At 45.8% G+C, this 144,179-nt stretch overlaps 4 protein-coding genes across 6 annotated transcripts in view; 1 reads left to right on the top strand and 3 right to left on the bottom strand.

Moving 5' to 3' along the window:
* KSR2 (kinase suppressor of ras 2) overlaps positions 1–39,871 on the bottom strand; it is a gene marked incomplete at its 3' end in the record, with an annotated part of 280,786 nt that extends 240,915 nt beyond the window's left edge. The window contains exon 1 of the mRNA XM_080649604.1: positions 39,009–39,871. Within this exon, the coding sequence (XP_080505730.1) occupies positions 39,009–39,188 (180 nt within the window). The 5' untranslated portion in view covers positions 39,189–39,871. The remainder of the gene's footprint in view (positions 1–39,008) is intronic.
* A 30,988-nt stretch (positions 39,872–70,859) lies between these two features.
* RFC5 (replication factor C subunit 5) lies at positions 70,860–81,929 on the top strand. Its single transcript, XM_080650388.1, has 11 exons — positions 70,860–71,031; positions 72,509–72,573; positions 72,828–72,964; positions 74,323–74,402; positions 75,068–75,141; positions 76,356–76,515; positions 77,177–77,258; positions 77,664–77,793; positions 78,352–78,429; positions 79,426–79,480; positions 81,034–81,929. The coding sequence occupies exons 1-11, from the start codon at positions 70,976–70,978 to the stop codon at positions 81,128–81,130; spliced, it is 1,014 nt and encodes a 337-aa protein (XP_080506514.1). The 5' UTR covers positions 70,860–70,975; the 3' UTR covers positions 81,131–81,929.
* Positions 81,930–82,546: 617 nt separating this feature from the next.
* Positions 82,547–106,001, bottom strand: WSB2 (WD repeat and SOCS box containing 2; the record flags this gene model as incomplete). Of its 2 annotated transcripts, XM_080650387.1 has the most annotated exons (9): positions 82,547–83,672; positions 84,283–84,390; positions 84,511–84,621; positions 85,362–85,534; positions 86,921–87,021; positions 89,759–89,890; positions 90,048–90,292; positions 99,842–100,010; positions 105,857–106,001. In XM_080650387.1, 9 exons carry the CDS (start codon positions 105,867–105,869, stop codon positions 83,510–83,512), a joined length of 1,215 nt encoding a protein of 404 aa, XP_080506513.1. In that variant the 3' UTR covers positions 82,547–83,509. The 2 variants fall into 2 exon arrangements, with proteins under 2 accessions (XP_080506513.1, XP_080506512.1); XM_080650386.1 differs by lacking the exon at positions 105,857–106,001 and having other exon boundaries at positions 99,842–100,029.
* Positions 106,002–107,852: 1,851 nt separating this feature from the next.
* On the bottom strand, positions 107,853–135,329 carry VSIG10 (V-set and immunoglobulin domain containing 10). Of its 2 annotated transcripts, XM_080649963.1 has the most exons (9): positions 134,968–135,329; positions 130,409–130,690; positions 124,707–125,009; positions 122,801–123,061; positions 116,181–116,474; positions 113,476–113,586; positions 113,178–113,193; positions 111,435–111,667; positions 107,853–110,703 (listed from the first exon to the last, which is right to left on the bottom strand). In XM_080649963.1, the coding sequence occupies exons 1-9, from the start codon at positions 135,038–135,040 to the stop codon at positions 110,648–110,650; spliced, it is 1,629 nt and encodes a 542-aa protein (XP_080506089.1). In that variant the 5' UTR covers positions 135,041–135,329; the 3' UTR covers positions 107,853–110,647. The 2 variants fall into 2 exon arrangements, 1 of the variants encoding a protein (XP_080506089.1); XR_013959536.1 differs by lacking the exon at positions 113,178–113,193 and having other exon boundaries at positions 113,461–113,586.
* Between the last annotated feature and the right edge of the window lie 8,850 nt (positions 135,330–144,179).

Genomic DNA, 144,179 nt, shown 5'->3' with positions numbered 1-144,179 from the left:
GCTTGTAAGTTTCAGATTCAGGGGGCCAGGCCCAGAATTCCACAACAGTGTTCTCCTGGAAACACTGCTTATAAACCTAGCAATTTTCAATAAGATCACTATTGTGTTAAAGTCTTTTGCAGGTTCTAGAAACTTTTCATCGATTCCAAAGTATTTTCTTCATGATTTCATGCCCAATTTACCTTGTGGGGGCCCCTCCCTCATACTTCATTCAGACCCATTTTATTGCACTTGAAGATGTTTATATATCCATAAACCATAGTTTTTTCTTCTTCCCACTTGGATCCACCCTGGGACATCTTTCTGCCTAACTTTGCATCATGTGTGAATGGTGTAATGGAAATAACGTTAGACTGGGAGCCAAGAGACTTGGGTTCCAGCAGATGGGAAAATGACTGTCTCAAAGTGGAATATTGCAACCTCCCATCTTCTACCTCGAAGGGTTATTGGATTCCCTTGTTGACGGGGAGTTACCAGTGGGCCACCTTGCCTCGTGGTTAAACATCATCACCGCTCACTTCAGGAAACTTAAATCATTCAATGTTCACATGAGGAGTGTGCAGGACACATACAGTATGATTCCATTACTATGAAATGTCCAGAACAGGCAACTAAAGACATAAAGTAGACTAGTGGTTGCCAGAGGCTGGGAAGAAGAGGATTTGGGGAGTGATGGCTAATGAGTATGAGGTTTCTTTTGGGATGATGAAAATGTTCTGGAATTAGACAGTGGTGATGGTTGCACAGCCTTGTAAATATACTAAAAATGACTGAATGTACATTTTTAAAGGGGAAAATTTTATGGTAGGTGATTCTATCTCAATTTTTTTTTAAAAAAAAGCTTCCTGCGTGATTCTAACATACAGCCAGGGAACTCAGTCTCTGTCTCTCTAAAATGGGTATGCGGTATCCCCCCATCTCAGCCAGGTCAAGGCTGTCCTAATGTTCAGATGGGGAGAGCTTGACAGGGCAGGTGCTGTGTCAGGCAGGGCTGTCACTCCTTCCACTAACCAGGAGGTGTTTTTGCCACAAGCACTTTACTGTCCACCCCTCTGCCCTGTTCCTCTTTGCCCAAGTCAATGGGGACTGGTACTCAGCCTGTGGGGTGGACAGTATTATCCTGATAACTCGTTACCAGAAATTATTGCCTCATGAGCATCCATCTCCCAAGCTGTGACAGATGCCAGTTTCAAGCCACATATGCACAGCAAAAATTATCTGGAGGGGGGAAATACCCAGGCACGGGCGCCAAGGAAACACGCGCAAACTAAGAACAGCCGAGGCACTCGGTGTGGCGTGCAGAAAGGTGAGAAGGTTGCTTCCCCTGACCCGGCAAGTCTGCGATCTCCCTTCTTTTAAGAGAAAAAGAGAGCGCTCAGTCTGCCCGGCAGCCTCCATTATCAGGCAGCATGAAAGGTTGACTAGGAAACCACCACAGCTTGGCAGTGTCCAAAAATACACTGAGCTTAGCCGGCATCTCCTGTGATTCCCATGCAAGGGGCCCATTCCGGCTTCCTCTGTCTTCATGCTGTCCCCATTACCTGGCTGAACAGACATGCCTTTGAGGTAGCAACAGCCTTCAAAGGGATGGAAAATTCTCCCCCCGTGGGAATCCCCTTTGGTACAGAAATAAGCATGAGTTGGTAATTTTCCTTTTCTTTCTTTTTTTTTTTTTTTTTATGTGAGCGAGGTGACTTGGGTGCTAGCTTGCTGCAGTGCAAAGAAACCTGGTGATGCCAGATCATTAGCACGGCAGAAACCACCGAGCAGATGCCCTACAAATAGATTGGGCTCAAGTCCCCAAATGGTTGGGAAAAGTGTTTGATTTTCAAGTCTCCTATGAAAACACCCCCGCAGAAGTTTCGGTTGGCTTGAGAATACAGCCACCCACACCCATGGGCTGGCAGTTTATTGTGTACACTATGTGAGTGTGTGTGTGTGTGTGTGTGTGAGCGCGCGCACGCGTGTGTGTGTGTGTGTGTGTGTGTGTGTACACTCTTGCATGCAAACAGCCACACAGATACACTCCACGCAGCAACTTGGCACATCCGCTAGGTGGCTTCCTTCGGACTCCTGTCTTCTGCACATCAACCGCCTGCAAACTAGTTCCCAGTCTGGAGGGTTAGGAGACACAAACACACTTCAGAGGGTGATGGAATTGGGAACACACACACTGACAGTCAGACTCCCCCTCTCAGCAACTGTCTTAGTGCGAAGCCAAGTGCTATCACACTTGTAAAGTCCTCCAGCTTGAGAAGAGGTTAGTGAAGCTTCTCTCTTCCCACTTTCTTTGAGAAAACAGTAGGAGGTTTCTATGGGGCCCTTGGGTCTCCAGGCTGGTTTTTGTTGGGGTGGGGTAAGGACCTGTCTAAATTAAATCCCTGCCTGGAGGTAGGAAGCAGGATCAGATAGCCTCAGGCTCTTCCTTAGGTGTGTGTTATTAAAAGCCCTCCCTTTCTCAGGGCCTTCACACTACAGATCCCAGCATCTTGTAAGCACAGACTATCTCCAGACATACGTATATGAATTTGATTATGTCATGGATCCTTAGGGTCCATGAACATAAAAATCTCCACTGTCCCCAAGGCTATAACTCCCCCACCCTATCCCTCTTTGGGACACCACAATAAATTGTAGAGAAAGACTTGTGAGAAGTTGAACAGTGTGCAGAAAGACCATACACTAACATCTAAGTGTTTTTTTCTCCAGGGAGGCTGCAGTAGGCAGATTTCTAAGATGGCCCCATGACCTGTTAGCCCTGGTACAACCCTCACCCTTGAGTTTGGGCAGAACACAAGATTTGCTTCTAGCCATAAAATATGGCAAAGATGATGGGATGTCAATCCCAGAATTAGGACTCATTATGGCAATCAATAGAACAGAATAGAGAGCCCATAGATAAGCCCACATCTTTATGGTCAATTAATATTTGACAAAGGAGGCAAGAACATAAAGACCATAAAAAGACGGTCTATTCAATAAATGGTGCTGGGAAAATTGGACAGATACGTGCAAAAAAATGAAATTATACCACCTTCTTACACCATACACAAGAATAAACTCAAAATGGATTAAAGACTTAAATGTAAGACTCGAAACCATAAAACTCCTAGAAGAAAATATAGGCAGTAAATTCTCAGACATTTCTCATAACAATATTTTTCCTGACATATCTCCTCGGGCAAGGGAAAGGAAAGAAAAAAATTAAACAAATGGGACTATATCAAACTAAAAAGGTTTTGCAGAGTGAAAGAAACCATCAACAAAATAAAAGACAAACCACTGAATGGGAGAACATATTCACTGATACATCACAAACATACTGCACAACACTGAGAGTTCAATAACAGTCTCTGGCATCAGATTGCTCCGAGTCAAATCTTGGCTGTATTACCTACAAACTGTATGACCTTGGGCAAGCTCCTTAATCTCTCTGAGCTGAAAAATAGATGCTACACATTCTGTGCCCAAATACTGCATGGCCATACTCAGGTTGAAAAATTATTCATTGTTTATCTGAAATTCATATTTAATTGTGCATCCTGAACTTTACCTGCAACCATACCTTCGGGCAACCAGTTCAAATATCCCAATCTAACGCCTACAATACCACTGCAGAGAAATGTGTACAATCCATATTGCTGATGATGACCAGGACAACTAAAGGTCACATTTTGCTTAGTCTTTTCTATTTAAGAAGGCAAAAATAGTTGTTAAATGTGTACCTTAAAATAAAAACTTTGAAATGCTTTGTCAAAAACGGTTCACATGCTAGGCTTTGAAGGAGGTGTCACATGTCAGGGAAAATCACTTACAAGGAGTAACAGTGTCCCTGAGGCTACACAAAGAAGGGAGAGGTGCGACCATCAGGCCCCCAATCAGGACAGTTACTGATTTAGCCAACGTCCCAGGACTGGTAAATGGTGGACCGCAAACTCAAGCCCAGCTGTGCTTAACTCCAAAGATGATGTTCTCGGCCCATGGACCAGTGTTTCCTAAGTATGTCTCTTGCATACCACCTTTCTGATTTTGCCACAAGCACTGCTGTCTATTTAAAATCACAACTCTGACTTCTTTAAAATTTGTACCAGGTATTCACGTTAATGCAGACCTACTTTCACTATTCATTTCAGCCTGTCCTACAGAGTATCCGTAAGCCATACCTTTGAGATGCTAGTTATGTATTTCCTAATACAAACAAAATGAAACATGCAATGATTAAAATGTTTGGCCCACATGCCAGACCCCAGCCCCAGATCACCACAGGTACCCTGGGTGGTCATTGTGCCCTACTCTGAGATGCTTGGAACTCTAGAACTGGCAGAAGCGATGAAGGGAGGCGGGCACTCAGAGGAGGAAAGAGAAAAGCTAATGTACTGTGTAGGCCACACATCACAGTTATGGTATGAAAATGATGCAGGACAACCCTGGCTGGTTTGGCTCAGTGGCTAGAGCATCGGCCCGCAAATTGACAAGTCCCAGGTTCCATTTGTGGGGGAGGCAACCAATCAATGTGTCTCTCTAACATCGATATTTCTGTCTCTCCCCCTTCCACGCTCTCTAAAAATCAATGGAAAAATACCCTTGGGTGAGGATTAACAAAAAGAAAAAAAAGAGAGAGAAAGTTATACAGGACCAAGTACTGCTGTGAATGTAGTCTCTTCCCCATCAGGTAAGAGAGACAGGTGATGAGGGTTGGAATCACAGCTCTGCCTCACACTTGGGAACAAGACATGGATCCACAATAAGAGAAAAATAATAAACAAAATTACTACAAGATAGGAGTCATATATCCTTGTCTTTCTGAAAAGATTTGGACTAAATTACACCAAGTTCTCCTTTTTCTGATCTGATTCCATGACTCAAAAAGTAGGATGAATGCCCTGGCTGTGTTAAAGCATTGTACCGATATGCCAAGGTTTTGGGTTCAATCCCCAGTCAGGGCACATACAAGAAGCAACCAGTAAATAAGTGAAACCACAAAATCAATATTTCTCTCTGTCTCTCCCTTCCTCTCTCTAAAAATCAATCAATAAATAAATAATTTAAAAAGTAGGAAGATAGTATGTAATAATTAGTAAGAAAATGATAATTAGGTGATCATGAGAAAAGTTAACATTCATCCATTCCACAAATATTTACTGAGTACCTACTATGTGCCAGGCACTGTTCCAGGTGTTGGGGATACATGGATGATATACATTTTAAAGAGTTACTGGTCTTCACACAGCTTTTTTTCTAGTGAGATGTAAGCTTTTGATGTGTCCAAAAGTCTCTCACTAACTCCTCCCAGCAGCAATTCTCATCAAATCCCCTGGAGGACTTGTTAAAACACACATCCCTGGGGCCCACTCTCAGAGTTGCTGATTTGGTAGGTCTGCAGTGGGACCTGAAAATCTGTAGTTCCAACAAGTGCCCAGGTGATGCTAATTCAAAGGGACCCCACTATGAGAAACACTACCTTTCAACAATTCTATAAAGTAGGTATTTTTCTTTTCCTCATTGGACAGATGGAGAAACTGAGGATCGGAGAGGTTAAATTTTTTGCTCAGACTAACGCAGTAGTGAGTAACACCAGGATTCACACCTGGCTGTTTTAAATACAAGGTCTATGAGATCAGCCACTGCGATCCACTGTCTTTGTTCAGGATGGGAGTCCTCCATGCTGATTCAGCAGAGATTGAGCAGGTGCATTTCTAGCAAGAATTTATAAAACTTAGGGACATGACTCCTCAGCTTGTGAATCGGGATGTGCCAGGTCTGGGAGCTCAAGATGACACTCGGCAGATATCTCAGGTGAGATCTGGTCTCCAGGTGAGGGCACCAGCTGCACCCCTCTCCCAACACCCTCTGCTAACTAATCTGCAGGGCTGGATTGACGTCAGCCACAATGGAAACTGCTTTCCTGCCCTGACCTGTTTAGAGATTAGGAGAGCACAGAACAGAGAGAAAGAGAATATCAGAAAAAAAAAGTGAATGGAAAAATCTGCACACGAACCAACCACCTGTAAGAGTACAAGGTGAAAGCAAGTGAGCCTCACACTGTTTAGTCATGAAATGCAAATGAAGAGAAATTAATGTGTTAGCTTTCCAGAAATATCTGGAGAGGAAATATTAAAGCTACATCTGTAATAGTTTTAATTTTTTCTTTTTTTCTTCCTACAAAGCCATATAAGAATATAACCGGCATCATAATAACCCTTTCACTGCCCTTCCTTGGGAGCTGCCAATTTGTGATGATAGTACTCACTATCATCACACTGCTTGTCTTCTAGAAAGAAACAAATCAAGTGGAAGCCCCTAGTGAGAGCTGGAAGACCCTGGAACAGTGGTCGGCAAACTCATTAGTCAACAGAGCCAAATATCAACAGTGCAACGATTGAAATTTCTTTTGAGAGCCAAATTTTTTAAACTTAAACTATATAGGTAGGTACATTGTTATTAACTTAATTAGGGTACTCCTTCAATCGCACTGTACGTGTGCGCCCGCACGTGGTATTTTGTGGAAAAGTCACACTCATGGGGCCAAAGAGCCGCATGTGGCTCGCGAGCCGTGGTTTGCCGACCACTGCCCTGGAAGATTCAAATTAGATAAAGGTAAAGCGATAATTAGTTCCCAAGAAAGAAGCATGCAATAAGAAAAAGAAACATTTGGGGTGGGTATTTGCCAGAGAGAGTGGTTGAAAGCAATCCATTTACAGTGTGGCATCAATATCTTCTATTTGTATTTCGTGTTGAAATGAAAGTGATTCACATATGGAAAAGCAAAACATAGACTATATTTAAATGAACCTGTCATGTATCCATTTACATGCATTCCCAAGTAAACATCAGGAAAAAAAATAACCAGAAAACTCATTATCTTTGACTTTGTTTATGCTTTTTTTTTTTTTTTGCAAAACTAATTATTTACTGAGTTTGACTTTCTTCTGGATTATATTTTAGAATCCACTGGCATGTTTATTGAGCAAGGCTGCCTTGTGAGAAAAACAGGGCTTCTGAAATCTTAACAAATGTGGAAATGCACACCCACCTTCACCTTTAAGGGCCTTCATCATGGCAAAATATTACTAAGCAACAGCCTTAGGGAGAGAACAGTAAATTGAAGCACAGTTCGTGAAAGCTGCCCTTTCTACTACCTGAAGGATGTCTACAGTTTAGCAATTTAAGTTTCTCTATGACACAAATACATAAAGACAATATTCAGTCTTTGGGATATGAGTGGAAAATCCTCAGGGTCAAAGGTGAAAAAGATTTGTGTGTTATTCAGCATCTCTGAGGTCAGAAAGACTTTGCCATGCTGTGACTCTTACAAGGATGAGGGTGCACAGCATCTGGAATCACACACCCCTGCAGACAAACATTCTAACATACTACAGAGAAGCTATGTACTTTGAGCAAGTCACACTTGAGTTTCCAAAGCAAGTTATAGGATATTCTTTGGAATTGTTAAGGCAATGAGGCCTTTGAGCAATGAAATGTCCCATTCATTCCAGTAGTTATATTGCTAGAGATCTTCTGCAGGTGAGGACAGTATGACATGAACATGCAACACCAAGAAGCAAGTCAGTCACAGCACCAAGACTCCAGCTGGGTTCTGACTCCCGAGATGAAGATGCATAGCCTTCTATCATTGGTTCTCAAACTGGGTTTCATGAAACCCTCAGGGGTTCCATGATGGAACCTGGTAGACAGGAGTCCAATGCCACCAACTGGTTTGGCCTAGTAACCTTACTTTCACCTACTAATAACCTCACTTTCACCTACTTTTTATATTGGCATCTGTGGTAAGATTTCACTGGGAGAAAGGGGTTCCACATTCTGAACTAAATTTGGACACCACCTCACTGTCCCCACTGGTGTCACCTTTAAAACAAATTGACTCTGAAGCTGATTTCCACCCTACCAGGTCTAAGCCACCTGACATTATTTACCAAAAGGACAGTGGTGAGGTGGGAGACGATGCCTCTGTGTGTCTCCAGTTCTCTCTTCCTTCCACCCCAGCTCCTATGTTCTTCAACTGGCTTTACCATCCAGCCTAAAAAGACCTAAGATACAACTTACCAAAATGTGGTGTCCATATGCCTGTTAATATCAGGAATAGCCTGTCCAGTGTGGCTCAGTGGTTGAGCTTTGACTTATGAACCAGGAGGTCATGGTTCAATCCCTTGTCAGGGCACATGCCCAGGTTGTGGGCTCGATCCCCAGTAGGGGGCATGCAGAAGGCAGCCTATCAATGAATCTCTCTCGTCATTGATGTTTCTATCTCTCTCTTTCTCTCCCTTCCTCTCTGAAATCAATAAAAATATTTTCTAAATCAGGGAATATTTTAATTGATACCTGCATATGGCATTACCCTGAACCACATGGTATAAGTTATTCCCTTTTTCGAATTCTTCTTCAATTACATCAAGATTATACTCAGAAGTCTCAGTTTGCTAATCTCTTTCTTCTAACCAAGAAAGACTGTAATAAGAATACCTGCCTCGTAGGATGGTGGTGAGGTTCAAATTAGATACTGAGTGAAAAGGGTCCTGCACAGCACCTAGCATAAAAAAAAAAAAGAGTTCATGCTGGCTAATGGGATCTTGCTTTGTGCCTGTTCCTGTACGAGACTAAGAAAAGCAGGGTTGGATAATGGCCCTGCCCCCAGAAGCATTGTATTTTATATGTTATCACAATTTAAACTTACTTTTCTTTTTTAAAAGCTTCAAGATTCACAAGGGCCCTGGAGACAACTGAAAAAAGCACTGAGCAGCATAGGCAGGGCCAGAGCCTTGCCTGCGCTCCCTCACTATGGTGCACAGTGTTACTGTAAACAGCACGGCAGGATGCCTGAAAAGAGGTTCTGGAGGGTGCTGCTTTGGGAACCCTTTGTTGAAAGGCCAGTTTAGAAGGCAGGTATGTGTCTAGCATGAAGCGTGGCCCTAAGAAAAGGGCATCTGTGTGTGCTCACCTATGCTCCCTTGTCACTAGCAAAGGAAAAGATACCTTCACAAAGACTAGAGGGCTGGTCATGTTGGAAATTCACTACCAAATGCTCCTGCCCTATAGGCCACAGAGAACCTGTTAAAGCAAGTGGTCATAGTACTCACTTTGCCTTTGAGATACCATGTGTTTCAAAGCCTCCATCAGTTATGCCTGATGAACTTCTATGCATCTTTCAAAATCCAAATGAAATTTATCTCCTGTTAAATCTTCTCTATGGCAAACTATTATTAATATACTAGAGGCCCAGTGCATGAACTTCATGCATGGGGGAGAGGGGTCCCTCAGCCCGCCTGCACACTCTCGCAATCTGGGACCCCTCAGGGGATGCCCGACTCCCCGCGGGATCAGGCCTAAACTGGCAGTTGGACATCCCTCTCGCAATCTGGGACTGCTGGATCCTAACCGCTCACCTGCCTGAATGCCTGATCACCCCTAACCACTCTGTTTCTCTCTCAAAAACACACACACACACACACACACACACACACACACAAGCAAGGAGAATAATCCTGCCCACCCCACTAATGATGGGCCTGGTCAAGTGACTTGCTTTAGCCAATGGAATGTGAGTTGACAAGATGATGTCGTGAAACAAGGGTGTCCAGGTAGCTTCGTTCCAGAATGAGAGTCCCACGGAGCAGACTTGAACCTAAGCCATAGCCTATAGCAGAGCTGCTACAGTGACTCACAGACTAATGAGCAAGAAACAGTTGTTAAGTGTAAATCACTGCAGTTAGCCATTATATGTTACCGCAGCAAAAGCTGACTAATACGTTCTCCAAATAAAATCTCCCTCCTCTGCTTTGGATGTACTTAAACATGTCTCTATCTGAGGACTTCTTATCATACTTTTAAATTTTTTTCTTTACAAGTCCATGTCCTCATGAGATGGTTCCTTGAGGGCAGGAACCATCTCTCTCCCCGTTGCTTATAGTGGCAGACATTCAATACACTTGCTGGATACATTATAGTATTGACTAGACCAGGGGTGGGCAAACTTTTTGACTCGAGGGCCACAATGGGTTCTTAAACTGGACCGGAGGGCCGGAACAAAAGCATGGATGGAGTGTTTGTGTGAACTAATATAAATTCAAAGTAAAGGAGCGGAGGGGAGAGCAAGAGAACCCTCCGCTCTTTCGGCTCCGCGGGCCGGATAGAACAGCCGAACGGGCCGGATCCGGCCCGCGGGCTGTAGTTTGCCCACGGCTGGACTAGACAAATGCCACAATGCATGATAATCACAAACTCTCAACCTCTGCAGGCATCAGTAGCAAACACAGGGATTATTTTAAACACTCCAGCACATTGCTTGACAAGAAGCCAGAGCTTATGCTTCTTGGGCCAGTAGAGCCACTTGTCCTGAGCCTCTAATCCAGAAAGGACTTCGAATTCAGACATCAATGCCACTCAAAAGGCCATGAATCATTATATCCCGTGTGTTACACATGCCGATTTCCTAAATGGAATCATTTAAAACATATCACCCACTTACATCATTCTGCTTTGGCCTTTATGTTTCTTCATTTCTAATATTATGGAACACTAAAAAAAAAATGGATGTGGGTTAGATCTCTCTCAACCTCTGGGAGGTGTTGTAATAAATAAGAGTCTTAGATTTTTGCCCTAACCGGTTTGGTTCAGTGGACAGAGTGTTGGCCTGCAGACGGAAGGGTCCCAGGTTCGATTCCGGTCAAGGGCATGTACCTTGGTTGCAGGCACATCCCCAGTAGGAGGTGTGCAGGAGGCAGCTGATCAATGTTTCTAACTCTCTATCCCTCTCCCTTCCTCTCTTTAAAAAAATCAATAAAATATTTTTTTTAAAAAAAGAGAGTCTCAAGGCCTGAGCCCTGGGTACTCTTATAAAAAAAAGTCTTAGATTTTCAATGCCATTATGTACTAAATATAAAAATTAATTTTTATCAAAATTAAGCAGCCAAGTTGAGTGGAGGAAAACTTTTTCGCTGGTATTTAGCCGTTCATATTGAACCTTGCTTAATGCTGTACCTTGACTTTCTTGTTAAAATAAACATGGGAGATTAGTATTATTCAGATGATGGTATGTTATCTTCTTCTGGGAAACACAAAAAATATATACCGTGACCTTAAGACAAACTGGAACCCTGGAAACTTAGAGCAAAACCTTGCCAATATAGGACATTTCTATAATAATATCTGCCATTATGAAAGACTGCAGTTCTGTTTGTCCACAGGGATTTAAAGTTATCTGTGAGTTTTTAATGGACAGAGAAAGGCTAACAACATAAGTTAAGCAAGAAAAGTGAGATACGGAGCATTATATGCAGGTGACCTCAATATATAAAGGGAAAAAATACCAAAAAATGTGTCAGTGAGTGCTTCTGGATGGTTGGATTGTGGAACTGTTTTATACTTCTTCACATGGTTGCATACTGTCAAATGTTCAACAAGGAACCAGATTTAAAAATATAGAGGGCAAACACATTAAAAGGAAGAGTCACCTGAGTTTAACACTTTAGAGGACAGCATTTTTCTCTGACCAAGGCTGCTCAGATGTTGTATTTCAGGAAGACAGTAAGCAGGGACCTTTAAGATAGTGAAATGCCAGCTAGGGAGGCTTACCTAGTTAAAAAAATAATAATAATTCATTGGCAGTCAGTCCCCTCAGGGAAGACACTGTTTCCAGCAGTTCTGAAACCAGTCTGTTCCAAATTAACCTTTTGGTGTGAGTCTCCAGCAGGTCCAGAGGTGAGAGGCCCTACCCTGGACAGGGAGGCCGGGAATGGTGACTGTGACATCTAGAAAAGGAATGATATATCCTGTCCCCTCTCCAGGCTGGCTTCAGAAGCAGAGTGTTCGTCCCCATGTGGCCCAAAAAGAGAAACACCCTGGGATTTGTACAATGAGTTTCTAGACCAGGACACAAGGACCTGGTTTCTTTCAGCTGTGAGCTGCTCACATGACAGAGGGTTGGGGGAGCTTTGAAAGTCCCCTCTCCCAAGGAAGCAAGTGCCATGGAGCAGTAACAATGCCCAGCCTTATCTGCCCCCTCCCCTTCCAAGCCTCTTGCTCTTCCCCTGTAAACCTGCCCTTCCTACTGAAGTGAATTGAACAGTATCTCCCAAAACTCACATCTACCTGGAACCTCAGAATGAGCTTTATTTGGAAATAGGGTCTTTGGAGATTTAATTAAGGTAAGAATTGAGAGATCATATTAAATTGGGTTGGGCCCTAAATCCAATGAGAGTGTCCTTATAAGAGACAGACACACATAGAGAAGCAGAGAGGAGAAACCCATGTGAAAACAGAGGCAGAGACTGGAGGGATGCAGCCACAAGCCAAGGGAACCTGGAGCCACTAGAAGCTGAAGAGAAAAGGAAAGGCTCTCCATCTACAACTTTCAGAAGGAGTGTGGCCCTGCTAACACCTCGACTTTGGATTTCTGGCCTCCAGAACTATGAGAGAATATATATATATTGTATTTGTGGAATTGTTTCAGCAGTTCCAGGACACTGCATTCCCCCAAGTTCTCTACCCTGACCTCTTGAATCTGGCTCCTACACACCACCCTCTCCCATGACTTTTCTTCTCTGTCCCTCTCACAACTCTAATTAGGGCAATTGGCTCCAAAGGAGCTCTAAGGGGGTCCTGCCACTTACTGGCTGTATAATATTGGATATATATTACATCCCGCTCTTGGTTCATCAGATTTCCTATTTGAAAAGTACGAAGAATAATATTCTGGGTATACACTGTTACTAGCAATTATGCGAAGATGTAATCATGCAAAAACATTTCAGCACAGTACCTAACCCTTAGAAAACACTCAACCGACTTTACCTGTCATCTTCAGTAGTGATTTTACACAGTTATTTGGGTTCCTTTCCTTGGCATTTCCCCCTAAGTTGATCTTCACAGCCTTGGATGAAAGTGTAGCTAAGAGAACAGTGAAGGGTTCTGGGGTTCCTGGAACTATGCAGAAAAATAAGTGGTTGCTAAATAATAAATTCCAAAATGTTACCCCTTTATAGTTTACAAACTGCTTCCACTTTGTGGTTTGTTCTCACAATAACTTTGCAAAGCAGATACTATTATCCTTGATGTATAGATGACAAAACAGAAACTTGGGAGAGTTGAATTCAGTGAACTCGTATTTAATGAGCACAGACCTCCAATTTCTTACCAATCAGATCTGTAAGATTACGAAGAGATTGTAAGATCTCTGATTTCCTTCTCTGTGTATCCTGCATCTGCCTCAGTGTCTGGGGACAGCAGCAAGTGTTTGACAATATGTACTTTGATGAAAGTAGCAAGTGATGAACTTTCATATGCATTAGCTAAATACAATGGGAATTTGAGGATTTCACACTGTAGAGGGCTAGGGGTCAGCAGAACATCTCAGAAAGATGAAGCCAATCACAAACACATTCGAGTACCCAGGATTCCAGCTGTGCAGTGAAGATCAGTGACACCAAACAGTTGGGCTACAAGATCACCCAAAGCCATTACTGTAGCAGCAATAGTCTGTGTCTGCAGTGACTTTTTTCCTACCCAAAAATCAAGATGGAAGATCACTTGCATCGAGTGCACTTAGGAAGACAGTGGGACAGAGAACTTTCAGCTGAGATGAGCATGCATCCCCTCTTTTCACCAATATTCAACTGCACACCTGCACATACCAGGCAGTGGGGGAAGTGTCGAGCAACATTGGTGTGGCCTCTGCCACCCAACTGATCACAGGCTAAACATATCCTGGGAAAACAGTCGAATTTGTGTCTTTCATGGATCCTGGCAAAGTTAGAAGCTTTGGCTTGAGACATATCCTAAAATGTTTGCCCTGGCCGGGTGGCTCCGTTGGTTAAAGCATCGTCCTCATATGCCAAGGTTGCAGGTTTGACCCCCTAGTCAGGGCACATACAAGAAACAACCAGTGAATGCATGGATGAGCTGAACAACAAATTGATCAAATTAATGTTTCTCTCTGTCACTGTCTCGCTCTCTCGCTCTCTCACTGTCACTCTCTCCCTCCCCTCCCTCATCAATAAATATAATTTTTTTAAGTTTTCCTCTTTATTTCAAGACCTGATTCAAATATCTCCTCCTCCTGGAAGCTTTCTCTAAGACTTGAAGATTAACGGTCTCTTGCCTGCACACTCAGAACACCCTCGCACCATCTCCCCCACACCCAGAATTACCAAAGCCTGTTCTACCATTAAGCAGACGTTGGGGAAATGGCCAATTTATCACTTTGCCAACTGAAAGATTAGCAAATAATTCCACTTCTGTCTCTTGCATTTCCCCCAGTCCATCGCATTCTACATTCTGACAGTCTCCACGTGAGTGTTCCTCCAACTAGACACATGAAACCTTGAGGTGTCTATAAGTTCCATACAAGAATTTTACAATTTGAGTTTTCACTTCAAAGGTAATTTTTGTAAATGGTACAGGGAATATACACCTGCTGGATCACCCAGATGTCCACCTTGTAAACCAGTCCTGCCCAGCAATTTCAGTGACTACAGGTGAGCTTCAATTATCACAGGCTAATGAGACTAGAACTGAGGAGGATTTAATACACAAGATAATGGGTCCCCCCAGTAAAAGCCCAATGCAGTCATCCCTGCCCTTCTTCCTTCCTCACACTACTGGAAAGCTAAGCCACCAAAGGCACACAACTGAGGTTCACCAAAGACAAAACAAGTGAACAAGAGCCGGTGGAGTCCCATGCAGGGGACATCCAACCCACAGGCCAGATCCAGCCCACAAAAGCTTCTTTTCAATTGTGCATTCGTTGACAGCCTTTGAAAATTAGGAGAAATTACATAAAAGCTGAATGTCTGGCTTCTCTTGAAAAACAGAGGCTCCAGCAATTTTGAACACACGTCCCTGCGTGGGAAACTCAGCTGGAACGCAGCCCTGACTGTCCCCACTTTCAAGTTTGCTCCATCCCCTCCCCGCCTCCTCATTCCTTATTATCTTACACCCGGTCAATGGCAACTCAATTAGGGATGGCTTTCTGATTGAAAGAGGAGGCTGACAACTGGCCTGAGCAGCCCTGACCTAGCGCAGGCAGTTGTTATTGAAGACGGTGTGTTTATTTCAGGAGACACAGTCTCAGTCACTATGATGGCCTCTGTGGGACCTCTATGCATTTGAGTTTGCAAACCTTAGCCTTACATGGTGCTTGTGCAGCATCCTAAGCATACCTCTGATCATGCCACTCTCCTGCTCATGAACTTCCACTGGCTCCCACTGCCCATCAAAGTCCATATCCAAAGCTCTTGATGCCATTACCTCAGTCTCGATGGCAACTTCCACACACTGCAGCTACAGATCCTGCGCTTCCTTGCCTTGTCACCTGTTTATTCACCCTATGACTTCTCCCTATTGCCTCCTAATGACCCCTCAATCGCCATCTCAAAGATGGTCTCTTACAACTTCTGTAAGTAAACTCAATGCTCAGGATAGAGAAGGCGGTGCCCAGGGTGGTTGCCACACCACAGAACAGGGTGCAGGGGAAGAAGTACTGCAGAACAAAGAAGCAGAGTTTCTAAATTGGGGGCCCACCTGGCTTCAAGATGGGCTTGCAGCCAACTGATGGCAAACTTCTTGAGAGGCAAACTTATGAAACTGTGGACTCACTGTAGGTGGAAACACAACACCCCTCCTCACTCAAAATCACAGCTATTGTGACCCCATACCAGTGTTTGATCTCTGAGAGGCAGGAACAGTTTAGTGATCTGGCTCAGGGACAATCCTGGCTCTGCTATTTACTCACTGTTTGACTTTTGACTTACTTAACCTTTCTGAGCCTCAGTTTCCTCATCTGTAAGAATAAGACCTCCCTTCAATGGCTATTATAATGATTACATGAGCCAATATAAGTAAAATCCTCAGAACAGTGTTGGACACATTAAATACTATAAAGTGCTGGCTGCTGCTGTTATTTTTAATTCCACAAATGCCAACTGTGACATCTGGCATATGATAGATGTTCAGTAAATATTAAGCAAGTTGAACCAGCTTTGAGGCCACACAGCGAAACTTTATCATAAAGAGGCTTTTAGAGACACTTCTATACAAGGTGGTTAACACAGTCTTTGGAGTCAGACCAATCTAGACTCTGCTACTAACAGGCTGTGTGACGCTGGGTAGGTTGATTCACCTCTCTGAGCCTCAGCTTCCGCATCTGTAAAACGGGTGCTGATATTATCTCCTCAGAACTGCTCTAAGAACTAACCACAATCAATATAAAGTTCTACCATGCCTAGCACATAATGAATGCCCTTAAGTGATAGAAGTCATGATCACAACAAAGTCATTGCATTGAGTCCACTTACTCCTACTCCTTTTCCAACACAAATCTATAATAATAAAAGTGTAATATGCTAATTAGACCGGACGTCCTTCCGGACGAAGCCGGGACTGCGAAGGAAGCCTGAGCCCCAGGTGCCTGCCAGCAGCCAGAGGGAAGCCCATGTCCCGGGTGCCAGAGGGAAACCTGGGTCTCAGATGCCAGAGGGAAGCTGGTGCTGGCAGCCAGGGGAAGGAAGGCCTACTCTTGCACGAATTTCGTGCATCGGGCCTCTAGTAATTATAATGGCATCCACAGAGGATGTATAGCTAGGAAAGTGGTTTGAAACTTTCAAAATAAAAAGAGGTAATCAGGACATAGTAGATGCTCTTCTTACATATATAAATACAAATCCCCACAGAGCTTAGCAAATGTATGTTTCTGTGACAGCTCTTTTTGGAGACTGAATACTTTTATTTGCCTAGAATTTGATGCACTAAATGTAAACAATGTATGATGAAGAGAGTTGGTCCCCAGACAGAAGCCAGGGCTCCTTCCCAAGCTCTCTGAAGCTTAGCTCCTCGGCAGGCATGTTGACGCGGTATATTTAGGCTGCTAATCACACCCAGGAACGTTCCCACCTATCTGAAGACAGGGCAAACCCAAGTGAGTCTCAAATTAGCAACATCCTACAAAATCTCACCAGGCAATCTAATGCAAATGCTTTCACTTCTTCTCAGAGACATTCTGTGAGAAATTCTCCCTAACAGCCTAAAGTTCATGGCTCAAGATCAGCTCTCAGGACAATGTAATGAGCCTCTTAGTTCAATTCTATGTGGCTGAAAAAGTCCACGTCGATCGACTTGTGGTAAATGAAAGCACAATTTGCATAGACAGGGTGGGGCAAAAGCAGTTATATAGTTGTGAGTATGCAAAACAGTTTATTCTTGTATTATTATTAATAATTTGTATTATTTTCCATACGAACAACTGTAAACCTACTTATGCCCCACCAAGAGTTCCCTAAAGAAGATCCAGATAGCCCTGGCCGGTGTTACTCAGTGGTTAGAGTGTCGGTACACACACCAAAGGGTCATGGCTTCGATTCCCAGTCAAGGGCAAGTACCTGGGTTGCAGGTTCGCTCCCCAACCCCCATCAGGGCACTTGTGGGAGGCAACCAGTTGATGTGTCTCTCTCACATCGATGTTTCTCTCTCGGTGTGTGTGTCTCTCCCTCCCTCCCTTCTAGTCTCTCTAAAAAGCAATGGAAAAAATATCCTCTGGTGAGGATTATCAAAATAAAGAAAATCCGGGTAGATCATATGGTAGGGCTAACAACTATCACAAATAAATCTCATGGGAAATTTTACATGAGCTTGACTTCATGTAAGAAAATATTTCTGAAGACCCAGAACCAAGAGAGTTGATAGATTTGATGACTGACACACCAGACCAGTGACCTATTGACAAAGAACAATTACATCAGAAGAATGGAAACACATCTATACCAAATGAAACACAAATGTTTAGAGCTATCAGATCCCAAACAGAAAATAATCCATTCTTACTTGGGGATTCATTCATCCATCATTATTATGCTTCTAACATGTATAAAACATGTACAAGCGTGGCCTCTCCCCTCATGGAACTTACAACTTAGTGGAGAGTGAAGGAGAAAGAAAATAAAGGCAAATAAAATGCAATCTATCCTCATTATTCACAGATTTGCCTACTTGCTAAAATGTACTGGTAACTCCAAAATCAATACTCGTCGTGTTTTCACAGTCATTTGGGAATATATGCAGAACAGGAAAACTTTGCGTTGTCCACTGTACCTTTCCAGAAGAGGTCGAACCAAGGGACCTTCTGGTGTCTTATTTTAACTTTCATTCTATAAACAAGTGTCTTTTCCATGGTCTATTTAGAGCCACATCTTCATGCGCCCCTCGTTTTTTTGTTTTGTTTTTTTTGTTTTTTGGTGATTTCACCCCAGCCTAGTGCTAAAGTGCTGTCTTGTGTTTCCGAGAGCAAGAAGGCCAGGATGTGCCTTATGGGGAGTATATGAATACGTGTGTGTTAGATACACTTCATTCCGGCATGAGCTGTAGTAGTTGGCCATGAGTTTGATGTTACCGTACACTAAATCAGATGTCTTTAAACAGGAACACACATGACACAAGGTCATGTGTTGGTAAGTTGGCACAAACACAACCAGAAGCTGGCAGAAACCTAGCCCTGACACAATGGTTCAGTCTTCGTTAATTCAGTGAGGACTTTATAGAACTACTGTGGATAATAACAAGTGACTGTAACTCAAATCTATATACACATTGAAGCAAATGACCAAGCTGAAATAGAACAGGGGTGCCCTTTAGGTCAGTAGAGTATACTAGTATAGTGTATATAGTATTCTACCTTTTGTGTAATAAAGGGAGTAGTAATTAATATATTTGTTAAAATATATTGGCTATATATATACACACATATTTTCTTTTTAATGGAGGTTAAAACTAAAATAAAAATTTTCAATGAAACAAATGAACCTATCCACACATCAAGTTGGTGGTATAACTATACCGAGAAAAAATTTTATGTGCAATGTCAAGGTATTATGTGCTTGGTTATAAAATACACAACAGCATCTATGAAGTATTCCTGCAAAAGAAAATCAACAAATAAACTGAATCTGACCAAACATCTATCATTTGACAGGAATCAAGGTGATAGAGGAACAAGTTAAACCATACCCCCAAGGAAGGTGAAAATTCTACAGGACAATGACTCAATTTCTTTAACAAGTAAGCAATATTTTAAAAATTAAAGAAACTATGAAGATAAAGAACTTAAGAGACATAAAAATCAAATGCAATGTGAGATTCCTGAATGAATACTGATTCATTTACAGGTAAACATCTCCAATCTTTGGGATTTGCTTTAAAATACCAAACACAATACCTCCATCATTATACCAAAAAATACTAGGCAGGAAAAAAAATAAAAAATAATAATAAATAAAATAAAATACCAAACACAAGTGGAATGGAGACAAACGAAACAAGACTGCAAATGCTGATTACTGTTAAATCTGGGTGATAAGTTCATGGAAGCCCACTGTACTATTTTATGTTAAAATTTCCCATTAAGAAAGATATTTAAAATAACAAATTGGTTCCTATTGACTTTACTCCTTAAAGGAGAAAACAGTTAACAATGATAATTTTAATACCTGGTGGTATTTTACATAATAAGGACAGCAGCAGTAGCTGTTAATATTATTACTTCCTGCATGCCTGATATAACGCTAAGCATTTTACACATATTATCTCCTTAAATCCCAATGCTGAGAAGTAGGTCCTATTATTATCTGTATTTTACAGGTGGAAAAACTGAGACACAGAGTTGCTCAAAGATGCACAGAGGATGCCCAAAGACCCACAGCTGACCAAACAGCAATCTTAGACTTGAACCCAGGACTGATTCCAAAGTCCTGTGTGCTTATCTATTACAGGACCCTGCCCAACGTGCCTTTTCAGAAACAAAGTAATGCCTGCCTGTTAATCTTTCTCATGTAGCTCTGGAATCAAACAAGAAAGCAAGCCTGCTTAAAACCCGCCAATGAACTTGATTTCACATATCTAAAACTTTTATACTGCTCTAAGATCTGCAACTGATCTGGTCTCATTTTACTGCTCTGACCGGCTCCTCAGCCCTCCAATCCAGTTACACAAGTATGCTGGCTGTTCCTCTGAGACCTCAAGGCCTTTGCACAAGACGTTGCTCCCTCCTTTAAGTGCTCTTCCCCCTGCCCCAGGGACCCCCATAGATCACTACCTCACTTCCTCCTAGTCTTTGCTCAAATGTCATCTTTTCCATGAAGCCTAATCTCCTTTCTCTTTCTTCATAATACCACCTTCTATCATGCTTTTAGTTTACTTATTCTTGTTTGTTTATTGTCTGTCTCCCCTCACTAGAATGTAAGTGGCCCTAAAGCATGGCTCTTAGCCTGTTTTACTCACAGATGCATCCCCAGCATCTACAGCAGTGCATTGTAGGTACTCAAAACTGAGAAATTGTGAGTTGGGATGAAACAGGCCCCAGAAGAAGAAAATGGGACTGAAAATACCTAAAAGGGCAAAGTCAGGGAGACCAGACAAAAGCTGGAACACAGGAGTGTCCAGGGACTCCTCCTCCATGGGACCTCAGTTTCAAGGTGACATCTGGGCTCCGCCCACCCTCTGCAGTCCTGGTTCTACCTTTGCAAAGACTCTAGTTCCCATCTTAGCAGACAACTAAGGCGACTGGCTGTGAGGAAATGTGATTATACATGTAGGACTGAATAGTGGTGGGGGAGAGTCCTCCTCTTAATCTGAGTTAATAGAAGACTGCTCTCATTATCGTTAATCTGATCAAAGAATGGCCAGCTCTCAGACCTGTAGCATGCTCGGAATGAATTTTTCATAACTCTGCAGAGACATTTTCTGCACTGCTGTTAATAATAAACCACAAAGCACAAGACCTAAAATGTATTTCCATTCCGCCACCTCTTCTCTCCTTTATTTTCCCTCCCTCCACCCTACCCTTCTCGAGGTCTTGCCCGTCTATTATTATTATGGGATCACTCATGTGTGTTGTGGTGTTAAAGAACCTGCCTCCAGCTTAGGGGGCCAATAAATTCATGTTATGCTTTCGAATAGTATTTGAGAAGAGGAGTTCATAGGTTAGAGAGTTTTATTCAATTTTATGAGACGGCCTAGTTTTTCTGTAAGGAGGGGGAGATGAGAAAGGGGAAAGATGCAGAGGAAGCCAGTTTAGAGAAAGGAATACCCCCTTGCCTTCAAATGGGCCTGAAACACTCTTCATCCCAGCCACACTGGACTTCATTTGCTTCCTCAAATGCCCCATGCTATTTCCTACCTCCAGGCTTTTGCACATACTGTCCCTCTGCCTGGGCAAGCCCTTCCTCATCTCTAGTTAACTCCATCATCCCTTTAGGTCTTAGTTTTAAAATCACATTACTAGATCCATGAGCAGTATATTCATGTCCCAGGAACCTACTAGCACAGTGCCTGATATGCAATCTATTTGTACGTCATAAGTACTATACGGGCAAGACTTTGTTCCAGTCTAATGCATTTAACATGTTAGGACACAAAACAAGTCTCTACAAGTTCAAGATAATTGAAATCATATCAAGCATCTTCTCAGATCACAATGGAATGAGGTTAGAAAACATTCAAACACCTGGAGGCTAAATAGCATGTTATTAAACAATGAATGGGTTACCAATGAGATCAAGAAATAAATAAAAGCCCTAGCCGGCTTGGCTCAGTGGATAGAACTGAAGAGTCCCAAGTTCAATTCCGGCCAAGGGCACATGCCTGAGTTTCGTGCTCAATCCCCAGTGGGGGGTGTGCAGGAGGCAGCCGATCAATGATTCTCTGTCATCATTGATGTTTCTATCTCTCTCTCCTTCTCCCTTCCTCTCTGAAATCAATAAAGAAATATATAAAAATAAATAAACAAACAAACTTCCTGGAAACAAATGAAACACACAACAACCCAAAATCTATGGGGCATAGCAAAAGCAGTCCTGAGAGGGAAGTTCATAGCACTAACAGGACTACCTCAAAAAAAATAAATAAATAAAAATAATAAACTATTTAATCCTACAACTTAAAGAATTAGAAAGCGAACAACAAGAAAAGCCCACTTCTAATAATGATTAGAGCAGAAATAAATCACATAGAGGCTAAAAAACAATACAAAAAAATCAATGAAATCAAGAGCTAGTTCTTTGAAAGATAAACAAGACTGATGAACCATTAGCCAGACTCATGAAGAAACAGAGAGGACCTAAATAAATAAAATCAGAAACAAAAGCTGTGAAGTAACAACTGACACCACAGAAATACAAAGGAGTGTAAGAAAATACCATGAACAACTATATGCCAACAAGCTGGACAATGTGGTTGAAGTGAACAAAATCCTAAAAAAAAATACAATCTTCCAAAACTAAATCAGGAAGAATCAGAAAACCTGAATAGGCCAATAACAACTGATGAAATAGAAACAGTAATCAAAAAACTCCAAGCAAACAAAAGCCCTAGTCCAGATGGCTTCACAGGGGAGTTTTAGCAAACCATCAAAGAACAACTAACACCTTTCCTCCTCAAACTATTCCAAAAAATCCAAGAGGAAGGAACACTTCCAAACTCTTTTTATGAGGCCAGTGTTATCCTAATTCTAAAACCAGGTAAGACACTTCAAAGAAAGAGAACTATAGGCTAATATCCCTGATGAATATAGATGCTAAAATCCTCAACAAAATATTAGCAAAACGGATCCAGCAATATATTAAAAATATCATATACCATGATCAAGTGGGATTTATTCCAGGGATGCAAGGCTGGTACAATATTCACAAATCAATAAATGTGATACATCACATGAACAAACTGAAAGACATAAATCGCATGATCATATCAATAGATGCAGAAAAAGCATTCGACAAAATCCAACACCCATTTTTTAATAAAAACTCTCAGCCCAGTGTGAACAATTCATAACCTGGAATATAGAACCAGTATAGCCAACGAGCTCCAGAGAATTGTCACCTAGACCCTCGTGTACAACCACAAAAGGTATGGAAGGAATTTTTGATTCTCAGGTTCCTATCTGTGTACCAGCCTGCACATGGGGACATTTCTTTAGTTTTTGGCAGACGAAAAACTATGTCCTCCCAAAGGGTCCCCATCCTCCTAGCAAACAAATGTTCACAGCAGCACTATTCACAATAACCACCGGGGAAACAGCCCAAACATCCACTGATGGATGGATAAACAAATGGGTCTCTCCATATAATGGTATGTTATTCAGCCATGAAAGGGGATGGAGTACTGACACATGCTACAACATGGGTGGGCCTTGAAGACGTTATGCTAAGTGAAGAGGGCCAGACATGAAAGGCCATGTATTATATGATTTCATTTGTATGAAATATCCATTACAGGTAAAACCATAGCAACAGAAAATAGATTAGTGGTTGCCAGAGGATAGAGGGCAGGGAAATGGGAATGACTGCTAACATATATAAGGGGTGTGTGTGTGTGTGTGTGTGTTGATATTGTAGAATTAGATAGGGGCAATGGTTGCACAACAGTGAGCATATATTAAAAACAATTTTATTGTATGCTTTAAAATAGTAAAATGGTGAATTTTATGTTATGTAAATTTTATCTCAATTTTTTGAAGCCTGAAAAAAAGAGAAGCTGGGTGACTATACTAATAGCAGAGAAAGTAGTTTTCAGAGCAAAGACAATTACCAGAGATAAACAGTAACTTTACATAATGATAAAGGGTCAATTCGCTAAACAAACAACCATCTCAAATGTGTCTACACTTAACAAAACAGCTCAAAATAAATAAAGCAAAAACTGATGGAACTGCAAGGAGAAATAGACAAATCCACAATGACAGTAGTATGCCAACACTCCCTTCGGTGTAATCAATAAAATAAAACAACCTAAGAGAAAATCAGCAAGGAAATAGGGGATTCTCAACAAGATCATCAACCAATTGTATTTAATTGATATATACATTTACACACACATAAACACAAAACACTGTACTCCTCAACAGCAGAATATACATTATTCTCAAGTGCACACATATACATTCACCAGGAGAGAATATATTCTGGGTCATAAAAATAAACCTTAAAGATTTTAAGAGAATTGAAACCATATAAAATGTGTTCATTGACCATAATGGAGTTAAATGAGAAGTCAATCACAGAAAATATCTCCAACACTTGGAAATTAGACAACAGATTTCTAAAGAATATATGGATTGAAAGGGAAGCCTCTAAAGAAATTAGAAAATATTGTGAACTAAAGAAAACTGAAAATATAACATATCAAAATGTGTGGTGTGCAGTGAAAGTAGTCCTTCAAGGGAAATTTATGGCAATAAATACTTATATTAGAAAAGAACAGTCTCTAATCAACAATCTAAGCATTCATCTCAAGAAAATAGAAAAACAAGAGCAAAATGAACCCAGACATGCAGAAGAAAGAAAATGATAAGAACAAAAATCGATAAATTTTAAAACAGAAAAACAATACCAAAAAAAAAGGCCAAAAACTGGTTCTTTCCAAGGATGAATATAATGTATAAACCTCTAGCCAGACTGACAAACAATAACGGGGAAAAAACACACATTATCAACATCAGGAATGAAAGAAAGGACCTCACTATAGATCCCAGACACTAAAAATATAATAAGGGATACAATAAGCAACTCCAGTCACGTAAATTCAACAACTTATATAAAGTGTTCCAATTCCTTGAAAGCCACAAACTACCAAAATTTACCTAGGAATAAATTAAAGAAGTTGCATTTGTAGTTTAAAATACCCGGGGGGGGGGGGGGGGGGGGGGCGGGGAAGATCGCTAGGTTCAAAGAGTTTCACTGGCGAATTCTACCAGCATTTAAAGATGAAATAACACCACATCTACATAATGTAAGGAAAGATTTCCCAATTCATTTTATGAGGCCAGGTTTACCCTGATTCTGAAACTAAACAAAGGCAGTACAAAAAACAAAAACAAAAAACATCATGACCTCATGAATATAGACACCAAAATCCCCAACAAATAGTAATCAATCAAATCCAGCAACATATTAAAGGAATAATGTTGCTTTTGGGATTTATCACAAAGCACTATTTCTCCAAAGAAATACAAAAAGTGACATCTAGACTTGCTCTGCCTTCTAACTAATAAATGCAAAGCCCCTGCATGGCCCCTTGCTGGGTTTTTCTTTTTTAGATATCTATTTGCCTCATTGCTGGAGTCCAGGCTACCCAACCCTGCCCAAACACCACCCCAGTACCCTTGTGGATGGAAACACAGAGAATCACTCACGACCACTTCTCATTGGCATAATACTCTGTGTAGGTTAGGTGCACAGGCAAAGGGAAAGTCACCATTGCCAACAACCCCCTATCCCAGAGTTCCATCAGAATGGTGTATGTGTTTACAAAGGAGAGAGCAAGGAGAAGGTGGCTGCAAACTTCGGGTCAGAGACTTGCCAGGAGTCTGTGGGCATGGCTGTCTCTTGTCTCTACCTGGCAGGTTCCAGATCTAGATGCAAACTCCTCTTGAGAATGCTTCCTCAGCCAAGAAGAAGGACCAGCCTCATTCTCTCGTCTCCCGAGAGCAGAACCAAAGGATGGAAGTCATCAAGGAGCAGATCCAACTCAACAGGTTAGATCCAACAAGTCTAACCATGATAACTCACCCAAACCACAGGCTGCCTTGTGAAAGGACTTGAACAGACACCTCTCCAAAGAAGATATACAAAAGGCCAGTAAGCACATGAAAAAAATGTTTAGTCATTAAGGAAATACAATCAAAGCCACAGGATGGCTGTAACAAAAAATAATCTAAAATAGCAAGTGTTGGCAAAGATGTGGAGAAAATGCAGCCCTGGTGCATTGCTGGTAGAAACGTAAAATGGTCCAGCTGCTGTGGAAAACGGTATGGCGGCGTCTCAAAAATTAAAAACGGAACTACCATATTACCCAGCAATTCCACTCCTAGTTACATACTCAAAAGAATTGAAAGTAGGGACACAGATATTGTACATCCGTGTTCACAGCTGCATTGGTCACAATAGCCAAAAGATAGAAACCACCCACGTGCCCATCAACAGATGAATGGATAAACAAAATGTGGTCTGTCCAAAGAATGGAGTACTATTCCCCCATAAAAAGGAATGAGGGGCTGATACATGCTACAACATGGATGAACATTAGAAACATCATGCTAAGTGAAATAAGCCAGGCACAAAAGGAGACCTGATTCCATTTCTATGAGGAACCTAGAATAGTTAAATTCATAGAGGCAGAAAACAGAACGGGGGTCACCGTGCAGCGAGGGGAGGCGGGGCAGGGAGTTATTCTTTAGTGGGCACATCGGAGACGATGAGAAAGTTCTGGAGAAGGGCAGTGGTAATGGTTGCACAGTATCACACTCGATGCCACTGAAATGTACATTTAAAAATGGTTCAAGTGGAAAAAAATAAAAATAAAAATGGTAAACTTTGTTACTTATGTTTTACCACAATAAAAATGTGATTTTTTAAAAGGCCGCCTTGTGAGATTGTGTTCATCCCAAATTACCAAGCCCAAGCTGGCCACGGGGCGGGCGGTGGGTGACAACCCGTTCAGCGTCTTCCTACCTTGAGAGGACAAGGCTATGGCCGCTGACTTCTCTCTTCACCACAGAAACTTCAGACAAGTTCCCGTGGGGAGGCCTAACTCCATACCTGGTACAACCGCTCGCCACAAAATGACGTTTCTGTCCAAGACGACGGACTGCAAATATGGCGGCGGGCCCCTAGACTACAACGGAGCTGCGAAATTCCTCTTGCCTAGTGACGTGGTAGCCATGGAAATGTCGTAAAGCAACGCATTACTCACATGCTTGTGGCAATGCTGGTGTAAACAAACGTGCTGAGCTGCCAGGCGCAGCAGCACAGCGCATGCCACTGTGTACAGTCCATAATACTTGAAAAGGATGGTAAATACTATGTTAGTGGTGTATGTGTTTACATACTATGCTTCTTCGCATTTTTTAATTTTTATTTATTGCTTTGCAAGATGAAGGGAGAAGAGAGAGAGAAACATCGATCTGTTGTTCCACTTATTGATACTTTCATTGGTTGATTCTTGTAAGTGCCCTGATTAGGGACTGAACCTGCAACCCTGGTGTATCGGATCAATGCTCTAACCAACTGTTATCCGGCCAGGGCTATCATTACTTTAGAGTGTACTGTTTCTACTTATAAAATAACATTTTAAAAAGTTTGCTGTGAAACAGTGTGCCACGTTACACAACAGCAGCCTCACACGTCTCGTTTACTGCGCCTCGACTGCATTTTCTCTTGTGTTTGATTTAATCTTGTTATTTTATAAATTTCATGAAGCCTAAGTGTACATTGTTTATAAAGCTTACAGTAGTGGACAGTAATGACCTAGGTGTGTACATACACTCACCACTCTCTCACTGACTCACCCAGAACAACTTCAGTCCCGCAAACTCCATTTATGTAATTACCCTATTCAGGTGTACCATGTTTTATCCTTTAGACTATTTCCACCATACCCTTTCTACTGCAGATGTTAGGTACACAAATACAATGTTACAATGGTCTGTATTCTGTACAGTAACATGCTGTACTGGTTCGTAGCCTAGGAAATAGGCTATACCATAGAGCCTAGATGTGTAGTAGGCTATACCAGCGATTTTCAACCAGTGTGCCACAAGAATTTTTACAATATGCAATATTTTAAAAATGGGGCACTGACCTCTTTTCCCTTAGAATTCAGGGGTAAGGAGCCTTTTTCCTGCCAATGGCCATTCGATATTTATAACATCACTTGTGGGCCACACAAAATTATCAACTTAAAAATTACCTGCTATATTTGGCCAAACATTTAATTAACTCACCCTAACGCCTTGGCAGGTCCAGACCAAATGATTTCTCAGGCCTTATACGGCCTGTGGGCCAGATGTTGCCCACCCCTGCTTTAGATTGTCAAATAAAAAAATGACAACAGCCAACAATAGCCGTCTGGTGTGAATGAATCAAAATTATACCTTTTTTTTTTGTCAAGTGGCATAAATATATTTTTTTGGTGTGCCACAAAATTTTAGTAATTAGCTTATGTGTGCCATGAGCTGAAGAAGGTTGAAAACCACTGGCAATACCATTTAGGTTTGTGTACATGCACTCTGTGATGTCCACACAACGATGAAATCGCCTAGACCAGCGGTCGCCAACTGGTGGTCCGTGAGGTCCAAAAGGTTGGTGACCACTCGCCTGGATGACACATTTCTTAGATGGTATCCCTGTCGTTAAGTGGCACATGACTGTATTTTTGTTACCCAACTTAGAGTTGTGATGAGCACATGGTTTAAAGACTAAAACCTGCCAGGCACTGATGAGACGTGATTCATCTGTGGGCGAATTCAAAGATTTAGATCTGGTATCAGAATCTTGTTCACTTATGTCACCAGCAGCCCACCAGGTGTGCCATTATCCCGTAGAAGACTTCTATGGGTTTCCTCTCATCCCGGATGTGTTAGCCCCCTGCCTCTCAAACATTGGGGGCTCAGTTAACATTCATTGAATAAATGAATGATACATTCAAGAATGACACCTCCCGGAATGGCTAAAATATACTAACCACCACAAAGGGCTAAAATGCCCTCCCCTCCCCATACCAATCTATAGGGAAGATGAAAATCAAAAGAACTACAGGTAAGCCCTAGCTGGTTTGGCTCAGTGGATAGAGCGTTGGTCTGCGGACTGAAGGGTCCTGGGTTCAATTCCAGTCAAGGGCACATGCCTGGGTTGTGAACTGGATCCCTAGTAGAGGGCATGCAAGAGGCGGCCAATCAATTATTCTCTGTCATCATTGATATTTCTATCTCTCGCTCCCTCTCCCTTCCTCTCTGAAATCAGTATATGCTCATACAATTAATGACCATTTGCCATGTTCCAGGCACTCTGCTCAGCCCTTTACTCCGCAATCCATTTAATCAGCATAACAATCCTATGTAAAATGATCCTGACCTTATAAACAAGGAAATTGACGCTCAGAAAGGAGAGTGCATTTGCCCAAGGTTAGTAAATCCTGAACTCAGACTAGAACCCAAGCAGTCCCTACTGCAGAGCCCAAGCCCTCCTAATTATTTAGCTATGCTGCTTCAAGCACCCACCGAAATTTCCAGGGACTCAATTAAGTTATTTTTTCTGAGCCTTCATCTCACTTTTCTATTGGTCCAGGGAAGTCAAAGGAACCTGTCTTTGGAATGCATCCACTGCTTGAGTCAATGGCTACCTAGCAACTCCAGGAGGGTCATATTTTCAGTCTTTATCAAGATTTCCACTATAAACAGAAATCACCTCAATGCTCAAAAGCAGCGCTGTCCAATCGAAATATACAACGAGCCATCTACATAATTTAACATTTTCTAGTAGCCTCAGGAAAATAAAATAATAAGGTATGGGTGAAATTAACTTTAACATAGTTTATTTAACCCAATATATCTAAAACAATGTGTTTTCAATATGAACAAATAATTAATGGGATACATTAGTTTACATTCTTTTCTTCATACTAAGGGTTTGGAAGCTAATGTGTGTTTTACACTAATCACACATTTCAATTAGAATTCCCCACATTTCCAATGGTCGGTAGCCAATGTGGTAAGTGGCCACTATACTGGACTTCTCCGGTCTAAAATGTTTGCCTCTCTTTTTCTCATCTTTCCTTGTCTCGCTGGATGCTCTACTTTGTCTTTATCAGTCCTATATTTCTTTTCAATAGTTGTCATCTATAATAGTCACCAATGAAAGCATATGAGCGACAGAGTATGCCATCATTATGACTCCCATTAATCCTATAGCTATCACCTCTAATCACATCACCACTGTCATCTGCACTTCCCCTTCGTCCTCTGTTTGTTCTCATCTTCCTTTCTTCCCTCCCAGGCCATTACCCCTTCGGGAAATCCATAGTAGAGCAGTAAACCTCTTCCTCTATCTGTGGCCACCTTAATTCGCAGTTCGGGTTAAATCACTGACTCTAAACCTCAGTAAACTCACTTGTAAAACAGGAACAACCACACTTGTGGTCACTACCCACTTGAGAGGTGTTCCAAAGGTCATAGATACCCTACGCTTTGACTTTCTCCTCCCATTTTTGTCCCTCTTACCTTCCCATTCCTCAGCACCTCCATCCTCCTTCCCAATGCCACATGTCCCTCATCTTCCTCAGCTGGACACCTCCCCATCCCCCATATCCAGACCATCACCATGGGAATGAGGAGGAAGACCAAGTCCCAGCAACTGGGAGCAGATGAGTGGGAGCCCAGAAAATAACCGACTCTCCCCAGTTTTCTGCCCGTTAAAAGAAGAAGGATAACAAGTGCCCTAGTAAAACCCACTCCAAAAACCCACAAGGGTAGTAAAGCCCTTCAAAGATAACTTGCCACCAGCTCAGAATTGTGAGACCACCTCCCACCCATATCTTTACGAGAACAAGGCAGAAGGAAGAGGCTGGGTCTTCGCAGGCTGGCCACTTCGTGTGAAAAAACAAGTCCTCCTCCTGTCCCCACAGGTTCCCAGATCCTTCCCAACTAGAACAGGAAAGGTGAGATTCCAACCTGATGCAACTGTCTCCTTAACCCTGAGCCCTCGGTCATCAAAACACAGGCAATCAAAAATAAAGTGAGCCCTAGCTAGTTTGGCTCAGTGGATAGAGTGTCGCCCTGAAGACCAAAGGGTCCCAGGTTTGATTCTGGTCAAGGGCACATGCCGGGGTTGCGGGCTCGATCCCCAGTAGGGGGCATGCAGGAGACAGCCAATCAATGATTCTCTCTCATTGATGTTTCTATCTCTCGCTCCCTCTCCCTTCCTCTCTGAAATCAATAAAATTATTTTAAAAAAGTAAAAAATAAAGTGAAACACAATCTCATGCTGAGGAGGTGGTGAAATGGGCCCTTTCCCACCCTGTTGGCGAAGGGCAATTTGGCAAAACCTATCAAAAGTCCTGAAACTTGGCATATCCACTTCCAGGAATTGAAGGTGGGGATTACTACAAGCCACAAGGATGTCTACTTCAGTGTTATTTATAATAATGGAAAAGTACAAACAAACATCTGACAATATAATTTAGGTTAAATAAATTATGGTACATCCATGTAATCCCATGCAGGTATTAAGAATAATATATATATATAAAAGCCTAATAAGCAAATTGTCTTCCTTGGGAGTTCGACCGAGAGACTGGGAGTTCAATCGCTCACTATGATGTGTGCTGACCACCAGGGGGAGGTGCAGAATGAAGGAAGGCCCCAGCCGGCAGCCAGAAGGAAGGCTCCGACCAGCAGCTGGAATGGCCCAATTGGCCCTGATCACCAGCCAGGCCTAGGGATCCACCTGTGCACAAATTTCATGCACTGAGCCTCTAGTTTTATCATCCTACTAGAGGCCAGTGCATGAAAATTCATGCACTGGAGGGGGGGTCCCTCAGCCTGGCCTGCCCCCTCTCACAGTCCGGGAGCCCTCAGGGGCGGGAGGCAACCTGGCAATCAGGGGAAGGCGATGCCCTATCACACCCCTGCTGCTGCCACTGCTGGCAGCACAAGCCTCGGCTGGCCCTGGTTACTTGAGTCTCGGGTGGCCCTGGGCAGCTGGGCAGCTGCCATCCAAGTCTTGCCTGTGCCTCAGGCCAGCCCTGGGTGGCTGGGGAGCTGAGGGGTCTGGGGGACTCCGGAGGCAAATGCACGGAGGCCTTGCAGCACACCTGCCACCCCAGTGGGGCTGAGGGGACTGGGTGCCGCCATCTTGTGGCTGTAGGCGCTGCCATCTTTGAGGGCGGGGCAGTCAATTAGCATATTCCCTCCTTTTGGATGTGGGCGCTGCCATTTTGCGATGGCGAGAGAGTCAATTAGCATATTCCCTCTTTATTAGATAGGATATAATAAAACCCTAATGTGCAAATTGACCGAATGGCAGTACGACCAGTCGCTATGATGTGCACTGACCACCAGGGGGCAGTCGCTCAGTGCAGGAGCTGTCCCCTGGTGGTCAGTGCACTCCCACAGGGGGAGCACCACTCAACCAGAAGCCGGGCTCACGGCTGGCGAGCGCAGGGGCATTGGCGGGAGCCTCTCCTGCCTCTGTGGCAGGCAGACATCCCCCGAGGGGTCCTGGACTGCAAGAGGGTGCAGGCTGGGCTGAGGGACCCCTCCCCCGCGCCAGGGCACGAATGTCGTTCACTGGGCCTCTAGTATGAAAAGATGTTCCGGACATATTAAGAGAGCTTCATATCTCCAGCTTTCCTCAGATTTCCAAGCTCATCTACCCAACTGTCTACTTGAAAAATGCAGCATGTCCAAACAGGACTTGATTGTCAAGTTCAACCTATTCCACCCCCCGTCTTCACATTTCAGATTATGGCACCACCATTTGCTCAGTTCTTAGACCCAACACCTGGGAAAAATTCCCAATTCTCTTCTTTCACCCCCTCCCCATATCATATTCATGAGCACCTCCCATGCACCAGACCTTCTGAATCCAGCCACTTTCCCCTTCCCACCTCCATCATAATAACTCAAAGCACAATCAATTTTTGTTTTGACTTCCACAGTAACCACCTAACTTTTCTCCCGGCTCCTATTCTTACCCTCAACAGCCTCTTTTCATTCAGCAATCCAAAGGATCTTTTAAACACATAAATCAGTCTCCACCCTCCCCCTATTCACAGAACAAAACCCAAGGATCTTAGGTAAGCCCTCTATGACCAGGTTCCTGCTTCTGTCTCCCATTGCGTCCCTCATCCCTTCCCCACACGCACTCACTCCACTCCAACAACAGCGGTTTCCTTACTGTTTCAATAACATGCTGAACACATTCCCACCCAAGAAATTTGCATCTGCTGCTCCCTCTACCTAGTGTATTCCCCAAATATTTCATGGTTGGCTTCCTCAAGTCAGTAAAACGTCCTCAAGAGATCCTTGCTGATTATCCCATGCCTCTCCCTCTCTTTCCATGCTCTTTGGTTTTATTTTGTTTAGGGTTTCTTCATAGCTATGGTACATTGTTATACTAATATTAGATTGTTTGTTGGCCCCCAATGAACATGCCTGCTGGAATCAGTACCCTTGGATAGTTGCTTCCAAGTTGACTCTGGGCTTATCCACGTAACTTGCTTTGGCCAATGGACATTAGCAAAGGTTATGGAAGCAGAGGCTTAAGAGGGGCTGCGTGCTGGGGTTTGGCACCATGGAACACCTCTGCTGCCACCATGTAGGAGATCTGGGCTGTCCTGCTGGAGAAACCATGCGGATGAAAACTGAAGTACCCCAGCCAACCACCAGCCATGTGAACAAAGCCATCTCGGACCATCCAGCCCCAGGAAAGCCACCAGATGACCACAACCCAGGCAAGAGCAGCAGAACTGGCCAGCTGGGTCCAGCCCAAAAGGCAGACTCCTGAGCAAATAAATGATTATGGTTTTAAGCCACTACCTTTGGGGTGGCTAGTTGTGGAGCAATAGATAACTGTTACAATAGATAACTGTTACAATAGATAACTGTTACAATAGCTTATCTGTCACTGGCTATGGCAGAGGCTCCTAGATAATCAGCAAACTGTTTGTCTCTTCTTCCTGGATCCACCTCCCCCATCTTCTTTGCAGTGATTAAATTGTAGCCAATGAAATGCAAGCATAACTGATCAGGGCAACTTTAGGGATGGGGCTGTTAAGGGGCTTTGCCTTCTTCACATTTTCTCCCCTTCCTGGACGAAAACAATGACAATATTGCAAAATAGCAGGGGCCTGGAATATGAAAGAAAGGCCCACCAACCAAGAACATTCATCCTGAATGTTCTGTGAGCAAGAAAAGATTTCCAGTAGATGCCCGGCTGGCGTGGCTCAGTGGTTAAGCATTGACCCATAAACCAGGAGGTCACAGTTCAATTCCGGGACAGGGCACATTCCCAGATTGTGGGCTCAAACCCCAGTGTGGGGTGTGCAGGAGGCAGCAGATCACTTGATTCTCTCATCATTGATGTTTCTATCTCTCTCTCCCTATCCATTCCTCTCTAAAATCAATTTAAAAATATTTTTTAAAAAAGACTTCTACTAGGGCCATTACACATGTAGGGACCTATTTGTTAGACCTATGCTAATTAATACACTGACCAAGAGTCTCAGTCCACTTGCTTATTGTCTGTCTGGCTCTACCCCACCTTGACAGTCACATATGAATGAAAGCACCATGAGAGCAGGTGCCTCACCTGTCTTGTTTGGTTTCCAGGGCCTAAAACAGAGTTGGGCTCACTAAATAATTACACCTGCTGTAAATTAAATATGGCCACAAATGCTCTGCAGCTCCTCCCTCCAAGAGGAGGAGTCTGTATCACCATCATCGAAGTCCAGACCAGCCACGTGACAGTCACCGATCAGAAAACACAATGGAAGTGGCTCTGTGACTTCCAAATCTTAAGATATCTTGCAACTTTCGCTCTTGCCCTCTTGGAACACTGGGGACATGTAAGAAACACAGGCTATCCCACCGGAGAGGCCACATGGAGAGAGAGGCTCAGCTGTCTCAGCCACAAGCCAATCCGCCAGCTGATGTGGTCACATGAGGGAGCCCCGGGCCAGAACCCACCCAATCCCAACGCACAGAATCACGGAAAATAACAACTTGTTGTCTGAAGTCCAAAGTTTAAACATGATTAAGTCTAAGGATGGTTTGTGACACCACAATCAATCATAGAGACTGAACATATGAAGACCAAATAATTGATATGTGTATGGCTACACTGCCCTTGCTATCTAAGGAGATTCTGTGTGTATCCACCCCAACCTAATCCCTGGTGTTTGCCTCCCCTTCTAATCTAACCAAAATAGAACCCAGGTCAGAACCACCTGCACTTGGCCAGTGCCTGCCATTCCTAGTGTCACCTGCCTGCCTTTCAGATGGTCTGTGTGCCTCCAGGGTCTTTTCTGTCCCATTCACCTTGCAGACCATGAATCCGCAAGCTAGCTTGTGGGTTAGGGTTATGGTTATGGTTAGAAAAAATATCAATAAGAAAACAACACTTTGTAATGTGAAAATTATATCAAATTTGAATTTCAGGTCTACAAATAGTTTTATTGGAAAATGTTCACATATGTATTGTCCATGTCTGCGTGTGCTGCAAAAGCAGAGCTGCGTGGTTGTGATGGAAACTGCATGGCCCACAAAGCCTTAACCATTCACTATCTGACGGGCCCTGCCACAGGCTGCCATCAGACTAACCGGGAATCATCTTTTTTCCTATATTCAGTCCCAAACTTTTGAAGACTTCTGTCTCCTCCTTCAAGGGGATGAAACTTGGTGCTACATCAGATCCCAGGAGTTAGCAACCTAAATTCATTCCCAATGACACTCTATCAGGTATTATCCATTTTGTGTCTTCATTTGGTTTGTTCTTCTTGAGCAGCAAGCTATCTATTGCAATCTAAACCCTCCCCATTTCTCACTCCACTCAGGGTCCCCAGGTCCCCAACCAGGATAGCTTCCCTGCTTTGCCAAATGTTTCCCCAGGTGAATTCTTTGGAACACCAATCCCGAGAGATAGCTTTGGAAAAAGGAAACTACAGACTCTACCTCTTTGAGGCACAATATACGTATCTGGCATGGTAAGGCTCTGAGAAGTCTTGCAGTAAAGACACCAGTTTCCCTTTGCTTAACTCAACCGTTCCCAAACACAGTAACCATAAATACGTTTGTCTACAGAACACTTGTTGACTACCAGCATCTAGAACAGTGCCTGGGTTCCAGCATCTGCTGAAAGAATGAAAAATGACAACATTCCACAGAACTAGGAATCCACAGAACATACCTTGGAAATGCCGCTCGAGCTCTTTCTTCTCTCTCTTCGGTCTGGGGTGTTCCCTCCCGTGTCTTCTGTTCCACACATGTAATCTAATCATAATGGCTATCATTCACTTAGCACCTGCAGGCACTGTGCTAGAGACCACACGAGACCCTTGAAAAAGTCATCTCTTCTAATCCTCACGACCACCTCTGAAGCAGGTATGTTATTCTATCATTGCCATTTTGCCAAAAATTAAACCATGGGTCAGAAAATTTAAATCACTGGCCCAAGATAAAGCAAGTAGAAAAGCTAGAATTCAAAACTACATCCGTCTAACTCCAAAGCGCATGATCTTTCTCCTCCACCAAAGTCTGTCCCTATAACACACTGTGACTGATGTGCTGGCTATCCACCTGATATCCCTCCCTGCCTTCTTCCATGCTAGCTGAACCCTGATTTGTATGAAGAGGCAACATGTCAACCAAGGCAATGGATCGTGACCCACCAAGCCAATCACAATGGTGTTGCAACCGGGACAAGCATTTGACCCAGTTCTGGACAAGAAGACATAATTAAACATCATCTGTGGGGGGAGGGAGGAGGAGCTGTCCTGGGAGAGCCGAACAAAGATATGGACCAGTTATGCCTCGACCCTCACCCAGTTCCCCTCCTTCCTGCCTTGAACTTGGTGTAATGGCTGAAGCTTCAGGGGCCATCTTGCAACCATGAGTATTTGCAAAGACATCAGCTCTGATACTAACTTACTGAGCCAAGGACATACCTGCAGACTTCTTGTTACATAAGAAAAAGGAGCCATTATTTGATTAACCACTGTGGCTGGATTTTCCATTTCATGCAGCTGAACCCACTCCTAATGGACCCATATGCTTTCCCCAGATTATTTACTGTTTGGACCTTATCATTATTTCACGTGCATATTATTAGCCTTGCCTCCCCAACCATGAAGTACACGCCCTGAAGGCTAAGCCCATGCTGTGTATTTTTGTTTCTACAGGGGTACAGTCATGTTAGTAAATTGTGCTTATTGTCAAGGTTTTCGGGGATAATCAGTTCAATTTAATACTTTAGTGTTTGGGAGCAGGAAGCTGTCACCATCAAATGGCTGAGATATGTGTATCTATCTCCTAACCGGTTAGTATTTCTCAAAGTGTCAATATGAAAACATACATCAGAAACATCTGAACTGTTTGTTAAATGCAGGTTCCTGGGCCCCCTCCAATCCCAACTGAACTAGGCTGTCTGGGGTTAGAGGACGGGAATGTGCATTTTTAACAAGCTCCCTGGGTGGTTTGGATATGCAAAATTTGAGAGCTATTGGGATATAAAAACCCTGTGGGTTCAAAGCATGCATGGGGTTTGGCAGGACTTCGCTAGACCCTGAGTCACCAGCCCCTCCTCAGTGGCCCCACTCCAGCCCTAAAGATCTGGGAACTTGAGACCCTTTCATGGGCAATATGGATAAAGTGATTGGCATGCCCTGAGGCATACTGGGACTAGGAAACGAACAAACAGATGCAATCTCAATCACTGTAACATCCCACCATGCCAGTGCCTCATCCCCCGGTGTAAAACGAAAACCACCAGGCAGAAAGGCAGCAACAGAGCCCAGGGCCCACTGCGACCATCGCCACTGTCCAGGGAGTTATCAGAGGACAGAGCATGTGAACAGAGGAAGAGACCACTGGAGAAACTTACACAAACTAGCGTGTGGGGCTCCTGGCTCAGAGCAACAGAAGAGACTGCAGGTGGCCTTTGGTTTATTTGTTTATTTACTGCATGCAGCTCTGAACAGCATCATACCTTGGGCACGGCTCAGACAGAAGGCTGGGTCAGGGCATCCCACACTTTTCTTCCCGCAGCAGAATCCTAGCCCAGACTGTTCTCCCAAAGCTCCGAGAAAGAAAATACCTGTGCCTCCCAACAGCATTTCCACTCCTCTGATACTCCCTGACATTCATCTTATTTCATTTCTGAGGATCATTTTCCCCGATGACAGGTGCACAAAGCCATGTATTTCCAGGGTAGCAAACAGGATATTCAATACACACACACACAAAATGATGACCTTTCTGCCCGTTGACATCCAGCCAAATTCAAAACCTCGGAGGAAAAAGACTTGAAAGTGAATCCGAGAGAGGTGGTCAGCCAGACTACAAGGGGGTGGGAGGAGGTACAGGACACAGACGGGCTAAAAGATTCAATTAAGGACTGAAGAGTTCAGGCCTTGGAAACTCAGTGACTGCCAGCTATTGGGAGTTCCCAAATCTAATCAAGCCATGTGTACAGCTGGGCCAGTTTGAGGAAGGGAAGTGAGCCCAGCCCTTCGGATGTTTCAAACAACCTGGATGCCCAGTGATTCAGTGGACACCAGGCATACCCTACGGCTCTTGAAACCTTCCTCCTTTGACCCAATGGCCTTCGGAAGAAATAATTGCTGCCATCTTCTTTCTGAGCAACTTTGCATCCCCCCCTACCCCACCCTCCACCAAAGTGCTTCGAACTCCCCCTCAAGTTCTGTTGGAGAGAATGTTACAACAGCCAAGGATAACTCTTCCATCTCCACCTTTCCTCAGGGTCCCACCGAGATTCAAGAGTATTTTCCCACACCACTTGTGTGCTGGTCCGGGCATATTTTTTAAAAATCTTTTTTACACATTTTAGGCCTGCAACATCTCCCTGCATCAAAGTAATTCGATTGAAAATTGGTCGCTCAATGGGGATATTTTTTAATGCATCTTGCCTCCTGACATGTATATCACTGAAAAAAACATCCAAGGAGCAAAAGGGGGGCTGGGACGGAGGCGGAGAGAAGAAGAGGTCTATATTTATAGGCAACCCCATTCTGCGAGCAAAAGCCACCTTTTGACCACCTGCAGAATGCGCAGGATCACGTGGGTTCTCTGCAGCGCCTTAATGTCTTACCCAGCACACAAGCCCCCGTGGCATATAAACAAATCCACAAGCGGAAAAGGCAGAGAACTCACTCCTCAGAGAGGAAGCGAATGATAATAACGGCCGCAAAAATAATAATAAAGAAAGAATAACAATTACTACTACTACTACCACCACCCAGCCAAGCGTAGACGACAGCAGTACAGTAAAGGGACAGCCGGTGCAGGCTTTGCAAAAAGATAAATCACGGAAAACCACATCGTGCCCCCCTTGCTACCCTCCCGCCCCCACCCCCCAACAAACAGAATCAAAGGAAAGGGGATGGTGGGGAGAGAAGAGGGGGAAGGATTGCAATCCCCCCCACCCCCCGTAAGCAACACCTACCTCCAGGGTCCGGATTTCTTTCTGTGTGAGGTCGTTGGAGGTAGCACATTTGGTCCTAAGCCCTTCCAGGTTGGAGATACTCAGGTCTATCATGTTTTGGACCAACTCGCACTGCTGTAAGGCTTTTTGCAAACTCAGAGGCTGCTGCTCCTCGCTTTTCGTCATGTTTTCCTCATCCATCGCTTGCTCTGCAAGCCCCCTTTCCCTCCTCCTCCTCCCAGAGAGAAAAAAGGGGGGCCAGGGGGTGTAGAGGTAGCCTACCCCCTACGCCTTTCCAACCACTGCGACTCCTCAATGTCTCATGAAGAAGAAACCTAACATCTCACACAGGGTTGAGGGGGTGGGGTGGGAGGAGGGGACAAGAGCCAAAATTTATTATTTTATTTTGGGGTATCAAGCCGACTCCATTAGAATGTCTCCTCTCTCTCTGAGTCTCTGGTCCCTGAAAAGGAGAGATGCCGTTTCTCAGAAGCAAACCAGGTGATGTGATGCTGTCTATACACTTAGGGAGGAGGAGGAGGAGGAAAAAGAGGAGGGGGAGGAGAGGAGGCGGAGGGAGAGGCGGAGAAGAAGGGAAATAGCGCTCACTCTTTACACACCGGCTCCGTGGAGGGCAAAATTATATATTTTTGGCTGGCTGGCTTTTATGTAAAAAAAAAAAAAAATCTGGTTTGCCCCCCTCCCAGTTGCAGTGACACGGCATCGTCCACCGTTTGGGGTGCTTTAGCGCGTTCTCAAGAAGCTGTCTGCATTGCTCCCGCGGCTGCGGCGGCGACTGCGGCTGGCGGCTGTCTCCTCCTCGCGCTGCTGCTGCTGCTGCCGCCGCCGGGTTCCGGGGATGACGGCTGCTGCATTCGCTCCTGCCTCGCTCCACACCGACATCTTGCCTGTCAATCAAAGGGCGGGGGGAGCGAGGGATGGAGCGCGAGCGAGGGACCTGCAGGGGAGCGGGTTGGTGGAGAGGCGCCGTGCGCGCATCCGCCCCAGCCGGTGCCGGCCCCGGCGCGCCAGGGACCCGCCGGAGGAGGAGCGCGCAGGCTCGCGCACCTGGCCGGGGAAGGGACCGCTCCCGGCGGGGGCAGGGAGAGCGTGGGGCGGGATTTCTAGGGGATGCGGAGCTCGCGTGGCAAAGTGAAATTACTACTGGGCGTGCGTGCGAGCGAACGAGCGGCGGGCGGGGTGCAGGGGAAGCGCGCGCCGCGGGCCGAGGCTACTCCCCGGGGCGGTGGAGGTGGCAGGGAGAGAGTCCAGAGCTCGGAGCCTGGGCGAGGGGGCGGGGAGAGGGGATTTCGTGCGGGGGTGGGGGTGGGGGCCACTACTACAGCCCCGCTCTCGCGAGAGGAGGCCAGAGTACTGCTCAGCAGGTGCGCTCCGCCCGGGAGCAGGTGTGCGCCCAACTTTAAAACCCTAAGTGCGTGCTGGCGACGCGTCAGCGAGAACCTGGGCACGTCTTCTCTGGCTTTCTGGCTGTGCGTGCCTGCCTTTTTGTTCATTTGTCCTTTCTTGTTACTGGGGGAAAAGAAAACAAACCTGATGTCTTACATGAGCTGTAGGAAGCTGCCTCCCAGAATTGGTACCCTGGCCTGCAGTTACCCTGAGGGGTGGCTTTCCATTTGGAAGGGGATATGCCTTCTGATTGTTACCAACTCCTACATGTCCGGCATGACCTGTCCCTGGCCTACCTAACTGACCTTATACCTGCGAACTATGGCTCCAGAATGGCTCTCACACTTTAAAAGGGGGGGAGGGGAAATCAAGAGAATACTTTGTGACGTGAAAATTATAAGATATTCTAATTTCAGTGTCTGTAAATAAAGCTTTATTAGAACACCACTCACTTGTTTAGTGCGTTTACTTTTGCATTAGTTATAACAGCAGACTTGAGGCGTTGCAACAGACACTGTTATGACTTGCAATGCCTAATATATTTACGTATCTGGACCTTTTCAGAAAAGTTAGAGGACCCTGATTAAATCACCGAACATGTTCTTGCCTCCGAGTTCTTTGCACTCTGTGTCCCCTCTGCCCAGGCCACACTTCCTCCCCTGATCATCTCCTGTTGCCTCCTTGTCACTCGGTGTCAACTCAGGTGTCATCTCAGAGGCTTCATCTCCCTGACCATCTGAAAATAATAGTACTCCCAACACAGATTGGCCAAAGAATATATTTAGGATAATTAGCAAAAAGCATCTCTTTCTCCAGGTGAACACAGCTCTATGCCAAGGAACTAGGCTCGTGGGGTAGAGTCGACTCAGAACACATGGCACAACATATGCCCCTTAAAGGAAACCACTTGAGAAATAGAATGGCAGCCAGTGTTGGCAAACTTCTTTCAGGCTGTAGGTCCTAGGGTTTTATAGTTCACACGGAGCTGAATCAGCATTTTCAAAATCCCTCTGCTGAGGAGAGGCTGCAGGTTCCCAGTCTTTTGGACTATGAAGTTTATGGATTCCTGTTCTCTGGTGAAATTATCTTTTCATCTATTTTGTCCCATTATTTGCTTTGTTTTTCTTGAACATATTAATCAACGTTCATTTAAAGCCCTTGTTTAAGTCTAATACCTTGGTCACCTTCGAGGTCTGTTTCTATTGACTATTTTTCTCTGTTTTTGGTAATTTAGTCCTGTCTCTTGGCAGGCCTTATAATTTTCATTGAATGCACAATTGGTGCATGAAAAAACAAAAAATGAAGAGAGTCTCTAGGTGATGTTATCTAACTCCAGAGAGGGCTCACCCCTTCCCTAGAATGTTAGCCTCTCAAATTTTATCTCAACCCTATGAGACTGCCAAAAGTTCTGCTTGTTTCTCTGCCCCCAACAGCAGGAAAAAGTGACTCAGAATGTCAACTTGCCTCAATACAATTCCTCTCGCTCCAGAATCTTGGCCCCTCTAGTCTTGGTTGCTTCCAAGCTCTCTGAATGCCTTTAATGGTGGTGGTGGTGGTGGTGGTGGTGGTGGTGGTGGTGGTGGTGGTGGTTGGATCTGGCCTTTCCAGCTCTTTTCAGATAAAGTGGAGACTTGAGCAATGAAAGTAGCCGGCAGCTCAGAAGTCATCAGCTGGACTATAAGCACACACAAATGCATTGTTTGACCACCTCCTATTTTTTGCAACTGATTGCTATGGTGGATATTTGTTATGCTTTGCATCCACCCAGCCTCCTTTGAATATCCTTCCTGTTTGGAAAATGCCCCACGCTATGAGTCTCATGTATCCATAAGAGAAACCAAAGCACTTTTCCCGAAACTTCCTTGCAACCAGGTTTCATGTGATCGAGGCTCTGTCACGAAACAAATCACATGAGATTTCTACTGGAGTAAGCAACACAGAGGCTGAGTCTCTCTGATAGTGAGGACGCTGCTTCCAGGTGTCCTGCCCTGTATAGGCTTGGTGTCCATGCTGTGGTTTGGGCATCCTTCCTGGCTGCACAGTCCAAGCCTGGTTCTCCTCTCCGCTCCTCGAGATTCTAGAGGCTTTGTAACCACCTGTCTTAGTCTGTCCAGGCTGCCATAGCAAAATACCACAGGCTGGGCAGCTTAAACAACTGAAGTTGTTCTCATGGTTGTGAAGGCTGGAAATCTGCGATCAGGGTACCAGCATGGTCAGGTTCTGGTGAGAGCTCTCCTCCCGAGTTGTTCACAGGACCTTCTCGCTGTCCTCACATGGCAGGCAGGCTCACATGGCTTCCTGTTCTTCCAAGGCCCCAGCCCTACTGGGGCTTCACCCTTTTGACTTCATCTTTATCTCCAAAAGACCCTAAATATATACTGGGGGCTAGCACTTCAATGTACGGATTTGGAGGGCACAATTCAGTGCATAGTACTACCCTGTGAAGGCCCTTCTGCCCACACTACCTGGAGTAGATTGTGTCATTTGCAAAAAAGAACTCTAATATTCTTGACAATAATTCAAAAACAGCAGATGCAACCAAAAAAAAAAAAATGGAGCTTTCTGGCCTTTCTGGGGAAATGGGATGAACTGGCCATACTGGGGGAATGTGAGAGGCCTCTGTCCCTTTCAGATGGAACACAGGTCCCGTTCACTAGCATCCCCACGCAGCCCCCTTCATTCATTATTTCCGTTTCCTGCCTGGCCCCTGTAGGCAATTGTATATGCTGCTCCTGGTATAGCTTAAGGTGGTTTGAACCTCAGAGCAATATGAACCTCACCAATTTCAAGCTTGGAGAACTGGAGCTAACAGATGAGAACTGTGTTGTTGTTTTTCCCCCCAGATACTGCATACTACCTCTGAATGACACGGCTCACGGCTTCATTGGCAGGGGCAGTAAAATATTGGTACTGGGCTACTGCATAGGCTGAACTTGGTAATATCTCATTAGATCCCATCGTTTTTTGTTTCAACTGTAAGAACAGTCTGATATTCAGGTAGTAGAAGTCCAGTCTAGTCCAATCAAAACTGTCTGCTCATATCCAGTTTAATGCCTTCTTTACTGCCCCGGTCTGGCCACAGATGGCTCAGGAACCTGCAATGCAGGTGGGCAGGTGCATCCTTTCCCGCCTCCCCTCTAGCTCACCTCGCTGAGGCACAGGAGCAGAGAAATGACTGGGAAAGGGCCCCTCGGCTGAGAACAGGCGAGCACATTCCGCATCCTGTTACATTAGCGATGAGCTGGTATAGTTCCGAGTGTCAGGTGCCCTCCCCCATCCCGGGTTCTTTAACTGCAGATCTTTGAAGACCTCCATGGGGACCCAATGCACATTCTAAGTAACCTCTTGCGCTCCCCTTCTCCATTGATACCGCAGGAAGTACCACGCATTCCCTTTCTGAGGTCCCTTTACCTGGCGGGCTGCCCTCCTGGGTGCGTCTTTTCAGGCTGACTCAAGCCTAAGAACGCACCTTTGCCCTGCTGCTCTCTCTCCTCACCCAGCATGGTGGGCAGCCCCAGGCGCCCTTCAACCGGCAGTGAGATGCAGGAACCCCCCCCCCCACCCTGGTGTTCCCAGTCTCCACTGTGACTCTTGTTTGAACCGTCCTCTCTTGGCTTGGGGGTTGGAAGGGAAGAAGCAGCCTGCTCCCGCCCCCCGCCCCCTCACAAAGGCCTGTCAGAGAAACCTCCTCTGGATAAAACCTTGACCTTGTGTTATATAGGCTGGAGGTTGGTGGTTATTGATGGTCAAAGGGCCAGTCTGGCCACCTCTTAACAGAAGGAGGAAGTATTGTTACCCACTGCCCTGACCTTTGAAGCTTTACCTGAAGTTCTGGGTCAACAGGAAAAGTCTCATTCCACATCCTGTTACTTTAGCGGTGAGCTGGCTCAGTGTCCTCTATGTTGCATTGTGAATAGGAACACAAATTGGGAAACGGTAGGTTAGGAGGTAGAGGGGTGGCCAATACACCTGGACTCAAACTAAACTGACACTGACTTCTTGAAGGGCTCAACATACTGCTTTCCCAGGACACTTCTTTTCTCTGTTTTTCCTCTTTTCTACTAATTCTTCGAGGGGAAGGAAAATCTCTGAATACTAGTACCCAGGATACCACCAAATCTTCCATAGCTGCAAGAGGATTATTATTGTTATGTTCTAACTCATGGATCCCCAAAACATAAATGGCTTTTAAAAAATACCTTTGCTCGCCCTGGCTGGTGTTGCTCAGTGGTTAGAGTGTCAGTCTGCACACCAATGCGTCTCAGGTTTGATTCCCAGTCAAGGGCAGGTACCTGGGTTGCAGGTTCAATCCCCAGCCCTGGTTGGGAGACAATCAGTCAATGTGTCTCTCTCACATTGATGTTTCTCTCTATATATCCCCCTCCTCCCTCCACTCCTTTCCACTCTCTCTAAAAATCAATGGAAAAAATATCCTTGAGTGAGGATTAACAACAACAACAAAATCAGTTGATGAGTGCAGATAGAATATTCCTATCTTTAACCCTGTGCATTTTTTCCAACATCAGAAAACTGGGCAGCCTGAGGTAGTGTATGCTTATAAGTGTAGATACAGAAAACAACAGACAACATGGCTTCCTGTTCTTCCAAGGCCCCAGCCCTACTGGGGCTTCACCCTTTTGACTTCATCTTTATCTCCAAAAGACCCTAAATATATACTGGGGGCTAGCACTTCAATGTACGGATTTGGAGGGCACAATTCAGTGCATAGTACTACCCTGTGAAGGCCCTTCTGCCCACACTACCTGGAGTAGATTGTGTCATTTGCAAAAAAGAACTCTGACTAATATTCTTGACAATAATTCAAAAACAGGAGATGCAACCAAAAAAAAAAATGGAGCTTTCTGGCCTTTCTGGGGAAATGGGATGAACTGGCCATACTGGGGGAATGTGAGAGGCCTCTGTCCCTTTCAGATGGAACACAGGTTTTTTTTTTTTTGGTGGGTTTTTTTTTGTGGTTTTTTTTTTTTTTTTTTTTTTTGAGTTCTCCTTTTGGCCTTTTGCCTCTTTGGCTCTTAATTTTCCAGTGCGAGCAAAACAACCAGATCACGCTCATGATGGCGAGATAATTTGAGCTCACAGTAATGGACAATTTAGTCCTGTGATTTATGCTGGCTTTACAAATTAAGCACTCAACGATGCACTGTGAATTTTCAGATATAGCACCCTCAGGATGGGAGAGGATGGGCACTGTGACACTCTCCAAGTACTCAGACACACAGCAAAGGAGTTGCAAATGGCAGTAAGTGATACCATCAACCTTACTTCTTTCTCATGCTATCTTTTTTTAAATATATCTTTATTTATGTCAGAGAGGAAGGGTAAGGGAGAGAGAGATAGAAACATTAGTGATGAGAGAGTATCATTAATCAGCTGCCTCCTGTACGCCCCACACTGGGGATTGAGCCCACAACCCGGGCATGTGCCCTGACCGGGAATAGAACCATGACCTCCTGGTTCAAATGTCCACGCTCAACCAGAGCCACCCCAGCTAGGCCTCACGCTATCTTGTCTATGAAGTTCTGCATTTGCCCAAATGGCGTCTTTGACTGAACTGGAAAAGGGCATCTGCTCTTCAGAGGTAGCCGCTTGGGAGGCAGAGTGTCACCTGAATCTCACACTTGCCCCCCTAACCTGGGCACCTTTTGTTTATTTATTTTTTTTTTAATATATTTTATTGATATTTCACAGAGAGGAAGGGAGAGGGATAGAGAGCCAGAAACATCGATGAGAGAGAAACATCGATCAGCTGCCCCCCGCACACCTCCCACTGGGGACGTGCCCGCAACCAATGCACGTGCCCCTGACCGGAATCGAACCCGGGACCCCCCAGTCCGCAGGCCGATGCTCTATCCACTGAGCCAAACCAGCCTCGGCTTGGGCACCTTTTGGAGGAAACCTAGCATCGTAGCAGCAGCCCTTTCGAATTATCGACTCTTTCGTTTTTATTTTTTTGTTAATCCTCATCTAGGGATATTTTTTCCAATGGTTATTAGAGAGAGTGGACAGGAGGGAGGGAGGGAGGGAGAGAATTCTAAGGCAGCCCACGGGGCCAAATTTGACCTGCAGTTGAGTTTCATTGGGCTGCATGGAATTTTAAAAGAATTTGAATTTGTGGCTAACAATTCTAAAGTGGGATATTTCACATAAAAAATTCTGATGGCCAATTTCTTTGGAAAAATCCAAACCCTTGGCCCCACTTGAGCTGCAGTGGCCCCAGCAATGTCCAGAGGAGCACAAAGAAGTGGCAGCTGCCTGGGGCTGAGGCTCCCCTTGCCCCACCTTCACCTGGGATCCCCCCTCATCTGCTGTACCTGCCTGGTCCCCATCCACACCAGTACCCACAAAACAATCCACAGACATGGGTAAGAAAGGAAGGAAGCCCAGCAAACTACATGTTGACTTCATTTCCACTCCTTTGTAATGAGCCATCAGTAAGCTACCATTTCTCCCAAAACCCTATGTGACCTTCAAAAGGTAATGAAGTTTCCCCTTAAAGTAGTGGTTTGTAACCTCAGCTGCACAGGGGATCACCGGGGAAATTTTTTATATGTGATGCCTGGGTCCTTATCCAGCAGAGATTCTGATTTAGTTGGTGTGGGGTGTGACCTGGCCCTCGGGATTCTGAAAAACTCCTCAGGTAGTTCTAACATGCACCCAAAGCTGACATTCCCTCCCTCCCTCCCTCTTTCCACTCTCTACGGCTGCCTTTTAGAGAATTGCCCCTTTTTGGCCTCAGATGTCACAGGTCAAACTACATACAAGTCGAGAATCTTCATAGTTTTTACTAAACTATCTGTTGTTTTCTGTATCTACACTTATAAGCATACACTACCTCTGGCTGCCCAGCAGTTCATCTTGACGGGTACAAGAAACATATGAATAAATCACCTCTTGTTTTTGGAGGAGAGTCCATTGCTTCATTATCAAAAACAGCTTCTAAAGCACCTCATAGTATCGAACAGTGACCCCAGGTTTGTTTCATTGGCGTGACGGGCTCTAGTCTACAGTGTATCCGAGTTCAAGGAGACGATCTGATAAAGGACGCGTGCTGTTTACCCGGACTGGAGTCTTAATGGTTTGTCACGTGAGTGCGTGTGCATTGTTCAAAGTGATCACCCCTTTCCAAAGTGCAACTGTGACGCAACTGCTGACATCCCGGCCACGCACTTCCCATGTGCTCCTGCTCGTGAGCTCTCTTCAGCAGCACAGAAAGGCATCTGCTGGCAGCAAAACAAAATCTGTCCCGGAGTCTGGACATAGCCAAGGCGAGCTGCCTACCTTGGTACAGACCTTTCCCGCAGGCGGCTGCGCCCGGGTCAGAGATGAAGCCCGCACCTGCCTCCCAGCTCACACGTGGGCCATCTGTCCGGGCAGGAGACCAGAACGCCCCTCTGCAGCTGTCTGCAGCTTGCCCTGCGGCACTGTGTTGGTTCAGCTTCCAGCACCCATCTGCAACTTGGGTGGGGAAAGAAAATAAAGAGAAAAGAAACGCATGTAGTGAGTGAGTGAGATTGCCCACCTCGATCCTGGCTGAGCCTCAAATCATCCACAATTCGGTTGCCTTCCGAAAGGCACAGACCCTCAGTTTATTGAGCTTCTTTTTGCATTTGAGTCTGAAAAAAATGGAACTGAAGGCCCTTTACAAGTCTCTTCTGCAATTTTTGGACTTTCCTTTCCTTTGATGAAATGGGGGGAAATCAGAAACGCTGAGTGGGACAGACGACAGGTTTTCCCCTGTCCTGTGCTTTTGTGCACAGAATCAGATAAATCACTTTGGTTTTCTTGGTAAATTTAAAACACTTGTTTTTTTCGCCATTGGAAGTACAAACGTTGGCTTTTTTAAAGACAGACCTAGTCACTGATTCATTCAATTCCAGTACCACTGACTTCCAATTACAAAGAGTCTGGTTTCCTAGTAGAATGACAACAACATGGACCACTGGAGGGCATGATGAACCTTCATCACCAAAGAGGTGAAGGAGAGGCAGGTGACCACGGCAGGTAAGAATGTTGGCTCTGAGCCGGGTGGCCAGGTTCAAATCCCAGCTCTGCCACCTCCTGGCCCTTAAGGGAGTGATTCCGTCTCTCGGTGTCCGGGCTTCCTCCCCTGTAAAAGGAGGGCAATAACAGTACCTGCCTCCTAGGGTTGTCCTGAGGATTAAATGACTCAACATGCGCAGAGCGCTTAAGGTGCTGCCTGGAAATCAGATGGAACTGCTGCCGCCTCTGGAAACAAAGCCACTGTGGTAACACAAAGGCAAGGGCACTCCGTGCATGAAGGATTTACATCATGCGGCCCGTACCGGTCTGTTTTCTAAATCCACACCAGGTTAAAATGGGAAGACCCAGTTCAGAATTTCCGTAAGTGCCTCATGCTGTCCAGTTGTATCAGAACCAGCTGGGTTGCTTATCCAAATTGCCAAGTCCCAGCCCTGGCCGGGATGGCTCAGTTGGTTGAGCGTCGTTCCATGCACCCAAAGGTAGTCAGTTCGATTCCCTGTCAGGACACAGGCCCGGGTTTTGGGCTTGATCCCCAGTAGGGAGCATGCAGGAGGCAGCTGATCGATATTTCTATATCCCTCTCCCTTCCTCTCTCTCTAAAATCAATAAAAACATATTTTTTAAAAGATTACATCATTTTAAAAAATTGCAAAATTCCAGGTCCCACCACAGACCTACCGGGGCCCTCTGGGGTTAAGGTCGTAGTCATCTGCGTATTAACAAGCATCTCACATGATGGTGATGTGCCCTAATATTAGAAAAGTAGGAAGAGTTAAGAGCTAGTGACGCCTGTGTAGCCAGATACTGCTCTCACGGATCCAGTAAAGCCGTGTCTCCAAAATGTCCTTCAAGTGGTCCCTTTATTCACAGTTTCGTCCCATTACAGTATTTTACAGCCTATGACAGCGTATGCTTATAATTTTCTGTGAAATGACTCACGATTTTTACAAAAGTAAGTTTATCTTAAAAGGGAAATTTATTTCATTAGTGCCAATGAAAAATAGATTATCTTGCCATAATTAGATGATAACTGTAAAAGTAAATATAATTTTTTTAAATAATGTTATTAAATTCTACCTGCTGCACACTGTCACCTGCTGAAGCCCTGAATCTGCAGCAGCATCTTTGTTCAAACGGAAGGATGGGCAAGTGTTAGGTGGTACAGACTTCCTAGCGCCACGGGGAGATGCTCCTGGATGCAGTGATTGGAAGGGGGCGCCCGGGGAGCCGCCTTGCTGGGTGATTCAGTGCCAGCGAACATTGTGTCTAAGCAGCACCTGAAGTCATTTCCTGGTGAATCACGGCACACACGTTGTGCAGAACTGCAATGAAGTCTCTGTCTGAAAGTTGATGGACTCAGGATTAGCGAAAAGCAAGAACAAGAACAACAGCAAAAGCCTCGGGATATTTGAGACGCCGGTAGGCATGGTTCATGCTGCCCCAGGACCTCCCTCCAATGTCACCTTCGGAGGGTGAGGGTGTCAGGCAGATCTGGATTGGACTCAGCTACCCACTCTCTTCCTGTGCTCTGTGACCTTGGGCAAGTCTCCAGAAGCCTTCCTTTCCAGAGCATAAAATGGGATGATAACTGTTCAAGCCGAGAGGGAGTGCAGTAAGATGATGTATAAAATGCCTTTACCGAGCATGACGCATGGTTGCTGTTCAGTAAGTGGCAGCTTTTAAAAATTACCAAGACTTCATATTTGTAACCACTTTTGATAGAACTCTTTGTAAAACACTATTCTACTTCCTAAATACAGTGTAACTACTTGATGACTCAGGGTTATCATTTTTTAATGTCTCTACAGTCATTTTATTGTCGTTGGACGCATTTCAAACAGCTTCCCATAGTCACCCTCCTGTTTGGTCATCTCATATACGCAGTGGGCTGATAACCAGGCTAAATATCGAACAACAGAGACCTGATTAAATCATAGCAAAACGACATGGACGGCCAATAAAAAAAATGCAAAAAGATGCTCCCACAGTAATCAGAAAAATACAGATATGCTCAATGAGATCTTTTTTGCCCATCAGCATAGCAAATTTAAAAAGGCCATATTATCTAAGGTTGGTGAGGACATGGCCAGCAAGCACTTCCATGTACTCATGGTGAGAGTGTACAGCCCTCCAGGAGGGCATATGCCCTTTGACCCAGCAATTCCATTTCTAAAACAACTATGCAACAGAATCTCTTCCACATACGCACAAGATTGTTTGTGCAAAACCACAAGTGTTGGTAAGAATGTGGAGAAGTTGGTGGGAATGTAAACCAGCACAGCCGCTGTGAGAACCAGTATGGGGGTTCCTCAAAAAATTAAACATAGAAATGCCATAGGATCCAGAAATCCCACTTCAGGGTATACACCCAAAAGAACTGAGAGCAAGGACTTGAACTGAATGATACACTTATAAATGGTTAAAATGGTAAATTTTATGTTAAGTATATTTTACCACATTAAAAACAAAAAGAATACAGTGCTAAGCCAAAAAGTGCCAAATTTGAACAGAATTTTGCTGCACTTGGGACTTTTTTCTTCTTATTTCACAGTGAAGACTCTTTGCAATAGTACAGAGGCTATTGCAAATGTGACCTCAAAATAGGCAGAATGCTACTGAGTTTGTCTCTTTTCATTCTGTTTCATCTTCATTCCCATAAAAAAAGTACTAACAAAAATTTGCCAATGTTTATCAAACAATTAATAATTAAACAATTAGCCCTAGCTGGTTTGGCTCAGTGGCTAGAGCGTCAGCCTGCGGACTGAGGAGTCCCGGGTTCGATTCCGGGTAAGGGCATATTCCGGGTTGCGGGCTCGATCCCTAGTGTGGGGCGTGCAGGAGGCAGCCAATCAATGATTATCTCTCATCATTGATGTTCCTGTCTCTCTCTCCTTCTCCCTTCCTCTCAGAAATCAATAAAGATGTATTTTTAAAAATAATAATTAACAATTATAGATTGTGATGAGTATGTTCTTCACAAAATTTACAATTATGAAGGTTCATTAAGATGTGTATAAAGTGCTTAGCACAGTTTCTTAGTTGTTATTTTTACTTCATTTAATTTTCAAATCATTCCTATGACATAGGTATTATTGATATCCCCATTCTATAGGCAAGAAAAACCAAGATTTAGAAAAGTTAGGTGATTAGTCTTAGGTCACACCGCACATGGCAGAAATGAGGCTAAAAAGCTCCAAAAAGTCAAACTCCGAAGTCTCTGTGTTTGACCACTGTGCTGAGAATATTTTGTCAAGTCTTTAATTTCATGAAAAGATTCTAACTGTTCCTAAAAGTGCAAAAACGCAAATTTCAATTATTTTTTTAAATTTCAAAATATAATTTACTTAGTTATTACTATAGTCAAATATATTACAGTACTAGAGGGCCAATGCACAAAATTTGTGCAAAGGGCTCAGCCCTCACAGCCCGACTGCCTCTGCCAGCCCTCCCAGCCCCAACTGGCCCCAGCTTCGTCAGGTAGGTCATCCGGATGGTTCTGGACAGTTGTTCTGCTGTTCAGTCTAATTAGCATATTAGCTCTTTATTATATAGGATTAGTATGTTCAAATCATTAAATGAAGTATTCAAAACAATAGAGTTGAAAAGCACATAATTTTAAAGACCCCTGTTTCCTACCCTTCCCTATCATACCTTTCTTGTTCTATTCCATAGAGGCAACCACCCTCAAACCTTATACCTTTTTTCTGGTACTTATCACCATCCTTCTATACTGCAATTTCTTGGTTTATCAATTTTGGGATGGCTATCGGCTCATTTCTCTCACACTAACACATGCCTTACTTACCTCCTCCTATCTCTCCAACATCATTACACAGCCATTTTGAGTGGGAAATGTTTATATTATGACCATATAAGTACTGCTTACCACCAAACCAAGTAATGCCCTCGTTTCTTGTACAACCCTTTGATTTCCCTAGAGTTAAGAATACACTTTTTTTTCTGAATTTCTAAGTATTATTTCTAAGTATTTTTCCAACTGCTCTGACATCTCTGCTACAGGCCTATCAATATTTTTTCTATAGTCAAAGAATCAAGTTCATGTTTTTTCTGGAGACTTGCTGCCAGAGTCTCCATTTTCTTGCTCCAATCTGGGCAAGTGGCTCTGTAGGACCTGGTGCATAGCTGTCATTTTGAATCATATCTTTGCTGTTTGTCTTCAGCATTCCCTTTGCCTCTCACATAGTTTGAATCTCTTCTTCACTAGTCTTACCTTACTCTTTCTTACTTTACTCTTTCATTTCATTGGGGCACATTTATAAAATTTTACTAAAAGAAGATAAATGGGAGATGATTTTTTAAAGTATCTACATGCCTGAAAATATCTTTGTTTTAACCTTACTCCTCAGTGATAGTTTGGCTGGGTATAGATTGCCAGACTGGGAAGCTATCAACTACTTTCCCCTCAGGTGTGGCACATCTGTCAGCATATCTATTTTATTCTTTTTTTTAAATATATTTTATTGATTTTTTACAGAGAGAAAGGGTGGGGGATAGAGAGCTAGAAACATCGATGAGAGAGAAACACCGATCAGCTGCCTCCTGCACACTCCCTACTGGGTATGTGCCCACAACCGAGGTACATGCCTTTGACCGGAATCGAACCTGGGACCCTTGAGTCCGCAGGCCGATGCTCTATCCACTGAGCAAAACCGGTTAGGCCTCTATTTTATTCTTTAATATTGTCTAAGTGGGTTTGCTGGAAGAAGCCATGTTTAACTGCAAATCCCTCCAACATTGTCTTCCAATATTTATTGAAATCTCTCATCCACTGTTGTCTCTCCTCCCATTCTCTTTGTCCTTGTGGGTTAATATGTTTTTATTCTTTATTGCCTGTTAGCCAGACTTTTGGAGGAAGAGGAAATAAATATGTCTCCCAATGTGTTATTTTTAATGGAAGATTCCACAGTGGCTGAAAACAAAGCAAACTTATTATCTTACAATTCTGGAGGTGCAAAGTTCAAAGTCATCTTGCTGGGCTAAAGGCAAGGTGTTCATTCTAGGGGACAATCTGTTTCTTCCCATTTCCCATCTTCTTAAGGTTGCCCGCAATTCTTGGCTCATGATCCCAGCCAGTACTCATTTAACTCCAGCCTCTGCTTCCATTGCCACACCTTCCTCCCCCTTTCATTTATAAGGACTCTTGTGATTACATATGGCCTAGCTTAATCATATAGGATAATCCCTGCATCTCAAGATCTTTAATAGTGAAATCTTACCATTTGCAACAGCTCGGATGGATCTAGAGGTTTCTATGCTAAGTGAAATAAGTCAGTCCAAGAAAGACAAGTCCCATATGATTTTACTCATTTGTGGAATCTAAAAAATAAGTAAATAAATAAATGAACAAACAAAATTGGAACAGACACAGAGAGTGGACTGGTAGCTGCCAGAGAGGCGGGGGTTTGGAGGGTTGGATGAAAATGGTGAAGGGATTGAGAAGTACAGATTGGTAGTTACAAAATAGTCAAGGGGACGTACAGTCCAGCACAGGGAATATAGGCAGTAATAGTGTAATAATTGTGTCTGGGGCCAGGGCGGCACTGGAAATACCAGGGGACCACTTTTAAAGTATATGAGTGTCTAACCACTAATACACCTGAAACTAACACAAAATAATATTGAATGTAAACTGCAGTTGAAAATAAAATGTAAAAAATATATATCTTTAACTTATCACATCTGCAAAGTCCCATGTGCCATGGAAGATAACATATTTACAAGTTCTGGGAATTAGGACATATTTGGAAGGCCATTATTCTGCCTACCGAAGTGACCAAATAGATATCCTAGAGTAATTGATAAGAGCAGCACCAACCAGATACACGGAATTTGATTGTCTACAATAATATCTCATATACATCGAGAGTTTACTTTCTCCCAAGCACTGTGCTAAGTACTCGACATAAATATCTTATTTCTCGCAAACATCTCTGAGGTAGGTACTATTATTATAATCCTTAATTTTCAGATAAGGAATTTAAACCCAAAAGGTTAAGCTATTTGCCTTGGTTGACAGCCAGTAAACGGCAGAGTCCTCATTCAAACCCTGGTCTTCCTGACTCCGGACCTGGGGCCCTTGTCCATGTCTCTCTAAGCCTCCTTGTTTGTTGCTAAGTTTGGCCTTCAGGCTGCTAAACACAACCACCTCCCCTCACCCCATGATGTGCCAGCTCAGGGTGGCGCACGACAGAGGCTGAATGAATATCTGTTGAATTTAACTCCCCAAAAAAGTAATTTCTTGCCAGTTCCCACACAACCCATAGGGCATTCCCAAACTCCCATTTTCTCATTCTCAAACCTAATAAACTTTTATTGGGCATTTACGTGCCAGGCCCTGGAGAAATTCAAAGATGAATAAAACATGTGGTTTACCTCAAGGGAGCTTGATTTCCAGTGAGGGGGTCGTGTGATGACCTTGGAGTAATTTTAAACTTTTCTCCTTTCCAGCCCCTTAGATAATCAGCAATGAACTGGAAAACAGGAAGTATCACGTTATTGTCTTTCCCAGCTACCCACAATAGGAACCCGAAGAACAAGAGTCTGGAAACTCTTTCAGATTTCTTTTCATATTAATACTAGTGGCCCGGTGCACAAAATTCGTGCACTTGTGGGGGGGGGGGTCTCCCAGCCTGGCCTGTGCTCTGTCACAGTGTGGGAGCCCCCCACGATCCATCGCCCCAAAGAGGTAGGCCCCGCCCACCCATCCAGGGCTCCTCGATGGATTGCCCCAAAGAGGTAGGCTGGAGCCGGGGGAGACCTGTGGACCCCGGGCGGGCTGCAGCGGAGGCCTGCGGACCCCCGGGCTGGGCTCGCAGCAGAGAGCGGAGGCCTCCCTCTGCACGTGCCTGCCTAACCCTGGCGTGGCCCCACCCCCTTGCCCTATGCTGCAAGGCCCCGCCCACCCACGCCTGCTGTGCGTGCTGCCGGCTGAGCAGTGGTGATGTTATAGCATCCCAGACAATTTGCATATTCCTCTATTATTATATAGGATATTTTTCCTATGCGTGCGTGCACATACACACACACGAACACACACACACACACACACATGCAGGGACAATTTTTATGGTTTGTTTCTATCTTTTAAAAATGGGAGCATGTTCTACATATTTTTCTCATGGTTTTTCCACGTAGGGATGCTCGGTGGGTATATTTCCACTCTCACTTCCTCTTAGCTGTTTTATTCTCTTACCGATGCTGGTCAAAACTGTTTCAAGTGTTTTCCCCCAAAACTGGCAGGAAAGGAACTTCCTTTTGCAGCTCAAAGTCCTGTTTACAACAACCTTGAGGAATGACAGGTCTACCGTTTCGTAAACCATCTGGCACCTGGTCCCCAGAATGACAATTCAAATGCCTAAATTGGAAGATCTCTCCACTCATAAGCTTCCCAATGCCTGCAGGATAAATCCCAATCGGAAATGCTTGGCATAGCATACGAGGTTTGTCACCATCTGGCCCTGGAGCTATTCAGCCTTGTGTTGTGACCGTACACACTCACATCCCATGCCCCACTGGCCTTTGTGGTCTTGCAGGCTCTCAAATGCACCAGCCTGCCTGGGGTGCAGGCCTTCCAACACGCTCGCTGATCTGCCTGGACAGCTTTCTCTACTCCCTCATCATCAGGATATGTTCTACTCATTTTTTGAGTCTCTGATGAAGCATCATTTCCTTTAGGGTCCACCTCGGCCCCTCCCACCCTGGTCTTCCTTTACCTTCCTTCACTTGGTTCCAGGCATCGCACTTGTACTTAACAGACTGTTTGGGTTTTTTGTGTGTGTGTTTTTTTTAATATATTTTATTGATATTTTACAAAGAGGAAGAAAGAGGGATAGAAAGCTAGAAACATCGATGAGAGAGAAACATCGATTAGCTGCCTCCTGCACACCTCCCACTGGGGATGTGCCCGCAACCAAGGTACATGCCCTTGACCATAATCGAACCCGGGACCCTTCAGTCTGCAGGCCGACGATCTATCCACTGAGCCAAACCGGTTTCAGCTTAACAGACTGTTTTGCCTACAGTTGTCTCTGTCCCGCCCCAGCCCCAGGGTCTGTCTCCTTCACCTGCTGTACCCCCAGGGCATAACGCTGTCAGGGACACGTTGTAGGAGCCCTAATGTTTGCTGAATGAGTGATGATGAGTGACTCATGGGGAAATTTCACTGCTTCTGGTTAATACACAAAATAGGTAGGGGCAGTCTCATGTTGAATATTTTGTTCCACTGACAATGAGAAGAAAGAGAAAATATCATTTACTAAAATAAAGGCGTCCCAGTTTCTCTTTCAAAAGTACCTCATCCATTTTAAGAGTCATTCTTTTCTGGTTTGTATTAATTTATTCATGGCTTTCATTATAATCCAATTTTAATCGAGTCTCTCACAATCCAATGATCTGAGCTGGTTGTTGTTTCTGTGGTCTCTTGCTCACAGTGGATGTGTGTTTCCTTGCGTGCTTTGTCGTTTGGAAGGGTAGATCCTGATTTGGGGGAAACCACTAGGCCGAGGTTTGTCCTTCCAGAGTCTGGGGTTAGCTAATTTCTTGGCTTGGGGTTTCCCCATAGTATACATTTGAACCCCAAACCTATGTGAGTCTGGTCTTATTGTGACAAATCCGGCCGGGCACTTCTTGCTCCGAATAAGAAAGATAAGCGTCCTTGTTATCTCCCAGATTTTCCCTCCCCACCCACCGCCCCCCAAAGGCGGAGCTCTTTGAGGGTCCCTGTTTGTGTGGAGGCTGCAGTTCCAATCCCCCCAGCGCTGTCCCCCGTCCTTTGGGACCATAACAGCTCAATCCCCTCCCCGCCCCATGCAGCCCACCCTAGCCACGCTGGTGTCACACCCTCTTTTCCGACTCCTGAGGACTGTCCCTGTGTTCTGGCGTTTACCGGGGTGTTTGTTATATGTTATCTAGCATTTCTAGATGACTACTAAATGTGGGAAAGTTTTTAGATGATCTCGTCCAAAATATTGCCAAAAATAGAAACCCCGTAGGCTAATTTTTAGATCTTTCCCTCAGGTTTTTAAAAAGGTCACTTTGTTCTCCTCTTAGTGTCTGTATATTTACCACTTCTCTCCTATTCTCTTATCTTAAACAGTTACATTATAGAACAAAATGCCTTATGCTAATACTTTCCTCACGTATAAACCACTCTTCCCACCCTTGTATTTGTCTCTTCTTACTGTTTTTTTCCCCTCTCCTCTCCTAACTATTCTTTTATGTAATTTTCCAGTGAACAGGCACCAAATATAGCTAGTATTTGATCTATATGAAACCTGCTAATTTAACTGCTCTTCTCCTAAAAAAAAAAAAAAAAAAAAAAAAAAAAATCTATACCAATCTTGCAGATGGGAAAAAAAACTTGAGGTCGGCAAAACTTCTAGCAATGTTTCCACACGTCGCATTGTCAAAATGCTGGCAAACTGGAAAACACTGGGTGGCTGTTTTTAAAAATTCGGTAGGAGGAAGGAGGAGAAGGGTCTAGGGGGCATAAATGGTGATGGAAGGAGACTTGACTTGGGGTGGTGAACAAACGATACAGTATACAGGTGATGTGCTGTGGAATTGTGCCCCTGAATCCTGTATGATTTTGTTAACCAGTGTCACCCCAAAAATTTAATTAAAAGGCAAAAAAAACCTCAGGACTAGTATTACAAGTCATATTTAAATTATTTTAGACCTAGATCGATTCACTGGGGACTTGGATCTGGGTATGCATATAAATATTTCTATTGCTGTACAAGTACGTCGGTGCACTCTGTGCGGACAGTGTTTGCAGCCCAGGCCTGCTATTGCAGAGGGTGCAGTCCATGCTGCCGTCCAGGCCTACTCGTGGCTTCCTTGGAATTTCTCATTTACATAATAGCCAGGGAAAACGAGGTAGGTGTTGAACTGACGACTTTTGTCACTGCTTTAATCAAGGTTACACATTAACTAACTTATAAATAAATCACTCTCCATACCAGAAACATCAGCAACTAAAATGGTTCATAAGCACAGCCACAAAGCTTTTTCAAAAGAACCTTTTTAAAACTCTCCTTAGTTGTGTCAGCTTTGGTTAATGCATATTCTACCTGGCTTTTCTTCTCAACTTCCACAAAGATTTTTTTTAATCTATTTTATTAATTTTTTACAGAGAGGAAGGGAGAGGGAGAGAGAGTTAGAAACATCGATGAGAGAGAAACATCAATCAGCTGCCTCCTGCACACCCCCCACTGGGGATGTGCCGGCAACCAAGGTACATGCCCCTGACCGGAATCGAACCTGGGACCCTTCAGTCCGCAGGCTGACGCTCTATCCACTGAGCCAAACCGGTTAGGGCTCCACAAAGTTTTAAGAGTTTGTAAATCCCAATTTTAAGGATTGATAAAATCCTTTCTGTATCAGTTACTTATTGCTGCATCACAGGCCACACACCTCAACGCAATGGCTTCAAATGACCATCGTTTTATTTGCTCACGAGTCTGTGGGTCAGGAACACCAGCAGGGCCCCGAGGGGCGGCTGCGGGCCGCGTTCCCAGGCTGGGGCTTCAGGACTGTGAGAGGCAGCTGCGCCTTCCGGCTGTCAGGGGCCTCCTTTCTGGCCAGTGGCCGGGTTTGGAGTCCCTTCTTTCAGCCTCTTTCTCCAGCAGGACAGCCTGGACTTTTTGACGTGGCAGGTGGCGTCCCTCCAGATTAACGTTAAAACTTGTAGTCTCAGCCTAGAAGTCCCAGAACTGGATATCCACCACATCTATTGGTCAAAGCAAGTCAAAGCCCAGCCCAGACTCAAGGAGAGAGGACAGAGACTTCACCTCTTGAGGGCACGAGTTGCCTGTACCCGTAGGGATGGGAGGAACTGTTGGCGCCACCTTTGCAGACAATCTACCGTGATCACTTTACCCAGATAAACAGCACTCATTCTGTTTTTGCTTACAAATCAACAGATAAGTGTATTAACTATAGTTTAGTACTAGTGTTAGGTAGTTTATAGTACTTGCACTAAATATGTGCAGGTACGTCCCCAAGTATAAGTCTATTTAGGGCATTGTTTGAATGTTAGCATCTACAATTTCAAGAGAGAAGGTGCAATCTCACTTGATTAATATTAAAGCTTAAGTTAAATTCACCTGGTCCTGAGCATGTGAAATATTACCTTTAGTTCGTTACCACTCTGGTTCTTCTTCCTGGTGGTCATTTAGGAGTGTGGGAAGACACGAATAAATTACCTGCTTTTCTTATTCTGATAATACCATATTGCAATTTTGGAATAACGTTCTAATCTCACTAATTATTTTTAAAGAAATAACACGATTTTGATTTTGCAAATTTTATCACACCAAGTTCTCCGCAATCGGGTACACCAAGATCTTACCATCGAAACCCTGCCTGGTGTTAAGCAGATGGATAATTTTGACACGTGTATGTATGGAATTAAGTTCCATGACTATCCAAACACGCCAAGCACTTCCATGGCGTTTGGAATTATGCAATGGAAAATGTTTCCAGTGATGCCCTTTTATGTGTTAATTTTGCAAAATGTATTCCCAATTATAATTTCAAATCACCTGAGCAACAGAAGAACATTAGAAGTTGTATAAAAACCAAGGACTTATTTAAATTTAGCATTAAGAAAACATTTTAATTAGTTGGCACAAACTGAAGATAACCCATATTTAACAAACCAGTTCCAGTTGACACTTGCCAGAATGTGACATATTGAATATTTGTTTTTGTCTAATACCCCTTAGACTAAGAAAAAATTTTAAAGCAGAGGTGTAAAATAATCTACTCCCATGAGACTGAGGAAACTTTAATTAGACCCCTTTAAGGAAGAAATGTGCTTTCGTTAAAAACATCTTTTAATGTGTACTTTAAATGACCTTTAAATTTCAAGACTTTTTCAAGACACAATTGTCCAATCTTCATATTAATGAACATGCCAGATATTTTAATTTCCTGCATATCTGCCAAGTCGCATCAGTTTGGACAAGATTTAATTTTAAGGGGCCTCCCTTTAAAAAAAAAAAAAAAACAAAAAACACTTTCTCGTATTTTGAAAGAGGTTTTTAAAATATATTTTGCTCATTTATATCTTTGAAACATGTGGACTACCTTCAAGTTTAAAAATTCTCCTCCATATTGACTTGGGACAGTCTTGGCTCATCCATTTTCAGTACTACTCTCTTGCTTTACTTTTCAGCAGCGCATTTATTTAAAATATACATTTTAAAAATCACATTGCCATTGAAGCTAGGCCAAATGCTTTGAAAGAGTGAGTTGAGGGGGGCTGGGGGAGCAGGATGCAATGTCTCTGAGCAGCAGCCTCAGGGTAGCATCTACTCTGTAACACAGTGTTGTGCAACGCTGCCCTACAACGTGATGATGGGAACTTGCGTTTTCTTATTACTATTCGTCCTCGAACTGAATCTCCAGTCTTTTGCCAAGATGAAGATCCATTTCTCACTTCGCTACATCTCCCTGAGGGCAGGCAGGCAGGCGGGCGGGCAGGCAGGCAGGCAGGCAGGCAGGCAGGCAGGCGGGCAGGCAGTCCCCTTGTTTAGCATACAGATTGTACAACAGGAACTGGCCCAATGTTTTTTTGTCTCTGCATTTTCAGCCTCACAAACCCAAAGGCAGTGGGATCCATGCCTGGACTTACATCAGACAGAGCCCGGAAAATGTAACTACATCCCATCACCTCCTTACTAACACCTTTTTCTTCTTTTCCAATCATGATGACCCCACAGAATCCAGCCCAGGGCAATAATGCAGAGAATCAGGAAAGATACCAGAAGAAGAAATATTTTTTTATTTTACCAGCCTGGAGGGCCTGTTATTAGTGTGACAGAATAATGTGATTGAGGAATTAACTAGACTTGTTTTCTACTCTGGACTCATCACAAAGACTATGCGCCCCCCCCCTCCCTCCCCCCAGCAATTAAGCCTCACAGAGTCCTGAGGTGTTGGGTTTGCCTACCTCAGGGGAGCTCAGGTGCCTAGGAACTTAGGGATTTGAAGCTGAATTATCAAAAGGCCAGGCCCTGGGGGGGGGGGGGGGGGGAAGGGAGGGGAGTGCTGTGTGAGAGGCGTGGCCAGGCTCCCTGAAGACTTCCACACAGGGGATGCAGAGCAGCAGCGAGGAGCAGGATGGTGGGTAAGAGCTGCATCGTGTGGTTTCCAGGGCTGACCCACTGACACGTGCACACGAACTGCCTGGAGACCTAAAGTGCAATTTTGATTCAGAAGGTCTGGAGTGGGTCCGGCCACTCGGCGTTTCTAAGAAGCTCCCAAAGGTGCCGATGCTATTGGTCCTGGGACCCCACTTTGAGTAGTAAGGGGTAAGGAGGAGTAGGTAGGACTTCAAAGGAGGCCACAGGAAAGTCTAAATTTGGAACCACTGGAAGCAATGGCAAAAGTTCTGAGTGGCTGAGTTGTACACTGAGGCAAAGCACACTATTACCAAGAGCTGCCCGTCTCCAAAGGGATCATCTCAGTCTGTACACAGAGCATCTATTCCAACAAACTACAGAAAGAACTGAGCACTAATAGCCCTTCTCCAAATTTTCTGGCCTATTTCCCCACAGCCTCTTAGGATTCTTAAATGACCCCAGGAAAGGGAAGGAACCCAACTCCCCACAGATTGAATTTCCAGACTACCTTGGTTTGAGAAAGGATCAGCGGAGGACCTGAGACAAATATATTTAATCTAGCAAAAATAAGAAACGTTAATGTTTTTGAGCCCAAGTATCATGGAGCAAATTCATATGAGTTACCCTTTTAATCTCAAACTTAAAGAGAATCGGATTCAGGAATCAATAAGTAACCATTCATCCGTTTTTCTTTTCTTTTTTTTAAATATATTTCTACTAGAGGCCCAGTGCACATTCGTGCACTGGGGGCAGGGGGTCCCTTAGCCTGACCTGCGCCCTCTAGCAGTCCGAGACCGCCGAGGGGTCTTTAGCGCTGAAGCAGAGCTGGGAGAGGCTCCCGCCACCCAGAGCCGGGAGAGGCTCCCGCCACTGCTGCTGTGCTCGCCAGCCCTGAGCCTGGCTTCTGGCTGAGTGGTGCTCCCTCTGTGGGAGCACACTGACCACCGGGGGGTACATTGAGCATCTGCCCCCTGTTGGTCAGTGCGTGTCATAGCAACTGGTTGTTCGGCCATTCGGTCTATTTGCATATTAGGGTTTTATTATATAGGATTGATTTCAGGGAGGAAGGGAGAGAAAGAGAGATAGAAACATCAATGATGAGAGAGAATCATTGATCGGCTGCCTCCTGCACACCCTACACTGGGGATTGAGCCCACAACTGGGGCATGTGCCCTGACCAGGAATCAAACTATGACCTCCTGGTTCATAGGTCAATGCTCAACCACTGAGCCAGGCCATCAGTTTTTCAATCAACAAATGTTAGGGGCTGATGAATGGATTTCCCGAAGCCCTGATATGGGGCATTTTGGGGCTTCTGACAAGAAAAAGTAGTTGAAGAACTCAGGTGCCCCAAAACATCTGAGGACTTAAATTCCTTATCAGTCAGTGATTCTGCCATGGTCACCAAAGAAAATGGTCCTTCCCCTTATACACACTCTTCAAATTGCTCTTTGAGATTTTTTTCCTTCTTCAAGTCCTGGCTCTTCATTTAAATATGACTTCACCAGGATAAACACGTCCAGGAGAAAGACCCAGTTTGATTTTCTTTAGCCAGCAACTTCCAAAGATAGCCTCGCATCCCCCTCTCTCATAAAAACAAGTATTAAAAAAAAAAAAAATGAAGGCAGTAAGTGCTATGTCCAAAGCCGAGTTTGTTCCAAAGCTGACAGGAACAAAATCCAGGGGTCCCTTTTCCCAATTTGATTTCAAGAGCAGATGCCTTTCACTGGTCATTCTGTTTATAACCTCTGATCCAGCCATCTCCACGACCTGATGTTTTATTAAAGCATTTCCAAATCTGCTGCTGATTATAGAAGAAAAGTGTGTGCCTGTCACAAATCCATATGGAGATACCAGCTTGATTTGCCCTCAATCCTCCAAATCTAAAATCAAAACAGAAGGGAAGAAGGAATGGCCATATATTTTGCCTGATCTTCTGTCCTTGAGAGACCAAAAGTCACAAAGTGATCCTACAGTAGTTTTGTTGGACCAGCAATTTTTGTTGTTGTTGTTGTTTTTAACTCGTTGACATTTAAATATAGGAATTTCACACAAAAATCCACATTTCTGGTTTCTCTTGACAACTCAGAAGATCTGGCAACATTTGGCGGCTGTCTCAAAGGCTAAACACTGGCGCAGTGGACATTTGTGATTCTTCGGCCGCCAGCGTCTGCATCCCCTCCCACGTTCAGGAGAGGTTCCCGTTCATAAGGCTTGATGAGAGGCAGATGTCTTTCCCATCATTCAAGTCATCTACCAGGTACTCCCTAGCAGATGACCCAGGCCTGGCCGATTTGGCATGTCTCCCAGACTTTTAAATGGGGTGCTAGTTTTAAGAAGAACCCAGTGCAGGAGAGAATTGGGGGATTCTTTAGGACAGTAGAAATAATGGAAGCAACATCCAGGTTCGAGGGACTGTAGGGGCAGTAGGATCCCAAGGTCAACAGCAGCAGCGGTGTCCTTCCTGGCTTGGTTCTGTGGACTGACTTTGACCATGGTTTTAGTTCTATGGCCTGTCTTTGTCCCATTTCCCAAGTCCTGTTCTCCAGCCTGCCAGCTGATTGTGAGCTATTCAATATTTCCTTGCTACATCCCTTTTCTGCTTAAATCTTTCATCTAGAAACTCTGCTTCTTGAGGCATGGCACAGTTTCCATCAAATCCTCTCCCTTTATATCCTAACTTTCGGACTACATATAGACATGTGAACTTGTAACCCTGGTCTTCATCTCCCTTTCTATTCAAAGTGATAAATTTTGGCACTGGGAGAGAGGCTAAAAATCACCTACCATGAGAATCACAAAGTAATAAGAAAAGTTTACCAGAGCTGCCCCGCTTATATCAAGTCCCCTTACATCTCACTGGGCAGAATTGGGTCACGTTTCACCCTGTAAGCCAATCAGGGGAACTAGGGTTGCTGTGATTGGCTTAGTCTACAGTTCAACTTTGGCTGAATATTAGAATCACCTAGAAAGCATTTTAAAATACCAATGCTGGCCAGGTTCAGACGGCTTCACAGGGGAGTTTTACCAAGCATTCAAAGAAGAATTAACACCTCTACTCCTCAAACTATTTTGGAAGATTCAAGAGGAAGGAACACTTCCAAACTCTTTTTATGAGGCCAGCATTATCCTAGTTCCAAAACCAGTTAAAGACACTACAAAGAAAGAGAATTACAGGCCAATATCCCTGATAAACATAGATGCTAAAATCCTCAACAAAATATTAGCAAATTGCATCCAGCAATATATTAAAAAGATCATACACCATGACCAAGGGGGATTTATTCCAGGGATGCCAGGCTGGTACAGTATTCACAAATCAATAAACATGACACATCACATAAACAAATTGAAAGACAAAAATCACATGATCATATCATTCAACAAAATCCAACACCCATTTTTGATAAAAACTCTCAGCAAAGTGGGAATAGAGGAATCCTATCTCAACATAATAAAAGCCATATATGATAAACCCACAGCTAACATCATACTCAATGGGCAAAAACTAAAACCATTTCCCCTAAGAACAGGAATAAGACAGGGATGCCCACTCTCACCACTCCTGTTTGACATAGCACTGGAAGTGCTAGCCACAGTGGTCAGACAAGAAGAAGAAATAAAAGGCATCCAAATTGGAAAAGAAGAAGTAAAACTGTCCTTATTCGCAGATGACATGATACTGTGCATAGAAAATCCAAAGACTCCATCAAAAAACTACTAGATTTAACAAATGAATTTGGCAATGCAGCAGGATACAAAATTAACACCCAGAAATCTAGGGCTTTTTTATACACTAATAATGAACTCACAGAAAGATTAAAAAAAAATACCCCATTTACCATTGCACAAAATAATAATAATAATAATAAGATACCTAGGAATATGCCGAAACCGGTTTGGCTCAGTGGATAGAGCGTCGGCCTGCGGACTGAAGGGTCCCAGGTTCGATTCCGGTCAAGGGCACGTGCCTTGGTTGCGGGCACATCCCCAGTAGGAGGTGTGCAGGAGGCAGCTGATCGATGTTTCTCTCTCATCGATGTTTTTAACTCTCTATCCCTCTCCCTTCCTCTCTGCAAAAAATCAATAAAATATATTTAAAAAAAAAAAAAAGATACCTAGGAATAAACTTAACTAAGGAGGTAAAATACTTGTACTCGGAAACTACAGGACATTGAATAAAGAGAGGAAGACATAAACAAATGGAAGAGTATACCGTGTTCATGGATTGGTAGAATCAACATCATTAAAATGTCCATACTAGCCCTAGCCGGTTTGGCTCAGTGGATAGAGCGTCAGCCTGCGGACTCAAGGGTCCCGGGTTCGATTCCGGTCAAGGGCACATGCCTAGGTTGTGGGCTCCATCCCCAGTGTGGGGCATGCAGGAGGCAGCCGATCAATGATTCTCTCTCAGCATTTATGTTTCTATCTCCCTCTCCCTCTCTCTTCCTCTCTGAAATCAATAAAAATGTATTTTAAAAAATAAATAAATAAATAAATAAAATGTCCATACTACCCAAAGCTATCTAAAGATTCAATGCAATCCCCATTAAGATACCAACGGCCAAAACCGGTTTGGCTCAGTGGATAGAGCGTCGGCCTGCGGACTCAAGGGTCCCGGGTTCGATTCCGGTCAAGGGCATGTACATTGGTTGCAGGCACATCCCTGGTGGGAGGTGTGCAGGAGGCAGCTGATCGATGTTTCTCTCTCATCGATGTTTCTAGCTCTCTATCCCTCTCCCTTCCTCTCTGTAAAATATCAATAAAATATATATTAAAAAAAAAAGATACTAACGGAATATTTTACAGATCTAGAACAAACTCTCCAAAAATTCATATGGAATTAAAAAAGTCCCTGAATAGCTGCAGCAATCCTGAGAAAGAAGAACAAAGTTGGAGGGATCAAGCTATATTACAAAGCCACTGTTCTCAAAAATGCCTGGTACAGGCACAAGAATAGACCAATGGAACCGAACAGAGAACCCAGAAATCAACCGAAGCCATTATGCTCAATTAATATTTGACAAAGGAGGCAAGAGCATACAATGAAGTCAAGACAGTCTCTTCAATAAATGGTGTTGGGAAAATTGGACAGATAGATGCAAAAAAAGTGAAACTAGACCACCAACTTACACCATACACAAAAATAAACTCAAAATGGATAAAGGACTTAAACGTAAGATAGGAAACCATAAAAATATTAGAAGAATCCATAGGCAGCAAAATATCACACATATGCCATAGCAAATATCTTTACCGATACAGCCCCTAGGGCAATGGAAACTAAGGAGAAAATAAACAAATGGGATTACATCAAAATAAAAACCTCTGCACAGCAAAAGAAACCATCAACAAAACAACAAGAAAGCCCACTGCATGGAAGAACACATTTGCCAATGTTATCTCCAATAAGGGTTTAATATCCAACATTTACAGGGAACTCATACAACTTAACAAAAAGAAGATAAATAATCCAATCAAAAAATGGGCAAAGGACCTAAATGGACACTTTTCAAAAGAGGTAATACAGAAGGCCAAGAGACATATGAAAACATGCTCAAAGTCACTAATCATCTGAGAGATGCAAATCAAAACGACAGTGAGGTATCATCTCACACCTGTCAGAATGGCTATCACCAACAAATCAACAAATGACAAGTGCTGGCGAGGATGCGGAGAAAAAGGAGCCCTCGTGCACTGCTGGTGGGAATGCAGACTGGTGCAGCCACTGTGGAGAACAGTATGGAGTTTCCTCAAAAAATTAAAAATGGAGCTGCCATTTGACCCAGTGATCCCTCTTCTACGAATATATCCCAAGAAATCAGAAACAGCAATCAGAAAGGATATATGCACCCCTATGTTCATAGCAGCACAATTTACAATAGCAAAGATTTGGAAATAGCCTAAATGCCCATCAGCAGATGAGTGGATAAAATACTGTGGTACATCTACACAATGGAATACTACGCAGCTGTAAAAAAGAAGGCATTCTTACCATTTGCAACAGCATGGATGGACCTGGAGAGCATTATGCTAAGTGAACTAAACCAGTCGGAGAAAGATAAGTATCACATGATCTCATTCATTTGTGGAATATAATGAACAACAGAAACTGGTGAACAAAAATAGAGCCGGAGAAAAAAATATTTTAGAATATAATAGAAGTAATCCTGTTATTTGCAGATTTTTTATATTTTCTACAACTTTTGTGATATTATACTGTTAGTACAGTTTTGGTAATATTATTATACTTAAAATTTTTTTCTTGAAATATTAATGTTTATTACATGTAATATTATTATATTTAAAATCTTTTTTTAAATGAAAATAAAATACCAATGCTGGGTCCTACACACACACACACACACACGTGTCTAATTTAATTCGTCTGGCTGGATTTCTGGCACTGGAATTTTAAAAATCCTCGGTACTTTTAATGTGGCCCCTCTCTCTTGCCCAGGCCTCCACTCCTCCCCATTTTATAGGTGCCAATACTGAGGTCCGAAGAGATACTAAACAACTTGCCCAAAGGCCTATACCTTCAAATAATTGCAAAAACAGAAACAAAACCACACACACACACAATGACATTCAGTAGGACACCTTCGTTTTCCCAGAATATGCATGTGCGTATCCATTCTTTTTCTTAGAAAGTGGAGTCATGGAGAGCTCAAGGACGGAGAAGCAGTAGAGTGTGTGGCAGTGATTCTCAAATTTGATCACATCAGAATCCCCTGGAGGGCTTGTTACAACACAGATGGCTGGGCCCCCCTCAGAGCTTCAGGTTCAATGGGTTTGGGGTGGGGAGAAGAATAATGAACATTTCTAACAAGTTCCCAGGGGACAGCTGCTGTGCTGCTGGTCCAAGGACCACACTAGTGTAGTGGCGAAGGCTTAGGCTGAAGAATCACGCTACCTGGTAAGATCCAGGTCTGCCCTGACACCTCGTCAGAACATGGGCAAGTTACTTAACATTTGTGAAATGGGGCTGATATTAGTTTGGGCTCATCATAACCATCAAGTGAGTATAATAAACATAAAGCACTTAGAACTGTGTCTGGCCTATAGTAACTGCTTAATAAATATTAGCTATTACCACTCCTTCGTCCATTCATTGAACAGTTATTAATTAAGTGCTTCCTTTGAGCCAGGCTCTGTTCCTGGCACCAGGAGTACAGTGGTGAATAAGCTCGAAGCTTAGCTTCCCAAGGAGCTTGCAATCCACGGTGGAGGCACACAATAGCCCTGCAAATATATAACATGTCACACAGAAGAATGCTGCGCTCCAAGCGTACTGAACAGCAGGCGCACAGAGTTTCCTGGGAACTTGATCCAGTCTTGTTCGCATCTTCCAGTTCAAGGAAGTGGCGGCATCATGTTTCTAACGCAAAGGCCCCTTAGCAAGATGGCTTTTACCATGGTGCCTGAATGAGCCCAGGCTCTGGCATTTGATCAAGGTTCTCCACAGCAATAGAACCAATAGAAAAATAAAATATATATACATCCATGTGTCATTTATATTTATGTTTATATTTACGCAGATTTAAAAATGTATTTCTATATTCCATATTATACAATAAATATACATTATTACTGTATAGCATTATATATTAATAACCTAGTTACATAAGAGATATTTTAAATATTTATATAGATAGTTACTTATATATTATAGAAATTGGCTCACATGACTATGGTGGTCAAGAAGTCCCACACTGTGCCCTCTGTAAGCTGAAGACCCGGGGAAGCGGGAGGTATAACAGTCTGATTCCAAAGGCCTGAGAATCAAGAGCTCAGGTGTCCCAGGGCAGAAGAAGATGGATGTCCCAGCTCAAAACAGAGGGCAAATGCACCTGCCTCTGCCTTTCTGTTCTAGGCAGCCCCACAGCAGATTAGATGGTGCCCAGTCACACTGGTTCAGGAGATCTTCTTAGTCTACTAGCTCCAATGCCAATCTCTCCCAGAAACATCCTCGGAGGCACATCTCATAAATAACACAAAAATTAATCCTCACAGGCACAGTCACACCAGCCAATACCTTAGGTTTTGTTTGAGAGGGAACATTCAAAACGATAGCAGGAAGACTGGAGAGAGTGTTAGAAGCAAAGAGAAGGTGGCCATGCACTGGATGCTTTCTAGATGTTATTTCATTTAATCCTCAGAATCACTGTGGGGTAGACATTGTGGGAGGAGGAGAGGAAGCGACCGCCCTAAGCTAAGTGGGGAAAGTGGCATGCTAATGACCTGAATAACTATATTAGCGTTGGCCTGGCAGCAAGCAGAGCGGAGGGCCACTGTCACACCACAAGCCACATCTGACCCCCTTCTTCTGAAGCCCCAGGCAGGGGCAAGGGTGAAGCCATAACTGCAGCCATGTATTTGCCCGCTGTCCCTCTACTCTGTTCCTAAAGCAAGTGACAGTGATGTAGTAAGATGCAAGGAGCAGCTACAGCTACTTCTGAGCCAGAACACTATGACCCCAGGCCAACCTCATACCCCATATTGTCTTCCTCAACATGTTTAAAAAAAAAAAAAAGAAACCTTTATTAAAGATGTAAGACACTTATTGCTGGGAAATACAGACCAGTAAATCAGAAGAAAATAAAAGTGGTCCATAATCCCCTCACCTCAGGAAAAAAAAAAAAAACACTTAAAATTTTGATAGCAATTCCCCTCTTACCTTCAAATCATAGGGAGCCTGTCCTCTGTGCCTCTTAACTGCCCTTTCCAGTTACACATGTTAACTAACTGGACGTCCTTCGTTTGTTTGTTTGTTTTGTTTTCACTCTGGATTGTTTCTGGTTCTACATTTTGTTGGGTGAGGGGCATGGGTTTGGGACACATTGAAAGTGTGTTTGTTTGGACTTGCTTTTCTATTCGTAGTACTCACCGCACAGCTTTGGGGCTAAAAGGTTTTTCGAGGCTCTTTTCAGATGGCATCGACATTGAAGAGCTGGCGTATCATTTGGGGATGTTTTTTCCTCCGGGTTTTATAGCGCCGGCGGCTTTCTGTTCCTTTGAACGGCAAGCGTTTGGACTTTGGCGATGCCTGGGCTTGGCTTTGGCCGGGAGACTTTAATGTGCAATGGTGACTGGCAGTTGCAGGGGTGGCCTTGCCTCTCCCTGCTGCCCCTCTCACTGGGCTCAGGGAGGTTCCCAGCAAGGCAGAGAGGGCAGTGCAAGGGAGGTTGAGGGCCCGCGCTTCACGGTAACTAGGCAACAGGCGCCTTAGCAACAGAGAGGGGGCGGGACCTAGAGAGGAAGTCGGAAGCAGCGACTAAATCTCGCGAGAGCCGCTTTTGCGCGCGAACTCTAAGTGCGAGGGTCCCAGGATTAGATCTGGGCGGAGCTCAGTGCTGACCCCCGGGCACGCCACGACTCCAGTGGGTTGGACACCTTCATCGCCCCGCCATGGAAACCTCAGCGCACCAGCAGCCCTCGGCGTCCAAGATCAGGAACCTGCCCTGGTAGGAGGAGGCCTGGCTGCCGCGGGAAAGGGGGTCGGCCTCTGGAGAGGCGGTGGTTGGGGTAGGCAAGGGGCCGGGTCCCCGCGGGACTTCAACCCTGCGCCCCGGAACTGCGGCCGGGGCGGAGCCTCAGAGGTTCGTCTCGACCTCCCCCAACTCCCCAGTCTCCCTCCGTTCTTAGGACTTTTGCCAGGGCTTTCGCACCTGAATGACAGCACGGGGATTTGATCCCGCGTCTTGACATTGCATCGGCCACAGTGCCAAAATGTCCTCTTCGCTCTTGCCAAAATGTTCGATGCGATTACTGGTCAAATACTAAACTAAAATAATCACACCCTCTAGGTAAATTTTATTTAAGTGGCCTTCTGTTCGATCAGCAGGAACCCGATTAGATGTTTGATCTTTACAAAGGTCCTAGGAGGTAGGTATTCCTTATTCCAGTTTTACAGTTGGAGTAATACAGCCAAAAGGTTAAATGATTTGCATTAGATCCAGAACTAGAAAATGGGTTTGGATTTGAACGCAAGTGGTCTGAATTCAGACTTGTACTCACAACTATGTCCTAATGATGTTTTAAAGACCACAGGGATTTGGCTCAATTGCAGCAAATTCCAGGTTGTTCTTGTCTAATAATAACTTCAATTTGTTTTTATCATTGTAAAAACATGTCACTTACCATTTATAGTTGAAAGCATTCTAAAGTGCACAATTCAGTGCCATTAAGAACATTTAGAATGTTGTGCAACCATCCCCCTATCTAGTTCCAAAAATTTTCATCACCCCAGATGGAAACCACATACCCATTGGCAGTCACTCCTCATTTCTCCCTCTCTTAGCCCCCGACAAACACTAATCTGCTTTCTCTCTCGATGAATTTGCCTTTTCTGGATATTTCATATAAATACAGTCAATATGTGAGCTTTTGTGACTGTCTTCTTTTCATTTACCGTGTTTTCAAGGTTCATCCATGTTGTAGTGTGTAACACCATTTCTTTTTATGGCTGAATAATATTCCATTGTTTGGATATACCATCATTATCTGTTTCTGTATAGTGGGTGTGAGTTCAATTTTGAGTTCACCTTGAAATCATAGGTGCCCATCCAAGCTGAGGTTATAGGCAGACAACTGGAAAGGTGAAATTAGAGTTTATCAACCTCAGCATTGTTGACATTTTGGGCCAGATACTTGATTAGGGGGGAGGGGTATAGGGGTTGTCTTGTGCATTATAGGATCTTTAGCAACATTCCTGGGGCCCACCCACTACATGCCAGCAGCAACCTCCACCCAACTGTGACAACTGAAAATGTCTTCAGGTATGGCCAAATGTTCCCTGGTTGAGAACCACTGGTGTACATTCAAACATAAAGGGTTTTGTTTCTCTTCCTCTTTTAGTTAGGATACGAAAGGATTCTTTTGCACATAACAACATGTTCTTGCATTTATGTGTGGTGTAATCCATGCTAAATTGTATTTCAGGGTTGAAAAATACCGGCCACAGACACTGAGCGATCTCATTTCTCATCAGGACATTTTGAGTACCAGTAAGCATCCACGTTATCCTAGTTGAAGGACCTTTCGACTTTCTTGGTGGTGTTGTCTCTGCTGAGTAATCACTTGGAAGAGTCTCGTTGAGCTTTGTGGGAGGTTGATGTAAGCGTGGAGTCCTTCAGGTCTTTTATTCCTGCCTCTGCCTCTGATTTAAACATGGGGCTGCAGTGCCTTCCCCTCACCTCGAGGGCCTACAGTGAGTGAGGCTCTCAGAAACTGATGGAGTCTCTTTCTCCCTAATCCTCAGTTCAGAAATTTATCAGGGAAGACCGACTGCCACACCTACTTCTCTATGGTCCTCCGGGGACAGGAAAGACGTCCACCATCCTGGCCTGTGCTAAACAGCTGTACAAAGATAAAGAATTCGGCTCCATGGTCTTGGAGGTAAACGGGGTTACTCTTACTTGACAAAGGACTCCAGTCTCTCTTAGTTCTGCTACTTCTGTTTTAGTTTACAAGGAAGTTGTCCTGCTGGTTGGGAAAGAAGCAGACATATGTCAACTCACTTTTTTTTTCTGTAATTGACATGTTGGTCTGGATCGGCATTAGCTAGAAGGCATTTGTAGGGCTCGTTGCCAGCTTGTACCCAAACACTCCGTGGTCACTCAGCTGCTGGCTGCCTCCATGTGCCCCTCCATGTGCTTCTCCACGTTGCTGCATTGGGTTCTGGTCCGGAAAGCTGAGCTGTACTGACTGCAAGCTCCCTTACCCTCTGGCTCCTGGTTAGGTTTGGCCAATAGGGACCCTGGCAGGAGTGGGGGAGGGGAGGAGAACGATGCTTAGTCCTGCCGGGGAGCCACCATGGGCTGACAATATCCCCCTCTACGGGGCACATCGCACTGCCTTCTCAGGTGGCATCACCACGGCCCCACCAACCCCTTAAGACCTGGGTGAAATGGGCCCCAGTAGTCCCTGCCCTGCTGCATAGCCCTGTGGTTTCCCCACACCCCACCAATACCTTTTATTTTATTTTTTTTTAAATATATTTTAGTGATTTTTTACAGAGAGGAAGGCAGAGGGAGAGGGATAGAGAGTTAGAAACATCAACGAGAGAGAAACATCGATCAGCTGCCTCCTGCACACCCCCCACTGGGGACGTGCCCGCAACCAAGGTACATGCCCTTGACCGGAATCGAACCTGGGACCCTTCAGTCCGCAGACCGACGCTCTATCCACTGGGCAAAACCAGCCAGGGCACCAATACCTTTTAAAATATGTCTTCATGTAATTCTCTTCAAAGCACGGAATTTGAGTATGCCACCTCTTCACTGTAATACACTTAGATTACAACATTCTAAATATTGTTGATTGCAAGAAAAACATTTCGTTCTTTTGTTCGAGATTTTAGAACTCGCTGCCACACCTGTTCTCACCTCAATGTGTTAGACACTTGGTATCTTCCGGGTTGCTCTAGGTTGTGGCAGCTAACATTAGCATCATTCTGCTCGGGTCAGAGGTCACTGAGACCAGGCCACTTAGCTATTCCTCCAGAGTTTGCCAGTGATTGTCCTCAGAAGGGGAGAGGAAAGTCAGTCTTTTGCCTTTCAGACTGAGTGATCGATCTAGTGAGCTAGGAGTTTTAATACAAATGTGATCTTGTTTTTTGAATAGTGATTATCTCTTAGCTGTCATTAGACTTGGAGACCTAGCTTGCTGAGCTAGATTGATGAAAAGGTAATTAATTCATAAATAGTCTACCAACATGTTTTTTATTTATTCTGGCTTCTCTCTTCCACACTTAGCTGAATGCTTCAGACGACAGAGGAATAGACATCGTTCGGGGACCAATCCTGAGCTTTGCTAGCACAAGGACAATATTTAAGTAAGACATATTTGCATAATTTCTCTCCCCTGAGATTTTGATCAGTGAGATTATACAGCTGAATTTCTTTTAGCCTCCCTTTGCCAGTTTGTAAACGCCGGGGGAAATGACTTTGTCAAAAGCAGCCTAAAAAAGACAAAGTACAGGGATGGTGGCAAAAAAAAAAAAAGTTAAAATGCAAATATTGAAATAAAATGTTATCTAAATCTGTATTAGAAAGTTCTTGGGGAAAGCGTTAACTTCGTTTTATTAGTTAACTGAGGACCGATTCCATTCTAAGCCTGGATGAGCTAGTTCAAATTTAGACAAAAATGAACTGAGATCAGGATGAATAACTAGGATGGTGGCTAAAATAAAAAAGATAAGAAGACAGGCCTGAGTGAAGGAGGTAGGGGAAAAAGCACTAGAGTTATAGGATACTGTGCGGAAGAAAGAGGAAAGTGCTGGAGACCATAACAAAAATATGGACGTTAGACCTCAGTTCCCTTTAAGAGTTGAAGGAGTGATGGGGGCGTTTCCTCTGGGACCACAGCTGTCAGCTCTGGTCTGCGTTCTGGGAGAAATGGCCTGAAACGGGGCCTGATGGCACACAGGTGAAGATGGAGGTTTGGGTCTGAAGCTGAAGGGAGATTGAAATCCTTACGTGGTGCCATTTGTCTTCCTAGGAAAGGCTTTAAGCTGGTGATCCTGGATGAGGCGGATGCCATGACTCAGGACGCCCAGAATGCCTTGAGGAGAGGTAAGGAGGGCTGCTAAGTCCAGCGTGCTGGCTGATGAGCACATCCGGAGAATTGGGAACTTTGGGCATGAGATACGACGTGGCTCATTTCCATTTTCATTCCTTTCTGGCCCAGAGAAATCTCTGTATACCTTTCTCCATGTATCCCACCTGACGATCTAGGCAAAATAAGTAAGACATATTTGCAAAATATCTCCATTTGGGGGGTTTCCCCTTTCCACAGCTTAAAGATACAGGCCCTGTTGGGATTCGTGGTGTCTCATTCTTTTCAGCTGGCTTCAATTTAAGGATTGGGGATTTTGTATCATTTGATGGAAGGTTATGGAAAGTCTTTCATCCCTAAACTGCTGGGTGGACCTTCTGTTGTTGGTACCCTTAGATACAAAATAGCCAGGAAAATTCCAGAGATTTAGTCACACTCGGAAAGCTGACATTACTTCGCCCCTTGCCAATAAATGGTTTGGCAGGGAAGGGAGAGAAGCCTGTGGTTTGTCTGTCTGAAGGGGCCTAGGGCAGTTCCTTTCTTTGAAAGGACATTGGTCATCTCACTGAGATCCAGAGGTAATCAGCTCAAAGGAAAGGCTGACATTTAGGCGTTCGGGGGAGGGGGGGAGGCTGGGGAGGAGGAAGAAGGCAAAAGATCTGGTCCTGGAGCTTTGGCAGTCTTACTCTGGCATCTAGTTCTGCAGAGTGACTGTCAGTCTGGGCAGATCCCTGTGCAGAAACATTGGGTACCTACCCAGAGAAGCTGGTGTCATAATCATCTCTGAATTTGGGCTATTCTCTCGTCAACCCTCTAAGGCTTTGAGACAAGGTCCACTGGGAAGTCTGCAAAAAGCCACGCCCTCCCCACCTGGTAGAAAGTGGAGCATCAACCTGCCAAATAGAGTTGTATCCAAAGGGCAGGAACACTGGCTTTCATATCTTAATGGAATAGGATGACAAGAGCACAGGAATCATGGTGCATCTTAAACAAAGAAGCATTTTGTAAAGCCTGTGGGGTGACATGTCCATCAGATTTTGGAAAGAGAGTGGGTGATTTCCAGTCCTGACCACCCGTGACACCCTCTTGTTCCAGTAGCATCCTCATTTGTTTGCATTCTTGAATTCTTGTTACATTCCTGTTCCCTGCACCATTCATGTGACCATTCAGTATTTCAGGGTCCTTTGAAGAATCAGAATGGACATGAGGGGGTTTTCTTTTCCTTTGCCAGTGATCGAGAAATTTACTGAAAATACCAGATTTTGCCTCATTTGTAACTATCTGTCAAAGATCATCCCCGCTCTGCAGTCCCGGTGTACAAGGTTCCGATTCGGTCCCCTGACCCCTGAGCTCATGGTCCCGCGCCTGGAACATGTCATAGAAGAAGAGAAGTAAGTATATGGAAAAGCAGGAAAGGTGAGGGTCCCGGGAACTGAGTGTGGTGTAAGATGGTATTTGTAAACGACTTAGCGGAGTGCCTCGCTTCAGGGTCTGTTAGCAGTATGTCCGGGACATTGTTCATGAAAGTCATTTGGTTCTTCTGACTCCATCCTCCTCCCTGGAAGCTGTCCCAGTTTCCTCCTCTTCTTTTGTCATTGGAAACTGCACGCTGCCAAGTCCCTTCTGCTGAGATGCCTCTCGCCTTGTTTGACTGGAAGGGAAGGTCCTGGGATAATACGTTCTGTGTAATCAGATGCCAGGCGAGAAACCAAGCTGAGCTGCTGCTTATTTGAAAGGTGCTTTGACTCTGTGATCACACCTCTCCAGTGCTCTTTCCTCCCCAGGAAGCACGATTCAAAGCCAGCTGCTCAATATAGTGATGCCTGGTCCTACATTAGGGTCACTTTGAGTGGGCTGTGACTACTAATGTGAAGCCGTCGCCCCTCAATACCAGAGTGAATTCTAGATCCTATAGATCAGGAGAGTAGTTAACTCCGTCCTCCCCTTTTTTTCTTTCATCGTTTCCAAATCTTAATCATTTCAGGCCATCTTGTTCCCTTGGGGAATGCCTGGGCGCTCAGGGGCCTTTCAGCTCTGCCTGTTTCCTTTCAGAGTTGATGTAAGTGAAGATGGGATGAAAGCACTTATAACTCTCTCCAGTGGAGATATGCGACGGGCTCTGAACATTTTGCAGGTACAATGCTACTCGTAGCAAATCTCAAGTTGTGGCTTTGGAATAGTTTTTCAAGAAATACATAAGCAATAGTACAGCCAGTCTGTAAATTCAGAAATCTAGAACTGGGAAGACCTTGACCTCCTAATGTGTCGAGATCTCCCCACCCTTTGTGTTTTGATAAATTGCAGAGTAATTTGTTGCAAACAAGGGAAAGAGAGGGGAGGATTCTGCAGCTGTAACAGCCAGCAAGCTGCAGCACCCTCCCCGAGGCCACCTTTACCAGTGTAGTGAGTGCAGGATTCCAGTTCCTGTGCCCTGTGATATTGCTGCCCACCTGCATGCTGCCTCAGCAGTTTCCTCCCGACCTGCCTGCAACTTGGCAGCAGCTGTGGCAGCCACCGCTTTCTCTCCCTGTCTGCGCAGAGCACCAACATGGCCTTTGGGAAGGTGACCGAGGAGACTGTCTACACCTGCACAGGGCACCCGCTCAAGTCAGACATCGCCAACATCCTGGACTGGATGTTGAATCAAGACTTCACCACGGCCTACAGAAGTATCCTTTCTCATGTCCTGCCAACAGCACTCTCAGTTCCCAAGGCCTGAACTTGACCCCAGGATCTACAGCCAGCACCTCCCCGCTCTGGCAAGACAGTTAGCCATGTGAGAGACTGCTCAGCTTGTAAGATGTAGGAGTAAGATGGCTTGGGTGTAGTGGATATGTGTCTGATGCCCCGAGTTCTTCCTGAAGGACTCTGACCTGGGTACCTGGAAGCCACCTGACACCCAGATGGAGATGAGGCTGGACCGTGGTGGGAACTGCAGTCATTTTCAAGGAGTCGGTTAATCTTGTCTTGCTGTGAAAGTAAAAGCTGGATGCAGTGACATGAAACCACCTGGGGAGTCTAATAGACAGCTGCCATCACTGAAAGCCCTTAGTGAAGAGGGAAATGAGAAAAGAATTGGGGTTCGTGTGCAGTTTCACATCGAAACAAACCATACTGAGATTAGAAGCTCTACTTTCTAAAGTCGCTCACGAGGGTTTGGATTCAAAATTATCCGCAGCACATTTGTTCTGGAACTTTTCCCCTTTGCCTTAACTGCTCCTCTCTAGATATCGTGGAGCTGAAGACTCTGAAGGGGTTGGCATTACATGACATCCTGACGGAGATACACTTGTTTGTGCATAGAGGTAACTTACATCGTTCTCCCGTTCAGAAGCCGTCAGAAGGGAGCGTGCTTTATGGTTAAGGGTGATTAGAGGGAACATGAGGCTTCATTTTTTAAGCAAAGAAACAGGAATGAAGAATTACAAACTGAACCCCTCATTTTTAGTTTTGTCTTGTTACTTAAAACTTCATTCCGAAAACACTCTGAACCCCTAGAGCTGCTGGGGAGAGTGGACACTCCTGAGGGCTAAAACTTCATTTCCTCCCAGGGTTTGTGTTGTACGGCAGTAAGTATGTTTTAACTCACGTTTCTAAAATAGTATTTTCCCCAAAAGGAGAGGGAGAAGGAAGATCTATTTTCATGTAAACCAAAAGTCTTAACTGAACCATCTTAAGTTCCACACTAGGGTGGATCTTCTATACAGCCTTGGTTCTCACACGGGGATCACCCCTAGGCCAAGCAGTTGGCTTCTGGGGGGAGAACCAGGTGATCGGTTGTGCAGCCTTTTGGATGAGCTCTTTCCTCTACAACAGCCAACTGCACAGACGGTCGGGTCCATGAATGTTGCTTCTACCGGCGCCTTTACAGGCCTCTTTCTGGCTGGCTGGCACGTTAACTTCTGCCCAACAACATGGTTGGCTCAAGCCCAGCTTTGCACTTTGTGAAAACTGAGCATAAATTGACTTTTTAAAAAATCAATAGTTTGTTTTTAAAATTGGGAGAGGAAGCGAGACCAGCTTTTACGTTAACTTATAGAGCTACCCAGTTGCTAAAAGAGCGGTGCTGGAGACTCTTCCATGTCCTGATCACTCTGGAATCAGGTGGGGCGGGGCAAGGGAGGGGCTAAGGGTGAAGACACAATGGAGGGGATGAAAACCTGTCTAATTGTTACTTCCTTAGAGGTGTGGTATCTAGTGATCTGAGGCCACTAGAAAAGTGTTATCCATCTTATCTTTAAACAAGCACTTGTCTTCTAAGGAATGACAGGCTCATTCATTTGATTGTGTTTTTCCCCCAGTTGACTTTCCATCTTCAGTTCGAATACACTTATTGACCAAAATGGCAGACATTGAGTGAGTATTTACTTCCCAATTTTAATTCTCTTCCTTCTTTTTCCCCTGTTGTGGTTTGTTTCTGTTTGCTTGGTTCCAAATTTTTTGTCTAAATCATTCCTGTACAAGTATGATCCAGTTTTGGTGGGATTATTGAATGAAAGATGGGGAAGGGTGTGAGATGCTCATTCTAAGAACATGAGTAAACACAAGGACAGGTGTGACTCAGTTACATACTTGAGATCAAGACCTCAGAGGCTTGGTCTGCATTGGCTGTTAATGCTGCTGTTATTTGGGAGCCTGCTCCAGTGCAGACCTCCAGCTGTGAAGGCCTTCTGCACACACAGCATACTGGCGGGGAGTAAACAAACTCCATTTTCCACTTTGCCTTGTTCAGTGAGCAGTTATTAGCCCCCAGTGAAGCTGGCTGCTGTCATTTAAATAGACAAAAGCATTGGTTTCAACATCAGACTGTTAGCGTAGGCCAACTCTAATCTGCCCTCATTGGCTTGTGGATGCACAAATTAGGTGACTTATCATTACTTGTGAATATGATCTTGCTTTCAATGGCTTAACCGCTTAAAAGGTGAAAAGATGAGCCCTGGCCAGTTTGGCTCAGTAGATAAGAGTGTTGGCCTTCGGACTAAAGGGTCCCAGGTTCAATTCTGGCCAAGGGCACATGCCAGGCTTGTGGGCTCAATCACCCCCAGTAGGGAGGGACGTGCAGGAGGCAGCCAATCAATGATTCTCTCTCATCATTGATATTTCTATCTATCTATCCCTTCCTCTCTGAAATCAATAAATACGATTATGATGATCTCTGAACGCATAATAATCTGGCCACTCTGTGTGTGTGTGTGTGTGTGTGTGTGTGTGTTAGAGGGGCCTGGTGCATGAATTCGTGCATGGGTGGGGTCCGGCCAGCCTGGCTAGGGGGAGGGGACATGGGCGGTTGGCCGGCCTGCCTGCTGGTCGAACTCTTGGTCGAGGGGACAATTTGCATATTAGCCTTTTATTATATAGGATATACACTGAGTGGCTAGATTATTATGTGTTCAGAGATCATAATAATCTGGCCACTCAGTGTGTGTGTGTGTGTGTGTGTGTGTGTGTGTGTATTAAAAGATTTAAAAGTAATAAAAATAAAAGGTGGCAAGATGAAATGGCAGTGTCTTGCTTACTGACTACACCCCAGAACCACAGGTGTATCAGCCACACTGCCAGTGAATTAAGAGGAAGGAAATCTTCATTATAACTCCTTCATGCATTTTGTAGGTGAAGAAATAACTCTTAATCACATGAACTCTACATATCTTTATAGAGCTAGAACAAAGTGAGGTTCAGAACACTGCTAACCATTTTTCAGACTTAATTTTTCCTTCAAATTGGTGAAGAAAAATGATGAGTGTTGAGGACAGAGAAGGAAATGTTAGAGGACACATACAAGGTTGCCGTCCAGGATAACTTCTCATTACCTCCTAGCCGCCTTCAGATGTTCCGTCTTTGATATTTTTTTCTTGTCAAAGGGTTGCTGTCTGTGGTATTCTCTGCTCTTACCTTTTGGTTTCCTTTAGGTACAGGCTTTCTGTGGGCACCAACGAGAAGATTCAGCTGAGCTCCCTCATTGCAGCTTTTCAAGTCACCAGAGACCTGATTGTCTCGGAGGCCTAGGCGCTGAGGACCATTTGCTGCAGTCTCAGACCCAGCAGCGACTAGAGAACAGGGGACTTGGTTATGGGACGAACTGCTGCCCACGTCAGGGGATGAAGCCACAGTCACCCAAGTCTTGGAAAATTCTTGTTCCAGGCATGGGTGGGCAGACATACAAAAAGCACCCTGTCTGTGGCTGTTTGGAGCAGTGTACAGAACAATTTTAGCGAACTGTCTCGTTGCACTGCCCACTTGTGTTTTATGGTAAAAAAAGGCAAACACCTTTATTTGAACTATAAGGCTTTTATCTTTAGTTGCTTGGATGACAGGAAGTTAGACTACTCCAGGTCATTTTGGACTATAAGGCTTTCAGATCTAATATGGCCCATGTGTCTTCCAACTCAAGATAAACAGAACATCTCCAAAATCACGTATAGTCTGTGACACTGTGTCTACTTGGAGAGTAGATGTTAACAGATTTCTGGCCCAAACTGTTATAAAATGGACTCAATTCTCTTCCTTGCAAAACTGGTCTTTTTATTTCTCCTCTTGAAGCAGAGGACTTATTAGCAGGTTCCTAATTGTGGGTGGACAGTAGAGAAAACTTTCATTTTTATGCCATTAGGGGCCAGAAGTTGTATAATACGTACTTACTGCAGGGGGTGGGGGTAGGGGAGGGGACACAAGATTGAGCCTGACTCTACACCTGCCACTGGGAAGGATAGGCCTGGGTGCACATGTGGCAGTTCACTACAGCAGTCAATGCTGCATTGATCACTCTTCAGAATTAAAATAAAGCAGCTTTCTTGTTGGTTGTGTTACAAGTGACTCTTCTTTCCTTAGTTATAAAGACACTGACTTATTCAACTTGCATCTGTATGAAAACTTTCACCTCTGATATCACAGAATCAGCTTTGGAGGCTGTTCTTTAAAAGGGAGGAGTTGGTTTTCCCATCACTCACGTGGGACTCGCTCCCCAAGGACGCCAGCAACGTTGGAAGCTAATGGCTAAGTGGGGCCTCAAGGAAGCCACCCTGAGCCTTCCAGACTACACTATTTGCGATTTTGCAAGATAACCTCAAAATTAAAAACTTGCCCAGTCCATTCCCAGCTGTCCTGTTGTACTCACTTGTTTTAAAGGTGACTTTTTTCCCTAATGGAAAAAATGAAACAGCCAAAGCTATTAACTTTTTCCTTCCATGAGTCTCTCATCTTGAAATGTTTTCTTCAGCAACCAAGGCGGTAGAGGAGAGATTTCTCTCCTTTTTCAGCACGTTTTATATTACCCTGGCCTCCATAACGCACCTAGTAAGAAAGCCAAAGGATAAGATGTTGCATTTCTTTTAAAATTATTTAAAATATATTAAATTTTCCAAAGGCAGATTATGTTTGAAGGAGGTGTCCTAATTAGATAACTACATCACTGAAGGAGGACAGTACTTTTAAGGAGCTATATTTGTGTAGGGGTAGAGCTGAAGCTGGCTCACAAGTCCAATGAGGAGAAGCAGCAAAGTCAGACCTCGTACATGAGAATATCGGCTGAAGTGATGACAACACCAATGCTTTACACAATTAAGGAGACATCTTCACAACTGTTCGACTTCAGAACTATGGTTTTTAGATATCAAGAAAAACACAGTTGTACCTTAACATCTGTTGAGAAAATACAAATAAATATGCTAATGAAAGGCAAACAACCAACAGCTCAGCCATCGGAACAGTCATGCAGTTGAGGAGTAAATCCTTGTGTAACCTGGCATATAAATTTGTCATCTGCACATGCACACCATTGTTTAAAAAAAGAAAAAGCCAATTATAGTGTATTAGTCAGGAGCACAGCCTCCGAGTCACCTGTAATTTGGTTAATACCTCATACCAGAGCCTGCTCCATGAAAACTTTGTCCCGCTGCTCAGAGAGAAGCTGGAGGAAGGAGAGTCTTGCCAACATCAACTCTGACACAAGAGGGAGAAGCTGAAACAAGGCCGCTGCTGCTGCATCTGAAGCAGCCTGGGCTAGGCAGGAGCCACGCTTCCCAGCAGGGGGAGTTGAAACCCCTTGGCCACTACAGAGGCTCACGAGGCTATAGCTCTTCTTACCAAAACGTCATTATCTGCACTTTGAATCAAAACTACCAGAAAATTCAAGACTTGTTTCTCAGTGGGCTGAAGATTTCAGATAAGGCTCTGTGGCCACGGAAGTGGAGTCCCCTCCTCTATGACTGACGGTCACATGTCATGGGGAGAAGATCCACTGGAATCTGGTTTTGCTACATTCCGTTCACAATCCCAAAGAGAAACTATGTCCATCCAAGACCAGGTGTGGGCCCATTATTTCAGCTACTCCTTCGCCAGGGAGATGTATCTGCCACAGAGAAAACACGCGCAATCTTGTGGCGTTGCTTACAAAGTCCTGTATGTGAGGAACTCTTTCATTTTCTTGGGGATTGGCAGTGCCAGCACTTGGTAGGTGGTGAGGAAACTCCGGAGGGCTTTCCGGCATAAGTGCTTCAGTGATGACAGGACCCGAGGAGCTGTCCAGAACTGGACGTGACCATCCCTTGTCCTGAAACAGAACAGAAATGAATGCATTCAGACTGACCTTGGAAATACTTGTTTCCATTGTGACGGATACTAATGTTTCTACTCTGACTTGCACTAGCAGGAGACTCCGGAGAGTGAAATGGAACCCTGGCTGCTGAAATGGATGTAAAAGCTGTGGTGCTGAATAATTAAGGCTGCTAAGAGGATTATAAGAACTCCAGACACCTCTGACACCCAAGTGCTATCTCTGCCAGCACAGCCCTTGCTAAATCACACTGTGAGTTCAACAGAAGGACGGACGCCACCTACTGAATGATAGATGGTCCCTGAAAGGTGGTCTCTGCCAGGAAGGGTTTCCATGTAAATTCTGCATCATCGTAATGCATGCGTCCTTGCGGGCTTGGCCCATGCGTTGTCATGAATTGTAACTCTTTAATTACACTGAGATTAAATATTAAGAGTAAATGATAACCTATATTGGCAGAATAGGATAGTAGAGTTTTATGTAATCTTGAATTTCCTTAAAGCCTTCCTCGCAGGCAGGAAAATTCTAAATGCTTTCTTTCCTTAAAAAGCTACATGGTATACTCAGCAGAAAGTGCTGCCCATCTGGTCAGCTAACAGATACATACCCTGTGGCAATAACTCCACCATGTGGAAAAAATGTGCAGCAAAGACCATTGGTCATAGGAGCAAATGCAATTGGAGTTTTCAGTTCCAGGGCCCAGATCCTGAGGAGTCTGGATGAGAAAGAAAAGCATGTTTGCACATTAGCAAACCTGGGGCCAGACGCCTAGGGAAACGCTACAGTGACGTGCGAGCACCTGCTCCGAGGCCACATAAAGAGAGCCTCTTGTTACCTGTCATCCGCCACGGTGGCCAGGTACAAGCCTTCTGGAGAGAAGCACACAGACCTCAGGGAGCTAATGTGGACGTCACTGTCATCCATGGGGGGTTCGAGCTGGGTGTGGCTGAGGAGAAAGAAACAGGACAGTAAGGGGTGATGGCCACCCCTCACCCTTCACCTTCATCCCCAGCAGGAGGCCAAACTACCTGGCTATGAAAAGGCTCAGGACGCATCTTGTACCCCATATGGAAAACCTTGGGACTTGCAGACTAGAAAAGAAGACTGGAGAAAAGTGCATTTACTAAGGCTCCAAGTGTCTTGCAGAGGGGGCCGAAGGGTTGCTAACACTCCCTGTGCCAGTTTCCTTATGCAAAGTAGGTCAGCCCTCACTTGAATGCCACGGTACAAACTGAAAGTCTTTTTTAGGTTAAGATACATGATAATTATAGGCCTACCTATTATTCGCTTCATAAAACAACAGAGATAAAGGAGAAAAATAGACCAAATTTGTGAGAACATGAAAATTCATTATGGAAATAGCAGTTTCGATAAAAGGATCGTTCTGAACTTGTTACTACAGTTATTAGTAAATGGAAAAAAAGAGTCACTTTGAGGTTTCTTAATGCTGAATCCAAAGTATAGTCTCACTTAGCAGGAGAGTTGAAGGCATTTGGGTCTAATTTCAAAACTTAATTGACAAGAAAGCACTACTGTACACCAGCCTTAGAATAAGCACTGAATCCGTGTCTTTTACCCAGGATGCCCCTCCCATGCCCCGACTCTAAAAGGGACATGTCTCATCCAACACAGGTTGCTCATCAGTCACCCTACAAGGAAGCCGTAAGCAGGGATTCGGGTCCTTACTGGAGTGACCTCAGCCTCTCGCCAGTGTAAGGGTCCCACATGATCACGTTGGTGTCGTAAGAAGCTGTGACAAGCAAGGCAGAGTCAGGGGAGAAGTCACAAGAGACAACACTGCTTTGGTGGCCCTCCAGCTTCCGGATTAACGTGTAGGACCGCATGCTCCATAGGAAGACCTGTGGAAAGCGACAGGGGCCTGGTTAGGGGCGGAAACGTAGTATCAGAACGTGAGCAGTGCCCACGTCAGGCCCCATGGCCAGAGGAAGCCACGTTCTCCACCCGTTTTTCTACAGCTCTTCCAAAGTGTATCATATAGGCTTAAATAAAGTAACAGTTCCGCATTCTCAAGGTGCCTGACCAAAGGACATGCTCAAGGAGTGAACCTTAAGGAAGAGCACACCGGGCCAGCCTCAGGAAGACTGCCAGCTAACATGGGTCAGTAGAGGCGTCTGAGTTCTGCTTCTGAGCGCTGTTTGCAAACATGCAGTACGTGTGGAGGAAGACCTAAGCCCCGTGCTAGCTTGTCCTTTCATTAATACCAACCAAGGGGCCAGAGTGAACTCCAGGCGTACCAACTCGTGCATCTGCCGTGCCCTTTTACACCCCTGTGCTCACAGGACCATGGAACTCGGCCCCCACCACTGCACATCGGACACAGCTCATCACTTTAAACCTTCCTGAGAGTCATTATAAATAGGATTTTATTTTCTTTCCTTTAAGAAAACTCGCACTTTCACATAGTTCCGAACCTCAAATGAATGATTAACCACCAGGGCTGCACCAAATAGTGAATTAACTTTCCCAAGTCAACCACAGCAAACAGCTCCATGCAAAACTGTTCCCAAAGTATTCTTGGGTTTCTAATACTTCTTTAAAAATAACAGGCATGCCCTAACCGGTTTGGCTCAGTGGATGGAGCGTCGGCCTGCAGACTCAAGGGTCCCAGGTTTGATTCCGGTCAAGGGCATGTACCCTGGTTGCGGGCACATCCCCAGTAGGGGGTGTGCAAGAGGCAGCTGATAGATGTTTCTCTCTCATCGATGTTTCTAACTCTCTATCCCTCTCCCTTCCTCTCTGTAAAAAATCAATAAAATATATTTTAAAAATAAATAAATAAAAATAAAAATAACAGGCAGGATGACAGGGCAAAGTTCAATAAGTAGCTGTATATTTTATAATCAGAAGTAAAAATCCTAATTAGGTCGCTATAAACTAGATGGTTCAAAGGAAATCTGGATCCATACATGGGTTGCAACTTTAAAAATCGTAGACTCTCTAAGGGGAAAAGAAACTTAAAAGCACCCCTTTCCCATTTGTAAAGACAAACAGGCCTCCAATGACGGTGGCGATCTACGTAAACTTAACCTCCTCTTTTGGCTCATGTCCAAGTGCAAATCGAAAGGGAGGCATGCAGGAGGCAGCGTTTGAGACACTTGGCATGCAGGAGGCAGGGTTTGAGACACTTGGCTTACTTACCTTCTCACACACAAGGTGGCTACCAACCTCCAGGTCCTGCTGAACTAGCGCAATAGAGGAAACGGCACCCGATGTGTGAGACTTACCGACTTTTCTCCAGCTGCAGAGCAAAGCATGCTGCAGTCCGGGGAGATGGAGCAGCAGTACACCCACTGCAGGTGGCCCGACAACACCTGAATCTGCTTACCTGGCAGATAAAGGGGCAGACAGTGAGCTGTCTCAAACCACGAAGCAGGAAGACTGAGGAACGTCGTGATAGGCCACCCACCCAGCTCTCTATCAACTGAGTGCCACCACCCACTTTTTAATGCAGAGAAAGAAATAGGACAAAACCTGTCATTTAAATACCTGAAATCTAGTCATATAATATTCTAACACCCAAAGGAAATCACTCCCCACTGTTACACCAAACTCCACAGGATCATCAGGATAAACGGTGCAGACAGATCAGGTTCGATAGATCCCTTTGGTAGCAAAGAACATTCTTTTCCAGTCCCCCCACCACCTCAGTTATACTTGGAAGCATCCTTCCAAATCTGAGAGAGTGTATCTCACTTCTCTCTGTAATGGTTTCCCCTCATCACAAGGTTCCCACTCCACACCCTCCCCCGCTCCCCTCACCAGGTGTCTGGATGAGCAATGGTGGTTACTAGGGCCATGTGCTCTAGAGTGAGGCGAACATGGGTTTGCACCCTGGCTCCACTGTGCACTTAGCACACAATCCTGAACCACTCACGTAATCTCTCCAGGTTTCAGTTTTTGAAAAAAAAAACAAAATGCCCATCCATAGGGAAATGAGTGAATAAAGAGTGTAACAGGTAGATCCACCCTGTTAATTCCTATTAAATTAAGAATTTAGATTTCCCATGGAGTATCTTTAATGAAAAAACAAGATTCAGAAAAAAATGTGAAGACTATGATTCCATTCTTGTGAAACATGATGACTCCAAAACCCATAAATGTAAGAGTGTGATTGTCCGAATAGGATCATACAAGTGTAAGCAAAACATGGAGAGAAATATGGAAGACTCTTAGCATGGGTTACACAAGATTACAGGGGGATTATGGAGGAATTCAACAGATGCGAGAATTAGAAAGATGGCAAGGCTGGTGTGGGCGGGATTCAAGCTAAAATAAAAGGAAAAAAACTTTAAAAATGTTTTTGTTTTGTTAATCCTCACTTGAGGATATTTTTTCCATTGCTTTTCAGAGAGAGTGGAAGGGAAAGAGGATGGGGGGAAGAGAGAAACATTGATGTGAGAGAGTCACATGGACTGGTTGCCTCCCACACATGCCCCAACCCCCAATCGGGGGCAGGGAGCAAACCCACAACCTAAGTATGTGACCTTGACCAGGAATCAAACCTAAGACCCTCCAGTACTCGGGCCGACGCTCTAATCACTGAATAACCCCAGCCAGGGCAGGAAAAAAAAAATGTGTATATATATATTTATACACACACATACACACATACATATATATATACATATATATGTGTATATACATATTTTTTTAAGAATATATATGGTCATTTATAAATTTATGGGTGTGTGTGTATAAATATAAATTTTTAAAAGTCAGTCATGGTTTCTCAGCTATCAAACAAGAATAGCACATCTGCCCTGAGGTCGTTGTGAGTGTTGAATAAATTAAGGCACGTCATGTAGGGCAGGGCCCAATACCCGGGAACACTGCGTTATTCCCCTCCTCTTTGAAAAGCCCTAATAATTGTTCTAGTCCATTCTGCCTACTCTGTGTCACCTGCAGCTTCCCAGCCACCAAGTGATTTTCAAAGTCACTTGAAGAACCTTCCTTGAATGGTGGCAAGCTGCCTCTGGACACACAACAGATATGGCACTGCCTTTGAATAACGCTCCCGGTCAGCAGGCCTGGCTTGGATTGTATGACCACGAGTCCCACAGGAACGGGAAGGAACTGTACAGAGTTCTCTTAGTGACTAGGGGCCCTCAGCTGAGGAGACTACAAGCACCTCCTCCTCAGCTGTTTGGACAAATGATTGGGCTCGTTTCTAAGAGGCAAGCAGACAGGGCCCCTCTCACGGTTTGGGGAACAGCCATGGCTCAGGCAGGAGTGCGGTGCCTTTGCATTATCAGGGATGAGTGTGTCTCTTCATGAACTGCCCGCATCACCATTTCCTCTTTCCACCTCCCTCCAGCCTCCACGTGCCCACCCAGGTGGGGGGAAATGACCTGTTAACCAATTCCCCTTCCCTCTGTCACTTTCCAGTTTGAGGATCAACACCAGAGATGTGTGGAACTCTTTGTTGGGCTGCTGCTCTATCTAATTCCGTTCAAGGCAGAATTGCATAAAAGCTGACCCCCTCGAGCCCGAGAGAATTCTTCTAGACCTAGATTCTACTTCACAATAAGCTTTATTTCTAACAGGAGGTGCCCAAGGAGGATGGCTTCCTCTAGATCCGCGGTTCTCAACTGGGGAGACTGTGCCCTCCACGGGGACACTGGCAATGTCTGGACACATTCTGGTTGTCACGACTGTAGAGGGTGCTGCTGGCATGTACAGGGTAGGATGCACAGCCCATAACGAAGACTTATGCAGCCCAAAATGTCAGTGACGCCATGGTGAGGAAGGTATTCTCCATCACGGTATTTTCAATAAAGGTGATAGCAATAGTGGCAAAAAATGGTTCTACTGGTTTTTAAAAATCTGTTTTTTCCTTACAGTGTATAAATACGTATTCAATCCATAGGCAGATACACAGAATTTAAATCTTCAAGGGGTGAGGGGGGAGCGATCAAGAAAGAAATGTCTGAAAAGGCTCCTAAAGAAACAATAGAAAAAAAGATGGAGAAACGCTATTCTGGGTAAAAATGACACAGGTGAAGTAGGGAAAGGGGCAAATACAGTATTTCAGGAGTTCCCCGGGAGTTCCATCGCCTCCATACCATGTTTATTCAGGTCCCAGATGCGCAGAGTCTTGTCCCGAGACGCAGAGACCAAAATCAAACTGCCACTGGGTGTGAAGCTCAGGTCTCTCACAACATCGTGGTGGCCGGAAAGATTCAAAAGCAGGAGCCCTAGTGGGGCAGCAGGAGCACTCAGTCAGTGGGAGAGACGGCACCTGGTCTGCCCTCACACTGCCCCTCAGCCAACTGGGGGGCCGGGCCCTTCAAGCCCCTGACGAGGACATGCACACGAGCCTCCACGACCTTGTGCCAGCCAGAAACGACCTACCTGTCTGCACCTCCCAAATCTTGATCTGCCCGTCGTTGAGTCCCGTAGCGAGGATCAGGCAGGAGACGTCTGGCCCTGGGGGATGGTGGCGTGCCCAGAGCTTCCTGCTGGGTGGAGAAGGCCACGGGCTGAAGGCCAAACCCCAGACAATCTGCCCACAGTCCAGAGTCTTCTCCTTCGGGCTGCCTCGCCCCTTTGTATCATTTTTGCTGCTTCGGCTTTTAGCTTCAAACCCTTTAGGGATGCTGGGGAAGTAGAGAGTTCTTAATGAGCATGAAACTCACCAGGTCAACCCACTTTCCATCCTGGGTATCTAAGACTTGAAAGCCCTGGGAACAAACTGGGCTTCGGTGAATTCTGGTGTGACTTTTCTTTTTAGAATTCGTGTAACAGAGGCTTCCCTGGCCTTGGCTCACCCCATCTGGGACAGCCCTGCCATGGAGGACCTGCCCTGGGATACAGTCCTCTGGGGTTTCGGTGTAGGAAAGGAAGCGCACTCAGTTTTTCCCACGGGAAAGAAGGCACACGCAGGTGTGGAGCTAGGACAGCACCGAGAGCCTCACTATCCATCCGCAGCTCTCCTGCCTGAGGAGACTCCCAGCTCTAGCTTACAATACTCCCAAGAAGCAGAGAAATAGGCCCTTTTCTTGCCCACACCTTGCTTGGAACACACTGATTTCTGCCTTCACTCGCTATGTTCCAACCAATTAATAAGGCTCTATCATTTCCTTCGAGCCAGCACAGTGGTCGGCAAACTGCAGCTCTGTTGACTAATGAGTTTGCCGACCACTGACCTAGACTCTCAATCCCAATAATTACAGGCTGTTGTTCCTTGTGATTAAGCCCCTATCCCAGTGGTCGGCAAACTCATTAGTCAACAGAGTGGCAAACCGCGGCTCGAGAGCCACAGCCGCAGTTTGCCGGCCACTGAGCCAGCAGGACAGTCAACAGAGAGAAAGAACCCACAGAACTACTCAGGGGTGCATTGAGCAACCTGACCCTCTTCCTTTAACATTCTACTTTAACACTCGGTCCCTAACAACTGGGCCTTCCACCACTCTGCCTCGCAGCCAGGATCTCAAAGGCCTGAGCAATTAGACAGCCGAGGTTCAGCCAGAACACCTGGCCGTTTCCTGCCTGTGGTGCACTTGATCAGGGCAAGCATGAAGTTCTAACTTTCCTGTGTGACCCTGACCACACTCTGGGGTATATCAAACTAGGGGAAATGGAGATGATAACGCTAGAACTGAGTTCCATGAGAAATCCTGTATCACAAATATGTAGCTGGGCCTTTTTATGTACTACAGTTGTCCCCCAAAGTAAGGAAATCACGTTTGTCAGTTGTGTGGTTGAAATAGACTAAAAAATTTAACCAAGCTCCCCTATAAAGTGAGGAGGAATTGAAGCAATGTAGCCTCCTTTGGCTCTAAAGCTCTATTAATCTAAGTCAGAGGTTGGCAAGCTCTGCCTAGGCCAGCAGCCTGTTTTTATAAATAAAGTTTTAATGGAATACCACCACGCTCATTTGCTCACCTGTTTTCTATGGGTGCTTTGATGCTGTAACGGCATAGCTGAGTGCCATTGACAGACGTATGGCCTACAAAACTGAAAATACTTTCTGGACCTTTTCAGAAAAAAATTGCTGACCCCTGGTCTAAATGGCCCAATATAGTCTTAGATTTTGTTATTCTGACAAAACATGTGGATGTGATAATGAATATCTTTTTGATTGGGCCTGCCCAACACAAGAGCCTGAGTTTGCCATCCGGGGAAAAAGCATGTAAAAAGCAGACCATGGAAAAACATCACAGGACAGCGTGACCCTCCAAAGTTACATTTGTTTTATTTTTTATAAAATCCTAATTTCTGTATTTGAATTAAGGGATACTTTTATAGCTACTTTATTCCAAAGAAATTAAGGCACATAAATATGTTAAATCATTTTAATATCACACATTTAATTTCTCTAGAAAGATACTAAAATCTCCACCTTAGGGATAGAGTTGACTTTCCTGTGGTCCCCAAATCAGGGGCTGATCTGGAACCAGAACATATATAAGTCTTGGGTATCCTAGCCTACTGCTCAACAGATCCCCTGGACTTCTGAGTTTGTCAATGAATCAAGGGATGAGTTACATGGGAGGTGGGGAGGTGCAGCTTGAAAGGGGGTAACTAAGGGCAAGGTAGATTCACTGGGAGAAATTAACTTCACTGAAATTAAAGTTTCTAAAAATTTTATTTCTAAAAGTATTACAACTATTTGGTTAGTATCAATTACTTGCTCCATATCAAAAGCACATATGACATTTTAAAATGTGTAACAATCCTGGATCCGCCCAGCGTGGCTCAATGGTTGAGCTTGACCTAAGAACCAGGAGATCAAGGTTCAATTCCTGTCAGAGCACATGCTTGGGTTGCACGCTCAATCCCCAGTAGGGAGCATGCAGGAGGCAGCCTATCAATGATTCTCATCATTGATGTTCCTATATATCTCTCCTCCCTTCCTTTCTGAAATCAATAAAAATTATTTTTTTAAAAAGGTGTAACAGCCAAAACCGGTTTGGCTCAGTGGATGGAGCGTCAGCCTGCGGACTGAAAGGTCCCAGGTTCGATTCCGGTCAAGGGCATGTAACTTGGTTGCGGGCACATCCCCAGTAGGAGGTGTGTGCAGGAGGCAGCTGATCGATGTTTCTCTCTCATCGATGTTTCTAACTCTCTATCCCTCTCCCTTCCTCTCTGTAAAAAATCAATTAAATATATTAAAAAAAAAAAAAGGTGTAACAATCCTAAGAAGATCATAAATACCCCAGACTCCTCCCTTTTTAAAGGACTTAAAAAATTATTTTGAATTATAAAAATAACAGAGAAATGTGAGGAAAATTTGGAAGTGAGGCAATTAATAGTTAATATGTGAAGACTATATTAACCTATAGTACTGTATATATTTAAGTACAAGAATGACTTCTAGGGAAAAAACATATTTCATTTTATGCTTTTTAAAAAATCCTCATCTGAGGAAATGTTTACTGATTTTAGAGAAAGGAACTGAGAGAGAGAGAGAAAGAAACATCGATTGGTTGCACCCAACCAGGGACCGAACCTGCAATCTAGGTATGTGCTCTGACCAGGAATCAACCCACAACCTTTTTGGTGTACAGAACGACGCTCCAACCAACTGAGCCACCTGGCCAGGGCCATTTTATGCTTTTTAAAAACTTTTTCAGACTATAGATTTGTATCAGACTTAATTCTGGATGTGAAGTTTAGTCCCCTGTACTTAGAGTGGATGAATAAACAATGAATGGCCCTATCCAGTTTGGCTCAGTGGATAGAGCGTTGGCCTGTGGACTGAAGGGTCCCAGATTCAATTCTGGTCAAGTGCACATGTCCAGGTTGTGGGCTCCATCACCAGTAGAGGGCGTGCAGGAGGCAGCCGATCAATGATTCTCTCTCATCACTGATGTTTCTATCTCTCTCTCCCTCTCCCTTCCTCTCTGAAATCAATAAAAATGTATCTTAAAACAACAATGAATGACCTTGGCATTATCATTAAACTGACTATAGAACAGTGGTTGTCAACCTTTCTAATGCCGCGACCCTTTAATACAGTTCCTCATGTTGTGGTGATCCCCAACCATAAAATTATTTTCGTTGCTACTTCATAACTGTAATTTTGCTACTGTTATGAATCGTTATGTAAATATCTGTGTTTTCCAATGGTCTTAGGCGACCCTGCTAGCGGTTCTCAACCTGTGGGTGGCGACCCACAGGTTGAGAACCACTGCTATAGAGCATAAGACCATCGGAAAACACAGATATTTACATTATGATTCATTAACAGTAGCAAAATTAAAGTTATGAAGTAGCAACGAAAATAATTTTATGGTTGGGGGTCACCACAACATGAGGAACTGTATTAAAGGGTCACGGCATTAGAAAGGTTGAGGACCACTGCTATAGAAGGAAGCGAAAATCACGCCAAAACACACACACACACACACACACACACACACACACACACACGGAAAGCTACAAGACATTGAAAAAAGAGATTGAGGAAGATATACCCAAGTGGAAGAACATACCATGTTCATGGATTGGTAGAATCAACATCATTAATATGTCCATACTACCCAAGACAATCTACAGATTCAATGCAATCCCTATTAAAATACAAACAGCATATTTCACAGAGCTAGAACAAATATTCCAAAAATTTATATAGAATCAAAAAAGACCCCTAATAGCTGCAGCAATCTTAAGAAAGAAAAACAAAGTTGGAGGAATCACAATACCAGATTTCAAGTTATACTACAAAGCCCCCCAACTCCAAACAGCCTGGTACTGGCATAAGAACAGGTATATAGACCAATGGAATGGAACAGAGAACCCAGCAATTGACCCAACTCATTATGCTCAATTAATATTTGACAAAGGAGTCAAGATAGTCTCTTCAATAAACGGTGTTGGGAAAATTGGACAGATACATGCAAAAAAATGAAATTAGACCACCAACTTACACCATACACCAAAATAAACTTAAACTGGGTAAAAGACTTAAATGTAAGACGTGAAACCATAAAAATCCTAGAAGAAACCATTGACAGCAAAATCTTAGACATCTCTTGTAGCAATATGTTTATGGATACATCTCCTAGGACAGTGGTCGGCAAACTCATTAATCAACAGAGCGGCAAACCGCGGCTCACAAGCCGCAGTTTGCTGATCACTGTCCTGGGACGATGGAAATTAAGGAGAAAATAAACAAATGGTACTACATCAAAATAAAGAGTCTCTGCACAACAAAAGAAACCATCAATAAAATAACAAGAGTGCCCACCCCATGGGAGAACATATTTGGGTTAACCTCCAAAATCCACAGGGAATTCATACAACTTAACAAAAGGAAGATAAACAACCCAATTAAAAAATGGGCTAAGGACCTAAATAGACACTTCTCCAAAATGGACATACATAATGCCAAGAGACATATGAAAAAGTGCTCAAAGTCACTGATCATCTGAGAGATGCAAATCAAAACAACAATGCGGTACCATCTCACACCTGTCAGAATGGCTATCATCAACAAATCCACAAAGGACAAGCGTTGGCAAGGATGGAGAGAAAAAAGAACCCTTGTGCACTGCTGGTGGGAATGCAGACTGGTGTAGCCACTGTGGAGAACAGTATGGAGTTTCCTCAAAAAATTAAAAATGGAGCTGCCATTTGACCCAGTGATCCCACTTCTACAAATATATCCCAAGAAACTAGAAACACCAATCAGAAAGGATATATGCACCCCTATGTTCATAGCAGCACAATTTACTATAGCTAAGATTTAGAAACAGCCTAAGTGCCCACCAGCAGATGAGTGGATTAAAAACTGTGGTACATCTACATAATGGAATACTACGCAGCTGTAAAAAAGAAAGAATTCTTACCATTTGCAACATCATGGATGGACCTAGAAAGCATTATACTAAGCAAAATAAGCCAGTCGGAGAAAGATAAGTGTCACATGATCTCACTCATTTGTGGAATCTAATGAACAACATCCTATCTAATAAAGAGGGAATATGCAAATTGACTGTCACGCCATCACAAAGATGGTAGTGCCCACAGCCACAAGATGGCAGCGCCCAGTCCCCTCAGCCCTGCTGGGGGGAGATGGGGGTGGCAGGCGCGCGGCCGGACCTGCCCTCAGGCAGGTCCAGCCGCTCCTTGTGCCTGCCTCCAGAGTCCCACAGTCCTTTCAAGCCCAGCAGGGGGGGCGGCAGGCGCATGGTGTGGCCAGACCCGCCCTCAGCCCCCCAGCTGCCCAGCCGACGCCCGAGGCGCAGGCAAGCCTTGGATATCAGCTGCCTTGCCTGCGCCTCGGATATCAGCTGCCCAGCCGCCCAGGGCGGGCCTGAGGTGCAGGCAAGCTTCGGATGGCGGCTGCCCAGTGGCCCAGGGCCGCCTGAGGCTCAGGTAACCAGGGCTGGCTGAGGCTTGTGCTGCCAGCAGTGGCAGCAGCAGAGGTGTGATGGGGGCGTCGCCTTCCCCTGATCACTGGGTCGCCTCCCACCCGAGGGCTCCTGGACTGTGAGAGGGGGCAGGGAGGGCTGAGGGACCCCCCCCTTCCATTGCACGAATTTTCATGCACCGGGCCCCTAGTAAACTGAAAAACAAAAATAGACCCAGAGACATAGAAACATCAAACAGACTCAAACCTCAGAGGGAAGGCAGGGGAGGTTGAAGGGGGAAGAGATAAACCAATGAGCTCATATGCGTATATGCATAACCCACAGACACAGATGATAGGGTGGTAAAGGCTTGGGGGAGAGGCGGGTGAGAGAGAGCAATGGGGGAAAAAAGGGACATATGTAATACTTTCAACAATAAAGATTTATTTTAAAAAATTTGACAGCTGCTAAAATATATAAAAACTAGGGGCCCAGTGCACGAATTCGTGCATCTTGAACAGAACTGTGGGCCGTGAGGCTGAGGTGGGCACAGGGGCGGGTCTCGGCCCATCCTCCGTGCCCCCGCTCAGCCCCTCCTGCCGCAGCCCCCAGTCCCCTGTCTGCTGGCAGCCCCACTACCACAGCCGCTGCTCCCATGCGCTGATGGTGTAGAGCGATTGGGGCTGGAGCCAGCAGTGGGTGCAAGTGGGGCTGGCACTGTCAGTGGGTGCGAGTGGCAGCTGCTACCCCGATCACCCCTCAGGAGCAGAGGGAGGTGGAAAAGCCCTGTGGGGCGATCGGGGCCGGCAGCAGCTGCTCACACCCACTGATGGCGCGGAGCGATCGGGGACCTGCATCGGGCGCCGGCAGTGGGTGTGAGCAGTGGCTCCAGCGCTGGCAGCAGGTGCAAGCGCCAGGCGAAACTGCAGTGTGCAGGAGCAAAGAATTTTCAGTAACCACCAAAGGCTTGCCCCAATGACAGCGACCGGCGCCCTGCCTTGGTCTGGTGCCCCTGCTCACCTGCTCCACCATCCCGCCGAGGCCGACGCCCGCCACGTTCCCCACTCTGCCACCTCCTACCGACGCCCATCACGTTCCCCACTCTGCCACCTGCTGCTGACGCCCGCCATGTTCTGCACGCGCCCCCTTGTGGTCAGTGCACGTCATACCAACCAGTTGTTTGGTTGTTCCACCGTTCGGACTATTTGCATATTAGGGTTTTATATATAGAGATGCCACAATGTCATTAACCATTCTCTCATCACCCAATTTGTAGCTATTTCTGATTTTTAACTACTATATAATTAATTTCATGATGAAAATCAGTGCATGTAAATAGATGAGCCCATTTCTGAGATTCCTAATCACTGCAAGGATATTTTTAAGGTCTTTGATGCCTATTGTCAAATAGACTTCCAGAAAGAGCACAAATTTATCCCCTTGACCCCAACAGTGTACAGAGTACCCATCTCAGCAAACTCTCATCAGCTTTACCTATTATCAAGGCAACATATTTCAGACTAAACTTCTAAAAAACTTAAATCTAATATACAATTTATAAGAAATGCCTAAAGCCGTGGTCGGCAAACTGTGGCTCCTGAGCCACATGCGGCTCTTTGGCCCCTTGAGTGTGGCTCTTCCACAAAATACCACGGCCTGGGCGAGTCTATTTTGAAGAAGTGGCGTTAGAAGAAGTTTAAAAAATTTGGCTCTCAAAAGAAATTTCAATCGTTGTACTGTTGATATTTGGCTCTGTTGACTAATGAGTTTGCCGACCACTAGCCTAAAGCAAAACAAATGAAACTCTCAAGAGCACAGGCTGTGTTTGATTTATTTAGGATTCTCGCCCCTAGCTCAGTTTTAGGCAAAGAAGATTTGCAACAAATGTTGGCTGAATACATAAATGCAGACAGAGTTACCCTGGGACAAATGAAAAAATGCAAATGCTGGGCCAACTGACTGGGGGCTCACAGCTTTCAGACACTGGGACCTGTCCAGCCCAAAGAAAGAAAAATATCAGAACTAAACGTGGTAGATAATGAAAAGATAATGTGCCCTGTTTTAAAACGGGCAGAGGATCTGAAGAGACAATTCTCCAAAGTAGATATACAAAGGGCCAATAAGCACATGAAAAGGTGCTCAACATCAGTACCCACCAAGGAAATACAAATCAGAACCACAATAAGATGCCATTTCATACCAACCAGGATGGCTATGCTATAATAAAAAAGACTGGCAGTAACACGTGTTGGGCAGGATGTGAAAAAGTTTTTAAACTCACACACTGCTGGTGGGATTGTAAAATGGTATAGACACTTTGAAAAAGTCTGATAGTTCCTCAAACAGGTAAACACTGAAAACATATAAAATCGTATTGAGACAGGCCAGTAAGCCAGGACAAAAGGAATAGGGAAACAGGCAGTTAGCCGAACAAACTAGCAAAGCAATTTACAGTAGATACAGAAGGTCACCTTCCTAGAAATAACATCGGGGCCTCGGTTGTATTTCCGCTCCAGACCAAGAAAAGCAGCAAAACCAGGTGGGCGACACCAGGACCAGCCACGATGACTGACAGCCCCCAGCCCTAACACTGACCAATCAGTCAAGACCAGGAACCTGGATGGGCACACCTAGAAGACGGATGAATATCCTGTAGAGACCCGCCCCTGAGACCTTCCCGCCTTTGAGGAAGAGATAAAGTCTCAAGACAAAGGACCCAGGGCGTGCTTTTGGTCTAGGGCGGTGGTCGCCAAGCGGTGGTCCGTGGACCACGAGTGATCTGCGAGGTCCGAAAAGTTGGCAACCGCTGGTCTAGGGAGCAGCCCTGCCCTTCCCTTCACCTTATTCTTCCCCCTCTTCTTCCCCCCACAAGCATGGATCTCCTACACCCCAAAGGACCCACAAGACTTGCACCTGAGGAGCAATGGGCAATGGCAGCTCAGTCGTCAAAGGCTAGTCCCCTAACCCTGTTCCCAACGCGCCCTTTCGCTGACGTCCCAGGGAGCTGAGGCAGCCCCGCCTAGGCTCTCCTGTTGCTTCTTCAATGCTGAGTCCTTTCTTGTTTCACGACCCCAGCGTTAATAAACGTCCCCTCACAGTCATCTGGGCTCGTGTTGTGAAATTTTTCCTGCACCAAGAACCGCCAAGGGCCAGTTCCCCTTTCTGGTAACAATATGTCCACACAAAGACTTGTACATCAATGTTCATAGCAGCATTCTTTATAACAGTCAAAGGTGAAAACAACCCAACGTCCACCAATTGATAAATGTATAAACAACATGTGGTTATCTCCATACAATGGAATATTATTTGGCAATGACAGGAAATAAGGTACTGATACATGCATCAACATAAATAACTGAAAACATTATGTTGTGAACGAAGCCAGTCAAAAATGTCTACATATTATCTGATTGATATGAAATGTTCAGAATAGGCAAACCTATAATGACAGGAAGTAGATTAGTGGCTACGCAGGGCTGGAGAGTAGAGGGGTTTGGAGGGTGCCAGCTTAGGGATGCGGGGTTTCTTTTATGAGTAATGAAAATGTTCTAAGATTAATCATGGTGATAGATACACTCTAAATGGGCAAATTGTGTGGTGGGTAAATTATATTTCAATAAATCTGTTTTAAAAAACTTGAGGCTAACATAATCGCGATGGAATTAGTTTTCCCAAGTCCTGCATGTGGGGCTCTGGAGAGTCCGAAGAGGGATTCCTGAACTGCCCCGCCGTTTCCCTCTCCTGTTCTTGGGCAGGAAGACCCAAGAGCAGGCAGTAGTTTGAATAAGCGCTCATGTTCCTCGGCGCGCGAGGACTCCCTCGTGCCTTGGGATGCAGAGTACTTACAACTGCTCCTCCAGCGGCCAGGGGATCAGCTTGACAATGCAGTGTCCTTGAGACCAAGCAAACCAGGAGCCATCTGGGGAGAAGGCGACACTCCAGGTTTCACAGCTCGACTTCCAATCGAACTGGTGGGGGCGCCCGGGCTTGAGTTCGGCCAGCAGCAGCGGTTCCTCTGGGACAGGAGACAGCATGCTTCAAACAAACACTCTCACTTCCCTCCTCACCTCCCTGACTCAGCCGCTGAGAGCCACTGTCTCACCATGGCACGGGGTTGGGTTCTGGGAGGGAATTGTCCCTTAAGTGACCTGGGGCAGTAACAGTAGCCAAAGGCCACATTCCACCGTGGTTACTCAGTTCTGGCACTCCCCTCTGTTGGTTAACCATGACTCAGTAACCTTTGGAAGGGTAAACCCAGTGACCAGAGGCCTCCTTTTCCTATGAATGCCTAAAGAGGAAGAAAGGAGAGGGCCAGATCAGGACTAGACCAGGCAAGGCTGTGTTAGATGGTGCAGATTAGGAGGCTTTCAAATGTATTTAAATTCTCCTCCAAAGAACCCGCTCCTGGGAGAAAAGGGTTATCTGAAACTCACCCCCCACCACCACCAAGACTAAAATAAAATGTTCAGCACTTGCCCTGCTTCCTCTTGCTTAGACCAGAGTCATGCCCGGAGTAGCTCATGCTCATTCACAGCTGGACTCCTTTTCTGCTTTTGAGAATCCCACCTAGATTAGCAACTGGGACGCATACCCTGATCTCACACGATCAGAGCAGAAATAAGTCCCCCTCTGCTTATTTCTTCTCTCCTGTAATAGCCAATCTCCCCCCCACATACACAGAATGTAACATCTTTGTTCGAAAACAGCAAGACGAGTCAATCTTTGTGTCTGTCGGGCCTAGTGCAGCACCTTGTGAGGAGTTAAGTGCTGGAAAGGTGCGTCTTTGTCACAGTTCCTGGTTACATTTCCTACTCCACTGGAAGGCTGTCCGTGGCTGGTGAAGCTCGTAAGTTAAAGGCCCTCGGAATTGATTTTCTGACCACAATGATGTGTAATGGTGATACATACTAATATAGTAACTGGCTTCCCTCCTGCATGAGGTCACTTCCTGATGTGTATGTTCCACTTTAACCGTTCCGAGACTTTGACCCTTTTATAGCTGTTACCAGATAGAAACTAATTTAAGCACTCCATAGTTCATATATTCTAGGACACATCTTTAGGTCTTCTCACATTTTGACCTCCATGAAATCAGGATATGTCTTACAAGTGATGGCGTTTCATGGTTACACAGGCAGTATCTTTTTCTCAGTGATACATAGGCCAATATGATCCATATCTTGGATTCAATGAAACAGGTGGTAAAGGTGCATATATAAGTGCATATATGCATATAATCATATCAAGGCTTTGGTGGCTTTGCTATTTAAGGAAGTTTTCTTTATATTCATTCCCTGAGGTTCTATATGTAAATCTAGGTTTTAAAATATTAAGTCTAAACTGGTGTTTGTACAGGCCCCAGTAATTTAATTCCTCCTAGAAATTTGTGTTTGTGCACGTGATCCTTTCATTTATATCATTATTTTTCTGTAGAAGCATATTTCTCTGGATGTGAATGTTTACATGACAAGAATATTTTACTGTACATTTCAAATCCAAAACAGATCTCTTAATGTTATGCAGCAATCCTGCAACAGCTCCTTCCAGATATTTCCTTATGGTGACACAGACCTAAACTGTTAATGCCTTCTACATGTAGCCCAGTGGTTCTCAACTGGGGGTAATTTTGCCCCCCGGGGACACGTGGCAATGTCTGGAGACACTTTGGTTGTCATAACTGGGGGTGGTGCTACTGCTATGTAATGGGTGGAAGCCACGGGTGCTGCTAAGCATCCTACAATGCAGAGGTCAGCCCCCACATGAAGAATTTTCTGGCCCAAAATGTCAATAGTGCCGAGGCTGAGACCCCGTATGTACACATATACTAAATGACATGGACAATGACGAATTTTATTATTCCATCCAGACTATGTTTACACAGGGTTCACTTCCTCCACAGGCACACTAGCCACCCTTTGGAATACCAGAGGCTCTACACAATATGAAAAGGGGTCATCCTTGATTTTTCTCTTTTCTTCACCTCCCAATCCAAATCCATTAGCAAGTTCTATCAAATCTGTTTCCAAGAGACTTGGCAAACCTAACTTCCCTTCATCTCCATGGCTACTATTCTAATCTATGCAACATCATCCTCTCTCACTAAGCAGCCTTCCAACTGCTCTCCTCGCTCCCGCTCTGGCCCCTACCATCCATTCTCCTCACCTTCCACAGTAATCCGCTTCAATCACTCTTAGAATAAAATACAAACGCCGCACCCTGCCCTCAAGAGTCCTGCAGAAACTGGCCCTGCCTTGTATCCACCTGGGCTGATCTCTCTCTTGTTGCTCCTGGCTCTAGCATACGAACTAGCCCTCTCTCACACCTTCATGGTGCTCCATTAGTTCCAAGCCAGGGGCCTTTGCACCAGCTGTTCTCATCCCCAGGAATGCCTCTGTGGCTGGTGCCTTTTCTTCATTCAGGTCTCAGCCTAAATGGTAGCTCCTCAGAGAGCCCCTCTCTGACCCCCCAAGACAATCTCCTTCATAACCTCTCACTTTCTTTTTTTAGAATTCTATTATTATTATTGTTATTATGATTTATTTCAGAGAGGAAGGGAGAGGGAAAGAGAGCGAGAAACATCATTGATGAGACAGAATCATTGATGGGCTGCCTCTTGTAAGCCCCCTCCTGGGGGTCAAGCCCGCAACCCGGGCATGTGCCCTTGACCAGAATCGAACCTGGGACCCTTGTCCACAGGCCGATGCTCTATCCACGGAGCCAAACCGACGAGGGCTCCTCACTTCTTTACAGCACAGTCACTAATGTGCTTTTTAACTATCTTCCCCAACAAGGACATCACCTCCACGGGAGCAGGGACCTGGTATGTGTACCCCCAGTTCCTAGCAGAGTTCCTGGCAGAGAACAGGCAGGCAGTAACTATTTGTTGAATAAATATACACGATATACCTCCTTAAATATAAATACAATGATGCCCCCGAAACTATTATGATGCCTGTGCCAAACATTTCACATGAAATGCTTCTTAAACATGAGCCATTCCCAGATTTCACACTCTATTTCTGTGATTTGAGGATTTAATTCTTGCTATTTTAGGCTCAGGAATCCAGGCGCCAAAAGAAGAAAGAACCCAGTGACTCCTGTCTCTTCTTCAATTCTAGAACGAAGGAAATCCTGAAGGGGTAGTCTGGGCCCCAACTACAATTGGCTGCTGGAAAAGAAAGCCCCAATTAGTGCAGAGCTTACAAACCAGAGCCAAGGGGATCCAGCTTCATCTGGGACTGCACCTGCCACGGTCCTCCTTGGTGAAAAAGATCAGGGTTTTCTAATTGAACACTGGGATGTGTGTGGACACACAGGCTGAACGGAAAGGTATTTATGACGGGCCTTGTCTGTGAAAGGAGATTGCCTTAACACGGAGACAGAAGCTATGACTCCAGGCAGCAGAAAGCAAGGCGATTTGTCGTGCCTCAGGATCATTACTTAGATGTTCCATCGGCCTGGGAAACGCTGCCTGGCTGTTCCATCTCACCCTTCAGGGCTGGGTGCTGATGTCGCCTTCTCAGAAGCCTTCCTGGCCTCACAATCTAAAGTGGCCCAGTTAGGCTGGCTGGTGTGGCTCCGTGGTTGAGTGTCGACCTATGGATCAGGAGGTCTTGGTTCAGTTCCTGGTTAGGGCACACACCCGAGATGTGGGCTCGATCCCCAGGGTGCGGTTCGCAAGAAGCAGCCGATCAATGCCTCTCTCATCACTGATGTTTCTCTCTCTCTCTCCCCCCCCCCCCCCCGTCCCTTCCTCTCCAAAATCAATAAAAATATATTTTTTAAAAAATAAAGTAACGCAGTCACTTTCCTCTCCCTCCATTAAATTTTCTTTGTAACTATCATTCATCTATCTTTTCTTGATTGCACTTGTCATTTTTATGTATTTATTGTCCACCTCTTCCCCACCCCAACCCAAACTTATCTATTCACTGCTATTGGGCTGTGCTGTCCAGTACAGTAACCACTAGCCACACGTGGCTACGGACCAATTAACATGTGGCAGTCCGAATCAAGATGTATATAATATACATCTTATCTTGAAGACTTAATACCAAAAAAAATCTAAAATATATTAGTAATCACGATTACCTATCGAAATGACGTTTTAGACATGTTGGACGGACAAAGATATAGTTTTAAAATTAATTTCACCTGTTTCACTTTTTTATGCAGCTACTGGAACATTTTAAATTATATATGTGGCTCACATTTCACTTCTATTGGCCAGTGCTAGCACATAGCAGGTACTCCACAAATATTTGTTGAATGAATAAATGAACTCCAACCACTGCTCTGAAGACAGCCACTCTTGTCCACTGTAACCATTACAATAGGCTTTATTCAGTTTGAAAGAATGTAAAACTCTCAGGCTTTTTTTTTTTTTTTTTTAACAGTAGCTTGGCAGCTCTCAACAGCTCTGCCCACACCCCAAAACACAGTGGTCAATCATTAGGAAAAACCCAGAACTGGAAACACATTCTGGCTAAAGAGAGGCTAGCTACAGATCACTTTCAGATTTAACTATTTAAGGGGTCAATGAAAATGACAGCGGAAGCTATAAAAAGATTCACGTAAGATTCAGGCGAACAGTAAGGGCCATTTATAGAGTCCTGTGGGTAACAGGCACTGAAAGAAAGCCCTTATCTAGATGGGAAGGCAGAGAGTTGCTTCTACACCTTCCACTGAATGCCTGACTCCAGCAAACAAAGAAATGTCATTTCCCAAATTAAAAAGTTACACCACCCCAGGGAATACCCTGGGGTTTCAACCTACCCACCCACAACCCCTGCCCCATCCAACAAGCCAGGGAAACGGGCGTCAACAATCAGAATCCGCCAGGGCAGGAGGAAGCCTGAACTTCACTGGGAGGAGAACACAATGAGGTTCTGGAACACATGCTGAGCCCTAGGCCTTGACCGCTTAGAACTGTTGCTCTGAGAGCTGCCATGAAGTAAGTATGGGGGTACACGAGAGAGTTGGGACTCCCACAATAAATCCCCAACACACACCCAGTGTTCACACGGCAAGGTGGTTGGGAGGGAGAAAGAGGGACACGTCTGGAGGTTTGGCCTTTGCACAAGGACACCCTTCCCACGGAGGTGACAAGTTCGTGGGGCGGCTCGGGTGCAGCCTACTCCCCGAGTCCACACTGGCCTCCGATGACAGCTGCCGGCAAGGACGGAAGCAAGTGGACCTCACCCATCGGGCCCCCTAAACTCAACCCGCCACACACGCACCGGGGACCCGCCCCCCGGCCCCACCCAGCCCTACGAATCCCTTTTCACTGGGAAAGGCTCGGAATATAAACATTACACGTTACATATGTTTTATGTGTGTTACATATTTTTTATGTATTTACATTTACTTTTGTTTTTTAAATAAGGACCCCAGAGCCCATTTTTACGAGTAGGCAAGTTTGGGAAGCTCCCAACCGCCCACGGAGGCAGGTATTTTTCTATCCATTTTGTGAATGTAAAACTGACACTTGGGGGGCCAGGGGGTCCCCGACCGCACAGTTCCTAAGGAGCAGCGCGACTCCCCCCAGACCTGCGCGTGCGGCACCCGGCACCTGGCAGCCACCCCCTCGGGTATCACCCGTGAGGGCTTGGCGCACCCCGCGTCCCACCCGGGACCCTACTATGCGGGGTGGGGGTCCCCGCCGCACGAGGCCCGTCCTCCCGGTCCCGCCGGCGGCGGGGGCGCGGTGGCGGCGCTGACAGCGAAAGTGAAACAAAGCTGGGCGCCGCGCGCCCCCCGCGCCCCCGCTGCCCGCTCACCGGCCGGCGGCGCCCCCACGTCCCCTCCGCGGCCGAGCCCGCACCCGCCCCGAGCCCGGCCGGGCCCCGGAGCCCCACTCACCTCCGGCCTCCATGGAGGACGCGCGGCCGCGGCAGGCGGCGCCTCAGCCCCCCGGGCCGCCGGCCCTCATTCCGCCGCCCCCGCCCCGGCCCCCACCCCGGCCCCCGCTCCTCCGGCCCCCGCTCCCGCCCCGGCCCCGCCGAGCCCGCCGCCGCCCGGAGAGGCCATCAGCTGCTTCCCGTCACGTGGCGGCGCGGGCGGGCGGGCGGGGCCGGGGCGGGGCGCTGCGCGGGGGGCGGGGCGCGGGCGGGACAAATGGGGGGCTGAGGGGAACGCGGGCGGGGGGGGCAGGGTAGGATCAGGGCTGCGGGAAAACGGAGGGAAGTGGCGCTGCAGGAATGGGGGGGCGAGGGGGGAAGAGCGAGGGAAACGGGGGGCGGGGAGTGGGGGTGAGGTGGCCGCCAACCGGTGAAAATGAGGGGGGAGCGGAGCATGGGGGGAGGGGAGGGTAAAGCCCGAGGGGGTAAGGGACGGAGTCGAGGGGAACCGGGTGGGGGAGACCGAGCGCGAGGGCTGGGCAATAATACGGGGGGGTGGGGGGAATGGGTAAGAAGATCTGGGTAAAAAGTGGGGTGCGACAGGGAGCAGGGCTGAGGGAAGGGATACTGAGGAGAAAACTAGGGGAGCTGGGGCTGGGGAAACCCGGGAGAGGGGGGAGGCGAGTAGGAAGGAAACGAATAAAAAAAGGATCCGAAGCCACGGGGGACCAGGGATTGGGGAGACAAAGCGCGGCCTGAGGAGAGACGGGGGGCGGCGGTGCGTCCCCGCGGGAGAAGGGGCTGCCGCTGAGGCTGGAGAATCCGAGGAGCCCGCAGCGGCCGGGGGACGAGGGGGAGGGGGAGGGGCGGTCACTGCGCGGCTGGGGGCACGGGGGTCGGAAGGGGTGAGCTGGGCTGTTTTTTTAAAAAATGGGAACCAGACCAACCAATGAACTTGTATGCACAACCGAGGACGCGGACCATGCGTGGCGAGGGCCGGGGGCGGGGGGGAGAGGTGCGGGCTGGAAGAGGTTAATGGGGGGACCTATGTAATACTTTGAATAAAGATTTAAAAATAAATAAAATGTTTAAAAAATGGGAACCAGGAAAAGAAGAGCCCCGTGGCCCATGGAAGGACCAAGGTTAACGTGGCGGTGCGGAGGGGGCAGCTGGCCAGAGAGCAGGGGGCATGGAAATGCGGGGGCCAACGGAGAAGCTGCGGGAACGTGGGGGGACCTCGGAGGCCCGGGCGGGCGAAAGGGGACGGGAGAGACGCCCTCAGGGACTGGGTGTGTATGCGCCCCCGCCCCCCCCCCCCCGCAAGGGAAAACAGGCAGGTCAATGGGGGCTCCGAAGACGGGCTTGGGGTAGACACACAACAGGGAGGCGCGGGTGGGAAATAGACACCCCCGGGAGCGGGGTTACGGTGGGAAACGTGGGTTTGGTTAGAAAGGACGTCCATTTAACATGGGGCAGCTTTGCTAGAGCCAGGGAGCTTGGAGTGAAGTTTAGAAAAGGGGGGTGGGGGGACCTAAGAGGGAAGGCCTAGAACAGGATAAGAGGGAACGGAATTGGGCAACCTCAGATGGGAGGTGGGTGAGACACTGTGGGGACTGCAGCTAGCTGAGCCCAGGCGACAATCTCCAAAGCCATCAACAGCGAGGACCCATGGGACCGGAAGGCTGATGTGAATTGTGTTGTCAAGCGGTCCATCAGTTGTTTTCCATGGTGACTTCTAGCTCTTTAGAAAGCCTGCAGTCTGAGCAAAAAGAGGCATAGGTAGGGAGGGAAAAAAGAACAAATTTCTCAGGGAAATTTTAAAAAGGCAAAGGTGTCTCGGTAGGTTAAAAGGGTGGGTAGTACCTACAAGCCATGGAGAAGAATAAAATGGCAACGAGGACAATATTGTTACCCACAGTGGGAAAGCTAGTAAAAAATTGGGGGAGGTAAACCCATTTCCCCAAATCTTTCAGGTTACCAATCAAGCCTCAATCAAGTACACTAAAGCTTTTATTTAAAAATAACTTTATTCCATAATCTTTTTAAAAAAATCCATTATAACCTCAGAATGAATTTCTCCCAACCCACCTCCCCACATCAAATATTAAAATGTAAAGAATGCAGATCTGCTTATTTTTCTTTGCAGCAGATCCCGGCCAGCCCCATGGTGAGAAATACCTGTTGGCACTTATTGCATCATCATAGCTTTTACCCAGCAAGGAGGCTTCCCCAGGTTTCAGTGCATGGGCTGTGGAAAATTCCCATCATGTGCTTGCCTGCTGCAGGAATAGGGCCTGTCTGTGCTTGGGAGAACTGGAGCTAATATCAAAGCCACAAGATTGCAGGAGCCCTTTCCCCAATGTCCACCAGGTTTTAAGAAAAAGAAATGTCAGTTGTGATAGCCCTGAACTCTTTACCTCCCTGGTTCTGACGACCCGGTCTCTGAGTTTACAATGCATTCAGATAAGAACGCATGTTACAGCGTGATGTGACAACGTGGACTTTGCCACACAAAGTCCGTAACCATTGTCAGCAGGCTTGTTGATGGTCACTCACTTCTAGTGACCTGCTCATTTGGAGATGAGTCATCTTAAAAGAAAAAAGAAAAAAAAAAGCCCTAATTCTTTAAAATCCTTAAAACTTGAAAATCCCCCAGGACCAGGGTTCTTAACTGACCCAGCCATATTAATGTGTACACAGGGCTCAGATGTCAGTGAGCAGTCACAGCTCCATTAGTCAGGGGTTTATAGTGTTTGGCACCAAGATCTTGAAGCTCCCATTTGCTAGTGGAAAAACTCCGCCTCGAAGATTTTGCTACCTCTCAGGTACGTGTGCAAGAGAAGAGGAAATGGCAGAAACATCTGTGATCTTGAAAAATCACCCATGTTCCCAGCTAGGGGATTTCTTCCTACAGTTTCTTTTCTTTTTAAAAAAATATTGTTGCCTCTGCCTAGTAGACACCTAGATTCAGAAATGGAATTCAAAATAAAAAAGAAAAGAAATGGAATTCATCTAAAGAGTCTAGCTCAGTATTCAGTAACTGTAGAAGCAACCTGTCTGGTGTCCTGTTCTGTGAGTGACACTTAGACTGATTAGGGTGGTTACATACACGAGATACCTTGCAGCAAAAGACCCAGCTCAACGAGACTGCAGAGGTCACGGCCGGTCCTGAGGGGTACACGTGGGCAGCCAGCTCCTGAGCTCCCCAGTGTTCTGAGCTTGGGCGGGACTCCCTTCTAGGGACTTGCTTCCTTTAGTCCCTTCAAGAAAATGGACCAACCCCAAACATACCTGCAGGTAACTAGTGTCTCACTTTACGAGTCCCAGTCCATTCCTGGAGAAGGGAAGTTCTCCTTTAAGCTCTAGGTCTTGCCCATCAGAGCAGAATGTGCAACATTCAAGAATGCAAATTCAAGTCAGGTTTTTATACTTAGCACACACTCTTTGCACCTTTATAAGGCCCCTGACATTTTTAAAAGAGATCTGAGTGAAATCGGGGGAGGTGGGAGATATCGCTAAACTATACAGGTTCTACTGGAAGCATCGGCAGCATAAATCCATCATACGATAGTTTCATTAGAAACTCAGCATTGTTGATCAGTGTATCTTCATAACATCGTTAAAGAGAAGATGGAAACCAGCTCTCCATCCACGGCCGGATGAGCTGGTCTGCCCAAGGAGTACTTTGTTCTCCCTTTTTGTTCTTCCTTTTTCCCTCCCTACCTATGCCACCAGGTACTCCCTTACACAACACTTCTCCTGCCTTCTCGCAAAGTCCCAGGAGAAAGGAAGAATGGGAAAGCTAACAGTGTCATATAAGAGGCTCTTGTATAAATATGAAGCTTTGCAAAATGTGAGGTTCTAATGAAAGGCACTTTCTCTTATGGGCCCCTACCTCTTTTGAAAATAATTCTCTTTCCAGGGAAGCAAACATCGTCAGGAGAGCTCTGATGAAGCCCTCGCCTGAAACCATTCCACAACGAAGATTGGCGGGTCCAGGCAGGAGCGCGCACCTTACAGTTGACAAGTTTTTCTTCCACCAGGGAAGGCAAAGGAGAGGATAACGAACATCTCTTGAGCACCTCTTAGGCACGTTCACATCCCAGAGTCCTCGCCATACCCCTGTACGGTAGGTGTGACTTCACCCATTTTATAGATGAGGATATTGAGGCCCAGGGGAGAGGTAAAGCAACCTGCCCAAGCCCATGAAAGAAGTAGCCCAGACTCAACCCTGGGTGTTCCCAACTCCAAAAGCCTGACCCACACTGCCTCCCTCTGACCAGCATCAGTAGCTGACACCCCCTCACCTTTTCCAGTGAGCTGACGTTTACCTGGTTCCTTGGCTCACCTGGGCGGTGATCAAGGAAGTGTCCCTTTCCCCCCTCACCACGCCCTGTGTGCTGAGGTAAGCTGGTTACAGACTTCACTAGTGGCAAGGGCATTGTGGCCAAGGGCCTCCACCCACTCCTGCTCCCCCCAAATCAGCATCAGTCGACCTGGATAAAGCCAGGAGTCACAGCGAAAAGGGCACCTCCGATGCCAAAGGCAGCTTTCCCACACACATTGCCCCTGTTCCCAACGTTTTTCAGCATCATTAAGAAAAGTTACAGCAAATCAAACCAGCTTTTTAAAAAATGGACGGAGAGGGGTGTGTGTGTGTGTGTGTGTGTGTGTGTGTGTGTGTGTGTGTGAGTGCTTGCTGAGAGCCCCGGTTTAAACCCTCAGGCAGGGGTGCAAGTCAAGCAAAAGGAAAAGCTCATCTTCCATGAGGCTCCCCAGCTCTTCAGGCCCGATAGAAGGACAGCTCTCCTGCTCACACTGGCCTGTCTTCTTCCTGGACCAGGTCACTCTGCTGCTCACTGCTCTCATCTGGAGGGAAAAGGAGACCAGGTTCGGAATGATCTCAACAGAGGTGACCCTGTTCCCATCAGCCTTCAAAAATCTCGATTTCCGGTCCTTTCCTGTGAGCCTCAGAACCGCATGTCCTGCAGGAGCAAGTGGGGGGGCTGTGTGTTCCCTTTTCACCTGTTTCCCGCTCAACATCCTCTAGACGTGCTTGACACTGTCCATCCTTCATACCCATGGCTCACGGACCGCCCTCGCCTGGGACGCCCTCTCTCCTTCTAGCTTATTCAAATGCACTTGCCTCAGAGCCCACTTCTTCCATTAAGCCTCTCCTGACCAAGGAACCCCCCAAGCTCTTGTCTTTCTCCTGAGGTCCTGTGATCGGTAAGCAAGTCATTCATTGGGCAATCAACCCAATTCCTCCTGCGACAGTGCCCACAGCTCCCTCAGAGCGTTGGTTAAGTCTTGCCTCTGTTTTCATTGTCCCCACGTTTTAATCTGTTCGCTCGAACTGTTCTCACAAAGCTCCCTGCCTGCAGATAGTATTGGCCTTCCTTTTCTATTCTCCCACCGCACCAATGCCATGCCTTTCCCCGAGCAGGCCGCTGGTAAACGTTGATCAGTTTAATTGTTGAACTGGTAGTTGATAACGGATTCTCAGATTAAACTTTAACCGTCTTCTCCAGCCTTCAGAAAGCCTAGCAGAGGTTTCCTCCCCACAGCTTAGCACGAATGCTGCGAAGGAAACAGCTCACCTTGCAGAGGCGGGAGCCCGTTGGCCATCCAGTCGATGTTGCCGTTCACCAGGGCGGTCACTCTGTGGATGTGGCCGTGCTTGTGTATTTCTCTTGGGAACGCCTCCCTCTCATTGGCTTCCTCCTCCTCCTCCTCCTCCTCCTCCTCCTCCTCCTCTTCTGCAGCGTTTTCTTCCTCCTCCGCCTCTTCTTCCTCATCTACCAGAACCATGACGTCACCCATGTCTTGTCCCCTAATTGCCAAAGGGAGAGAAAGGGTCAGGAGATGCCCTGTTTTGCAACGTCAGCCCTCGCTGACTAGGAAACACTGGGTTCTTGGCAACCTCCTTGGTAACATGGGAAATTCGTCTGGCATTTAACTCGGTTACGTCACGAGGTGACAGTGGGACTGTAACCTCTCCAAGAGACACAGCCACAGGTGGGTACAGATAACCTTACCTGGTTCTGGGCGAGTTTTGTCATTCCTCCCCTGCTCCTGGGGACGGTGACCTCATTGTCCCAGGCTCCTAACATTTTACTACCCTCACAGCACGCACTCAAAAGTTCTGTTCCTTTCCCGAAGGGCCCTTATTTCTGCTCCACCCACTGCAATGTCTCCTCCTCCTCATTATTTAGGGCCCAGATACAGTGCCCCTGAAGCCCGCTCCTGAGCTAGGATCGCATTTGGAGTCCTTGCCCGGGGTTGGAGCGTGTCATCGCTCTCGGTTTATTGCTGGTTTTGCCTCCCCAGTCAGACTGGACGTTTCTTTAGGAAAGAAGAGCATGTGCCACAGGCCAGGACAGTCCTGGGAGCATCACATCCTCATTTAATCCTCAGCCTCCCTCCGGGACACAGAGGCCACAACGGCTCAGGGAAGGTCGGGGTTTGCCCCGAGCACAGGGCTTGGGAAGGGCAGAGTTGCGATTTGAACCTAGGTTGGCTGATTCCGAAGCCTTTTCCCACCGTGCCTCACTGCTATGTCCTGTGAGAAGGAAACGTGGGGAATGACAGACTCACTGGGAGAAGGGTCCTCAAACACGGGCAGCAAAGGTAACATTGTTCCCATGGGGAAAAAGTCCCAAAACAATAATATCTCCTCACTATGAATGGTGGGCTGAGAACAATAACATGCCATGGCTGTTAAGGGGTAAAGAGAAACAAAGAGTCCTTTGCTCCCGCCCAAAATCTCCTCAAAATCTCCTCGGGAACAAAGTACACGTTCCATTTAGTTGCTTTGTCCCTCCTGAGGTGCCCTCTTGGGAGAGGCTCCAAGGCGCGCTCAGACTAGTTTTCCCAAACACGCTGTAGGACCACGGCTTATTCATCCTTTCCGCTCCTTTTAGAAAAGTGGGTGAGATAAACGCATGAATAACTGGGCTCGACAGGTACACACTGACTTTATGCCTCAGCGACAGCCCAGCAACATGCCTGCCCCACCCTGAGGTCCAGCGTTGTAAAAGGAACACAGACTTTGGAACAGCCAGACCAGGTCTGAACGCCAGCACACCATTTCCTTCCGGGATGAGACTGCAGAAATTCCTTCTCGGACCCTCTGTCTCCCTGTCTGGAAAATGGAGATGCACCTGCACCCGAAGAGTTTATGGAGGGGTTTATAAATAATGCGAGGAAAGCCCCCAGCCCCGTGCTGGCCAGGGTTGGCCCTCTATGGGAGTAGCTATTCTTGTTCTTATGAAAGGCAACAAAACAGCAGTGAAGGCAGAGCATGGAAACGGGTGTTTGACATGGGCCTAGGGAACACTCACCTGATAGTGTTTCCTACTAAAGGGAGAAAGGAAAAACAATTAATACCAAATAACAGCCACTTCAGCCTCCCAAACGTTCTTCATCAATCTCACATCGACCAAAGGAAGGACGACGGAACACGGGCCCAATGGGAGAGGTGACAGGGTGTTCTGGAATGGTGCTGATTGAACATCTGGGCCCAATGAAGAGGCCTATGGGGTGGGACTTCCGGTGGGAGCCTAACAGGGGCCTCCGTTCCCCAGTCACACCCTTTCAAAAAGCCCCAAAGAGAAGCAACAGGACCCGAGAAGAGCTTACATTTCCAGCAGAACACGGGGCTGTAATAGAGCAGGAGCCCCGAGATAATGGCCAGTCCCAGCAGGAGGAGGCTCACGATGGTTCCCACGATTCCCACGATGTTCAAGGGTTCTGCAAAGACAAATCGCACTGTTGACCCTTCCCCGGCATGCCTGCAGCCAGCACAGGCACGCCTCCCCTCCTCCGTCTGGGTCCCAGTCTTATCGTGGTTTCATGATGTTGGGCAAGGCATATGACCTCTCTGTAAAGCAGGATCGATATCTCATCTCCCTACCTCAGACCGTGTGTGGGAACCAAGTGAAGCATGTGATATACAGGCACACTGGAAAGTTAACATCTCTATGTGTCTACCACACATCAAGACTGTCTAGAAGGCCACAGTAATTAAGAGTGCGAACAGAATAGAGAATCCAATAGCAGGCCCACACATAAAAGGAAACTTCACAGGCCCATGCATAAAAGGAAACCTGATATATGATAGATTAGTGAGTAAACAGAGGAACTATTTGAGAAATGGGTGCTGGAATAAATTAGGAGTTAGGGGAAGAAAAACTTGATCCTGCCCTCACACCATTCACAAAAAGCAACCCTAGATGGATTAAAGATTTAATTGTGGAAGGCAAAACAATAAAACATTTACTATCATTGTGATTGTTGGACAGTTAAGGATTTTTAAGATAAAAATTGCTAATGATATGAAAATAAATTCATGAAATAATCTACATTAAGGTAATAATGTTTGCTAATCAGAGGATACCATAAAGAAAGTGAGAAGGGCCCTAGCTGGTTTGGCTCAGTGGATAGAGCATCGGCCTGCGGACTGAAGGGTCCCGGGTTCGATTCCGGTCAAGGGCATGTACCTTGGTTGCAGGCACATCCCCAGTGGGGAGTGTGCAGGAGGCAGCTGATCGATGTTTCTCTCTCATCGATGTTTCTAGCTCTCTGTCCCTTTCCCTTCCTCTCTGTGGAAAAAATCAATAAAATATATTTAAAAAAAAAAAAAAAAAAGAAAGTGAGAAGGACCAACAAGGAACTGAAAGACTATACCTCTAACATAAAACTAACAAGGAAATGGCATGCAGAATTTCTAAAGAATGCCTACATATCTATAAGAAAGGGTAAGATATATCAAAAGATGCAAGTATGTATGAATTTCACAGAAGAAATATAAGCAGCAAACAAACATGAAATAACGCTCGACCTTCTGAGTAATCAGAGAAATTCATATTAGAACCACAATGAGGTTCCATGTTAAACCTATCTGATGGACAAAAATCATAAAGTGCCTGGTGAAAATGTGGAACAATGATGCTCATAAAACACTGTTACAAATGGAAACTGATATAATCACTTTGTAAGGTAATTTGGTTACCCCCAAAAGATAGAAAATGCACATAACCTGTTACCCTTCATTTCTACTTATACATATCCTAGAGAAATATTTGCCAGGGGGACCCAGTGTATATGTACACACAGGAGTTGGGAAAATATTTTCATAGCAACACTGTTTGTTCATCAAAACAAAACAAAACAAAAAAAATCAGAAATAACACAAACATCCATCAACACGAAAATCAGTAAGTAGTTGTGTAATAATGACACAATGGAAAGTTATACAGCGATGAAGAGGCACATTGGCATGAATAAATCCAAGGAACAAAATGGGGAGTGAAAAAAAGAAGTCACAAAAGACTATATTTGTATGGTAACCAGCATTTTTAAAAACTCAAAACCAAAAATAAACAGCAATACTATTTAGTAGTGTGTACACACACAACAAATTTTTTTCTTAAATCAGACATGAAATTCAGGATAGTGGTTACTTTTATTTTAGGAGGCCAGGATCAGACTAAAACAAGGCCTACAGGTGTGGTTGCAAGATAAAATACAGGCCCTGGCTGGTTTGGCTCAGTGGATAGAGCATTGGCCTATGGACTGAAGGGTCCCAGGTTCGATTCCAGTCAAGGGCACATGCCTGGGTTGCGGGCTCGATTCCCAGTAGGGGGCATGCAGGAGGCAGCCAATCAATGATTCTTTCTCATCATTGATGTTTCTCTCTCTCTCTCCCTCTCCTTTCCTCTCTGAAATCTAAAAATATATGTTTAAAAAAAAAAAGATAAAATACAGGATACCCAGTTAAATCTGGATTTCGATAAACAACAAATAATACTTTAGAATAAGTATGCCCTGTGCAACATTTGGGACATACTTATACCACTTAAAATTATTCTTTGTTTCTCTGAAATGCAAATTTAAGTGTGTATCCCATTTTATTAGTTTTGATGTTGTTTTCTAAATCTAGCACAATGCCTACGGGTAACTTCAGCAATGTTTGGCCCTGTTCTACATCTTAAGTGGGATGCAGTTTCTTGGGGGGGGGATGGTGTTCATTTTGCTATTATGCTTCACAACTTACATTATAGTTTTTATTTTTATACATTTCATATTTATATATATTTTCACTATATATAGATTTATATATAGTACAGATCGGTAGATATCCTTGGGTATATAACAGATATTAAGCACTCTTATCTCTATGCAAATATTAGAGATTTAGGACAGGACACTCATTTTTCCCATCCATCTTGTCAAGCCACAAGCAAGCAGATCTGCCTTCTCCTAGACAGCAGAGACCCACCCGCAGGGACGCTCCAAGCTGAACCTCTCAAACTTCCGCGTTTGGCGCCTCTCCTCTCACTCACCTTTCACACTCAGCCAGATGGCCACTTCCCTCACCCCCACAGGGTTCTCAGCCCGGCAGACGTAGTAGCCCTCATCCAGGTCCTGGGAGCAGTTTTGGATGGTCAGGGTGGAGCTCTGGCTCTTCTGGGAGATGACGTAGTGGCTGCTGGGCTGGATGACCACCTCAGGCTGGGTGAGGTTCCTCAGCCACAGGATCTTGGCAGACGGATAGGCTCCAGACACCAGGCAGGTGAGGGTCACATTGCCCCCCACGAAGCAAGTCTTCATGGGCTCCGAGAGAAGGGAGGGGCTCCCTGGTAATCAGAAGAAGATAAAGACAAATGCTTAAGAAGATTCAAGCGGCCCTAGCCGGTTTGGCTCAGTGGATAGAATGTTGGCCTGCAGACTGAAGGGTCCCAGGTTTGATTCCAGTCAAAGATATATGCCCAGGTTGTGTGCTCAGTCCCCAGTAGGGGTTGTGTAGGAGGGAGCCAATCAATGATTCTCTCTCATCATTGATGTATCTATCTCTTCCTCTCTGAAATCAATAAAAATATTTTTAAAAAAAGAAGATTCAAGTGGTGGCCTGAGATTTTCAAGAATATTATCTCCTTTCTAATGAAGCAACTTCAGGAATTTCTGTACCACACCTGGTCTTATCTACATATATAAGAGGCTAAGTGGCCGACCGTCCGTCCATCCATCCGACTGACCAACCAGTTGGTACATATGACGTGCACTGGCAATCTATAATAATAAAAGCGTAATATGCTAATTAGACCAGACCTTCCAGACGACCTTCCAGACGAAGCTGGGACTGCGAGGGCCGAGGGCAGCCGCAGCAGCTGTGAGGGCCGAGCCCCTTGCACGAATTTTGCGCATCGGGCCTCTAGTTTAAAAATAAACATTGACTCACACATGTGCGATACATATAAAGCTCCCATCCAATTTCTTAATAGTATTACTCCTTCGGGAATGCCATGTCATGAATTAAAATTGAAAGTGGGTGCAATCATTATGCTACCGAGAAATCTTAGTAGTAAATGGGGTCTTTGTAATGGTACTAGGTTTATTATCAAAAGATTGTGACCTAACATAATCGAAGCTGAAGTATTAACAGGATCTGTGGAATGAGAGGTTATTCTGATTCCAAGAATTGATTTGTCCCCGTCTGACACTGGCCTCCCATTTAAATTAATTCAAAGACAGTTTCCCGTGATGCCAGCATTTGCGATGACTATTAATAAATCACAAGGACAAACTCTAGACAGAGTAGGAACATTCCTACCTGAACCTGTTTTCGGACATCGTCAGTTATATGTTGCTTTCTCTCAAGTTCAAAGAGCATGTGACGTTAAAGTTAAAGCTGTAAATACTTCATCACAAGGGAAATCAGTCAAGCACTCTGAAAGTGTTTTCACTCTTAATATGGTACACAGGGAGATACTAGAATAAGTTTAATCAATTTGTCAGCCATTGTTTTTATCAATGTTTTTATATCATGTTTTTGTTGTTTTTATAACATGTCTTTATTGTTGTTATATCCTGTTGTTATTGTTTATTTATTAATCAACTTATATATTATTTTCATATACATTTTACTAATTTTCTTTCATCTCTGACACTTCTATTATAGAGAAAGGGCGAATAGCAATATTAAAAATATTTCTTCTAATTAATTTCCTTTCAATGTGCACGAATCCGTGCACCGGGCCCCTAGTATAATAATAAACACTAACATTTACTGAGCACTGACAATGGCGAGGCACTGTTATACATAGTAATCCAATTAGTTCTCATAACAACCCTGTCATTAGTTTCATTTTGCAGATGGGGAGACTAAGGCACAGAGAAAGTTAAGTAACTTGCTCAAAGTCACACAACTAAGTAAGTGATGCAGCTAAGATTTAGGGTGACGAACTGTCCTGGTTTGCCAAAGACTGAGGGGTCCTGGGCCATGGGGCTTTCAATGCGAAAACAGGGGAAGTCTTGGGCAAACCGGGGTGCGTTGGTTCCCCTATGTAAGACTGGAACCCAAACAGTCAGGCTTTCGTAGACCACATTCCTTACTTCTATGCTATAGGCTTCTATGTGTAATAACCACATTGATCATATTTTTTTAAAAAAGAGCATAGAGCCTGACAAGGGTGTTCAAGGAGATGATAACGCAGCTGTATTAGTTTCCTATTGCTGCTGTAACCAACTGCAGTGAACTTGGTGGCTTAAAACAAAGAAATGTATACTTTTATAGTTCTGGAGGTCAGAAGTCCAAAATAACATTATTGGGCTAAAAGCAAAGTATTGGCAGAGCTGGTTCCTTCTGGAGGCTCCAGGGGAGAATCCATTTCCTTGCTTTCCCAGCTTCCTGAGCCACCTGCATTCCTGGGCTTGTGGCCCCTTCACGCCAACCTTTTGCATCTGTTGTCACACCACCTACTACTGAGGACCTCCAGTCTCCCTTTTGTAAGGGTTCTCATGATGACATTGGGCCCATCCGGAAATCTAGGACAACTGCCCCATCTCAAATCTTTTATCACCTCTGCGAAGTCCCTTTTGCCACCGGAGGTAACCTAATACAGGCTCTACAGACTCGGAAATGGCCATCGCTGGGGGACCTTTACTCTGCCTACCACGGTTCTGTTCTAAAAATGCATAGGGTGTCCCTGTGGCCTTGGGGTCTGACTGAGCAGGACATGAGGATCTGTAAGGTGGACCGTAGTGATCCATTTGCTTTCTCTGCACAAAAAACCCTTTCCCAAAATGCACACCAAATTCATCTCGGGGGTTATTAAGACCTTATTTTTGGCAGCTGGGAGATACAGAGGGCACACTGGGTTCCCGCCCGGGAGGGTGAAATGGCACACTTCCCCTTGGCAGTTGTTCCCAGAGAGAATCTAGGGTTTCACTGCTGGCATCCTGGGTAGAAGGGTGAGGGAAGGAGGGGGCGGGGGGAAGGGGAGGGGATAGACCAGGCCTCTCTCTGTAGGTCAGGTCAACAAAAGAGAATCCCACAAACCTAGGTTTGCTAAATCACACCTTCCCCTGTCTGTGGTTAATTCGCATTTCCTTTGGGGTCATGAAGCCAGGGGCAGTGTCAAGCCTTAGTATGTTTGTATTTTTCAGGCCCCCAACCAAAGTTTGAGAAATGGCCCCCCATCCTTTATTAAAAGCAAAACAAATAATTGGCTAGTCCCTCCAAACTCCTAAACAAAGATCATGTACATAAATACACTTTTGACAAACACAGCATTCACCCCTCAAAAAGCTGAGTCACCCATCCATCTATGAATTCAACGAGTTTCGCTTAAGAGGATGCTGTGTTGCAAGGATGGGGTCAGGGGTGGTGGGGTGGGTGGTGCAAAGCCCTCAGAGATCTGCAAGAGATGGACCACATACCGGGTCCTTGACACACTGGGCTGGCCAGTGCTGCAGCTTATCATGGATTGAGTTGGGTTTTTGTTGGTTTGTTTTTCAGTTTAGGGACCTACATGCTGTTTAAAGAGAGATATGAGCAGCAGGACTCCCCAAAAGTATTACTTTTCATGATTTTGGGGGCTACACTGTTCTGCATCCCTAAGGTGGACATTGATATTACCTCTCAATGACTTACTAGTCCCCCCAAGTGAAATGATGACCTAGACACCCCCCTCTCTCCCAAGGGCCTTGCTACTGAAAGTGGGGTCTGTGGACCAGCAGCAGTAGCACTTGCTGGGAGCTGGTTAGAAATGCAGAGTCTCGGGCCACCCTCAAACCCAGAGAGTCCGAATGTGCGTAGTCCCCAGGTCCCCAGGTGACTTGTGTGCACATCAAGGCTTGAGAAGTGGTGGGCTCGAGTGCCCATGAGGGAACAGGGGAAAACTGGACAATGTCAGAGTCCAGAAGGTTCCAGGTTCTTGTGTTTGCTTCCTAGGCTCCTGGAATTAGGAAAACTTCCTGTCAGCTCCCTTCTCCAGAAACATTGCCTAATCCTGAGCACTTACAGGGTGGGACAAGCGGAGGTCTCTAGTTGTTCATATGGAAAATAATTCAATGATAAACAAACAATAATACCAGATGTCATAAAACCATGTCTTCATTAGCAAAGAGAAAAAGCCTAAAAAACGTAGGGTAGCACTTACTGTCAGGAGGAACTCTGGGAAGTGAGTACTCTCACAGTCTTTCTAGAGAGTGACTGCCCTGGATGCAGGGCTTCTTTTAGGGGGATGGAAATTTTCTGGAATTAGGTCGTGGTCACAGCATTGTGAACATACAAAACGAACAAGCAAACACTGGATTAGCCCTGGCCAGGGTGGCTCAGCTGGGTAGACATGGAAAGGCTGCCTGTTTGATTTCTGGTCGGGGCACATGTCCAGGTTGCAGGCTGGATCCCTGGTAAGGGGCATGCAGAAAGCAGCAAATCCATGTTTCGCTCTCACATTGATGTTTCTCTCTCCCTCTCCCTTCCTCTCTCTAAATATCAATCAACTGTTTTTTAAAAACACTGAATTAATACATTTTAAAATAGTAAAGTTTATGTTATGTAAATTATATCTCATTTTTTAAAGTTTGCAAAAAGCCACTTGGGCCGATTTGGCCTGTGGGGCATAGTTTGCTAATCCCTGTTCTAGCACAGAAAGTAGGTCTTGGTCTGTCCTGTTGCCCCAAGCCAGGTACAGTGTCTGACACAGAGGGACCCCTGGGGCATGTTTACTTAATGCCATTTGAATGGCAGTGACTAGGAAAACAAGCACCTGCTGGTACGGCCAAGCTCACTTCTCAGCATGTCAGCTCTCAGCTCGGCACCTCTGAAGATGATCCTGATAAACTACGAGGAAAATCTCACCACAGCCAAAAAACCCAACTCGCTCTGGTCCTTGCATACCCATGGTATCAGTTTCCTGAGCTGTTATAATAAAGCCACTGGGTGGCTTAAGGCAACGGACAGTCTCTACAGTTCAGAAAGTCAAAAGTTCAAAATCAAGGGATCAGCAGGCTTGGTTCCTTCTAAAGGCTCTGAAGGAGACACCATCCCATGCCTCTATCTTAGTTTCTAGGGGTTGTCAGCAGTCACTGGCATTCCTTGGCTTGTAGGTGCATCATTAATCTCTGCCTCCATCATCATCTGGCGTTCTCCCTGAGTGTCCATGTCCAAATTTCCCTCTTCTTATAAGGATGCCAGCCATTGGAATAGGGCCCACCCTCATCCAGTATGACCTATGACCTCATCTTACCATAACAACATCTGCAAAGACCCTTATTCCATAGGTACCTGGGTTAGGACTTGAACACAACTTTTTGGGGGACACAATTCAACCTACCACACCCACCTAGGCTCATTGGTACCTCAAGCACAATGCTCTGGCTATACTGATCTTCTCTAAGTTCCTCAAATGCCGAGTATGTTTCCACCTCAAGACCTTTGCATTTGCTGTCCTCTCTGCCACAAATATTCAACCCACAGTCAACTTCACCCGGTCAACTCCTTCTTGTCCTTGAAGTCTCAGCTCAAACACTGTACAGGGTGGGGTAAAAGCAGGTCTACAGTTATTCGTATGGAAAGTAATACAATCTATATATATAAAAGCCTAAGCGACCATTACGACCGGCTGACCGAATGCTCACTGCAGGAGGTCAGTGTACTCCCCCAGCCAACCTCCCGTGGTCCCTTCCTCCCCCGCCCCGCCCCGGCCGGCCCCGATCACCGGCCAGCCCGAGGGACCCCACCCATACATGAATTCATGCACCGGGCCTCAAGTAATTAATAAACAATGATACAAGAATAAACTCCGTGTTTCCATACTCACAACTGTAAATCTACTTTTGCTCAACCCTGTATTACTGCCCCAAGGAGATCTCCCTGCCACCTTCCCTAAAAGAGACTCTCTTACAAACACCATTTTATTCTCATAATTATTCTCACCATCTGAACCTATCTTATTTATTGTATTTTTTGTTTTCTTCCCACCTCCACTCCACCCAGAATTTAAGCTCTGTAAAAGAGGAATAGTAATGTGTCCAGAAATTCTTAGACACTTCTCCCTTCAAAAAGTGTTACTCCCTCTTGTATCACTTGCTCTGGGGGAAGCCAGCTGCCATGTTGTGAGGACACCCAAGTAGCCCTGTGGAGAGTCCCACCTGGAGAGGAAGCGACTTGCCAGGTGTGAGAGTGAGCACCTCAGAAGTGGATCCTTCGGATGATTTCAGCTCTCCCAGCGAGTCTTGCAGCTGAGACCCAGGCATGGGGAAACCAAGACAAGCCATCCCCACTGTGCCCTCTCTGAATTCCTGACCCACCGAAATCCTGAGATGGTAAGTGATTTGCTGTTTTAAGCCATTAAGTTTGGGGGTAATTTGTTACGTACAGGAGATAGCTAATAAAAAACCTTGTTTGTCTTGTTCACTGGCCCATCTCCAGCACCTAGAAACTGCCTCGTGTACACGGTGCTTAATTAATATTTGTCAAATGAAAAACAGGACCAAGAAGCTTGGTTACGCTTCAAAGGTTGAAAAGAAGGAAACCCAAAGCAAAAGAAATGAAGAAAGGGAAGGAATTCGGTTCATTCTGACATCCTTAGATTTCTTCCCTAGACCTTCTTCCAAATGGTTCTCCCAGAAGAAGGCGAGTAGACCCCAACCCCGGGACAAGGCAAGCCAGACTCACGGATCTGTACCACACAGCTGGCTCCCGACTCCGGCCCTGCTATGTGGCTCCCAACACACTTGAACTTCTTGCCATCTGACAGCTGGGACCGGTTCAGCATCTCCACTCCCAACTTCGACGTCCCCACAACCACACCTCCTGGCTCTTCTGTCCACAGGAAGTTAGGGTCTGGGTAGCCCCCGTCCCAGCGACAGGCGAGCTGCAGCATGAACAATCTTGGTGACATTTCTGCCCAGCACTCAAGGTCTGACAAAGGGGGAGCTGCAAAACACCACAGGGGAGCATGGGCTTACTCACAGGTGCCGAGATCAGGCCGGGCCGGGCCTGCACAGGGCCCGGGAGCAGAGAAACAGGGGGTATACCTCGACTTAGCTCCTGGCACACATGAAGGCCCGACAACAGTCAGGTTTCCTCTGCTGGGTGTCCCAACCCGAGGGCATGGGCCTGGTTTATCTTTGTATTTCTCACTAACTGCGTGTGGCTTTATACGTTTAAATTAACAAAATAAAATGACCAATTTAGTTCCTCCATCACACTACCTCTATTTCAAGTGCTCAGTAACTACACATGGTCGGTGGTTATTAGACTACACAGTACAGAACATTTCCATTATCACAGAAAGTTCTAGTAGACAGTTTTGGTCCCTAGAGGGAGTACAGGTGGGACTTATTCACTCCCACCCCCAACAAAGACTTCCTGTTTACCATGTGCACGTATTACTAAAAACACAACATTTTAACAAGTTACAGACCTATAAATCCAATGTAATCCATGTGCTAATAACTATATATCAATTTACATGTACTACACAGTATATGCATATTATATTATGTATGCGTATGACCATATATTTCACATAATACACATAAATAGGAATAACTTTGGATCTTATGTTAATGGGTATATATGTGGCATCTACCAGAAAAATTATTGGACATATGCCAAAATGATGGCTAGAGTACAAGTGATTATTTTCTTCTTTATGCTCATCTGTGTTTCCTACATCAAGCATGTATGACTTGATATGCAATAAATGTCACTTAGGGTAGAGAAAACAGAGGCGTACGAAGGCTCTGAATCACGCACGGATTAGTCGTGTGTCATTATCCTGCCCACTGACCGTCTGTTCTCATGCTCCCTCTCATTGGCGTGGAGAATGAGTGCATGGAGCCGCTCTGCAGTGGTTTCTATCCAGAGGTGCATGTGGTGGTAGTGTCTTCACCCCCAAAGTAAAGGCTCATGACCTGTTGGTTCCTAACAGTGCTGGAGGGCCGCAGCGGAGGAGCATTCGGTCCATAAAAAGGAACGAAGTACTGACTCATGCTACAACCTGGGCGAACCTTGTAAACGGGATGCTCAATGAAACTGGTCACAACAGGGAACATGTTGTGTGATTCCATTTATAGGAAAAGTCCCGAATGGGCAAATGCATAGACACAGGAAGCAGATCAATGGGACGGGAGTGAGAGGGGTTGGGGGGAAGGGATGGGGGTGGCTGTTTAGTGACACGGGATTTCCATTTGCAGTGATGAAAACGTTTTGGAACTACACAGGGGTGATGGTTGCACAATACCGTCAGTGTGCTGAATGCCAGTTATACATTTTCTAGCGGTTAACGTTACTGTATGTACTTCCATCTCAGTTACAAAGGAAAAAGACAGCAGTGAGCTAGGCAGGACCTTCCCTGTGGCTCACAGGGACGCTGTGCCTTACTTAGCAGCAATCGTCTAGAAGGGGTGGTTCCCTCCCTGACATGCAGCCCTGGGTGTACGAGTGCTGAGGGAGCTGCAGAAGCATGTTAGGACACATGCAGCGGGCAAGCCTTTGTAGACAAAAGGAAGAGGCACACACGTGTAGTTCACAAAGGGTCGGGCGAGGGAGTGGGGAGGGGATGCTTCTTACGCACAGTAGACCAGGAGCTCGGTGGTCACGTTTCGCTGTCTCCCACTGAGCAGGTTCTTGGCCTGGCAGGTGTAGTTCCCCTGGAGGTTTTGCGACATCAGTAGCAGCGTGAAGCAGCTGGCCGTCAGGTTGTTCCCAAAGGGCTCGGTCTTGGAATCTGGGGCCCGGAACCACCACTCAATCATGGCCGGAGGCTGGGAGCTGCTGGCGCAGCTGAAGTCCACCCTGGAGCCCCGCGTGGTGTAGAGGGTGCCATTGGGGAGCACGCCCGTGGTGGAGATGTTGACTTCGACCTGGTAGGGGCCGCCTGGGAATGACAGAGGGGGTGGGGAAGGCTGAAAAGTTCACTGGAGCCCCTTACCAGCCCTCACTGGTCTCATAAATGACCAGGAAGCAGCCAATAAGGATAACAATATCTATCAGATACTTCCCCTGTGACAAAGGCTATGCTAGGTGCCCTGAGGCATTCTCTCACTTAACCCCCGGTGATTATGTCTGATTTACAGAAGAAAGAGAATGCAAATCGCCCCTTTTTAAGAACACTGGTGAGTGGAAAGGACATCTGTGCACTAAAGAGTTAACACAGCAGGCCTGAGTCTGTTTCCAAAAAGGCCAGCTTTCGAGGTGACTGGGAACTTGGATGTCAGGGGGTTCCCACCATTGCCAGAACTGATAAGAGTGGGGCTCACTGTGCCTAAACTGCTGGTACAGACCGCGTGGTTTATAGCGAACCCCAGCTTTCCTTCTGAGAGTCTAGAGTTTGGGTACATGCTAGAGGAGGCCAGAGTGACCGGCCCCCAGTAAAAACTCAGGGTGCAGAGTCTCTAATGACTCCTGGTAGACAGCATTTTCACACGTGTTGCCACACTTGTTGCTCAAGGAAATAAGCACGTCCGTGTGTCTCCACTAGGCAAGGACTCCTGGAAGCTTGCTCTTGGTCTTCCCTGGACTTAACCCCCACAAAAGGCACCCCAGGTACCTTTCCCCTTTGCTGATCTTGCTTTGTGGACCTTTGCCATGACCATGTTACATGCTGAGTCCTGTGAGCTCTCCTAGAGAAAACCCCCAGCACAACTCCACACTCAAAGGCCAGGGCAAACTACTCAACCTCTCTTAGCCTCCGCTGCCTCATCTGTGAAATGGGGGTGATACCAGAACCCTTCGTGGGGTGGTGGTGACGATTACATGAGTTAGTCTAGTTCAGCACTCAGAACAATGCCTGATTGTGGGAAGCACTTGATAAATGCTAGGTCTTATCTTCATTCCTCTCACATCTCTGAACTTTCTTGTCCCCAGAAATGCCCTCCCACTGCTGGTACACAGCGCACCTAAGATGCCACGTCGCTTTTGATGAAAAGAATATATCTGACACCTACTTATACTGAAGTCATTTTGGGGTTTCCTCTGAAGAAGAATCCGGGAAGGGCAATGCTTGGCCAAAGGAATGAAACTATGACTACAGAAAATTTTGAGCAGAAATAGGCCAGTGGGAAAAATTATTGGGGAGAGGAAAAGGCTTTTCCAGAGCCCCTCACAGTACAGCATCTATTTCATTTATATCTGAAGCCATGGTATAAACTCCAGAAATTGTGGATTTCTGAGAACAATACCCTTGACCATATGCTTGTCAAGTTGGGGCTGGTTCCTAAGAGTTTCAGCGATCTGTTAGAATCATGTCACCTCCCACAGAGGACCTGGGGGAAATTATCCTGTGGTTTGGGAGGTGCTCAACTGTCCCATTCACTGTGGCTGGCTAGTTGGTTAGGTATGTGGACCAGCAGGTCTGAGGGAGTGCCCACAGTTGGCAGACACCCAATTAAGCGCAGAGTGCCTCCGAGGTCCTGGTAGCCAAGCCTGGGCCAGAAAAGGTAGGGAGTTAGATGGGCCAGCCAGGTCTTTCAAATTGTGGTCTCACGGGCCACAGTAGCCTGGCATGGACAATGTGGACTCCCAGAAACTGGCTGGGAGGAGCTTCTGACCAGCACAATTCTCGGCAAGAAATGGAGTTGGAAAAAGGGAATAGATGAGAAGGACGCAAGTGGAAGAGTTCAAACAAAAAGTTAAATGAAAGGCCCTGGCAAGCGTGGATCAGTTGGTTGGGCATCTTATCAAGGCCTTGGTCAATGTCAGTTTCAGGTCTTGACTCTTTGTGGGATGGACGCCTTAGTCTAGTAGTTATGAGCTTGTACTCTGAACTCAGACAGATCCGGATGTAAATCCTACAGCAGCTTACAAATGGACTACCTTAGGAAAGTGCCCGCCCTTCTCATTCTCACTTTCTTGTCCTTTTTTATGAGATGAAAAGAACAGGAATAACTTCTACCACTGGGTTTTCGAAGGATCCAATGAGATACCCCGTAGCCTGGTGTTTGACCTGAGGTAAGTAATCTATAGGCGTTTATCTGATAGTATCGGCAGTAGTATACCTGCAGATTGATTCTAGACCATGCATTGGCAGCAGATGGCCCACTATCTGTTTTTATCTGGCCCACAAGCTAAGAATGCTTTTTACAGATGGATATCCGCAATTGATTTGATGAGGGAGAACACTAACTTTGAAACCCAATTAAGTGAAATGTTATCTCCTCCAGAAAGAATTCTGTTCTTCTCATTAATAGGCCTGTACTACCAAAAAAAGCACTCAATTATCACTACATTTTTAATTTTGTCAATAATATGATGTAAAAGTTGGTTTTCTTTCTTTTTATATAAGTATTTACGCATATATTATCCTCAATTTTACCCATTGGCTCCTAATGCCCGAAATATTTACCATCTGGATCTCTACAGAAAAAGTTTGACTCCTGTTCTAGAACAATCTACCACTGCTGCTACCTTCCTCTTCTCTGCTATCATTCTTGACATAGAGCTCACTTCTTGCCTTCCCCCATAACTACAGGTTGGCCAGTCAAGGGTCTCAAATGGTTAATCTGCATGTCAGGCGCCCACATAAAGGGCGAGTCCCATCTCCGTGTGCGGGTTCCTCGCCAGTAGGAAAAGCGGCCTTCAGACATTTACTCTTGTTCCCGGCATTTTTATTTGCAAACGATCTAAGAATCCCCTGGGCAGTCTCTGCTAGCCAGTGGGCATATTGATAGTTCTACGGCAGGATAAGATCCTGGGAAAACTTACAGAAACTGTTTTCATATCACTTTTAGAGACTGAACATAGACACAAACACAACCACCCCATTGCCACCCGATCTCCCCAGTGACTGTCGATTCTGTCCAAAGAGTGGGAACCCAGAGGTCTGCAGCCTGTTAAAAGCACCGTCTCTGCTTCTGATGAGCTTGGCAAGACTCAGCTGAATCAATCTCTGGGCAAGGATCACCTGTCTCCCGATGGGGGTCAATGATCTGGCTTCAGTGTGCCCAGCAGTCCATTTCCTTGGGACTTTAGGTTTTGATGAGACCCAGTGCCACCACCGCCAATAGAGAATGAGTGCAAATGGGATGGGCCCAATTAGTGAGGGAAGCACGGGGCTTTCCTGAGACTCTGTCTCCTGTAAGTCTGGAGTGACAGCCACATCACTGGGTAGAACAGAAGCACCTCCATCCTCCAAACCCCACCTAAATCCACCGGGGCTCTTGTGCCACCAGCTCCAATGCTCCCTGTGCACTGGCTTGGCCTGAGAAAAACAGACAGAGTCTGGCTCTGTGCACCCTGACTGCGGCCTTTCACGGGCTAATCTCTAGCGGGATCACCCGGCTCCCCAAGGCATGAGAGATGATATCTTGAGAGAAGCACAAAGTCTACTGGAACGTGTTGAGGTCTGTGCCACCGTCCCCACTCCTCCAGCCTGTCTGCAGGTAGAGGCACAGCTGTTCTAACCTTACACCCACCCCAGTTTGGAGGAAGGAGAGGATGGGTGAGTCAGTGACATAAAATGCCATGGCAGCCCTGAACTGCTCTGGGCCATGGGGTTTCTGTACTCTCAGGAGAGGCAGTCCCAATCCTAACGGCAAGACTCCTCAACGGCACCATTACGTTAACCGGTATCAGCGCAGGGACTTTTTGTCCTGAGACGAATAACACGAATCACATGGTGGTGCCCATTCCAGACAGGCTGCATCAGCCCAGGCGTACAGAAACCCTGACTCCTAGAAGGCAGACTCGCCCAACACCCACCCATCGGTAAGCAAAGATCCAAGTGGGAAGGAGGGAGACGCTGCCGCCCTCACACAGCTGGCTTTGTGCTTCTGCAGTCACACACTCAAAGTCACTTACAGATAACAACTTGTCACATCGCGAATATTTTCTCCCGAGCATGCAAGGCCGTGTGAGAATGTTTCCAAACGTTTCTCCTTAAGAGACTCAGTTATCAACCATGTCAGGGAAAAGATGGGACAAGTGAGATCTGGGCACACAGAGTTCCCGACCCACAGCAAGTAACTGGTGGCTGGGAACTTGAGATGCACTTTTTCCCACAGGAATCCCAGCACCTGCCTAACCAGTGGATCAAAGCAACGTGGACCAAATGTATCCTGTGTGTCTAGCTCTGTGCAGGTTTACCTCATGAAGAGGTGCAGCGAATCTGTGCTTAGGTTCCACAGACGATAAAGTTAAGGTTGGACGAGTTCAAGTGACTTCCCCAAGGTAACAAAGACAACAGCCAGCAGGACCTAGATTTAAACCTTGCCCACCTGCCCCCAACTAGAACATCGGCTCCAGGCGGGTGGGGACCTTGTCCCCTGGCCCAGTGCCTACAACGGTGCCTGGCATCAGGTTCTCAACAAATATGTGTTAAATAAAGGAATGAGTAAATGCTATATTTTACAGATGAGGAAACTTAGGGAGCAGCAACGTGAGCATATGGGTATTCCTACTAACCTACACAGCAAACTTCTTCTGTAAAGGGACAGAGAATAAATATTTGAGGCCTTGCAGGCCATACAATCTGTGTCACAGCCAGTCAACGCTGCTGTCGCAGCGCCAAAGGCAACGAGATAATATGTAAATGGACAAGTGTGGCTATGATCCAATAAAACCTCATTTATGGGCCCTGAGATTTGAATTTCATATAATTTTCCTATGTCACAAATATTCTTCTTCTTTTGCTGTTTTTTGCAACTGTATAAAAATGTAAAATAGTATGGCAAAACAAAAATAGGCAGCAGACTGGATAAGGCCCACAGGCTGTACTTTACCAACAACATGGTCTAAAATCATGCATGTATATGGACACGACTTCTGGAAAGCACAGTAGTAATAGTAGCTCATGCTAAGCCCTGTGCTAAGCACCACAACCTAAGAGCACATACCTGGTAAGGTATGTGATGTATTATCCCCACCTAATACATAAAAAAAAAACACGAAGCTCAGGGATATCAAGCTCCTTATTAAAAATGATGTGACAGCCACAGGACTGGAACTCAGGCAGTCCAACTCGATTATGCTGTAATCTGACTTTGTTGAATAATAAAATGATACTAACAACAAGCTCAACGGAATAGCTAGCTATTATGCCAGGAAACATTTATAGCACTTTATATAGGTCAACTGATATCTATTCGTCACGCAATTCTATGCAGCAAGAATTCTTTTTATCCCCATTTTACAGATGAGAAAATACAGGTGCAAGAGGTCACTCAGCTTGCAGGGGGCAGAGCCCAGAATAAAACCCAGGCCATTGACTCCAAAGCACTCCTCCTGTCTACTGCTCTGTGCGCCGCACCAGCCGGCCCCAGGCCCTCCCACTCCACTTACTGGCCACCTGCAGCCACACTTGGAACCACCGAGTCTCGTTCAGGGCCTCCCAGCAGGTGTAGTTCCCCTCATCCTGCAGGCTCAGTGCCTCGATGTGCAGGGAGCTGGCATTCACCAGAGAGAAGCGTGGCTTGGCTGGCGGGCGGCTGGAATTGGAGGACAGGAGGAAGACGGGCTCCGAGTCATTCCGGTACCAGGTCACTAGGCCCCTCGTTTCCGAGATGTTGCCACAGTGCAGAGTCATGTTCTCATGAACCTCTCCGATGGCGACAGCCTCCAATCCTGCACAAGGAAAGGTCAGGCTATTAGTACCTTTCTTGGTGTCTGAACAACCTCCTTTTTTGCACAGTTCCTCCACATTAGGAGTTAAAAAAAATCAGCTGTAGGTTTTTTTTTTTTTTTTAAATATATTTTATTGATATTTTATAGAGAGGAAGGAAGAGGGATAGAGAGCTAGAAACATCGATGAGAGAGAAACATCGATCAGCTGCCTCCTGCACACCTCCCACTGGGGATGTGCCCGCAACCAAGGTTCATGCCCTTGACCGGAATCGAACCCGGGACCCTTCAGTCTGCAGGCCGACGCTCTATTCACTGAGCCAAACCGGTTTCGGCACAGCTGTAGGTTTTTGAGATGCAATAACACATAGAGCCCCCACCCTGTTGGGGCGGTTGGCCAGTAGTTGACATGAATCACAAACAAAAGCACAATAAGATACCTGCCACTTCATATCCACTAAAATGGCTAAAATCAAAGACAATAATAAGTGTCGGCAAAGACGTGGACAAATTGGAACTCACACATTGTTGGTAGGATTTTTAAATACTGCAGCTACTAGGAAGACAGTTGGGCATTTTCACACAAGACTGAAGCTACTGTGTGACTCAGCGATTCCACTCTTAGGTGTATACCTAACAGAAATGAAAACATGTGTCTACACAAAAACTTGTATGTGCATGCTCACAGCAGCATTATTCCTAACAGCCAAAAGGCAGAAGCAGATGCTCATCAACTGGTGAATGCGTAAATACAGAGTGGTATATCCCACAACGGGAATAGTATTCGGCCATAAAAAGGAATGAAGTACATGCTACATCATGGATGAATCTTGAAAGCATTATTTTAAATGAAAGGCGGCAGTTATAAAAGACCACATCCTGCCCTAGCCAGTTTGGCTCAGTACATAGAGCGTCGGCCTGCAGACTGAAGGGTCCTGGGATCAATTCCGGTTAAGGGCACATGTCTGGGTTCCGGGTTCGATCCTCAGTGGGGGGCATGCAGGAGGCAGCCAATCAATGATTCTCTCTCATTATTGATGTTTCTATCTCTCCCTCTCTGAAAGCAATAAAAACATGTATATACTTGTGTGGTTCCATTTATCTGCAATGTCCAATACAGGCAACTCTATGGAGATAGAAAATAATTAGCAGGTCTGGAAGAAATGGAGTAGTGGGAGGGTCGGAAATGACTGCTAATGAGTATAGGGCTTTTTTTTTTAAATGATTTTTTTAAATTTTTTATTGATTTTGGAGAGGAAGGAAGAGGGAGAGAGAGGCAGAAACACCAATGATGAGAGAGAACCATCAATCGGCTGTCTCTTGTAGCCCCCTACTGAGGATTGAGCCCACAACCCGGGCATGTGCCCTTGACTGGAATCGAACCCAGGACCCTTTAGTCCACAGGCTGATGCTCTGTCCACCAAGCCAAACTGGCTAGGGCTAGGGCTTCTTTTTGGGGTGATGAAAATGTCCTGCAATTAATTAGTGCTGATGGTTGCACAGTCTTGTGACTATACTAAAAACTATAAGTTGGGCACTTTAAAAGGGTGAATTTTATGGTATGCAAATGATATCTCAATAGAGTTATTATTAAGAAAAAACAAACACCTGCCAGCTACCTCTGGGAATCCTTCCCAATTATAAAATAAAGATTAACAGTTATCTGTACCCCAATCTTTTGTCTGGTTACATGGGGCTCCATTTGAACGATCTGAAGCCAGCCCAGAACCACAGGATTTCTGATTCCCTCCCCATTTTGGCCACACCATGCTCAAAAGTCAGGACAAGATGAAAAAAAATCTGAGATTCTTTTGCTGGAAGGCAAAGAATGCCATCTAATGCTAGAGATTCCAAAACGGCAAGAAACGCATCTGGGGGAAAAAACAACACTTTAAAAAGCAAGGGAGAATTATTTTTAAACAATTAGGCCTGGGAACCCCAGTTCTCAGTGACAATTCCCACTGAGGAGAGATGAGCTGTAGAATTGCAGATGCAATCATGTGTTCATGAGACCTACAGACCTGCCTCTTTTCTGGCTCCTGGCAAAGGGATAAAGGAGCTTGGAAAAGCCCTGGTGAAACCTTAGTGTCGGAATCTGAGCTAACAATGGTCTCCTCCAAGGAACAGGGTGACACAATCACAGAAGAAACCATCTCAAGGCACTTCCACCTCCCCTCCTGGCTTTGCTCACTCCATTCCTTTAAACTAATGAAGCTGAAGCTGACCTTGGAGATCTTTTGGATGTGGCAGCCCTGTGGGCTGGGTTAAAGTTGAGGCAGACTGATCCTGGCTCAGGGCAGAGAGTACAGTCATGGATTAGTGATGTCTGTGAAACAGACACAGAAAGGATAGTCCTGGGGGGTCCCCTAGTTCCATGCCTGCTTGTCCTATAACCCTTCATTTTACGTTGAGAAAACTGAGGTTGAGAAAGCGTTAAGTAATTTACTTAAGGTCCCTGTGAGTCACCGGGGGAGCTGGGACATTCAGGTGTTCACAACTCCAGGTCACAGGGATTTACTCTGGTCTCCAACCAGACAGGGCGAGACAATATGACATGGTCAGTTTGCGTTGTTAGAAGTCATCCACCTGGTGTCCAGAGGGCCCGGGTGTCTCCCAACGGAACAGAGGGGAATGCAACAGAAACGGTCATTTCCCTGCGCTGCCCTCATAGTATCATTGATAGAGTTGGGGTTGCACCCAAACTTTTTTTTTCTAGCAACTTTCCCCCCAAGAATGACCCAGGATTTACAATCTGCGGCAACAGTGGAGACATGAGCATTGTCTGGAGTTAAGGGACAGAAAAAAGACAATCCCCCCCCCCCAAGAAAACTCTCAATTTGGAAAACAAACAACAAAAATATAACAACTGGGGAAGCCCTCAGCCCCGTACACAGAGGTGAACTTGGCCGGGGCATCAAAATAACTGGGCATGACCGCAGAGGAAGCGGTCCTGCCAGGGGAGCCGCAGCCCACCTGAAAGCTGGCTGGTTCCAGGAGGATGATTCAAACCGGGATCTGATGTCCCCAGACCCCGGAGTTCACCAGGAAGTAAACCTGCAAAGAGCTGGGGAGAGACAGCACGGTGACCACTAAGTCAAAAGAGGGCGGGGTGAGTGCTACCACAGGAAGGGGAAACAAACCTGGGGTCCTCAGCCCCAGGGCAAGGGGTGACCCCGGCTCAGTTCCCGTAGGAAAGCAGGCCGTTCGCAGCCAGAGCTTCAGAATATTTTCCAGATACGCTGGAACCTAGGTTATGGGAGATGTGACTGTTTCTAAATAACTGCTAAACACAAAACAAAATAAGAACTTGTGCGAGCCCAACAGAACTTTTGGCACTTGCTGCTGGGAAGCTCAGGGAGCAATTCCTACAGGAACCTACAAGAGATGAGGTGGGTGCGCTGGACTGGGCAACACAGAAAATAGCACCCCACAAGGATTCTGGCAAACTCCATCACCACCTGGCTCCTTCTCCTGCCCCCACCACCCGAGACCTCTCACTCACTGCTCTGCATACCACAGACATGCATTCACTAGTGAATTAAATTTTAAAATATATTTTCCATCTTTTTATATTCTGCTTATTTTTGTAGGCAACCCCCTGCTCTTTATTGCTACAAGGTAGAGCATAGATAAAGCATTTAAGACCTTTTGTCAATCATGTCAAGTGTAAGAGTGTAGAGGAAGTTGTTTGTAAGCCTGAAATTATTTCAAAACAACAACAAAAAACTAAGTGAAGTAAGGAAGCACGGCTTTAAATGCGCGAGTCCACAGAAGCCTGCCTGCAGGGGTGTGCAGGGAAAACCACAGGTTACAGGTGTAAGGCAAGTTCAACCTTAGGCAGAGAGGGAGGAGCGGAAAATAAAACCTCGACTTTGAGCACCTGCTCAGCAGGTAAAACCAGAATGCGAATTTACATCCGACGCTTAAAAACAACAACACTTTCTCCCTCCACGTGCGTCTTCATTTTCCCAGCATCAGAACTCCCACGTCCAGTTTCCCCACGTTCCCCACCACCTCTGCTCAGGCCTTGGCCGCCTCGCCGCTGCCCACCCCGGAGAGTGGAGCTTTGCCCTCCATGGAGCGCCTGGGAAAATTCCTTTCTGCAGAGACCGAGCTGCGAGCAGGAAACTCCAGACCCACCCGGGCTGGGAGCGGCTGCGGCTGCGGCTGCGGCCACGACCGGAGCCCGCGGAGTCGGGGGGAATTCGGTCTCGGGCTTTCCCTCCTCCCCACTGTTGCCTGGCAAAACTCAACTTTTCCCTCCTGATCGCGGCCCTTACCTGCGGCGACCCAGCGGGCCAACAGCGCCCCGAGGCAGAGGAGGACCTGGGGCTCGGGTGCCCGTGCGGCCATCTCGCCCCAGAGGCGGGCAGGGCCCCTCAGGAAACGCAGGGTCTGGCTGGGCTGGGTGTGCGCCCCCCAGGGCTCGGGCCCCTAGGGTACCAAGTGCTCCTCCCGGGTCCTCGGCACGACGGACTTGATCCACTTTCCGCGGCCCCGGGAAGGATGCTTGGGGTGGGGTGAGTCTGATGCGGGGCTGTGAGCGGCGCTGGGCTCCCGGCGCGATTCTCTCTCCCGAGCGCTTGGCCCGGGGTGGGAGGGCGCACCCCGCCCCTTGTACCCGCCACCCACTCGGCTCGCGGAAAACAACAGGAGCGGGGCTCCCCCCCCACCTCCCATCCAGGCGGGAGCCCAACTTCCTCTACCTTGACCGGGGAGGAGGGCTTTATGCAAAGGGCGCGCGCCCTGGCTCGCGGAACCGACTCTGCCGGGCCGGGGGAGGAGCGCAGAGGCTGGGCCCTCCCCGAGCCCACGCCGCCCTGGGCGGCAGCCGGAGTCGCGGGGACAGCTGGGCCGGGCCGAGCTTCGCAGCTGCCGCAGGACGACACCCCAGTGTCCGGCTGCCAGCGGCTCCCTCCCGGGCGCTCCGCCTGCAGCCCCCGGAGGGGCGTCGCGAGCGGGAGGGGCGGGCGGGCGGCCAGGCTCAGGGCTCAGGGTCCCCTTGGCGTCCCAGCTGAGCTGCTCCAGGGACTCCCTTGTTTCCCGGTGCTCCCGGCGGGCGCCAGGGCCGCCATCGCTGCCTTTTCTACCCTTGGCAGCACGCAGGCAAGTCTAGAGCGGGCGAAAGAGGATCCCGAGCCCTCCCAGCCGAAAGCTGCCTCGAGCCTCCTGTCCTGCGAACTGGCCCAGACCACACGGTCAGAGGGCGGGCCCAGGAGCCAGCGGCACTCATCCCTCAGGAGCTTTTTGTTTGTTTGTGTTTCCTTTCCAGTTTCTCCACCCCCACCCTGGCAGTTTCCCGGAAAACTGCATTCCTCTCTTCTCCGCCACACCCGCCCGCATCCGTCCCTCGGTCTTTGGGGACGCTGGTGTGATATCCTCAGGAAGAGGTGAAACAGCCCTACCAGAAACTTCCTCTTTAAAAAAGTGCAATTAATACAGTAAGACAGTAATTGTATCCTCTGGGCGCTGCAGATATGGGTGTTTGTGTTCAACTTTTCTATTTTGGAAAATTTCCCCATCACCTACCTCATCATGAAATGTTGAGGAAAAAAACAAAAGCTGCTACAAAAAAATCCCTCGTTCTGTCGCTCCAAGGCCCCTTACTGAAATACTTCTTCCATGATGAAATCCTCTGGAAACCTATAAAAGGGTGTGTTTCGCCCGATGAACTGAGCCATAAAGTTGCAGTCTTTTACTTTTCCTCTCCTTCTGGATGGTTTTACCTCTCAGCCAGCTCCTGGCTGTTCTCCTTTCCCAACCCCTTCAGCGGTGGTTTCATCTTTTACCTGGTGCAGGGAAGCAAAGTCCATCTTAGACAGACCTCTCCCTGTATTCCCAGTGCCTGGTGTCACCCAATCTGTATTTTTGTTAAATAAATAAATGGAAGTTCATTGGCTTTGATATTGCAGTTCCTTAAGCTTTCCTGACACTCCATCCTCACTGAAGTTGACAAGATACCAGTAAAATCGATAATTGGCAAGTTTTCTGCCGAGGGGGCGGATTTTCTGACTCTGGTGTGCTTGCACGGGGAACTGCACGCAGCAGGCCCTCCTGATGCGTTCGCCTTCTCAAAGGCATGGTTCTAAGGCCAGCTCTCTAGCTCCAGGAAGACCCACCTCCTCCTGGTAGCAGTTCACATCTGCATGGCCGGGGCCTTTTCCTTTAAGGCCACTGTAGCAACCTAATCTCACTGGGCCTCCCGACAACTCTTGGACCTAAGGAATTATTGAACCTCATTTTATTTGTTTGTTTATTATTTTTAAAACATATTTTATTGATTTCAGAGAGGGAGAGAGAGATAGAAACATCAATGATGAGAATCATCTATGGCTGCCTCACTGGGGGGGTGGGGGGGAGAGGAAGGGCGTAATCTGCAACAGGGGCACGTGCTAGACCGGGAATCGAACAGTGACCTCTTGGTTCATAGGTCGTCACTCAACCCCTAGCCACACCGGCCAGGCCAACCTCGTTTTATAAGTGAGAAACCTACAGTTCTGGAGAAGGTGAAGTTCTAGATCACAAAGCCAGCTGGTGGTAAAGCCAGGACTGGAACCCATGTCTGTTCAACTCCAATCTTGTCACTTATACAAAGGCTGCTGTGTCTGGATGCCCTGGTGTCTTCAGGGCGGCAGACACGGCGTTCCTCTGAGCAGGGCTTGAAGGAAGCCTCGAGACCAGGAGGTCTGGGACAGAGCTGGCCCAGGACACATCCACCCTCTCTGCCCCCAAGACAGGAGCTGTCAGGAAAGTGCTTCACATACCATCGAACCCTCAGCACACCCCTGACGGTAGGCATTGCCAGTCCCAATTTACAGATGGCTCAGAGAGGCCCAGGTGCACAGCAAGTAAGTGGGAGAGCTCAGACTTGAACCCAGCTGGGTCTGAGCAGTGCTGTCTTGTTCAGTCTTGGAGGGAGGAACAAAACGGGGCTTTGGCCTGACTCCACAGCCCGTGCTCCGGCAGCCACCCTGGGTCTTTGAAGCCATCAAGCAACCCATTGTGTCTGCCCCCACTACGCCTCTTGTCATGTCTCCTTCCTAGAGGTGATGCTGAAAGGTTTCGTAGCAACAACTTGCTTCTCCTAGCGCTATACTCAACCTGCCTCCCCTAGTGCTATGCTCCTAGGGGGCTTCAGAAAGAGCTGCCAACCAGGAGCAGCTGAGGGTAGAGCCTGGCCCCTCAGGTCCAGCTCTGGACCCCTCACTGCAAGAAGTACTAAGAGGCAAATGACAAAATCCTATGTGTGCCCCCATTGGATGGGCCTGGGACCCACAGGCCGGCACCTCAAGGAACAGGAGCAGGCCTGGCTGACCCTCTGCAGAAGAAAGCCTGCTAAACCTCCCGAAACACACCTTCTCCCACCTCCCCTTGGCCTCCTGCTCAGAAGAAAAGAATCGGGGTACAGATCCTATAGCAAGAAAGTTCCTGAAATCAGGTTAAGTTCCAAGAAGAAGTTGACAGGATGAGATGGAAAAATGGAAAGTGGACAGTTGTCAAATGTCTACTATTTTCGACTCCTTTCTGGACTGGAGACGAGGAGGGTGAAGCTTGGTGTCTCCAAGTGGCAGAGAACCACAGGACTTAGAAGGCAGATCCACCCCAGAAGGCAAAATGCCACTTGCAGAGGGACCGGGAAAATGATCGTCCAGTTCCCTAAGAATCGGGCAGCCAAGGGCTGAAAAGAGGCGGGTAGCTCGCCCGCCCTAGCCGATGACGCAGCCCAGAGGTGTGCTGGCGAAGGTCTGACCATCCCCATGGCTCCTGCTGGTGGAGGTGAGTGATCTGCAGTGCTCACCATTTCTCACGGTGTAAATACTTCTACTATCACCAATTTCAAGCTGTCACTTGAGGTTACTGAATTATAGGCGCCATTAGCTCTCCTGAGTCAGTACCAGGGAGCAGCCCCCCTTTCGACTAGTAAAGTGGGACACTTTGGGCAGGATCACCCAGGAGGACGCCTGCTGGGAGCCAAACAGATAACTCAGGTAGAAAACCATCTTTTATCACTCTCTTGTTCTTTGATCTCATTGAATGCATTCGTTGGCCAAGGTAAGTGTTATTTTCCTAACTCCAGTTGGGATACGGGAATTGACAACAGTAAGTGCATTTAATTTATGAGGCTAGAGGAACATAGTACACTCAGGGTACCCCGAGAAAGCTCAGATAAAATATTATTTTCTGAGGGTGACATATCCATTTTTCAGATCGCATTGGCTTTGTCCTGATTATAAACATACCATGCTCTTCTAGAATAATGAGAAAAAATAGAAAATAAAGTGTGACCATAACCCACCTAGAAATAATCACTGTCATTACTAGAAACTTCTCATATTTTCTGCTGAGTTTCCAATGTGTGTGATATTTTTTTCAAAGTTGTAATGACAAAGCTTTGATTCCTGCTCTTTTTCCTTAACTTAATATTACAAGTACATATTGTGATTTTTTGACAAGTAATTTGTCGTTTTAACTGGAAAAGTAATAAAAAATATATATAGTATTCATAGCTTTGCAGACATTGTGCTAACAGAAATAAGCCAGTCACCACAGGACAAATCCTGTGTGATTCCACTTATTCGAGGTTCCTAGTGCAAATTCCTAAAGACAAAGCAGAAGGGTTGCCAGGGGCTGCGGGGAGAGAAATGGGGAGAAATGGAAGTTGTTGTTTAATGCGTCGGTAGGTTGTTTCAGTTTTGCAAGATGAAAAGACTTCTGGAGATGGAGGTGGTGATGGTTGCACAACCATGTGGATGTGCTTAATGCCACTGAACTGTACGCTTACAAGGGTAAGACAGTACATTTTGTTATGTGTGTTTTACCACACTTAAATTTTTTAAAAATATATTTTATTGATTTTTTACAGAATAAGAGAGAGGGATAGAGAGTTAGAAACATCGATGAGAGAGAAACATCGATCAGCTGCCTCCTGCACACCTCCTACTGGGGTTGTGCCCGCAACCAAGGTACATGCCCTTGACCGAAATCGAACCTGGGACCTTTCAGTCCGCAGGCTGATGCTCTATCCACTGAGCCAAACCGGTCAGGGCCACACTTAAATTTTTTAATGCAGAAGAAAACTGGCAAGTAGGAAAACCATGAGGGGAAAAAAGGATACCTCAGGGACAGAGAACACAGATACTTTGTTAATGAATCAAATAAAGAAAATCCAAGCAATTTTACAGTGAATTTATATCTTGAAAGTAAGCCTTCCGCCCACCTCTCCCTACGCCCCAGTCCTCTGCCCCAGGACAGCCAGTCTCATCAAAGCTTCAGGGTTTGCTGGTGGCCTGACAGGCACCTGTTGGAGCATTCTACAGCATTAACGTGTGTGTTTTCAATGTTTACGTGATGATAGAGGATCCATCTATGATGACTATCCAGATTTTTGAAGTTCAATGACAGTTTTCTTCTAACAGCTTTATTGAAGTGCATTTCACATACCATAAACCCTCCTACTTAAAGTGTACAATTCAGTGGGGGTTAGTTAGTACAGTCATCACAGTCAACTTTAGATATTTGTCACCCCTGAAAAGAAATACCTTACTCTTTATCTATCCTCCCCCCCCCGCACCCAGCAACCAAAAATCTACTTTCTCTCTCTATGGATTTGCCTATTCTGGAAATTTCATATAAGTGGAATCTAACAATATATGTCATGACTGGCTGCTTTCACTTAGCATAATGTTTTCAAGGGTCACCCGCGTTGTAGCGTGTATCTGTACTTCATTCCTTTTTATGGCCCAATTGCATTCCACTGTACGGAAACACCACATTTTTATTTATCCATTCATCAGTTGATGGGCAGCCAATAAATATTTAAGCCACTGAGTAACTCAGAGGACTCGGGTCACCTCTTTCCTGGTTTCTTCTCTGCCTTCCCCTCACTCCCGGATCTTTCTGGATAGAACGCGTCCTTTCTTCCCTGGCTGCTCTACTGTGAGCGGAGTGGCTCTTTCCAGAAGCCTGCCTCTCTTTAGATTGGGCTCTGTGTATGCCCAGGCACCTGGCAGGGATTTGAGCAAGTAGTATCTGATGCCATTATTCTTCCTTCTTCAAAGATTTCAGTGAAGCGCCTTTGGGTCCTAGCCAGGGATTCCCAGCTTCTCAGGGTCCCAGCCTCTGAGCACTGTCTGCTTCAGTTGTTTCTCCCAACCTTGCAAAAGTTCCATCCCATTTTTTCGAAGACAAGCATACTAAACTTAATTCAACTCTAAACTTTTGCACTCCCTTTCCAAGAGAACGTATTCTTGCTTAACCAGCAGAGGCACAGGAACTGCTTGCACACCGGCTCTCCCAGCCAATGGCTGACATCCTGTAAGAGTTTGAGAAAGTTCCCTCACAAAAGATACCATCTGCTCTTGCCAGGCACGCTCTCCTTAGAATGTCTCCTTCCATTCTTTGAGCAAACCTCCGGAGGAGGTACTGTTCTTACCCACATGTCACCACGGAGGAGGCTGAGGCTCAGAGGTGAAATAAATTCCCAGATAAAGTCACAGCCTCAAGCCCATGTTTGTAAAATGAACCATTTCTTCTTTGGACCTCATATTTACTTAAGAGCAATAAAAACTTAAAGTGGAGTAGAAAGGATTAAGAACCTTGTAATGAAAACTATGTACAAATTTACATTTTAAAAAAAGCAATTTTAAGAAGTTGGGTTGTGGGGGAGAAATCCTGCAGGTCTAAAGTGGAATTGTAAACTGGGTTGGTTGGGTGCAGGAGGAATTAAAAACACACACACACACACACACACACACACACACACACACACACACAAAACAATAGAAAAAAACTTACTTATAAACTTGAATCACTAGGTGGCGCTCTCAACCCTGTATGGACCCTGGGTTCCCAGCCAAGGTCTTCTAAGAGATAAGAGTTGATCTAAGCCCATGGTCGGCAAACTGCGGCTCGCGAGCCACATGCAGCTCTTTGGCCCCTTGAGTGTGGCTCTTCCACAAAATACCATGGCCTGGGCGAGTCTATTTTGAAGAAATGGCGTTAGAAGAAGTTTAAGTTTTAAAAATTTGGCTCTCAAAAGAAATTTCAGTCTTTGTACTGTTGATATTTGTCTCTGTTGACTAAATGAGTTTGCCGACCACTGGTCTAAGCTGCATGGGACTCAAAACATTTTCAGAGATTATTGGTTTAAACAATAACTCTCACTGCCCAGAGGAGGAGCAGAGGGCCAGGGTTGTTCAGCTTGTTCAAGGTCACATATCTCGGACAAAGGCAGGACTCACCCACATCTCCAACGCCTGCTATTTCTGAAATGTATCACATAGGTCCAGTCCTCTGCGGAGAGCACAGTGGACACAATGCAGAAGTCTGTTACGATGAGCCAGGGAGTGAGCTTTTGTGCGTATGAACAGCGTGAGATTGGCTGCTGTGCGGTGCTATCTGCAGGAACTAGAGGGCCTGTCTGCTCCCCCACAAACGGGTCCAGGGCTGATGTTTCTTTTTTTAATTCCTCCTGTGGGTGAGGCACCGAGCACATGCTCTGGGTCCTTAGGAAAGTTGTTTTTCCCCCTTTGAGCCTCAGTTTCTGGGGGCTACTGAGTGCCAATAAAGCACCAAGCAGGCAGTAGGTGCCCAATAATTGGGAATAATTAGTACAACCGCACTTCTTGCTCCTGTCAGTTTGCCCCTTTAATTTGATGCTTTACAGTTGCCCTCTCTTAGACCCAGATGACTAAATGTATCAGAACTCCGTGTAAAAAGAGAGCATGACTGGTCAGAGGGGCTAAGTCCCTAACGGCAACTTCCTCCGGAGCTGGGTTTGGGGAGGGCAGCTTTCCCCTGTGAGGTCTCGCGGTAACGCCTTTGTACCTGCGTGGGGCGGGCCTGAGAAGTCACACGCAGGTTTTTAACTAGGAGTGGACACCTCCCTTACCTGAAAGCTCGATTGGGAACCCCAGCTTCTGACCTCACTTGGTAGTTGTTGGTGGGTTTCAGTTCCTTGCGGGATATTGGACCAATGGCCTCGGATCCTCCCCAGCTGCCGGCCAGAGGCCACCCTCCGTTCCTTGCCACCTGGGCCTCTCCACCCACAGGGCGGCTTAAGTCATGAAAACTGGAAAGCTGAGAAGGCAGTAGACAGCGTGTGCTAGCAAGACAATTCACAGTCTTATGAGACCTAATTACACAAGTGACATCCCATTAACGTTGCCTTATTTTTGGGGGGGTAGAAGCATTTAGGCAAGGGGAGGGGCTTATACAAGGCTGTGAATACCAGGAGGTGGGAATGAATCCCTGGTGCCTTCTTAGAAGCTGCCGAGCACAATGGCTATCTATCAACATAAAGGGCTAGTCTGCCTGAGAATGCAACCAGCCCAGGAGCAAACAAAGCTGAGGAATAGGGTGGGGCAGATTCTGATGGCACCACTTAAGCCCCCAGATCTAGACACTGAAGTCAGCCACCCACTGACCTCCCAGGACCCCAACTACAGTTTTCTTCTTTAAAGATTCCAGCTTGTATTGGGTTTTAGTCTCTTGCAACTAAAAGAGCCCCGATGAACATTTTAAAAAATGTGGGCAGGTTCTGTGCCTTTCATGGGACAGAGCTGGGCTCAGGTCCCCAGGAGCACCGTGTTTGCAGAAAGGGTGCGGTGGCCTGGCCCGCGCCTGGAGCCCGGCTGTGCAGGAGGTCTGTTCGGGAGGTTGGAGGCTCTGTCTCGCCAGGGGCCCATTTCTCTCTGTGAATCTGCTGTTTCCCACTGCTGATGGCATGTCTCCTCCTGTATATCTTTTAACCCAAACTCCCTGCTGCCTCTGATTTCCAGCCTGCATGAGACTCTTCATGGCCCCTCTGTGCGTCGTCTCCTTTCTGCATTAGCTCCCACCATCTTTACCTGCCTGCTTCTCCTTTTGTACTAGCGTGGGTCAGGAGGTCGGTCCTGTTGAGCCAGGCCAGTTCACGGGTCGTAAGAGAAGCCTGTGGATTGCTTGTCAGTGGGTCGGGGTAGACTCGGGAGGTTGCAGGCATGGCACCTTGTTCTGCAGCTTGTCTTGTCCAAGACGCAAGGCAAACCATTCTTCATCAAGACGGTGAAGATTCTGGCCTAATGGTCACAGTTTGACAGCACTAACGTCTGAATGGATGACGCTTCACTGAGTTTCAGCAGGATTCGGGAGGCCTGGTTTCTATTTCTAGCTCCTTCTGAATAAGCAAGTCCTGTGCAATAACCAAGGACTCTTTCTGTCACAGGTGAGGAACAACTTAAACAGGCACCCGTCCAAAATGGAATTTGCTGGCTCAGGTATTTGAAAAGTCCAAGGATAAGTCTTGCTTCATGCTTGGCTCCATGCAGAGGTCAATGTCAATGTCAATGTCAATGTCATCATACCATAATCTCTCTCTCTCTCTCTCTCTCTCTGAGCTACTTTCCTCATTGTTGACTCCATTCTCAGGTACCCTTTTCTGCTGTGGTGGCAGGATGGGCACCAGCAGCTCCAGGCAGACATCCTCTCTCCTCAGCAGCACTGGCTGGGAGAG

This window comes from Plecotus auritus, assembly GCF_963455305.1.
Source record: "Plecotus auritus genome assembly, chromosome: 13".
Classification (NCBI taxonomy): domain Eukaryota; kingdom Metazoa; phylum Chordata; class Mammalia; order Chiroptera; family Vespertilionidae; genus Plecotus; species Plecotus auritus.
This window is presented reverse-complemented; position numbering and strand designations above follow the sequence as displayed.

Excerpts from the sequence above, each read along its gene's own strand:
- RFC5 (XM_080650388.1), top strand. The coding sequence starts at position 70,976 with ATGGAAACCTCAGCGCACCAGCAGCCCTCGGCGTCCAAGATCAGGAAC. Across the intron at positions 72,965-74,322 it reads TCGGCTCCATGGTCTTGGAG|CTGAATGCTTCAGACGACAG; the intron begins GTAAACGGGGTT and ends TTCCACACTTAG. Across the intron at positions 77,259-77,663 it reads GGGCTCTGAACATTTTGCAG|AGCACCAACATGGCCTTTGG; the intron begins GTACAATGCTAC and ends CTGTCTGCGCAG.
- VSIG10 (XM_080649963.1), bottom strand. The coding sequence starts at position 135,040 with ATGGCCGCACGGGCACCCGAGCCCCAGGTCCTCCTCTGCCTCGGGGCG. Across the intron at positions 130,691-134,967 it reads GGCCCGCTGGGTCGCCGCAG|GATTGGAGGCTGTCGCCATC; the intron begins GTAAGGGCCGCG and ends TTCCTTGTGCAG. Across the intron at positions 123,062-124,706 it reads CACCGAGCTCCTGGTCTACT|CTCCCCCTTTGTCAGACCTT; the intron begins GTGCGTAAGAAG and ends GGTGTTTTGCAG.